At 40.4% G+C, this 144,179-nt stretch overlaps 5 protein-coding genes across 6 annotated transcripts in view; 3 read left to right on the plus strand and 2 right to left on the minus strand.

Moving 5' to 3' along the window:
• Window positions 1-5,221: 5,221 nt before the first annotated feature.
• podn (podocan) lies at window positions 5,222-23,874 on the plus strand. Of its 2 annotated transcripts, XM_061031026.1 has the most exons (12): window positions 5,222-5,382; window positions 5,529-5,607; window positions 11,522-11,803; window positions 11,939-12,032; window positions 14,119-14,183; window positions 16,161-16,270; window positions 16,359-16,515; window positions 16,626-16,741; window positions 16,993-17,206; window positions 17,348-17,791; window positions 20,828-20,976; window positions 23,301-23,874. In XM_061031026.1, the coding sequence occupies exons 1-12, from the start codon at window positions 5,315-5,317 to the stop codon at window positions 23,440-23,442; spliced, it is 1,920 nt and encodes a 639-aa protein (XP_060887009.1). In that variant the 5' UTR covers window positions 5,222-5,314; the 3' UTR covers window positions 23,443-23,874. The 2 variants fall into 2 exon arrangements, with proteins under 2 accessions (XP_060887009.1, XP_060887017.1); XM_061031034.1 differs by lacking the exon at window positions 5,529-5,607 and having other exon boundaries at window positions 5,231-5,382.
• Window positions 23,875-30,071: 6,197 nt separating this feature from the next.
• Window positions 30,072-73,037, minus strand: slc1a7b (solute carrier family 1 member 7b). The gene is made up of 11 exons (XM_061031046.1): window positions 72,704-73,037; window positions 49,871-49,950; window positions 43,627-43,842; window positions 38,716-38,758; window positions 38,377-38,608; window positions 38,154-38,253; window positions 36,976-37,209; window positions 35,338-35,532; window positions 31,597-31,731; window positions 31,401-31,500; window positions 30,072-30,976 (listed from the first exon to the last, which is right to left on the minus strand). The coding sequence occupies exons 1-11, from the start codon at window positions 72,842-72,844 to the stop codon at window positions 30,716-30,718; spliced, it is 1,737 nt and encodes a 578-aa protein (XP_060887029.1). The 5' UTR covers window positions 72,845-73,037; the 3' UTR covers window positions 30,072-30,715.
• A 2,965-nt stretch (window positions 73,038-76,002) lies between these two features.
• On the minus strand, window positions 76,003-77,811 carry LOC132971964 (putative protein CRIPAK). The gene is made up of 5 exons (XM_061034795.1): window positions 77,562-77,811; window positions 76,948-77,408; window positions 76,477-76,757; window positions 76,216-76,319; window positions 76,003-76,121 (listed from the first exon to the last, which is right to left on the minus strand). The coding sequence occupies exons 1-5, from the start codon at window positions 77,809-77,811 to the stop codon at window positions 76,003-76,005; spliced, it is 1,215 nt and encodes a 404-aa protein (XP_060890778.1).
• A 23,995-nt stretch (window positions 77,812-101,806) lies between these two features.
• Window positions 101,807-116,655, plus strand: LOC132958407 (protein shisa-like-2A). The gene is made up of 4 exons (XM_061031222.1): window positions 101,807-102,089; window positions 110,607-110,743; window positions 112,960-112,963; window positions 116,303-116,655. The coding sequence occupies exons 1-4, from the start codon at window positions 101,908-101,910 to the stop codon at window positions 116,475-116,477; spliced, it is 498 nt and encodes a 165-aa protein (XP_060887205.1). The 5' UTR covers window positions 101,807-101,907; the 3' UTR covers window positions 116,478-116,655.
• A 25,259-nt stretch (window positions 116,656-141,914) lies between these two features.
• The window catches only part of c3h19orf44 (chromosome 3 C19orf44 homolog), a 6,312-nt gene continuing 4,047 nt past the window's right edge, over window positions 141,915-144,179 (plus strand). The window contains exons 1-4 of the mRNA XM_061031110.1: window positions 141,915-142,377; window positions 142,464-142,643; window positions 143,129-143,226; window positions 143,388-143,892. Coding sequence (XP_060887093.1) covers window positions 142,270-142,377; window positions 142,464-142,643; window positions 143,129-143,226; window positions 143,388-143,892 — 891 coding nt within the window. The 5' untranslated portion in view covers window positions 141,915-142,269. The remainder of the gene's footprint in view (window positions 142,378-142,463; window positions 142,644-143,128; window positions 143,227-143,387; window positions 143,893-144,179) is intronic.

The following is a 144,179-nucleotide window of genomic DNA, read 5'->3' on the forward strand; positions in this document are numbered from 1 at the left end:
GTTCTCTGGGTCTTACTCTGCAGGCACAGTGGGGTTATTGGTCACGAATTACTGCCTTCATGTTTGTGTAAGATTTAGGTTAACTTAATATCTTATTCTGCCTCTCAATTTGGACAGAGATGCAAACACTCAAAACATGCAAGTAGAATGATTTCATAAACTCTGTAATCTCAATGAACAATGGATCCAACAAGATGGATGACAAAGATTTCATTTCTCAAAGATCATCCACTCCCTCCCTTTAAATTCTTACTTTAAGGAGGAGTCCTCCACCAATCAAAAGAACAAAAAGAACATTTCACAGGTTTTTGGGGGGGCTTTTTGTTCCTTTGTGAGACAGACAGGACAGTGGAAAGAGTCAGAAATCAGGGAGATAGAGCCACAGGTCTGATTCCAATCTGGGCCGCCCACTTGGAGGACTACGCGCAAATTGAGATCCAAATCAGTCATCTATTTTAAGTCCCTTCTTAAGACACACTTTTTCTGGCGAGCCTTTCCTGATTTTGGTTGATTTTAAATAGTTACTTGAATTTTCCTTTTTAAAATTCATTTAAAAGAATTGTATGTATTTTACAGATGGATTTTATATCTTAGAGTGATTGTTATTTCTTAATCTTGCCTTGTTTATTATTCAATGACCTGCCTGTTTTTACATTTGCTGTCCTTGTAAAACACATTGTAACTTGTTTTTGAAAAGTGCTATTTAAATAAAGATTATTATTTTTATTACAGCCTCCGTACATGGGGCGCATGCACTAACCACTAGGCCATCGGCACCCCATGAAAGGTGAAAAATGTCCATGTTTTCACAAGTTGCTTTTATGATCTCTCAGTCAACGAGTTGGGAAGTTATTCCTCCAACGTCTGTGTTTTTATGAGCTCTGAGCTGTTATGCAGAAGCAACATCAATGAATAGAAGAACATCTGCTGGTACACAGAACAAGTGAAAGTCACTGAGATGACAAAATACCATGATGCATTTTACATTTTGAACCATAATTAGTTTATTCCCTCCATACAAGTGACACAAATGATTTTTTCGCAGTCATACACTATGTTTTTTTGTGTAGACTAGGACAAACTAATTTCTGTGATTATTCTCACATCTTATCAATGCAATGTTTATTTTGTGGCTCTACAGGAGCTTTGCCAAGTCTCAGAGAACAACTCAATGATGTAACAATGATGTCATCAGAGTTAGCGTGGTTGAGGTTGGAAGATGACCATCTATTACAGAACCTGTTGAGCTGAAACTTGGATTTTTTTTTGGCATTGGTTTATGCTTTTGTTTGAGAGACAGGACAGTGGATAGAATCTGAAATCAGGGAGAGGAGCCACGGGTCAGATTTGAACCAGGGCCACCCGATGCTAGGAGGACTACAGCCTCTGAAGATGAACCCGCTTACTAAACGCTAGGGCTCTGGCGCCCTGAGACTTCAAAAGATGTAGGTCTTGGGGGGCTCTATCAAAAGATGGTATTAGATGAAGTTTGGGAAATCTTCTGTTTCTGGAGGTTAAAGCGTACAGTGGCCTAAAGATCAGATTGTAACGCGGCAGCGATAGCTTTGACCGTCCTTTCAGGAAATGATTTAAAAGAAGACGGACAGAACAAATCAGCCACATGCTCCTTTATTGAATGTACTGTGTTCACATCATCTGTTTGCTCTGTTGTCACTCTGACCTGAACACAACGTGTGTTGTTCCTCTGAGTTATGTAACAGCAGTGTTTCAGCTCGTAGGTCATCACTGACCTGCAGAAATAAATTGTATCATACAGGATGTGCTTTGATGTACGCTTCCAAAAAACCCAGAGGTTTATTTGAGAGGATGAGTTTGGGTAGCGTGGTACAGTCATACCCTTCAAAAAAAAAAAAAAATCCCTCTATTGATATGACAAAACAGAAAAGAAGGTCTCACATTCAATCTGTATGTTTGAAACAAAAGCAGAGACTGCATGCTGAGAGCAGCAGAAGACACTAGTTTGAGTTTTAGGCCTTGTTTTGTGTGGTGTGCTTTTCCATTAAACACACTTACTGCTGCTCAGTGGAAATTAAGTTTGCTGAAGAGTTACAATAAAAAGCATTAGTTTATAAAATGCAGACAGCTGTGTGCACAGACAGCTCTAATTGATAGAATGTGTAAAGTAAACATTTCCATGCTTGGGCAGTTCGACTGTGTATCCACATTTATAAACAGCAGGGGAAGCAGAACACATTTTCTCCTTGAAATTGAGTTCAGGCGTCACAAGATTCCCTTTACTTCTTCATGACAGCTAACATGCTACTCGCTGTTTCGTGCAGTGTCCTGGATAATAACGAAGCAACAACCTGTTCGACTCTCTTGTAAAAAAGGAGTTTGTTGGGAACGGTCTTTGCTTCGAGATAGCTGTCTGAACATGTTCCACTAAATCAGTGGAAACGTATTAAAAACATGCAGCCGTGTCCAGAGCTCATCTAAGGGGAAAACCGCCTGCCAAAAATATGATGAGAGCATGGATCAGCGAGTGTTTGCTCCCATTTCAAGGAGGTCTCTCTCTCTCTTTTAGCCTGAAAACAGCAGCTCAGCAGGCATGTGATTAGTAAGCGAGACTCCTAAAACCCCAACAGACTCCGAACCGCAAGTGACCCAGAATCCTCAGCTTGAGTCCAAACATCCATCACTATCTTCATTCTCGTCTGCAGTCGGTGACTTCTGTCCCAGCACAAATAGCCTCTTAAGGCCATTTCTAGAAGATTCAGTGAGATGGCGCAACACTTGATAAAAAAACATTTATGCAGATTCATCTTTAAAAGATTACAAAGTTGGGCTCGCCTATATAGGAGCGGACTAGATGCCCTTTGAACGACCTTCACTGACTTTGTATTTGTGTCTGAATGACATCAAAGGCAAGTTTCACCCCCCGATCTTTAATTTAAGGAGTGTATTTTTTATTTGGATTTTTTTTATTTTTTGTTTAAGAAGTGAAGCAAATGAACTCTTCAGTTTTTCTCTCGTTATTCAAACTAATGATGAAGTCTTGCTGGAAACATTCAGACAATCAATAAATACATACCAGTTGGTTTTTAGGAAGTTATAAAGACAGAATTATGGGAAAACGACAGCCAAATAAAAATAGTTTGGAGTCGAAGTTAGTCCTTCCTTTCACTTTTTAAAAATCATTTAATAAGAATTTATTCGCTGTTATAAAATTTGGGGTTTCAGGGTTTGTTTGGGCTGAATCCAGGACCTGCAAAGGCTGTATAGGCTTTGTTAGGATTATGATGTCTTCATTTTATTATTCTCTTACTATTCGACAAAGTTTTTGACCATAGAAACTACTTAGAGAATAGTTAAGAAAATGCAGGCTCTCACGATATCCCCCACAGAATATGGGGGGAGTTACGTTTTTGTATGTTTAGCTTGTCCATTTGAGACAGACTTCTGTCTGGGTTTAATTTTCTGATTCATTGAAATGTGTATTTTTCAAGTTGAAGTTGTAGACAGTTCAGTATCAGTAAACAGTGATCATCCCTAGGTAAGGCTAGCCATGGTTGCTCACCGATTAGCTTATACTTGATACTGTTCCTTACGCAACGTTAGCTATGTAGTTGATTGCGGGAGAGTTGAACATTATAGTCATGACTCATGAGAATGTTTTTCCTGATTTTACATGATGTTTTTCCTGACACCAAAGTTAAAATTAGTCTAAAGACAGTTGGACAAAAGCATAGGGTGACCATATTTTCAAACCTCCAAATACAAACACTTTTATTTTACCATAAGCCCACATATGTGAGCTCATGGTGGAACTGGAGGGTTAGAATTAGGTCACCTTTCAACACCTAGAAAAAGTGCTTAAATCATGTGTCCAAAAGTCATTAAAAAAGAAAAATGACATTTGAAAAATGTAATGTTGCAACCCCAATTAATGCAAAAACACAATTATTAAAGTAAAACAGAACAAAGTCATTTCTTTATTACCAGATCGATGATCACAGAAGGTGGTATGCAAAGTTGCCCTCCTGAGCAGCTCGATGGTTGTTACCACTGTTTGCATCAGGGCTCTTTCCTGGTTTTGTATGTACGCATTTCTACCATGTGCCACTGAATATGGACACTTGCAGTGTGTGCAGAACACAGCATAACATCGTCAGGTACTTTTCCAAGCAAGCTGTAACTCTACTGAAGCTCTTTCAAAATTGCTAACTACCTTTTTGGCATTTGGCTAGCATACCTGTCATTACGCGGCAGGTCCTGTTAGTTTGATAAAATAGGCTAGCTTAGCAACAGCCGCAACCCCCGAGATTAATAGACACATGCCCAGACAAATCACTATTGAACTTTGACTCATGGTGCATTTTTTTTTATGCCATTAGCCATATCGTGATGCCTTCTGCACAAAAAAAATGGACTTGCAGTTGTATAACACACCGAATGTTGACTAGTTTTAAACAGATGTAGAAGATAGAAAATGGGTTTGAAATTCGAAAAAAACAACAACACTGTTTTGTTGAAAAATATTTTGTTCTCCCACATTAACTAATCCTTCCAAAACTCATCTTCAGCATTCAAACCTGAAGTTCGGTGTGCTGTGCTAATGCATCCAAATGGCTGCAGATGTCCACACACAGTGTCTATGGGGAGATGGGCTTGTTGAAAAGGATGCCTGGTCCAAAAACACATTACATTAGATCACATCCTGTCTCCTCTTTTTTTGGCAGACTACTCTTTCACATTTGTATTTATCACTTGGATATTTTTGGACAACTCATCTCTCTCGTCCCCAAATGGAATTTATATGATAACATGTTGATGCTGTTAACAGATCGAGGCAGGTTTTTCACAGCTTGATAACATCTTATTTCAATACTCTTCTGCTCTTTTCTGTTTTAAGATCCACTTTATGTTGGATAGCAGCACTGTTTGAGCTGTCCAAGATAAATATCTGTTTGAAGTTATCAGGCTTCTTATTTCAACTCTGTGATTACATTCTTACTCAAATCAAGGTGGGATAGGGAAGTTTTTGTAAAATACAGACCTTACCAAACTTTACCACATTGAGCTATAACAACACAAACCGATGGTTTGATTTGAGGCTGAACAGACCTGCTTTGTGAAGGGAGGAAAATACATTCTTGGAATTAAAAATGAAAAAAAAAGGAAAGAATTTGTGTTTTTGGCTCCTGTTCAGGTCAAAGCTGTTTCCCTTACTCGCCTCCCTTCCTCTTCACTCTCGCCTGTTCCCCTTCCTTTCTTAACTTTCCCCTTTTTCCCACTCCCACTATCTCTCACATCTGGAGTGTAGCTGGAGTGGCTGTGTGACTCCTCGAATGCTATGGGACAGTGTGTGTTTGGACTGGACGTCAGACTTCAGCGCCTTTCAGCAAACGTCGGTCACAAGGGGTAAAGTATCAAACCAGACTGTTGCTTTAGCAGACTTTACTGCTGCGTGTTTTATGGGTGGCTGTAATGTTGCAGGGAAATATGAGTGAGTTTTTATGTGTCAGCGCATTCAACCATGCATGACAACTCTGGCATGTGCGTTTCAGACAATCCACACCACTTAACAGAGCAGTAAAGCCACTTGACCACCTCTGCTCAGCTGAGAGGGAGCGTGAATACATGATGGTAACTCTTAAAATGCTCAACATCTCTGATAATACACACCACTTCCACTTCAAACATTTAAATTGTAGCATTACATGAGAGTGCTGTTGACTTTATGAAGGCTTAAAACTCCTCTGTGACCCCTGGATTGTCTGTTTTTATCCTAGCCAGGGTCGATACAAGCTTTTATTTCTTGTTTCATGGGTGTGTGCACGCTGCTGTTTGGATTTTCTGTTGCTTGAGCTTGTGTGTGTATGTGTGTGTGTGTGTGTGTGTATGTGTGTTCACTGATGACTTTGTGTTATTTGACCACTGGGAAAAGGCTCTTTTGATAGATGGCTTTCAGTTCAGAGCCTTGAATTCTCGTTTTAATTGCGTCTTTAATCAACATATCTACAATGTAATTGGGGCTTTATAAACTTGTTTGCTGACAAAATACTCCTGCCTCCCTTTGTGCTTGTGTGAAGGCCAGATCCAGGTCTCTAATTTATAACTTAAGTTTTGCCTCTATTAGATTAATATTTGTTTTGTGAGCCCTTTAATGTGAAATGGTTTGAAAGCAAAAGAGATCAGGTTGCCAAGGATGATGCTTATGTTCTTTCATATCAGTCCTTGCAGTTAGTGAGACCTGAAGCTTCACACACAGCAGAGAGAGAGAGAGAGAGAGAGAGAGAGAGAGAGAGAGAGAGAGAGAGAGAGGAGACAGCTGTTATTTGTTGTTGTCCTGATGTGTCTTGGGGGGTATTTGGGGGCAGCAGTAGCTCAGTCTGTAGAGACTTGAGTTGAGATCCGGAGGGTCGCTGGCTCACGTCCCGGTGTGGACCAAAATGTGGAAGCTGGTCTGGTTGCTGGAGAGGTGCCCGAGTACTGCTGATGTGCCCTTGAGCAAGGCACCAAACTCCCAACAGCTCTGGCATGCTCAGTGTTTTTTAGCAGGCCGGCCCTGACATTTCTCCGTTAATGCATGTCCATCAGTCCTGTTTGTGCATGGGAGTAAAAAACGTATGTTTTAAATAGACATTTCTATCCACCCAGTAGAAAGAGCCCTGCAGGGATAGACCAGTGTTTGGTGGAAATGAAAGAAAAAAAGTTGAAGAGAAATGATGCAGTACATGACACATAAATAGCTTGAAGCAGATAAATGTTGGCTCTGCTCGCTTTAAAAAGCTGCTCAGAGTTTTTGTTAATCATAATGATGGGGCGCTTGACAGAGCTTTGTTTTTAAGTGTCAGAAAGGGGCAGAAGAGGAGAAACAATTTGAATATGGACCACTAGTAAGTGTAAAATAGGTGTCTTTATGTCCTATGTGTCTGACAAATGACACATCGTTGCAGAGACTTTCTGTAACTTTTAATGAAGTCTCACATGTAGCTGAACCCAGCTGACGATTACTCTACTGATTTAGGCCCTTTCACTCAGCTTTAGGTCTGCCAAACATTTGATGAACAAAGGTTTCTTTATGACTAATTCATAAGGAGGATGTTGTAGCTACTCCTGCAATTAGGTAATGTCCCTGAATGGGAAAATTCTTGTCAATGTGTCCAATTTTTAAACAAAAATGCAGAAAGTCATGGATTTTTGTTCATGACCTCATAAGTTGACATATTTTGGGTCAAATTGTGCTGAAGTATGGCATACAAAAGAAACTTGGTTTAAGAGTAACAAAGATTTCACAATGCAATCTTTGCAATTATATTTTTGGCTCAATGATTTGCTATTTCAAAATCAGATGTAACAGAGTCTGTTCATGGTCATGTAGAGAGATTAGAGAAAACAGGCAGGAAATTGAACCCTCTGAGAAGCCTGTGAATGCAGTTCCTTTAAGGTCACTGCTAATGTCCGCATGCAAACATGTTCAGAGTGACAGTGTGGATGTTAACGATGAGCTGATCTAATTTTAAGCATGTTTCTGTAAGTTTAGTAGATGTGTACACAGGCTTTATGTTTGTTGGTTTATATTTACTCAAAGGAAGGATATGTGTCTCTGATATCGTTCAAAATGGGTACTGTAGTCCAAAATTCAAAACACTGGAGAGAGATGTCTCCCCCTGCCCCCTCCTCCCTTGATTTGATGTGCATGCACATTGCCATGATACTGAAGCTTCAGTGTTTAGCCAGCTCTGCAGCAGTCTGTAAACCTCTCTGCGCTCTAACATCTCTGCAGAGGCGTTTTAGGTCAGGTACAATCACTTCTATCTGAACCAGTTCTCTCTCCCACTTCCATCGCTGCAACACCTGTTGGTTTGCTGTGATAACTGGTCTCATATCTGGCAAACTGAGGGGCGTCCAAAACAGCCGTGTGTGTGTGTGTGTGTGTGTGTGTGTGTGTGGGGGGGGGGGGGGGGGGGGGTGCCTTTTTTTTTATTCCAAAAAGGAATAAATTATGATTTAATTCAGTAGATATGTTACATATTGTTCCTTTAAAATCAGCCAGTTAGAGCTGCGTATTCATCACAAACTGTGAGCGTCATTCTTGATAGTTAAGTTATAATATTTTCTCGATTTTTTTCTCACCCTATATGCTCATACGACAATTAACTTTTCAATGAAATTATTCTGTAAGGATTCTTCATAACCCCCACCTTTTATTCTGAAAGTCAGACAACTATTCTTAAAAAACTTGAAATTAGAAAGTTTCAAAGTATTACACTTTACTTAAAATATTCCCTGCACTCTTAACCATGTAAAGAGATTTCCATTTGCCAATATATTTCTACCATTTCATCCTTGGTGGGCTCTGTTTCCCCCGCAGCCAAAGAACAGATTACCTCCCTGTGGCTCCCAAAATTGATTTTGACATGTTAAATCGCTGCAGTATCACTTTAAAGTAACCATAGACAGCTTTTTGCCCTGAAGCTAAAGCAGGATTGGGTTTCTCTCCATCCATGCTGGCAATTTGGAATTCTGAATTGACCTTTGATGAGTCAGCAGAGACGAGAAGGGAAACAAAAGATTTCTTCTTTTTTTGTGGGGGGGGGGGGGGGGGGGGGGGGGGTCTTAAATAACTAAATCAAAGGGTGTTATTCAGCTGTGTTTGTTGTGAAACATCAGCTACGCCATTTTAGCTGCTAAGCTGACCTAGTTTGACCCTCGATGAATGTCTTGAGCCTGAGCAGAAATAACTTCTTTAAACAGTAATGGTACCAGTCTTGACATTAAGAAAATGCACTTTAGCTTTAAGGTTTTCCACTTCAGCTGACTTCATCACTAGAAGTTACATGACCACACTTCTGATTATCACAAGTGTGTTTTGATTATTTCCATTTAAATGTCGATCCCTGCAGAGGGTTTGTTAGGACCAGTGAATAAGAACCCAGAACACAGAAACAGAGGGGTTTACTTGGAGTGGGGTTTATTGCAGACAAAGGGATATGGGTTGATGATTCTGGAGGTTTGCAGGGTGAAGGGGAAGATGGCTGACCAGATAGGGTAGGGGTGTGACCGTGGCTGATGGAGGGGCTCTAAATCCAGAGGGCAGGTTGAGGCCGATGGCTGAGCAGGAAGGTCGTCTACTACAGTAGCTGACACTCCGATCTTGTGAGTGGTTGGAGAGTTGAGGTATATATACTGCTGAGTTGATGAGTTGATGGAGAGCAGGTGGATGGAATGAACAGCCATCAGGAGGCAGCCACAGAGTGTTACTGGGAAAACCACGCCCAGTCACACTCACTCACTCACATACACACAGACAGGCTGACAAAAGAAAGCAAGGAGGAGCCTGTTGAGAAGGCCAGAGCCGTGACAGAGTTGGCCTGAAATACTTTAACAACAGTTAGTAAGACTGCAGAGAAACAGATGCTTTGACGTTCATGATTCCCAGAGGATAAGTCATTATTACTCACGACCACTCACCTCTGCGTATACCTCTGCTTTACTCCTTCAGAACTTCTGAAATTCAAAACTACATCAACTTCTCGAAGAGCTAATGTAACCATGCTAACATGCTAATCAGCATCACCATGGTAAACTGTATACCTGCTTAATATCAGCACTGCACAGAGCTGATATTAACTGAAATAACTAACAGACTCAACAGCGCTCATTAAAGCTCCTGTGATTAACCTTTGGTTTGAATTCTGGCCACTTCTGTCGTTCTTTCAAAGGAAAAAGCACATTCTGTTTTCATTAAACAGTCAGTTGTCTCATTGTGAATCATTTCTGAGAAAAATCTAAATCAACAACAGCTGTTTCAGCGGTGTGCCGCAACTCTCTTCTGACACCTACCCCGTGGCAGAGGTAACATTTATCAGAAATGACGATATGAGAATTATCCATCTTTATGCTGATGGTCTCACCTGTTTTTGGCATCTAAGCATCAATTTTAATTTCAGCATATTTCATAACCTCCTTAAAAACTCCTCACAGGAACTCGTAAGAATAAAGGGAGACGAAACCAAGCAGCAGCATGCACGAGTGCTGTTGTTGGGGAAGTGCAAAAAACTGCTCGTTCCTCTCGTGTCCACGGAAGCCCAGGAAGCCTTATTAACGCCCGTGTTAAAATGCTAACTTTAAAGCATAAACATAAACATGATTACAGCCTGGTTCAACAAACAGCTTTGATCCTAATAAATCATGTCTTTATTAGTACTCACTGTTATGATTTTTTTTATTACTCATCCATTTGATTTTATCAGGTGGGCTGGGAAGACAGTGCAGTGATTGTTTCAGCATCTTGTATTCTTGCCATGTGTCACGAGTGATTCTGGCAAGAAAACCCACCAACCGGTTTCCCTGCTCAGCAAGCACAGGGAGAAGTCATCACCAATGATTCAGGAGCTTCATCACAGTGTCCAAATATTTATTTCAGAAACTAAAAGCTGATTTTTGTTTCCTCTGGAGAGTTTCCTCTGCGCTGTCAAGGTCATACTACACGTTTTACTTCTGCGAAACAGTGCTGTGATTTATTTTCTGCTATGGCATTACTCCGTGTATGGAAACGTTTAAAATACTGAAAGCATGCATCAAGTATATTCTTATGGATCATACTGTATACGAGGGCTTCATGTGTACTGGATTCTGCCTTCCTGTTGAAGTGAAACTATTCTAAGACGCTTGTTCGTCTTTTTCTTTAGATGCCTTTAAAATGACAGAGAGAGAGAACAATAGAATTATGTTGAAGCCTGAGTTTTGATGACTTTTACATGAGCTATACTGGTATGTGGGTTAATACTCTCTGTAGAATTAATTCATATAAATGAATGAAATATTATTATAGTATGCGCTGCAAACCACAAACAGCTGTTACGCTCCGGTTAATGAATGTAAATAAACATCACTGTTTGTGATGACAGTTTTGTAGTTATGAACATAATGGAGACACGGATGATGAGGACACTGGAGACGCATATTAATACCAGGTCTAAATGTATGTGGTCAAGCGCTATAAGAATGCAATCTGATTATAGAAAATGTATTTTAATGCCAGGTTTAAAGGGGTCTACTACGTCATTCAGCTGAGACTACATGTCTGTAGTTATGTATGATGAAACATGCTACATGTAAGTATAAACCAATGAGAAATAAAAGACGAGAGCCAATGGAAACTTTCCACAAACTTCATTTTGCTATCATGAAGTGGTTATAGCCAGTATTTTTAATTGTGAGTGGATCACATGACTACTGCTGCTGGTAACAAAACCAGCGAGGTATCAACCAACCCTGCATTTGTTTTTCTTTTTTATGGAGAGTTTTAGCCTCTTTCAGCTAATCGTTTTGATTATACAGACGCCTTATTCAACAGCAAACCTTCATTAGATGCTCTAGTATGTTGCAGTATGATAGTTGCATGGACTCAATTTAGAAAATTTCAAAAACATCTAAAACTGCTTAATGTGGACAAAAAAAATGTCAGATCAAAGCTATGATAGGTTCTTCTTTCTAGGAACAAAATATTCTGTGACCTGATATGTTTAACGTTTCTGTCCTCATGCAACAGAAGAGCTCAGCAGTGGACATGGCCTTTCTCAAGCATTCCATCCTGCAGGCCCTGAGTGTGCTGCTCTTGGCCGGGGTGTTGGTGCGCTGCCAGGCCCCTTTCGAACCAGAGGAAGAGGAGGAGGATGACACCAACATCACACCGGTGGTGACGAAAGCTGAGCCGTTCGAATGTCCGGCGAAGTGCAGCTGCACGGCAGAGGGGGCAGTGGACTGCGCTGGAGTCGACCTCACAGAGTTTCCACCAGAGCTGCCTGAGGAAACCCGCCAGCTGTCTCTGCAGGTCTTCTAAACATCACACATAGTTCTGAACAATAACACAAATGTCTTGGTATTTCTGCTCAGATATGAAAAGAAGTTACAACAATACGAGTCCTTGAGTTTGTTTTAACTCTCTGTGTTTGGTCCCTGATCTCAGAACAACAAAATCGAGGAGATAACAGTGGAGCATATTTCCCATCTGCATCAGCTTGAGACGCTCAACCTTCAAAACAACTGGCTAACCACAGACGGTAAACGGAGTAAAACTATCTTAACACGAAGCAGGAAGAAGTGGTTGTGTTTAGTTGCCCTGCAGCATGTCAAAGCCTTTGAATGGCGGGTGAATTTGGAGCAATTGTTGTTGGGATAAGACGTTTTTCTGCCAGCGATGGTTTTGTAAGTGGAGCTTTTGTTTGGTTTAAGTCAACATTGATTTTTCTTCATTTTTATGTCAGCAAAATCTTTCCAAATAGATCCACCCAATGTGGTTTGTTTAGCCTACTTTTAACCATTGCCCAATTTAACGGCTCCTATTACACCAGACTCTGCTCTAAGTCGAAACTCACATCCAGGAAATGGAGGCACACTGATGAGGGGTTCGGAATCCATTTCTGAGGAAGGGAACATTTTGAAAGTGCTCTGCTGCTCGAGATCAATGTCTGTAAATGTTTTTTCTCTTGTTTGGGATCTGCCAATCGAAACATCATCTAAAAAACAATAAATAGCAAAAGAAATATTAGGACTCTTGCTAACAGCTGTTTGTAGCTGAGGCCTAAGCCTTTGTTGTTTCTACTATCTGTCTGTCTGGCTGAATGCCTCCTGGTCATTTCCATTTTCATCTGTTTAATAATGCTTTTATGACGAACAGATTGCTTTGGGGATTTTTTGCTTTCCTGGCCAGCTGTGGCCACCACCGGCTTTTTGTTTGGATGCAAACTCTCTAAAGGCAGCTTCCCAAATAATTTGGGATTACAGGCACAGTGTTGTAATAGTTTAGCTAATAGAAGAATTAAAAGCAACAATGCCTCGTTGGAAGCGATTTTGAGAGAGAGAACTCCACGTGGTTTGTTTACCTGACTTAGAGTGTAAGAAAAAAATCTTGAGATGAGTATTTTCTCTCAAGGCATCGGATCTGCTCTAAGTTAGGTGGACTAAACTTTGCAATACATGCCCTGTCATGTTGTTACCCCGACAGTGTCAATGTCCAGATCACAGTGTCTCATGGACTTGAACCAGAAGAGGTCAACTTCTTTTATCCACTGCAACCCCAGAAGGAAAATGTATTTCTAAGTTTTATTTATTTTGGCTCTTGCCTTTATTTAGACAGTGGATAGAATAGAGTATCGGGAGAGGGACATGTTGGAAAGAAGCCACAGGTCACACTTTAACCAGAGCCGCCGGCTTGGAGGAGGGGCGCGTCCTAACAACTAGACCATCCACTCCATTGGAATAGTTAAATACATAATCAAACTTTAAAATTGAGTTGTCAAACTGACCTTATTCTGCCTCTCCCTTTATCCAAATTCCAAAGCCCTGTCAGGTTGCTGTTAAATATGAGTTTGGTTAGGCTTGAGGTTTCTGCCTGTTCAAAATAAGTTTAACGCCACTGTTGCAGAGTGCCTGATCATGGTTGATTTTAGTTAGTTCTCTGTAAATGGTATTAAAAAATGTACAGTCACGACCTGCTGTGTTTGTAAAGTGAGGTTATGAATTGATGCTATGCGGATGAAAATGTATTTATTTATAGAATCTACTTGACAAAGCTGTGATATTTTCTGCATTAATGTCTGCAAACATTACAACAAAGATAGACCTTAGTGGTTGCTGTGCTATTAGCTTTTTAGTGTTTCATAGATAGAAAAAACAAACAGAATCAGCAACTTACCTCACACTGAATTGAAAACATTCAGAAGCAGTGAATTCATGTGACTCTGTTGTTATTGTTGATGTATTAGTTTACAGATGTGCATATGGATATTAAAACCATTGATAAACTTGTATTAAAAGCTTAAAAGCCACTAATTAAGTCACTGATTATAAATATTCAAGTATCGGACATGACCAGTTTGCAAAGTATGTATGATGCGGTTTTAATTGTACAGAGTCCATTAGTCTATACCAAATTGATAATATCCTCAGAGATGTATAACAGTGATGACATTCGACATCTACAGATGATTTAAAAAACTTTTACTTTCTGGTGAGCAGTCCTATAAGGACAAGGCCTTGAATCCTGCAGTAAAGCTTTAGTTCAAATATCTGTTTGATCTAAACTGTAAGAGCTAGATAGAGGTTGATATTCTTGTTTATTGACTTTTGCATGTTTCCCCTTTACAGGCATTCAAGATGAAGGTTTCGAGATGCTGGAACAGCTGGCTTACTTATATTTGGCAAACAACAAGGTGAGTCATGATCGTACTTTCAAATGTTTGTTCTCAGCGCTGATTCCAAAAACCCACTCACATGGTGGAATTGCACGGTTATCTCCTTTGTGTCTGTCTCACATATATTTTACTCTATTCCATTGTATTCTTATCCACTGACACAGTGCCAGCTGGCAGAGATGGGTGGCAGCCTCGTCTCGTACACTCTGTGTGAGCTTATGCTTGTAATCACTTCCAGTATGGCTGTGCCAGCTGGTCGGAGCTAAAATGTTACTGACCCTTTTGGACAGAGAGCGGCAGAGAGAAAAGATGGACAGATTTGTTTGTGCCTTCACAGAGATGAATAGGCAAACAGGAAGAATAGGGGATTTTTAAGTGCTCACTAAGCCTCAAAGACACCCATGCTGCTTTAATCCATAAACCATGTTATAAAGAAGAGAGCTTTAAATGAACATCTAATCTCAACAGTGCTTCCCAGATTGCTATATTCTCTGCACAATGCAGTGCTAGTAGTGGTAGCAGTGACAAAAGCGAGGGCGACCTTGCTCTGAGGTACACAGCCAGCCATTTCTGCTTTTTACCAAACTGAATAGTGCCTGCTGCTTTGGTGAGGACAGACTGGTTGAATCAAAGCAAATATTTGAAAGGTTAGGGGAAAAAACCCCAACAACTTTCCCTTTCAAAATAATCCAGATGGCTGCCATAACTTTAAGACAAGGTTTTGGTTAAATTTAGGAGAATTTTAAGTTTGTGATCAAGCATGGAAACAACCACAGCTAACCCTGCCAGCTATTGTAGGCTAAAAGGAGGCACAGTGTTGCTTTGAGATGCTAATAACATGCTAATAATATTAGTATGGCAACATGGTTATATTAACAATAATGACATGCTACTTTATATTAGGCATATTTTCCTGTTGTCACCATCTTTTCCTGTGATTAAAAGAAAAAACAATATTTCCCAACAGAAACAGCTGTTGGTGGGATTATCATTAGTTATGCAGGAAAAAGGGAGAGTATTACAAATAGGCAGCACTTTAGAGTAATGGTTAGCCGTATGGACCACAGCAGGAATGTTGGCTTTAAACCAGTCAGCATTCTGTGTGGGTTAAGCATAAAACAACGAAACATTGATCTTCCAATGGTTAATACCGTGAAACTTCAAATAAAAGCCTATCCCAAATTTAAGGCCCAGTTCCTTTTAATTGCCTGGTGTTGCCATACATTTTGACATATACAGGCAGGACCATATGCATCTTGTGTCAAGATATTTTATGGATCAAAAATAGAGAAAAAGCAGCCTGACAGAAAAACAAAGAAAAACAACAGAATCATTTTCGTATGTGATAATTAATAGCCCATCACGTATTGACGCATGTCCCCAATAAAGGCGGGGTCATTAGACTCAAGTAAAGAAAAGCTCAGGCTATGAATAGAAGTTTTATGGTATTGGACATTTTGGGAAAACTAAATAATTCGGACTGGGATTGCTCTGGGTACCCTTTATTTTTGTACCAAACATAAATCTGTAGAACAGTTAGTTCAAAAGAGAATTCCCTCAGGACTCCATCATCAAAGTCGTCTACTCTTTAAAGGTTTTAAGATAGGTAAAAGCACAAAGGAAGAGGACCAGGATGTACTTTTTTAAAGTTAAATTTAATGAACAAAAAGAGAAGAGTCAGGGAAAAATCAAAATCATAAGGAAACCACAAGGTCAAACAAAGGTGAAAACAAGTGGAAAAAAATACAGGAAGAGCAGCAAGGAATCCCAACCTCCTCCCACCAATGTTTAAGTATCAATATGATGAATTCACTCTTCCTCTTAGATTTAAAATTAACTCTTCACACCTCAACTCAAGGTTACTTTTGAATAAGAATATCTTCTTTTTGTTTTTTACTGATGATGCAAATTGAAAACTCTTAAATCCTCCCTACATTTGTACAGCAACGTTTTTTGTAACAGTGTCCTGTTGTTCTTCTTTCCCTGTTTCTGCAGCTCACGTCAGCACCCATAGCCTTACCGCCCTCTTTGGTCAGCGCTGATTTTGCTGCTAACCAGCTTACAAAGATCTTCCCATATACATTTGGTCATAAACCCAAACTAAGGTACTATGTGTGTGTTTATGTAAGTCTACATGTTGTTCATGAAGTTATGGCTTTATACACATGGTAAGGTTCCTCGATCGTGTCCCAGGTCAGTGTATCTCCATAACAACAAGCTGAGTGACGCAGGGCTTCCTGAACATATGTTCAATGCTTCTGACAATCTGGAGATCCTCACCATGTCAAGCAACTTCCTGCGGGTCGTCCCGAGGAACCTGCCCTCCTCTCTATACCGTCTTCATCTCAAGGTCTGGATGTTGTTAAGTTTGCATGTTGGTTTGATGATGTACACACTTGTCTCTTCCCATTCATGAGCATGGTAATGATGATGAAATAAGGTTTCTTCCTTCTGTTACAGAGCAACAAGCTGGAGAAAATCCCAGCGGGAGCCTTTGACAACTTGTCAAACCTCAGAGAGCTATATCTCCAGAACAACCTCCTCAGCAACGAGGGGATGGACAACGAGACTTTCAGGTGGACAAAAGCCCATAGAAATCCCCTAAGGGTTTACATGACAAGCATCTCCATGCCAATGCCAAGTGTTAAAAAAAGGGAAAGCCTTGATTATAGTAGCCAAGAAACTGTTTTCAAGTGTGTACCAACAAGGGCACCCACTCTGCAAATACCGTGACTGTGAATTCTCATGTTGCAGCATCACAGAGAATCATATACAATATAGGATGAATGAACTGAATTAATGACTTCCTCTCCCTCTCTCCTGGCAGCCAATTGAGCAGTCTGGAGTGTCTGGACTTGTCAAATAACAACCTGAGTGTCGTCCCCAAGGGTCTGCCTCGCAATCTAGTGCTGCTACACCTGGAGAAGAACTCCATCCGAAGCATCCCTGGAGATGCTCTCACTTCTGTTCGAAACCTTGAGTACCTGCTTCTCCACAATAACCAACTCCGTTCACGTTCCATCCACCACACTGCCTTCCAGGTGCATTTTTTGATTCCATTTCATATTCTATGTTGACAACAGACTGGAGGTGAAAATATGCCCAATTGCCCTGCTGACATTTGAACTTATAAAAACTGAAGATAGATAACCTTTTGACCCTTTCACTTGCATTTTCATTAGGGCTTGAAGAAGCTGCACACTCTCCACATGTACAACAACTTGCTGGAGCGCGTCCCCAGGGGCCTGCCTCGGAGGGCCAAAACCCTAATGATACTCCACAACTCCATCTCTGAAATTGGCCGCAATGACCTTGCCCTGCTGTACACCGTGACCGAGCTCAACCTCAGCTACAACAAGCTGACCAGCCCCAAGCTGCACCGGGACGCCTTCAGGAAGCTGCGCCTCCTGGAAACCCTGGATCTGTCAGGAAACAGCCTTCACTCGCTGCCTATGGGTCTTCCCCGCAGCCTGCAGGTGCTCGAAATCAAGAACAACCAGCTGAACTCCATTCCAGACGGTGCACTGACCGGCATGGAGAAACTAAATAAACTCATCCTGAGTGACAACCTGCTGAAACTGAATTCAGTGTACCAGGGAGCCTGGATGGAGCTCAGTGCGCTCAAAGTGAGTGGGCTGGTATGGGGAGAAACATGTAAATCATGTTCACTGCAGGAACTTAAGCTGTAAATTTACCATTTCAGGATTCTTGTGAGGCTATGTATACGGTTCGATTTTGCCATTTCACATTATATAAAATTAAGATGGTAAAGAGTTTGGGCTTATCATTAAAAGATAGTTCAAGGCACTTAAAGCCTTATTACATTGTGATATAATCTCTGATTAACACAATAACAAGCACAAAATAGTATAAACAATGTAATACAACCCAAAAGTATAATATCTAAATTGTAGTTTGTGTAAGCTTAGTTGATATCTAATTTGAATTGGGCATGGTAAAGTTCAGACAGTGATGCATTTAATTCCAGGAAGTAATTGAAAGAACATTTAGATGACAGCTTTTTGGCTGTTTAAACATGGCATTAGCATTGCCCGCAGGTAACTAGAATTTGCCTGGGCTGAAAATTGTGAACAGTGAAGCACTAATTCCTACATTGATCATTTGGCCTTGCATTCCTGCTTTGAGAACAAAAAGGGCTACATTAGCTAACGTTGCATGTCCATGTTAACTGCTAAATCTGATATGGAAAAGCAAAGCATCCTCCTCTGACTCACACAACTCAAATTATTGTGATTGGGCGGCAGTACCTCAATCCTGATGTGGATCATAATATGGAAGTTGGTCTGGTAGCTGGCACCGAACCCCCAACTGCTCTGCTGCGCTCCCTGCATGTGTAGCAGCTCCACTCTGACATATTTCCACTAATGCATGTCCACAGGTCCTGTTTGTGCTTGTGTGTGATTTTGCATGTCTCTCAATATCAGAGTGTAAAACCAGACTTTCCCTCAGGGATTAATAAAGTATAAAACATTCAAATTGAAAATGAGATAATATTGAGTAACATAATGAGCTGTCTTCTCATCTAGTTTTCCCTAATAGTTATGAAAGTTTCTCTGGCATTTATGTGGAGTCTAAATGAGGCGCTCATCTTTGTTCTTTGCATTTTTACACAATTTTATTCTTTTTTGCAATTTCAAGCCATATTCCCAGAGGCTTTAATCAAACAGAGGGAGCATTAGTGCTGATACTGTGAAAAATGCAATACATTTTATTCTGAGTCTACACAAACAAAGTTTACAACAAAAAACACAATACAGAAAACTCTGATTGCTGTCACATGCCCTAAAACAACTGTGAGTGTATTTGTTCCATTTTCTTTATTTGTTTGCTCGACTGCATTGGAATCTGTCATTTCTGTGTAACCCTGTGTGTTCACTCTCATTTTCCCTGCACTCTTCGGTTGTTTGTGACTCCCCATTTCTGTCAGACATCCTTGTAGTGATGCGATGTTACATCTGCTAGACCAATTATGATTGAAAGAACTCTCTGCAACCCCCTGAAACCTGGAAAGCCTATTTCAGTGAAAGCTAGTGATTCTTTGCTGCTCTATTTATGGGATTGGACCTTGGAAAATGTTCAACTTTTGAAAACAAAGAACATGAGAAAAGTATTGGTATTAAATTGGGTTAAAAAAACAATTCGTTTTTTAATTATCCTTCATAGATGATTTGTAGGCATATGGTTTATATGGTCCAAAGTTCACTGTGTATGTGCTGATCAGCAAGGGCCCATAATAATGAATTTAATCTAAAGTATAAAGCATTATTTCTAGGAACGCTTTAAACAGTGGCGTAACAAGACTGAGACAAGTAACAAAGGATGGGAGTCTGAAGGACTCATGGAGATGCAGGCTCATGACAGGTTGTAGGTTGAGGTGAACAAATGGTGTTTGAGGAGTTTTTTAAAAAATGTTTCCAAAGATGGGGCATTGTAGACATCAGAATGGAGGGTGGCCTAGAGGGTGGGGGCTGTGATGCTAAAGGCCTGATCTACAAAGGTATGGAGTCTGGTTTGGGGGATGGAAAATAGGCCAGTGTATGAGGACAGGAGGTTTCGGGATGTGGTGTTTGGTTGAAGGAGGTCAGAGAGGTACTGTGGGGTAAGGATGTGGAGGGAATTATAAGTCAGAAGGAGTCAGTGGAGGTGGATGAGGGTTAAGGTGGGTGAGGGTTGGGGTGATGTGCTGCCAGGGCTTGGTGCAGATGAGGACCCTGGCAGCAGAGTTTTGTACATACTAGAGCCTGTCCAGGCCTTTGCTGGGTACCCCAGAAGTCAAGACCGGAGGTTATAAAGGCTTGGGTCAGGGTTTCTACCACTGAACCAGAGAGTGATGGCCAGAGTTAGGAGATATTTTTTAAATGAAAGTAGGCGGATTTGATGATGGATTCGATGTGGAACTGGAATGAGAGGGTGGAGTCTAGGATAACACCCAGGTTGCAGACCTTGAAGGATGGATAGAGCACCCGTCTACATCCAGTATGCGATCTCCAACGTTTCAGTGGGGCGACAACAATAAGATCGGTTTCATGTTTGTTTAACTTAAGGAAATTGGTTGACATCCATTTGTTTATGTTGCAAAAGATCTTCACAAGCTGCCTAGTTGACTTAAAAGGTACGAGTATAGAGGGTCTCCAGTGCTTACTTAAGAAGAATAATAGCTCACTAGGGGGGACAGAACGTATCAGCAGTCATAACATCAATGTGTTGTCACGGAGAACTCAATGTAGTTTACATTATAGTTTTTGGCTGTATGCCTCTCCTTCAAAAACTTACAAATAATTTGCTCTGAAATTGAAGAAGAACAAGCTCTGACTCTGACTGAGGCTGTGGCCTCTTTCTTGTAACAGTATGGACCATCACTGACCACATTATTCTGTCTCAGAGGAAAACATTTCTTTGTCTGTTTGTTTTTGCCAAATGAAGATCCAAGAACTTTTGGCAAAAACAAATGGAGAACATTTTAAGAAGAACCTGTAACAATAAGTCAACTCTTAGGTCTTACTCGTGAGGTTTCTGCTGTGGAGAATGGATAATAGTCACACATATAAAGTGTATTTATTATTATTTGTCCCATTTTACAGTAATAGATCACATATATCAAAGAGAAGATTCATTATTCATTCTGTATCTTGTAATTGTAGACGCTGGATCTGTCTGGAAACCAGCTGACTCACATCCCCTCTGACCTGCCAGAGTCTCTTGAGTACCTTTACCTGCAGAGCAACCGAATCTCCACTGTTTCTGAGTCAGCATTCGAAGGCACACCCAACATCAAAGGCATATTCCTCCGGTAAGGGACACACTAACCCTTTCTTTTAAACCAGTCCAGATGATCGAAGTAATGCGACTCAGGCATGTAACTGATTATTGTCAGTCCTTTATTGTTCTTTATAAACACTCCTGTCATCCTTCATGAGCTTCTCAATGAACTCTTTCACCTCAAAGTAAGTTCAAAACAAATCGAGAGGAAAGGGTTCAATCTTACCTTCCTCAGGGCTTTACTGCACTCTGGTGAGTGACCCCTTACATAACTTTTTCTCTCCATTTGGATTGATCTCCATGCAGGAAATGATTATGTAACTTTGACAGAGGACTGGCTGTGAGGAAGTTATTATTTAGTTTATTCTGCTCTGAGGCTCTCCAAGGGACAGCTGCAATCAGGTGAACTTACACCATTCTTTCCACTTTTTAAGAACCTATTTTTACAACCAGCTCACGGTGAGTCTGGAGAAAATGGGAAGCTTTTGTCTCTTTTTGATTTCTTTAGAGAGTTCACCGTGCACATATATCCTGTCTCTCAGACAACTTTATTCATCTCAAAGGGAAAGTTTTGAAAGTTGTGTGTTGAATATATGAGAGAGATATTGGATTCTGACATTTAGAAACTCAACATTTAGAGGAATAGTAAGACTTCTCAGGATATGCTTATCTGTTTGTATATCCTGAATGGGGATAGTGCCACTTGTTAGCCCATAGCTAAGCACGATTAATGGAAACAGGGGTAAACTTTCCTCGCTCCATACGGGGATATTTGCTCCCAATAGCCCACCAATAATCGCTAAAGAGTTAATAATATATTTTAGGCTATGGTTACTATTTTTTCTGTATATATGTCAATCAACTAACATTGACCTGGCTAATAGTATGAATGGAGCATTTAAGGGATCACAAAATATTTAGGATTAGTATTCCAAATCTTTGTTTGCCACATTTGATTAGGTTCAGGTACCAACACTTGGTAAATGTAGCAAAAGCAATAACTTTGGCTTCTAAATGGTGCACGAACAGAGGTCTGCTGTCCTCCTGCATTAACAAAAGATTCTGAGCAAAAAGCCATGAAGGCAACGAGAAGCAGCTAATCACAAGCACTGTAGTACTGCAGCCAATCAGAGCCCAGTAAGACTGGATAAGGTGAAAACTTTCTGACAGAAAAAAGGTGTCCAATAGTTAAAAAAAAGAGGGTCAAGACTCAATTATATAAGTTACTTCACTAATTGCATACAGTAACTAAAGATAATTGAGAAAACTATATGGTTTTAAGTCTCATTCTACCTGTTTGCCAGACATTATAACTTCCAGAACCAGTCCCCCACTACTTTTAGTGGTTACTCCTTAATAATTACAGTTCACACATGAAAGTGTGACTGCTCGCTCTGGGAAGTTTCCTGACTTTACCTTCTGGGTTCTCACATCGGCTCACGCTAACGTCACATAGACATTTTTACCAGGGGGCTGACAAGAAAAATTCTTGATGTCGTCCACATATCCAGCTCACCCTGAACATTTCAGTGTAATTTTTAGGAGTTTTGTGCAGGTGTGAAAACATCATCGACATCATTTAGTGAAACACTACGATGTGTGGTATCCAATCTTCTTTGCTTACTTGTGTGCATCCAGGACTTTTCCAACTCTGGATTATCCCACATAGTGCAGGCTTATACTTAAAAAACAGAGCAGCTGTAAGCAGCTGTCAGACAGCAGAGTAAAGAGGTGTCAGACAAGCATTTTCAAGGCTTTTGTTCTGTTTCTTTTTGTGTTTGTTCTTTGTAGTCTGACATCAACCTAGCTTCTTTATGTCTGCCTTGACCCCTTCCATGCCGTTGTACATGCCTTTTTGTTCATATCAGCTGCCGCAACATTTTTTCCCTCCACCGATGGCCTGAGCAAATTTAGAGCTGCTCTGATAATAGCGGGGCAGATGTAAGGGGATTTATGTCTTTTCATTAGTAATTGCATCTTCATGGCATGTTGGTTAGTTGTTAAAATTTATTGGCAACATATGCAAGCACTTTGACGAATTAGAGTAGAATTGAGGAGTTTCAAAAGTGCTTTGTAGTAAATGAGTAAAACACGTGTGACTGTGTTTGATGGACTGAAAACATTAGAGTGGGGTGCAGTTCAGAGAGACGTAACTCACAGATCTGAGTGTGGAGAGAAGTTATCATGTCTGATGTCTGTTTCTCCTGACAAATACAATTTGTAAATGTCACCTGCTGTCTGTTAACCACCTCCTCTGTACGTTTGAATTTCTGCTTTGAAAGCTCAGTCATTTTGTTCAGCTGTCAAGCCATGACAAAAGCTCACACACCTTCTTTTCTGTGCTCTCCTTTTAAGATTTAACCGCTTGTCGGTGAACGCTGTGGACGAGAGCTCTTTCGCACACCTGTCAAGTTTACAAGTTCTGGACATCGGCACAGGAAACAGCGACCTTCCCTTTAAAAAAGACGAGATAGAGGAGGAGGAGGAGGAAACATAAGTCCTTCTCAATTAAACTGACATTGGACTGCATTGTGGCGTGGACGGGGAGGGTTTTAAAATGGGAGTGAACCTGTGATTGTCACTTCCCAGGTATGTGAATGAATTGTGCTGAGAGTTACATATTTCTGGTGCAGGATACCGGAGGAGTATTTATCATTATTTGGGCTGGTTTATGTTACATAATCTTTATATCTGTGCTAAAAAAGTATTTTTTTTGTCTAGTATGTTTTTGCGCTGTTTTGACAGAAATCAAAAAAAATTTGTTTGAAAATGTCCAAGTAAACGTTTCAGAAGCAATACCAACCAATATATGCAGAGTCAAAAATGATTGTTATTCATTCTGTGTCCTCTTTCACTGCCTCCTGTTGTATTTTTAATGGCTGCTTAATCTCTCTGTATTGAAAAAATACATTTTACAAAAAACGTTGAACATTTTGTTTTGCAAGGCTTTAGAAGCATTACTCCCACTGACACAAACAAAGTCGCAGCAAAAACTCTCAAATAGGGCTGCATTTCAGATTCCTATACATTTATCCAATGTTTGGTTTACAAGAGATCTTTTCATCTGTTCAGATGACAAAATTGAGAAAGTATATCAGAAACCAAAGGGATGTTTCAAATTGCTTATTGCTACAATATTAATGCTATTATGCTTATTTTGTCAAATCTACAATCATCATTCCAAAACGTTAAAATAATACAACAAGAAGTAAAGCCTCATATAGCCTCTTTTTTCCTGTGACAATGAGTCATTTCCAGTTGTTACTTTCTCAAGATCTCCTCATATTTATGTCATCATATAAGAAAATGCAGGTTTTCAGATGATAACAAGTTATTATTGATTTTTAAAGGTAAGGTAACATATTATCCTCCTTTTCAACAATGTTAATAAGTCTTAGAACTACCCAAAACATGTCTGTGAAGTGTCTTGTTCTAAATCCACTCTGATCCTGTATTTGATCATGACTATAAACCACTCTATTTCAGCCCTGCTCAGAACAGGCTGTTTCTGTGTCTGTAGCTTTAAATGTAAATGAGCTGTGTCTGACCACGCCCCTCTAGAAGGGCTTGGGTGTACTCGGGCTTTCTCGCTCCATGCCCTATTGTTTACGATGAGAAGGCAGACTCAGAGGGCAGAACAAACACCTAGCTGTGGGAGTGTCTACCCCATGGAGGAAGGGTAACTGCCCTTTGTGATGTCATGAAGGGAAAATCTCCAAACGGCCTGTTTCTGAAAAGTGGAGCAGGCAAAAGACGTAGAGGAGGGACTTTTCTCATAATTGGGTGGTTTGTAGACAGACTAGCGATACATATTAGTGTTAGAGAAACATGGTAAAATGCATAATATGTGACCTTTAAACAAAATGATTGACATTTCTTCATCAATGGAAAACCAGCAGTGTTGTCCCCCAGACAACAGCATACATAAGTGGAGATTTTGAGAAAACAATGTATGGATAGATATCTTCTTAGTGCTTCCTCAGTTTCACCTTCTTCTTCTAGGTATTCTTTATTACATTTTTTTCATTATTGAAAAATGTTTTAAGAATCTTAACTGAACCGGGCTGTATTCAAACGGAAAGCTTTTTTTGTGTGACCGCATGACCTTGAGGTCACACACAGTCACGAGTCGTCAGTTTTATTGTTTGCTTGTCTCACTTTAAGCCCTTTTTGCAACTGTTAGTGTCAATTGATATGCTTGACGAGTCTCTCCCACCTGGGTTCACAGAACAAAGATGGCTCTGCCTCATTGCATCAAGCACCAGTTTGAATTATTAAGTGGTAGCCATTTTCTGTTTATGTTTGAACATACAGATTGAACATTTTTAAACAGTGACTCACTTGGTAGATTCAGTCGTCTCTTTGGGGTTCAATCCCCAGCACCTGCAGCCACATGATGATCTGATGTGTCCTTGGGCAAGACACTTCACCCCAAGTTACTCCTGCTGCAGCATATGAATGTGTATGAATGTGATTAGTTACTTCTGATGGTCACTTTACATAGCAGCTTCTACCATCAGTGTGTGAATGTGTAGGTGTGACCTGCGTTGTAAAGGTGCTTTGAGTAGTCAGAAGACTAGAAAAGCACCATAAGCTCAACTCCATTTACCATTTATCCACTGAACTCAATTGGGATGCCAGTAACAGCATATTTATTGAGACTTCGTCTTACCAGGATTTCAATGAGACATGTATCAGTATAATGTCTGTGTCATTTACATTAAACCATAAAGAGGTAGAAAAGAAACCGTGAAAACACGCACCAGATGTGCTGCATGTTCAAGAACTGCTGAAAAACACATTTGATCATGAGTTCAGTATATCTAACAAATCAGCAAGGACTTCAGTCTTAAGCGCCATTGTTTGACCTGACAAATGATAATAATTACCAAAATGATCCCACATTACTTTACTTTTAGAGACTTAAGACTTAAATTGAATTGAAAGCACTGTCAGCACCAGGGGTGCCAGTAGGATTAAATGTCTTAGTACACGTAACCATTCCAGTGTGCATGTAGGGCACCTTCATCTTCTAAGTTTCCACACGCAAATACAAGATCAGATCACAGTGGCTGAGTGAGCGAGAGAACGAGAAAGCAAGTACATTAACACTACCTATGTAACACCAAAACACCACAAGTAGCCATGCAGACAAACATGAAGTGAAGTTTGTATTGAGCTTATATAGCCTACCGCAAACAGAGTCAGATACTCTTTGTAGCTTATCAGCCTTAATAAAGCTGATGTCACCTGGATAAGCTGAAGAAACACACTGAGGCCGTTTCCTATGTGTAGGGAAAATATTAGAGTTTTCTGGGCTTGGAAAACATGATGGGATGTCTGCGATCCTAGATTGCTCCCTGACTTCATCATGACTTCATCATGAACCAGCTGTTCTTCTGTCGTACCACAAATGCTAGCTGTGCTAACATTAGCAGAGTCTGTACACACACAGTCAACATTATTTATCATATTTAGTTGCAGAAACGTTTTGCTATAATAACCCTTTACTGTAAGTCATTAGTTAAATTACACCAATCATGTGTTTGCGCCATGATGTTGGTGAGTGGACGCAGCCAAAGACTCACTCATGAACAGAGAGGATAAAAGGAATAAAAAATAACTAAACAAAATAAATCTGCCATTGTCATAGTTTTGTTTTCACAGGAGAAAATTATACCGGTAAAAAATGTACGAGCATTACTGTCTGTAGCTTTAAATGCAAAAGAGCTGTGTTTGACCACGCCCCTCTCATGAAGGGCTTGGGTGCCCTTGGCTTTCTCGCACCATGCCCAATTAAAGTGTATCTTGGCAAAAGGTGGACTCAGAGGGCAGAACAAACACCTAGTTGTGGGAATGTCACCCACCTGGGGGAGGGGTTACAGCCCTTTGTGATGTCATGGAGGAAAATCTCCAAACAGTCTGTTTGAGCACACATTTTCTGAAAAGTGGAGCAGGCAAAGGCCGGAGAGGATAGGGACACATATTAGTGTTGTAAAACCATGGTCAAGTGTATTTTTGTAATATGTGACCTTTAGGGTATAACAGATACATAACCAGTGCAGTATTGGAGTAACACCAATGATTGTAGGACGCAGTAGAAATACCAATAATGTGGATATTTTTAATATAATAATCATCTTTAAGTTTTTTTGCCACACGCTTTTTTTATGTAATATTTAAAACCTTCAACAAATACCAACTTTTCTGAGGCTTCAGTCTTCTGCTGCTGCTACTTCTGTCAACTCTGTTTTTTTTCTTGTTTTTTTTTTAAAGATAGCAAATATTTTTTATATGACATTTAAATACTCATCCTGTTACAATCACAGTTATGTTGTTAATACAGTGTCACATACAGCAGTATATTATGATCACATATACAGTCATTGAACACAGCAATAAATTATTATTTAAAAAGGCTGATGAAGATTGTGCGTTTTCTCACTTTCACCAGAACATGATCTGATCAGTATTTCTGTTCACATGGGCGCCGTCACTGCTTATTTCTTCTTTGTCTCAAACACTCAGACAAAGTGCTGATAATGCTCAATATCATTATATTAGCCAGATGTTCAAATGGAAAAAAAAAACACATTTCAGAAAACCAACACTCCCGAGAGAAAGGGTTTACATCCTGTTCTACATCAGACCACAAACCGCTCTTAATGCACTGCCAAAACACAAGTAACTTTATATTTGACCAGGTTGAACCGGAGTCTTTTCATATAAAATGTCCATCAAAAGTCTGAGTATAATAGAGATATTCTGATTCGTCAGTCTTTGGACTTTGAACATTTTAAAATTCAATACATATCACGATGCAGGGCTTATGATTTAATATAAAATGATGTAAACTGATTTTGTAAGGGTCTGGATATATTGCAAGATTTTAAAAACTTTAGAAAAAAAAAACATCCTCAAATCATCACATGTGATATATTCATTGAAAAAAATTGCATTAGTTTAAAGATAATTTCTCACAAACCTAAATACATGTTTCCATGCTCATACTGAACATATGCAGTCACCGAAACTCTAAAATAGTGTTCAGACTGAAAATTGGTGATTTTAGAACAAACTGTAACAAGTAATGGAAAAGTGCTTTTTGAGGTTCAGCCAGTGCTTTTTTTTGAAGGTTGATTAATCTGACTAGACCAAATAAATGGGTATCCTCTGTGTCCACAGACAACTATTTTTAGGCCGGCAGCACCCACACCCTTCAGAGCTCTTCTCACCAGCGCTCATTGTTGCTAGGTTACAAAAGTTAACTTCTGCTTCCCTTGGTAATGTCCGTTAGGTGTGTTTTAGATAGCTCTGTGTGCTTAATATGGGCTTTAATTAAAGGAAATATCACCAAGACAACATGAAAACGATGTAAAGGAGTCGTGTCCTGGCATCAGCAGCAGCTCTACACCTTGAAATTGTGCCCTCGAAAAGGCGAGTCAGATTAGTGTCTCCTCCGACATTGTTGTTGACAAAGTGGAGTTTTAGTGCTCAGGAAGGTGAGAACTGAAAACGCTGAACTACATTGGTCTTGTATTGAAAACGATTGTGCCAGCGTAAAAAAACGCTGTTCAGGCCTTTATCGTGAAGCTCATCGAAGAACATTTGTGCTAAAATACTTAACTTTGATGTTAATTTGTGTGCTCTGCATTTAAATGTAGAATGTGTGACTTTTTGATCCAGTAGATGTCGCCCTTCAGCACCAGCATGAAACCAAAACAAACACCTACGCCATACTAAAAGCCTCTTCCCTCCTCCAGCGACACACCTCCAACCCCACTCCCCTCGCGTTTGTCCTTGATTGAATCTGCAATTGCCTTTGGCCTGCATTGTTGTGTTAACATTTACATGAGAGAAACTTCTTTTTGTTTTTTGAGCTTTAAAAAAAAAAAAGATACATCCATGACTGCAATAATGATTTTGATTCTTAAGTGTCAACAGTTATTAACTGCACACTAAACAGCAAACTATGAAGTGTCTTATCATGAGAAATCACACAATCAATCTGTGAATGAAGGAAAACAAAAGTAGATGTTGTCTCGCATGCCATAAAGTTAACTAATCATGTATTGGCAAGTATGTACAGGAGAAATTAAAACTTCCTCCAATAAGTTTTGGTCCACATACATACACATAAGTTTGACCTTTGACCTTTAAGAGAATGCTTTTGGCATTTAATGGTGCAATTTTTATCAAGAGATCCACTAAAAGCTCAACAATTAGAAGAAATACTATTCAGTAACATTTATTTTTCAGAGCAGCTCATTCTGATACCGTGCCTTCTACCTGCTGATACTGACCAATCAGTATAATTTTGAATGGCTGTAGGTCTACAGGACTGACCCTGTATGGCAACGAACACTGAAACTGAAGCCCTACACACTGTACACGTTGTTGGTATACTTCTTGGAGTTTACAGTTGGGCCTAAATTTTGCAAACCTTAACCAATGTCTGATTCTCTACTTTTACCACACTGTTGTTGTTTGCTACTACACATTCTGCACATAGTTGCTTTGCAACCATGGCAACCACTCACCGACTGAGTCAATCATGCTAAATGTGGATGTTTTTGTTATTTCTGAGGCGCCGATATCAACACTTTTCCTACTTCCACATATTCCATGAAGCTCAGAGGATGAAACAGTCCCGTATCAGTCCATTTCCTTGTTTGAGCATGTTTGAGTACACATGAATCGTGCCTGAGATCACATCTTAAAGTGGACTTGGGCACGATATACGAGCAGGGTACATTTGTGTTCACACTGACCAAATAACTCAGACTTTGGGGTCAAGTGTACGCGGATCCCGGTCCGTTTCCCTGTGAAACCACAGGGAACCATCCTAAAACAGAAGCTTTCAGGGGCAGCCATGATAAAATGAAGAAGAGGAATTGATTTGTGGTTTAAAATATCGGTTATTTTTTAAAGGCTATTATGCTATGATACTGACCCTGCATCTTAGTGGTAGTGGAAGCATTTCCCTGGCTGGTGTTGAGGCAATCTTAAAAGAAAGTTTATGTCATGAAGACTTGTGTGGATCATGTTCAGATATGTGTGAAATACTGCAAATACTGTTCTTGCAAGAAAATTTGTTTAACCTATGTTGAATGAAAGAGGACACTTGCAATCACACAAACAATCCCTATTTTTTTCCATGTGTCCGGTCTGCTTCTTCATGTTGTCCCTGTCATCACCATCAGCCTATAGCACCAGCAGCTTTGCTAAACCAGCTTTTTAAGGCAAAATTAAACATGAGGGCATTTCACTTTGCCTCCTGATCATTTAGCTCCAACCAGACCATTGCAGTCATGTCCTGTCTTGTATATGATACAAACAACTGGTTGCTTGTAGTAGTATAAAACATAATAAACACTTTAACATGTCGCACACAGAGAAAAAAGTAATAATAAATCATAGAAAATGTTAATATCAAATAGAAACCAGTTTAATAATGCAGGAACCAACACCCATATTCAGAGTCTGAATTGGAGTGCAAGCTCACGCTGCAGAGCCAAACCAAGGACGACTTTGATGGAAGATAAATCATCTTTTGTCCTTTAAGTATCCTAAATTCCATTATCAACCTGTCACTTGTCAAGTCCTTGAGTTTAAAAAGACAAAAAAAAAAAATAATCTTCCCATTTTGGAGGCTTTCCAGTCAGGTTTGAGGGCCCATCTTTGACTTTTCATACTGTAATAAGCTGACAATCAAAGATGACCATGCTGTCCTGCCAGCTTTCCAGGATCCGTTAAACTCTTGACGGGGGCTATACGTTGGTCTCAAGGCCATTCATGTCAATGGTGCATTGTTCTTTGCTCTTCTTAAGGTGCCTCGGGGGAATCGGAGGCTTCCTCCTCTCCGTCTGCGGCCGCACGCCTTCCTCCAGCTGCATCAGCCGTGCCACATCCGAGGGGATGAGGTCGTGTTTGACCCCTGAAGACGGGGGTCGGTAGTTGCCGTTGTTGTTGTGACAGTTCATCAGAGGTGGGGTGTTCATGACCGGTTTGGGCTCACAGATCAGAGGAACCTTGGGGCAAAAAGGAACACAGATAAGGAAGTAGAAAATTGAAAGCTTATAAGAACGAACTGCTTTGAAAGGAGCTGAGGCAAGACTCACTGATAGCTAGAATTTAGCATCTTATGCCCTGTTATTAAATAAACTTAACTTTCAGAGGGGACAAAAACCTCCTCCTTAAATGTCTGCTACTGTGGAGATTTTAGCAAAGCTTGGATGTTAAAAGGAACCTGACATCAAATACGTCTTTAGTTTAAGGAAGGAGTATTGACAGTGGGGGATCGACCTCTGATCGTAAGAGTTGAATCACACAGAGCTCCTTCTTCCTGTTGAAGTTCCCTTTTAATAATGTTTGTGTGCAAGTCTCATAGTTAGCTTAGTTTCTTTCTGTAGAGCTAGGAAGTCTGTCTTGCTTAAAACTGCACCAATAACTCACCCCATCTCCCTCCTTCATGAAGTCTTTCCTGCAGATGTGAGCCATGATACCTGTTGCCAAAGCATCGCCCATCACGTTCACCATGGTGCGGAACCTGTCTCTGTGGTAAAGGAAGACGTATGAGAACTTAATGATACTCATATTTCCTGTGAACAAAAAAAAAAAAAAGATGGAAATGAACACACATGCTACTTACAATGCCCAGTCTACTGCAATGATGAGAGTGATGTCATCAGTTGGCAACCCGACAGACGTTAGCACAATCACCATGGTGACCAATCCGGCCTGTGGGATGCCTGCTGCACCTATACTGGCCGCAGTGGCTGTGATACTGTGAGATAAAAAAGTAATGGTTACAAAAACAAAACTAAAGTTTATAAAAGTAAACAGTAACACTTAAAAGATAGACTCTGTAGCTGTCCAGCCTTCCCGAGGTGTCTTAGGACAAGTTGGGCGAAACACTGGTGAAGGGAAGTTCCCACTTGACAAGCCCGGTGATGTCCTGGCTCTTGCTGCCCATCAGTCTGCACACGGTTGAATTGTGGGGGCAAAGAGGGGCCATGTGGAAGGCTTATCAGTATCAGCATTGTCACTACCTGGGGCAAGTTTGTACGGCGCATGGGTCTGTTGAAGGTGGCAATGCTGTTTTGGTTGCAGTAGCAACTAATGGCCATATGGTAGGTTATGTTACTTATCAGTAGGATATAGGGGCAAGACTGAGTGTTTTCACTGAGCACTTATCCTTTCATTAGGACACAAGTATCTTGTGTTTTTTTCAGACTGTAAAACAGTAAACTGGGACAGGCAGTATGAAATGGACTTCAACCAAAGCTAACTGGACCAGACTGAATGTATGGCAAAAGAGACCAAAGCTCAGTGGTAAACCTCATAATCCTTTATATTTTCTGCAAGTTTAAATTCATGCTTAATTTTTTTTTGAGTCGACAAATGTTTCACAATTTCCCACATTATGCTTTTAATATTCTTAGGCTTTTGTTGAGACTTTTAATTGGTCTCAACCATAAGTTCAGTCAGGAAGAGGGTGCCTCACGGTCATATGGTCTTTTTTTCATTCATCGCTCTCTCGAATGCTCACTTACATTTCCACTGTCATTGTCTGGGGCTGCCATTGGGTAATCAGCTTTCACCTCATCTCATTGTTAGCCTCTCATCTTTCTGCTCCCTTTTTAAATATGATTATCTCCCTTCCTTTGGTTCCTTGAAGTGGACGTCTTGTTCACCCTTCCACCTCCCCATCACCGCCCATCTTTGCAGAGTAATCAGCCATCAATTGTTCACCCATCTGGTCATCTCAATAAATCGTCAGCTTCATCACCACCAGTACCTTCACTCCATGGTGATTCTCTTTCCACTCAGAAAAGATATTCTCCGATCACAAAAACCACCCCTTAAAGTCCTAGTGCCAAATACCTTCTGAAAAGACACATTTCCATGATATCCATTGTAATATATTTTTCTTTATTTGTTTACTTGTCTCTCCTGATTGAAATATTGTTGTCTTACAAACTCAGACACTTCTTAATTGTGCTGTCCTTGTCTTTGAGCAGGCAGCAGAAGAAAAAAACAGGAAGTCTGTAGAGAACATTTACTTTGGATTCAACTGACAAAATATCTTATTTGATCAAAAGATAGGTCCGGCCTAATGAGTCAGACTATAGTGCGACCGTCCATAAAGAGACCCTCTGACTTCATACTGATTCAAAAGTAATGTTAATGAGATGAGTGCATATGACAGCAGAGTGTGTTCTGCATGTTTGTGTATATCTGATGTCAGGTGCAGACCCAGAGGTTGAGGACTGGATGACCCCACCTCTCATCACACATCTCGTGACTTTGTGTTAAGGTGGGGGGTTGGGAAGCCGTGACTCGGATGTGGTGGTTTATCAAGGCCACATGGCGCTTTTCACAGAGATAAGCGGATATATTCAATCTACAGTGGATGTATGGAATTGTATAGATTAACACTTATGTAGTCATAATGGGTATGGTCGACCACTCCTGGTGGAAACACAAAGTGAACTATTATGCATGAGCCTTCTGAAATATAAAAGAAGCTGTGCTATCTGCATGAGGATACAATTATTGTCAATGATCCAAGTAAAGAAATCCAAATGATTTCACTGCACAGGATGGTCAACAGTGTCTGGAAATGTGCACCTTTTCAATAGCACTCGACCAGCGTCTGTACATTTTGGAAATGTCAACCAAGCAATCATGCCTATTTCACAAAGTGGCTCGATTTGCTGAGGGAAGGAAGTTATACTTATCTCTCAAGCACTCTTATTGCTCTTACTCTTGCTCCTCATGCAAAAGCTGGTGACTTTGATATGTTTGATGGGAACTTTTGACATTTACAGATAGGAAAAAAAAGCCCAACTATCGAAACAACAACAAGAACTTGTCAGCAAAAGTTGATGTATGATAACAAAGGTAAATAAAAAGAGAGTTTAAGGATAGATTTTGACATACACGACACCTGATTTATCTGGTATCTGTTACCTAGGCCTCTATTAAGATGACAAAATATAATTAATAAGTAATGGTATTAGGGATCTTTTAATCATCTTTTTCTGCACTGATTTAACAATAATTTACACCACCAGCTATTTATTTTATTGAATAGATAAATCAATACATCCCCATTTTCCATTTGTGCATTTCCTTGACGTTTTGTTGGAATTACATCCATTTCCCTCTTTGTGCCGACCTTAAACTAGTTTGATTGAAGCATTCGCCGCACTGAAGTAGGGGTCTACATAACTGCAGTAACCACCACTTTATTTCCTCTCATCTCTCCTCACATCAAAGGACTTTTCATGTCAGCAAACACATTTCAACTTTGGTTTACTGATCACTTATTGAATCCATCCTGGTACGACTCCCTCACCACCAAACACAAAACCAAACTCTCCCACACAGTTAATCAGGCAAGGGAAATAAAAGGTTCATCCCAACCTATTACCCTTTCTGAAGGAATGCCACCCCTCTCATGCTCTCCACCACTCCTTCTAGTTACTGCCATCAGGCAGACGCTACAAAGTCCTTTGGCCCGGGAAAATATCAACAAAAAAATCCTTCATTCCCTCTGCAATAACCACCCTGATAAAATTGACCATCTTTATCAGTTGTTGTTTGTAACAGTCCCCTTTTAACGACTGACCTTTCTTCAGAAGAAGAGACCCCCCTTTATTTTTTTAGCACCCCCAGCCATGATTTCCACCTGAATCAGTCTGATTGCCTATAGGCAGACATTCATCAGTAACTTTTGTTGCATTTGCTTTTGAGATGATCACCACGTTCAGCCAGCTTCTGTAGCTGCCTGTGATTGAACTTTTTCTCCTGCTGCAACCTTTGAGACGCTTTCTTCACTACGACATTCAATCAGTTCGCTTCAAAGACTCCTTTTAGAGTTTTTCCTCCAAAAATCCACGGCCCTAAAATATTTGAGGAGTGTGCTTGGCTGCTCATCAACGACCTTTGATATGTTTCCTGGGATTTCTTGGACCGCTTGATGAATGGAAAGCCACCCTCTGCACTTGATTGAATGCTGGACAAGCCCAACCTTGTTTGATTTGGTACCCTTACTCTTGATGGCAAATTGTAGAAAAGACTCAGAAATGTATGCAGTGACTCACATATAACAGATTCATCACCAATCTTTCTCACAGGGATTTTTCATCTCTTCAAACTGGCCATAGCTGAGTAAATCACAGTATACACACACAAAATGTGGGTGAATATTTGAAACCCTGCAAAGTAAAATATTTTTTTCCCTTTACTTATGATGGCATGATGTAGTTCTGTTATCAGGGAAAGGATTTATTGCCGTTGATATCACTGCTCTAAAATCCTGATGATATCTTTACCACCATAATGGGCTTAAAAGCACAGATGGCATATAGCACGATCCGCTGACCTGATGGTGATGATCTGGCCAAAGTCCAGCTCATAATTATTGACTTGGGCGATGAATATCGCTGCCACGGCCTCATAGAGAGCGGTGCCGTCCATGTTGATGGTAGCGCCCACAGGGAGCACGAAACGGATGATGCGGCGGTCAATGTGGTTGTTCTCTAGGAGGCACTTGAAGGTTATAGGCAACGTGGCGGAGCTGAGGACGACAGAAGCATACACACAGTTCAGAGGATTTGTATGTAATATAATTGTCTTTTAATTTCCCCATGGGCATGTGTGTTAGCAAAAGCTGTAGGTTTATATTTGTAAAAGAAACAGCTGGAAATCTGATGAGCTGCATGAGATCAGAGGAGGGATTATGAATACAAAACAAATAAGAGAGTTTAAAAGGTGGAAAATTCTCTGGAAACAGTATCAATCAATCAATCAATGCATTTTTATTTGTATAGCACCACATCACAACAAGTCTTATCTCAAAACATTTTACAAAAGAGCAGAAAAAAACCTTACTCTTTGTTTTATTATCTACAAAGACCCAGCGTTAAACCATCATGAGCACAAAGCAACATTTAGTAAAGTTACAGTGGCAACATAAAACGTCCTTTAAGAGGCAGAAATCTTGGGCAAATCCAGGCTCATGATGAACAGAAATCTGTCCAAACTGTGCCGGGCTTGAACAATGGGATAGAGGGAGATGGGATAAGATGCAGGAAGAAGGATATGGACAAACGGGAGGGGCAACGATCCCGAGGAACCTACAAGACATGAGAGTTCAGGAGCTCCCGGGAAAAGTACAAGCAAGCCTACGTCTTTAATGACACAGCCTGAGGGTTGTTTGTTTTTCTCTTCTTTGCTCTATAATGAGTATGTTTGCACATGTTGGTGTATGTACAAGGTTACATTTGAATATCTTTGGATAAACATGCTTTGATCAGTGACAGTAATATATATTGGCACTTTATTATTCTAGCTGCTGTGGGTTTGAAAGCGTATATGAAATAAAAATGTGGCTGTTTGATCTTTTATTCCTTTTTTGCTCATCTGAATTCAGAACACGTGTGTCTGCAGAAAATATTACTGTGGTCAGCAACAACACAAGATGAATACACAGAGCCTTCTCCAGTCGGTCAGGAAAACAGCATTTAAAAATGATTAGCATGTTTGGTGGTTTATTTGAAGCACTTTTGAAACACAATTTGAAAATGCTGAGGAGCATTTTTCCAAACAAACATTGTTGTGTTTCAGATTTTCAGTTTGTTGCTTTCCAACCTTCAGGCTGTCACTGGTTTTCAATCATTTCTGCATGGGTTCAAATTCAAGATAAATGGATTATTTCTTCTAATATGAAAGACATGCAAAACACACTGAAGATGTCATTCAAATTCATTCATCCCGAACCATCCAAAACACACAGACAGTTAATTAAATGCCCAAGACTCTCCAATATCTTCCAACACACACTAGATGTTTTCTTATCTTCTAACGTCCATTTGAGGCTTTCATGGTTATTTAAGTAGATTGGAAAATAAATCATTTGTTGTATTCAGATAAATCAAATTTACATATTGAACATTAAATTAGTCATGTCTTTTCACAAACCATCAATGTAGTTTGGTTTCTCCGCATTCATTCTCTTTACCTGGAAGAGGTTGCCAGGGCGATGAGCAGGGCTTGCAGGATTCCCCGTATGTAAACGATGGGACTCTTTTTGGTGATGAAGAAGTACATGGCTGGCAGGATGAACAAACCGTGCAAAACCAGTCCAAACACCACAGTGACCGCATAAAATCCCAGCTTTTTCCCCATGGCCGAAGGATCGCTCATCTCCAGGATCTTACCGGCAACCAGGAACACAATGCCGAAAGGAAAGTACCTGGCAGGGCGAGACGTGGCTGTGAGATCTTCGGTAAGTTATAAAACAGTTAGTCTTGTCCAATTGGCAGATTTATAAGTAACACAGAGGTGTAAATATTCTACCAAAAACTTAGAGGGATGCAATAATAGTAGTTATAGCAGTAATGAGAGGTGTGGACTTCAGTCACAGATTGCATGACTTTGGACTTGACTTGGCAATGACAGAAAGGATTTACAACTCTACTTGCACTTAAACAACAATGACCTGTGACTAAACTTGACGTAAACAAGTCCTACTTTGATATCAGTTCTTAAAGATGAAAGGTCAAGGTACATTTTCTTCAATACTAACATTAACCAATAAAGCAGTTTAATTATTTATTGTTTATATATTGATCTCAGCACATTTGACAGTTTTCCTTTACCATGCTTTTACTGATGGATCATTTCAATCTTGTTTTTACTCAGCATGTTTTTCTGATTGATGTGTAGTCTTATTTTTAATTTTGTTTTTATTTGTCTTATTCTTACTGATTGGTTTCTTTATTGAGTTTTTTTTACTGGTGAGTAAGTAGTATTAAGCACTGTTGTTACTTCATCATGTTTCGTCCTGTCGATTGTATGTGAAAGGCGGGCTGACTCCCTCACTGTATCAAATCTACAAACAGCTACAAATAAAGACAACAACAGAAAATGACAGAGTCACAGGGCTGTTAGCTGTAAAACCATTTACTATTTTTGTGCAAAACAGTCTAATAGAGAAAACGTGGTTCTACTGGTACAGCTGTTTTATTATTGCTATTGTCATCCTGACGTCCTGAATACTGAAAATGTCCCTATGTTCTCGATCATAATATCTTAATAATGATTTTTCAAACCTCCTGCTGCACGTTGTTTAGAAAAGGACAAAAAAAACATCCATAGTTTCCCAGAGTGAAATTGTGGGTTTAAAGGAAACTTTACCATATAACAATAGCAACAATCCTGAGGACAGCTTCATTAAGGCTCTGGCAGAAGTTCACCAAGGCGCTGCCGTTTGGCCCCATCCTCCCCAACATAATACCTGTCAAAACACAGAGCACAATCTTTCAAGTGATGCATGAACGCATTTTAGTTTAATGAAAGATCCTCTTCAGGACAAAAGGTACACATGAAACTTCTGAGAAGAATTACGGACGCTTTTTACCCATTGTGGCTGAAAAAATAACAATTCCAAGAACATTCATCCCATCACTCGTTCCTTCCCGAGTGCGAATGAGCACATCTGGAGGAGGGGTCAGGTCAAGGGCGAAGTTCTGGATATCAGTCCCATTATCATCCTGGATACCGTAGATGAGCGCTCGCCGTGTACTGGACTCTGATTGGGCCTGACTCAGCGTGGGCTTGGCTTTCACAATGTACTCACTGCTTGTTCGATACTGTTGTCAGGGAGTTAAAAGAGAAGCAGAAAAAAGAGCTGCACTGATGTCCTGAAACACTAATCCTTTGTTTTTGAAAGTGCTGTGTGTGACATAACAGGTCTTACCTGCTGAAACGTGGCCTGGACCAGATTCGCAGGGAACATGTTGCTGTAAGGGAAATATACAATTAGATAGGTGGTTAGCTGGTCTTCATATGAGTGTGTTGGCCATTACATTTCACTTTCTTCTGCTAATGTATAAGTATTTGAATCATTTCTGGACACAAAGCTGCAGAAAGCTCAGGTTTATTAGAGGGTTCTGCATTGTTGTCAATAAAATGGCAGTGGGTTTAAGTCAGCAGATAAACAAAAATATCATAACCCATAGTTTTGACAAGCTTTTACACTGGGTTTACTTTGTAAAGGCTTCAGGGTATTAACTCCCCTTCTTTAATATTTGAATCAACTCAGTGACATTTCCCCTCCTGTCGAAACCCACCAAATAATGCTGAAACAAACTTTACGCTTTGTGGTCTGTGTGCTGAAGTTGTGCAAAACAGAAACTTAAATTGAACACTCAGCAGGCTGGACTTCACGCCACAGTTCTACATATTTACAGATATTTTTCTTCAGCATTACACAGTCGTAGAAAAACAAACAAACAAGGTCCTGGTTTATTTGACTGAAACAAAGGTCAAAGGTTTCTGCTCCTTCTACATGGTTCATATAAAACCAAGCACGCCTTTCCATGCACTCCATCAAAAAACACTGAGCTCAAATAATAAGGGGGGGGGGGCTTAGGTCAATTGATTATCATCAGATCAGTCTAAACTGACAGTGTTAACTCTTCCCCTGTCTCTGTTGAAAGGGGACATTTTATGAAAAATCCCCGACTCACAAAATGTGAAATAAATCCATCCAGTCCTTTGTTTGTGAGACACAGATCACTTTACAGTATAGACCTAATAATATATACACTTTAGTACTGAACAGTTGTTTCCAGCTACAGCCTTACTTTGTTTAGTATGACCAGTATATAAAGTAAACTCTCCAGAAACTTTATGAGACTGACATGGCTGGTTTGGGTCCTTGACGTTGTAGATTTTTTTTAAAGCTTCTAAAGGTACTCCACAGTTTATGACAACAACGAACATCAGTCAAATGCTTTCAAACTGTTTAGTACAAATAGAAGCCAGAGTATATGTGAAATCAAAACATATACACTTTTAATTAGAACTCCCACATTAAAAAACTTTCTCTAAGTCTTGTTTATAGATGATTACACAAAAACACTTTAGTTTCAATTATTTGACAAATCTGGATAAAAGAAGACCGAAAACATCAACTATTCTCAACAAAACAGCTCCATCTCTGCTGTTATTTAATCATCTTTAAAGACCTTGAAGCAAACACTGTATTATTGTCTGATCTCACAGACCACAGAGAACTTCAAACAGCTTTGTTTTCTTTATCAACTTATTCATGATCCAGCTCATCATCAAATGGGGTGAAAAAGTATTGATTAAACAGTGATAGGCTGGAAGTTTCACAGATACCTGTGGATCTTGATGGTCATTGTCATGGCTGGGCCAGGTGTTTTTGAGGTAAACTGCCATCCTACAGATGTAGATTTATCCAGAAGCTCAAAAACCAGACCTCATTTCACTGTGCTCTGCTATCAGAGAGTCAGGAAGATCCTACACCTGCTCACATTTTCACTGAGAGTTGGTCAAATGAGGAATGAACACTATTTCAACATTTCTCATGAAAATATTACGTGAAAAATTAAAACCTTTCTTCTATTTGTTGCGTCATAATGCAAGCTTCCTCTGGAGAGGAAAATATGAAGAGCAACTGATTACGTTTCATAATCACACTCAGAACAAAGATTGTTTTCTTCAATGGTTGTGTACGGCATTCAGCCTGCCTCCACAGGTCTGTCCAGGCTGATTAACGACCTGTAGCCGGTTGCACCAGCTGTGTAAGTTCTGTCTTAAGATCTTGTGTTAAGTTAGGGCGTACCAGAAACTTACCAGAATATTGTCACATATATGACATTTTAACTTCATGTCACCAATCCGTGAAAAGCATATCTTTGATGCAGTGTTTGTTACAGTGCTGCCCCTGATGCCTAATTGTATCCTAATAAACTAACAGCTGAAAATAACTCACATGACCATCTGTTAATCAACTAATAGCTTCAAAAATGTGTGTAAACTAAAACAAAGCATTATGATTGAGTGATAAGAACAGTTACAACTACAGCTGGTGAAAAATAACAACAGTGACATCGAGTGGGGAAATCTTCAACTCAAACATAACGGAGAAGATTTGAAGATTTTTTTAGTTGGGGCTTCTGTTTACTGTCGAAGACACATTTTACTTACAGCTCGTGTGAGAAATGCAACAATAATTTATAAGTCATATTCTTGTTTTGTCTATACCGCATGGACAAGTTTTCTCATAAATAGCTAAATATAAAAAATACCCAGACTTGAAGTTTCCTTGACATTACTGTTGTGCGACGTGTTGAAATGTATGACAAAATGTATTTGATATTTCTGACTGACTATATCGACACTCCTTATATAGACATGAAGGTTTTTCTGTGAAGCATGTGTATATATAAACCCAAGCATATTGTGATTACTTCGAGCTTTCCTTCAGACTGTCTTAACACTCTGAAGCTTTGTTCCTTCTACTTGCAAGAAGAATTAAACTAAACAAAGACATTGATTGACTCATGATCCTTTCTTTTGCATTGTTAACATAAATTTCCAGCACACTTCTTGTGCCTTTATTGGAGAGACAGGACAGTGGACATAGGCATAAATCGGAGAGAGAGAGAGAGAGAGAGAGAGAGAGAGAGAGTGGGGAACAAATTGTGGGAAAGAAGCCACAGGTTGGATTTCTAACCAGGCCGCCTGGTTTAAGGCCTTCGGCCTCTGGACATGGGGCGCATGAAATAACCACTTTGCCACTGGCGCCCCACATAAAGTGATTTAACGGTACTCTGTTGTTGGACGGACAGAATTACCTCCGCTCATGGAAAAAAACAGCAGGATCAAAGATCAAAGTCATTTCTGAGGATGTAATCTATGAGATCTCATTGCTGACACCAAACAGCTGGTAAAACCTCCTCCTTATCCTCCAAGTTATCCCACCTTTCAAACGATACACAATAATAACTGTATTTTACGGAGGATTCTACACCTACTAGGAGCTGGGTGAAAGATTTGAGTTATAACTTAAGTCTATGATAGAACTATATCTCAGTAGGTGCTACGTTGACTTACAACCGGCTGGTGCAACATTGGTGGATTCCTCTATTTCAACAACAGCAGGAAAAAATGTTTGGAACAAAGAGACAACGTATGACAGTCCTAGCCCTGGTTACTGATACTGGGACTAAGAAACTAAGTTACATCCATTTAGGGAGATTGAATATCTTTTTAGTCTACAATGAAGTCATTCCAGAGAGCGGGAACTGAAAGAAGACCAACATTTTAATCCTCTCTCTGGATTTGTGGGAAATCCAAAGAAGTCTTGGAAAAAATTGTGTTAGAAATATGTTATCATTTACAAAGAATGGATTCTGTTGGGGAAATGGAGTTTCAGTTGTTGTTTGATCATCTTTGTCTGCAATAGAAACAATTAATTAACTTTGAAGGCAACGCCACTTTTTGGTCTCTTTTTGCCACTTTGGTTTAACAACATGGAACAGTTCAAAAGTAGCTCAAAGACTGAAAGTTTCTCTATCATTTTAAAGGAGCAATAAGATATGGAGTGAATTAAATGATAAAATTACTTTACTTTATCATCAGACATTAAGGAAACATGCTATGTTGAAGTGCTGGCTTCTCTGATAACAATGCAGCAGTCAGTATGGCCTCCTTTTAAGTTTAGATTCTGGTCATGAGTGGTCTGGTTTTGTTTGAAAAAAATATAAGAAAAACGCTTGGCTGAAGTGTTAGAAGGAGATAAGGTCCAGGGCTGCACATTTAGGTGTCTCAGCCAGTAATCATTTTAAGTGGTTTTGTACAATATGACGTCTTGCGGGGGAAATACCTGTAAAAAACCTGTAAAAAATTCTAAACTCTATTATATCCATCACAATTCCTGTATAAAGAATTTGCATGAATTTCCATGTACGGTAAACAAACTTCACCTGTGAATAGACATGCACTCCGAGAAAATTACTCAGATTATGTCATATCTTAAGAGACTTAAAGTCAACATGTTGTTAGCTGAAGACCTGCATTAAGAACTAGTTTTTCATTTTCGAGTTTGACAAGGACGGTTCTAGAGAAAATGTAACAAATGAGTTCCATTAGTGAAGAACATTTCACACACAGGACACACTGCTGTTACCTTTTCACTCATAAAAACAATAGATTTCAGGGTTGTTTATCATCTATTTGATTTGATCGAGTGCAGAATAAAGGTTCATTTCATATTTTAATACAGCTTTATTCTGAAGGCTGTACTTTTTGTTCTGAAAACTGCTCTCACTCTCAATAAAAGGGCTGATGCTGACTTTTATACTTTTACTGTTCTTAGTAGGTCAATCTTTTAATATCTCATCCCTTTTTTGTGGTCCTTCTCTTCAGAGTTTAGCTCCAAAATTCACCTTTAAACCCTGTCAACACAAATCTCCTTTGCAAAAAAATAATCTGCATGCAGCTTTGGGTGCCTGTAATTTCTGCAAATGTGGCTCAATGCAGCCAACAGGTTGTGTTTGTTCTCTTCTAATCACCCACTCCTCAGTGCGAACAGGTTATGAACAACATAACAATCCCATTCCTGAAGTCTCTATTTAATAAAAACACGTGGCACAGTAGAAACAATAAAGTATATATAAGTATATAGTAAAGAAAGACAAAGAATTGGACAGCACTGGGTCAACCTGTCTCCTGACTGGCTGACACTCTCCTTCCATCCATTGAGTCCTGCTCATGTAAGAGTCATGACAAACAAGCAGCTCCCTAAGCTGTGCACATGTGAAGCTCAGTGGGTGTTTACAGTATGAGGCCTTACCGGATGAGGTCGAGCAGAGCATCAGCAGAACTCATGACAGTTTTGCCGCTGTCCTCGGAGTCCTCTTTCTGGGCTGCACCTCCTGGATGGATGATGGAGACCATGATGATCCCCACGACCACGGCCACAAAGGTGGTCCACAGGTAATAAGACACCGTGATCAGACCCAGCCGACTGGAACACTTGGCATCGAGGGCCGCCAGTCCTGACATCAAACTGGAGGAGGAAAGTTAGACTCAAACTGGTGTCCAAGCTTTAGGGAAGGTAACCTTTTTCTTATACATGTTGAATCATGGAATAACATTGATCAGTCAATGCTTGAGCAGCTTGGTGAAGCCAATACATTTGGAAATAGTTTTATGAGATTCAACCTTATTCTTTACTTACACAGGAGCAGGGGTGGAGCAGCAATTTTACAAGTGCGGGTGTTCTAAGGCTAAGTACATGAGCAACCCCAACCACAGCTCAACACAAGATACCCCCAGGGGTCAAAGTCATTTCTGATCCTAAAAGGGTGTCCTCAAACCTTAAAAGTTATATTATTTGAATGCCAACCTTATTCTTATGGCTCTCCTAACACAGGACAAAACAGATCCTCATCCACTGATGGAGCTTGGCCCAACTTTTAATCCAAAATCTTGAAGACGTAAGTGTCTGCATAATAAAATTTCATATCCAAATTCATTGAAAGCTCCAGAGAAAACATGTGTATAGAGGTCGTTTCCCAACAGCTGTTTGTGAGAGGTTGATTTAAAGCTCTTGTTTCAAGCAAAGGGTAAAAACAGTCGAGCTATTTTTAAATAAAAGGCAACAAGTCCAATTTAAACCAAACATGCTGTTTCACCCTGTAGACGTCATATAAAGTCATTTTGTTATTTGATGTCCCATTTGTTTGAATGACACAGATGTATTGTGCTTTTAACATACAAGTATTGATCTGATAATGAACTGTGTTAATTTCTCTTGACCTTTGTTCCCATCATTATAATAATAGTAAAAACAGGGACATTGGACATACGATACGATACAATACAGTAAGATACGATACAATACGGAAACGATACAATACTTTACAACATGATACACAGGATACGGCAAGATTCGATACGATACGATACGATATGCTAGGCTATGCTACGCTAAACTACAATACGATATAATTTGTTAAGATACTCTTTATAGGCCTTTCGAGGAAATTTGTCTCAGACCCAAAGTTCTGCATAAAGTAGTATTATTAAATTTAAAAAAAACCAATAAAATCAATTAATATTCCACATGTAAACAAAGAAGCATATAAAACTATGATGCTAATAGACAATCCATACAGCCTCAAGAAACATTGTTTAAAATTTGGATTGTGGTGGGCTAAAACAAGTTCTTTTAAACAGTTTGGTTTTCATTGCAGGACTCTGCTGATGGTAAAAAGCTTGTGCTTATACTGGAGTATATGAGACGGGTCAGACAACATGTACAAATGTTAGTTTGGGGCATTTGAAGAAATTACTCGGGCTGATGTTCATCTTAGGTGCACGGTCCCAAAGCACCTCAGGGTTTTAACTCACTCACAAACACGTTGATTAAAGTTAAGCACAGAGACAGCTACAGTAAATAACAGCAGCAGCAGCAGCAGACCTGACTCCTTCTCAGACCTGCAAATATCCTCTTTGACACTGAGAGCTAATGCGCCTTCTGCATCGATGATAACTTTTTATTTTGCTCTATTTGTGGATTCTTTTAAGGTTGGACTATATTGACACCTGCTAGAAAAACAAGGTTGCTGTGTCCTCTGAATGTCTGGGGGAAAATACTCTGTGTGGGGGTAAAACATCACAGGGAAATTAGCCGGTGATATGACTGACAAGATGTCCATTTTTTACGGGTTATGGACATCATGCTTTGAATTCCTAATTATGCACATGTGGTTAATCTCCTGTGTTTTTCAGTAGTAGGCTTCCCCTCCCCCATGTCTGCCTCAAAGGTCACCCGTAGGAACTCTCCAGATGTTTCTTACTCTTTCTTGTGACTTGTGAAATATTGAGGTGGATTCAGCTTTCAAACAAAGGCTGACATTTCAGCCACACACAGAATGCTCCATGAGACCACCGGAGGGCTGCTCAGGGTGTCACAGATATGAGACTGAGAATAAAGTCAAACAGAGTTTCAAATGGCGAGTCCACATTGTGGTCTGGTGGATGTCACCAAACGTTCTTCAGCTAAATTAAAGTAAGACTGAAATGACCAGACAACAGATTGACATGATTAAAGATTTATCATCAGGTGTAGTGCCATCAGAAATGTAGGCGTTATATTTGACTGTGAACTGACATCAATGTGCAGATTGGGGGCGTTGTCCAAACCTTGCTTTTCAGCCCAGAAATGTTTCAAAAATACGTTTTTGTTAGGCTGAAGTAGGTAATTAAATTTTTTTTCAACTACTAAGACTTTAAACTGGCACTGAATGGAGAAAATTTGATTTTATTTGTGTTTTATTTTTGGGCTTGTATGCCTTTATTTCAGGGACAGGACAGTGGATAGAGTCATCAATTGTGGAGACAGAGAGAGTGGGGAATGACATGCATATCTCCGGTCATTGTTATTTTGCTTTATGTGATTCATGTGGTTAAAAATCATACTAAGATTTCTATGATATGCACGTTTAACACCTCTTATACTTCACTCATATCATCGTCTGTTAGTTAGCCAAGCTTACTGTAATCCGACATGTACCTGACAACATTTAGCAAAGAGATAAGATACTTATTTGTCAACAGGGGGCGCCAAAATCATCACAAACTGAGTGCTCCTCACAGGAGCTTTACGGACACCTATGTTGTGTTGTTTTTTAGTTTAAACTTCAAATCTCAATCTCATTTTTATATGCTTTGTTCGATTCATTATGGTTGTAATGTAGCTTTATGGAAAGACTTTATTTTGAAAAACAATGCTATCCAAATCATACATCAATCACCAGTCACAACTAGAAGATGAACCAGTCACCACTAACACAGCCTTTTAATCACAGTCAAGCTGGCAAAGCCGTGTTTGCAGTGTTAGCTTTGTCTTGTGAATGTACGGATCAATGCTTAATCCTCCATGGCTCTCATTCAGGACAGAATGCTCTCTCTCTCTCCCTCTCTTCTCTCTCTTTCTTTCTCCCCATCTCTTCTCTCCTTTCTCTCTCTTAGTGATGACTATAGTATCTCAAAGCAGCAGTGCTTAATGAATGAGGACACCCTCAACATTCATAGTTAAACCGTCTAAGAGAGTGTTTCACTTGGTGCTGAAACACTCTCGATACAGAGGTTTTAATATGCCCGAACTTGCTGCACCAGCTCTGTGTAAGTTCTGCTTCAAGTTGAAGGTACAATATGTAGACACTAAAATATCTAAATTAATAAGAAATGGACTAAACCTCAGTTAAAGGACATACTGTGTGTATATATATATATATTTGTTGTTGAGTACTTACATTACTTCAAATATTTTCAACAGTTATCAATGTCAGAGAAATCCTTCATTTTACAGTTGTAATGTTACGTGTTGATACATTTAGTTGTAATGTGATGTGCCGCCATGACAGACATGACATGTTTATCATTGCCGCTGCATAAGGAAGCGAGAACTGTTGCATTATGTGCTGCTGTGCTAAAAGCGTCACATAAATTATACTTGGATAAATAGTCTGTTAACATACTCCCCCTGGTGGCAGAATTTCCACACAGTCCGTTCTCAAGAGAAAATCCCCCCAGCGTCTTTTAACTAACTAATGCACACCTCACTGTGAAACTGAGTAAAATATATAAAAAAGTATCTCTGTCCACATCCTTCAGGCTACCTGCTTTGTTGTTATCCAAGCCACCTACTGGCAGGAAGTGATAGGAAGAAGAAACAACAAAGATAAAGGCCATCTCCTATACGTTTTCTCTCACTAAGTTTAAAAAAGGCAAAGTACCAAACTTAAAATGTTTAATCTAAATTAATACAAAATTGACTAAACCTATGTTATAGATTTTGTTGTTGTTGAGTACTTACATTTACTCAAATATTTCCATTTTTGTAACTGGACATGTCTCTATAGTTGCCATGGAAACACCAGATGTTGCGTCAAAGACCGCTACATACTGAAGCGTGAGCTGCTTCTGAAAGCTGCCGTACTGTTGCTGTATCTGCTGCTGTGATAAAAATGTCATGTAAATTATACTCAGGAAAACATCGTTGGTAAACATGTTGTCTTCCTCAGGTCGATTTCGCTCGTTCGTCTTGACTGCGGTCAACATGGAGTTTGTTTTCATCTGGGTGGGGGGTGGAGTAGCAGAGAGAACTCCCATGATTCCCCGCCAGCCTCAATGTCATCTTTTGTTGTTGTATTAATTGAGAGCCCCCTGGTGGCAGAATCTACATACTGTGCCTTTCAATAAAGAATTATCTGAGTATCTTTACATAAAAAAAGTAATTTTCTCTTCCTGCACTCAGGGTCGTTTACTTACTGTATTTTTCGGCCAATTAAAAAGCTATGTCGAAGCTAACGATCCAATCAAATCCATTCCGACGCCTTTTATCTTGTGATTGGTTCGATCCTGTTTGAAATACGTCTTTGGAAATAGTCACGACATGGCAGTTAGATACTCTGTTTGATGGGGACTTTAAAAAAATAAACATATTAAGGGATATATTTGTAACAAGAGGCTGACTGCTAACTTTTCCATAGGCGCCTGTCAATACTGATAAAAAATGAAAGTTCCTCCACACTCCTTCAGAACAAGCACAGAGTCCAAAATGACATCAGAAAAACATAAGCAGACCAAGATGAGCTGTTCTGAGTTCATTGAAGAAGGCGAAAGGTTTTTCATGTCATCCTAATCGTTGAAGACTCACAGGTCACCGGTCTGACTTATTTTTGGACTCGCATGAGAGACACTTTTCTCTGAGGTAACATAAAAGCACTCAGAATATCAAAACCTTCCTCACAGGATATGGAAATGAAACTTTATGGTTAAACTGTGAGTCCATTCGCACTTTATGGAATAAGCAGATAACGTGATGTCTGCGTCCCTCCTTCATTATCAGCACCATCCAATAATCAAAGAAGCACAGAGCTTCCATTTAGGTAAGAAGGTTCGACTGCTTTATTACATTAATTAAACTCAGAGGGTAACTTATAGTCACTATTCATGGAGCACTGCGTTAGTTCAGGCGGAATACAGTAGTCCTGCCCGCAAGCGGCCATCAGCTGATCCAAGTACCGCCCCAATGCCAACCAATCATTATCACACTCTGACAACAAGACGGTCTATTTAAACCATTCTGCCTCTCACTCCTCCTGCATCACATCCACTCTGCTGCTAGACACTGCTGTGAAATTCTCCCTCCACCACCCCAACCTCCACCAGCTTTCAGTCAGCACGTTTTATACTCTAGGATGAATTGTTTGTTTGTTATGTCTGCAAGTCTGCAAGTATCATTAGATTCACATTCAATGTCCCCATGGGGGGAATTAAATGTTTGCGCTCTCAGCTAAATCTGTGGCATGCTGCACTGATACTGCTGAGCGCTAAGAGCTGAACCAATACTGCCAAATACAACTGAACAAATCATAAGTGCAATAAATGGTTAAATCTATGAGGAGAGTATTCCTGACTGAAATTGAGTTCACTAAAGCGTTCATGAGTCAGCAATTCAAATGTAATGTAGCAGGGTCTGAGGGAGCAGGATGTGAAGTCTTTAATTCATGGATTTCATTCATTCACAATGATGATGTTTCATGTTATACTACAGACCAATTTGGAGTTGACCGCACAGTTGAGTCACAAAACATTGTTGTGGCAGAAAAACAGCAAAAGCTACACGGAGGAGCTGCACTTATAGAGGTTTAGAAAAGGTTATAAAGGCTCTTGTGAGGGAAGCACCATCTCATAGTGACACCCTGCAATCGAATACATGGGCGTGTTTACAGTGGAATCTACGCACACCCCACGCACCCCCTACGCACTTAGCAAGTAGTTGTGTTTGAGGACGAAGATACACATAGCCTGTTATTGTTCCTACATTATCGGGTATAGGCAGTGCTTTAGGGTCAATACTATTTTGTTCCAATTTTAAAACAGTAAACCATTTTTTAAACTTGAACAAAATAATTTCTATCTTAGAAATGGTATCCTTAAACTTGTAATAATCTTCATGAGACCATGAGGAAAATTTACCCTGCTGTTGAAGGGTAAATCCTTTTAATTAAGTGTTAGAGTACCTGGACACGACGAGCGGGAGAATCAACATCTTCAGCATCCTCATCAGCAGCTCTCCAGGAAACTGGAAGTACTTCACCTCCTGTCAGGAAGAAAAGACAAACACGATGGTCATGTAAAAAGAAGAAGATGCATGGAAGGCTGCAGGGTTGTTGAAAAATGATTGAAAACTGATGAAAGGCCCCTTTGGTGCTCTTCAGTGTGGGGATCCACCTTAAAAGCTTTTGAAGAGTTCTCAGGCACTCAGAGGGGTAGTCACTAAAAATCCTTTAATGGATAAAGACTCATAAAAAGACGATAACATGTTCAACCTCTTCAACAGCTCCTATCATGGTCAATAGAGCCCGACGATTGATCGGCCAGCCGATAATATCGGCCAACATTAGCTTATCCAGTGACTATCAGTATCGGCTAATTTTATCACAGATATGCGCCGATATTACTAGATTCATCGACCAGTCAAATAACATTTCATTTGAGTTTCATTGCATTACACTAGCAGTTCTATTTCACCAGCAGAGGGCGCGACATGGATTACAACAAGCATCATCACTCAAGCACGTACATGCGTGTTTCTTTCCAGTTGAGTGACCATCTTGTCGTCCTTTTACATAATTTCCACATTTTAGGGATCAACACAATAAATGTGTATATCTATATCTATCTATCTCTACAGATCGAACATATATCTAATAAAGATATCGGCCTACATATCAGTATCGGTATCTGCCCCAAAAACCCTAATGTCAGACGGGCCCTCGTGTATGTACTGCATTGGATGGATGTGCATAGAATTTCCCATTTTCTGCTTTTTATCGTGAATTTTTTTTTTCAAGATTTATTTTTGGGGCCTTTTTCTGTAGGGATAGGACAGTGGATACAGTTGGAAATCTGGGAGAGGAAGTGTGGGGAATGACATGTAAAGAATGATTTCAACCTGGGCTGTCCTCCTAAAGGACCTCTGTAAATAGGGTACATGCAATAAACCACTAGGCTACCGGCATGATGATTATTTTACAATATCAGGCTGGCAGCTCCTGGAGAAGTCTTCCCACAGAGCTTCTAGAAGAAAGACTTCATTCTTCTTCTACATTATAATTTGCATTTATATAGCCTTCCTAGTTAGTAGGAACACATTACAGACATTACTTCCACTCATGACATCAGTAAGAAGTCCAAAAGACAGTCAAAAAGAGGGAGATGTCAGTCTTTTTCATTAACCTCCTTAAATGAAGACAAGAATTAAGGAAGGCTGTAATTTAAAAAGTGACGAGCAGGAACAAGGCTTTGTTAGGTCGTCTGGCACGCTGCAGAAGCATTAAATAAGCGACATCACTGCACTTTCACAAAGAGGAAAAAAGAGCAAAGTTTTTACTTCTTTTACATTAGTCACTCCATGATTAAAAATGTGACATGGCTTAGTAAAAAATGACAAAGGTTGAATCATCACATGAAAAGTCTCAGTGAAAGTTAACAGTAGAGTCACTCAGTTCCAAAACGTGAACTAAAGGTAGAAACCAAATTCTTGTTTTCTCGTATCTTCTGGCTATCAAACCATGCTTTATTCAGCTGTCAGATTCGACGTGTAAATACAAGGATAAAAGGATTCCATCACTTTTGGTTTTACATACGGCTCAAGTAGGGGCGTGTCCAGGCTTTCTTGGACTTTGGTGGCCTAATTGGGGCACTGACTTGTGCAGGGGTGGCATGAAGTTTGTATGAATAAAGAGCATTTATTTACACCTTCTGTCTGCACTAACACATCAACTTGACATTTAAGCTTAAATCTTTAAGGAATAAAAAAATGTACATCCAAAGTCACAATCTAAAGTAATTAGAAAAAGTTGCACAAACATCTACACACTGGAAACTGTGAGCTGCTGGTTGCAACACTGCCCTGAATGGTGGATTTCAACATAAGTCCCACCCATGGCAAGCAAATGACCAAGCATAGTTAAGAAATTTGGGGTGGTACCTGGGGTGGCCAATAAGATTTCAAGGGGGGGGGCATGCCACCTCTCTGGATATGTCCCTAAAGATGTCGGCTAACGTTAGCTGTCCTCCGATTGCTGCTAGCTGCACGTCTCCACTGACTCACCTCTGGACTCCATCAGTGATCATTTCTGGAGCCAGGGGTCTAACATATCATCTAAATGTTGGCAACAGGGCCTTCAATACGCAGCTGAGCGTTATGTGCACAATTTCACAATCACAGTAACATCAGTTAGTGCTCAATGCTTCAGATCCAAGTGGAAAAGACAGAAGATTAATTTACTGTCCCTGGAATTGACTGCCAATGGAGCTGTCACAGGGCAGAACTGCTCATTATCATTACTACAGATTGTAGTTAGACCTACTATATTTTTTAAATATCAGTTTTAAAACCAATGAAATAAACAAACAACTTTCAATTTATGGAACAGGATGAAAAATACTTCACAAATAAGATGTGGATTTTTTGAGTCCCTCTTGCAGATATCGACACAATTTCACTGCGACGCACTGAGAGGACCAGACGAAAGTTTCTCTAACTGGAAGTAGCCCAGCAACATTTGCTTTGAGTGGGAGCTCTCCAATTGGTGGTCAGCGGACCAATCAGAGAGAGTCCACAAAGGGTTAATTCATCTGTAACTTGTTGCTGCAGGAAATCAGGGATAAACTATGGTCAGTCATGTTAAACCTCAGCTGCAAGGAAGTGTGGACAACAGAAACGTGAGGAAAAGGAGAAATCCTTCCTGAATATATGATCCCATATGCTCTTCTGCAAAGCATCTCGAGATAACACTTGTTTTGAATGGGCGATATATAAATAGTGATTGATTGATGTTGATGTTTGCTTTCAAATCACAAGGAAGGTTTGATTATTGCTTATTGAAATAAGCTTTGGCTTATTGGCTTCACCTTTCCACACTTGAGGTTGCTGCTTGATATGTACACAGGTTTGAATATGCTTTGAGTTGACATCAGTTGAGTCCTGACTTCACCATAAATTGGAAAAAGGCTCACCTGCACATCTGCAAAAGTTTACAGGAGTTTATGCTTGTGCATTTTATGAGCACAAACTCTTGTAAAGAGGCAGATCATGATGCAGTTTATGAGCATTACAGTACATTGTGCTATCAATCTATTCCTCATGCCCCACCGCTCCCTCACTTAGCACTAAAGATTGTGATTTTTATATCATAATACTAATTTTTAATGAGATTTCTTTGTTTTTTTCTGTTTAGTAAGGACACCAGGTCTTTGTTTCGTTTTATGCAGTGTGGCTTACTTTTATTTTTCCATTTATGAATTTCTGCTTGCATTTAAAGCTAACATTTCTTCTGATTATTTTGTTACAGAACTCGACTTTGCATCTGAAGTTAGACTGAAGCTGGGTTTGTGTTTGTGTGTTTAGAGATCAGCAGCTAAATAAAAAATCTTTTTTTTCAGTCCTGTGATTGAACTGCATGGTGCAGCTGGTGTTTTCTCCTCCAAGGGTAACATTCATTTGGCCACTTGGGGGGGAAATATGTGAGCAAAAAATGACTTAAAACAAAGCTTTTGCAAATAAACTTCCTTTCGAGGTAGATGTTGACACTGTGTGAAAAATACAAAGCAACATTTGCATTTATTTGAAGTAATGTCTTTGGCCATCTGATGCATGTTCACAATCCTTAGTGTTCATGGTGGATTAATGGTTGGTCTTTTACCTGCTTTTTGTTACATAAAGAGTGTCTTCAGATCACACTTGTTATGAATCGATGCTATACAAAGAAAGACTGATTAATTGATGAATAGATACTTACACCTGAAAGAAAAACATCTGGCAGTCTAAATGCCTCGAGCCACATCAAGCTTTACTCACTGACTGTCTGCTTTGTGGTGCTGGGCAGGTAGCATGCAGGAAAAATATTAGACTTTTTTTGCTTCTGCTGAAAACAGGAGCCTATTGATAAAATTTAATATTGGGGTCATAAATCCAAAACAATGTGAAAAAGATGACTTAAAAGCTATGTAGAGCTGGTGTTTACTTCAGTTTGGTGATAATTATTTGTGGTTTACAATTTTATACTCTGGATTCTGGATTAGCAGGACACTTCATGTCATTGCACTTAACTACGAAGCTAATGAATCACACGTACAAATTATACTCCAGAGACAACTAGGGAACCACTGTTGACTCTTAAGCAGAAATATAAAATCACACATGTGGTATGGAACAAAACAGTTAAATAACCGTGTCCACCAAGAGGTTTTTCAGGAAAGAAAAGCACGTCCGTCCTGTCCACAGTTTGTTGACAACGGCCGCTGTGTGACCGACACTGCTAAGTGCTACTTTTTACTGCATGTTTTATATTTGAAATCATTTTTTAACCCTGCAGACACGGCGCAAAGAGGATGTGAGTACAAGACACGATCTATAGGAGGCTTAAATACAGGGAATATCAAACATTTTGAAGTGCCTGTGAAAAAAAGCTTGGTGGACATGGGCCTTAGATTGTGCTTCATCAACCTGTGCCCATTGAAAAGTGTGAACTCAACATTGCTAGGTTACAAAAGTGAACCTCCATGAGCCAATAGTTTCTGTTTTAGATAGACCTGTGTGCTTAATATTTGCTTTCATTTAAGGATACATCCCCAAGAAAACGTGAATACAATGAAGAGAAATTGTGTCCTGGCATTAGCAGCAACTCTACACCTGGAAATTCTACCCTCGAAAAGACGAGTCAGATTAGTTTCTTCTCTGCCAATGTTGATGACAAAGCTGATATTACTGTAGAGGTCCTGTCATTTCTTACTTTTGATTGGCAGGTCAAGGAGCAGTGACAATGATGAGCGTGGAGCTTTTTCAATTGTTGAATTGTTTTCAACTGAGAGCACGGTGAGTGTCAAAAAACAGGGCGTTATTGAGCTCAGGACGCTAAGCGCATGAAAATCCTCAACATGACTGACCATGCTAGTTTATCCCTGATCGCCTGCAGCAGAGGGTTACAGAATAATTATAATAATGAATTGTTGATACATTTAAAGCTGTGTGTGAAATGAACAGTTGCAGTCTTTTTCAGACTACTGAGCTTTTGGGTATTTTAAAAAACATGACACTTTGAGTTAGCAGCTGGACTTTTTACTTCTTAGTGTATTTATTATGATGTATGCTGGCTGTATGTGTGTATGTTTTTTTTTACTGCTGACTGCAAAACAAATAGCCCTCTCACAGGGATAATAAAGACAACCTTTACCTTGAACTGCAAACCTTTATAGCAAACTCAGTGGAATAGAGGAAAATACAACACAAAACCATCTGGATAGGTATTCCAATGCCATTCAGGGTTATACACATTTGGTAGTATTATTCCACTAGATCCTTTTCTATGAACATTGACAGTCATAACAAAAGATTCCATTGCAAAGGGTGCTTCATGGAGATTGTTGTGCATATAACAAAAAAAACCCTCTAATTTTGTGGATGTTGTCATTCCATTGGATTACACATAGCATTGATATAAAGGCAAATATTCTCATTGTAGTGTCGTGTAGCAGACTTTGTTGCTACGGCCGCTACTTCCGTGTCTTACCTCGGGAAATCCCCCGCGCCCCCTCCCCTCTGACAGGGAAAGTCCCCCGCTGTGAGGAGCATATGTGAACGGCTAGTTTGGGACAATCTCCGGAGAAGTCCTCCTGTAAATATCTAGATATTATCCGGAGGGCATATGTGAAAACAGTTATAGTGTCTCGAATGACTTACTGGCCTTTAGTGTTGTACACTCAAACATCTGTATTTCATACAGTATGCTGAGTATGTCTGCAAGCTTTAATCTAAAGAATCAAACACAGAGCCCGTGCAGCTCCAAATGCAACATCTCAACAGCTTGAAATAAAACCTGGATAAAAGTGCATTTTCATGAATGAAAAAAACAATCCCCTGATATTAGTCACAGTATGACTAATGGACCATTTTACCATAAGACAAGAAATCCATAACCACAGATTTTCAGTAAGAAAGCCAGTCTCTTTCGTGAAAACAAGACAGGATGTTTGTCCCAGCCGCAGGCAAATATTACTCATTAGTCTGTGTGCTTTGCTAGAATCTTGTGTAGGGGGAATAGATTTTGTTTAGCAGGTTGTTATTTGTATAACTTCCTATGAAGGTAGTAGAGGCTTGTAGGGGAGGGTCCCACCTAACAAAGACAGGTAAATCTAAGATGAAAAGCACGGGAGAAAATCTAAACGATGTCACAGATAAAACCCCAGTGACGTGTTCGAAGGCCAGGGAGTTTTGGATGACAGTTTGGCAGAAGTCCGCAGATCTCACAGGCTTTCTGTGTGTTTGTTTCAGTGTTCACTGGGTTTAACGCTGGCATCCACTCAGAGCAACAGCGGACAGCTGTTCTCTATCGGCTGTTCTGTTTCATCCAGCCTGGCCTCATATCCCAGCTCTGTCAAAATGAACCTGGCAGTGTATCAAGAGTTTAAAAAAGCTTCTTTTCTCTCAAGTCATCTCTGGGGTCACATTGTGGTTCAGGACATCGGCCCAAGAGTCGCTGTGTTGAAAGATCCCACACCCTGAAGTGTATTAGCTGTTGACACACTTCTTGTAGAGATTGGATCTGTTGACATATTCAGTGACTGAATGTTCCACATTAAAGCTTGTTCCTGTTTACTTGTTCTGCCATGCCATAAAGAGATTAGAAATATGGTGCGTGGGCTCGTTGTTGGTTTATATTTGTTTCTTGACCTTATTTTTAGGGATTGAGATGGGATTGTTTGATTTTTATTAATATCAATTATAAATATTAGAGGTTAAAATCTTTCCTTTTCTAAATTAGATTAATGTAGATTAAACAGGTATTGTTTTTAATCATTTGTGATATAACTGGTAATTAAAATAACCAAATAGCTAGCACCCTTTAGCAGCAGATGCTATAAGTAAGTGGTTCAGGTAAACAGGGATGCCTTCAGATTTGTTTGACAGGGGTTGGCTTGAGGACGTGGCATGAAGTATGTGTGTGCAAAAAAAAAGAAATATGGCTAATCATGTGTCGGGGGTTTGGGGTAGGTGGGCCAGGCCCACCCAAAGCAATTATTTGGCGCCTGAAAGGCCAAGTGAAAGGGCCCTTCCAGATCTGATATGATTTATCAATACATGTGAGTTAGCGCTAGCATCCTGGCAGTGCCACTGCTTTTCATTCCTCCTGTCACACCCCTCCAGGTAAAACAGGTCTTGGTATGGCCATAAGCAACTGGCTCATATCTAATGTAAAATGTCTATTAGTCCTCTGAACTTTTATTTACTTCAGGCTATGAAATCACCCTGCTTCTTTTGGGACAGGAATACAAGAAAGGCCTTTAATTATTATCCAAACTAACCTGGTGTACAGCAAAGATATATGAAAGACTATAACATTTGTACTGTTAACTGTTAAATTAGCATATCCATCAATTAAATCACAAATTACTTATTTAATATTGCTATGAAAGACAGCCCAAACCTGCTGCTCACAGTATTAATGCAATCACTAATGAGTGCTGGGCTGGTCAATGGAGCTGTGCAATCATCAGAATGTAGCTAATTTAGCTATCTTTAGCTTTTCAATTTAGGTGTATGAGGGATGAAAACAAATGTTTTCCCCATAATTTGAATGTCTCTTTCCATCTAGGAAAATGTCATCTTTTTTTATGTGTCTTGCTGCTTTATATCGTTATTGATCTGCAAACTAATCAACACTAAATGCACAGGGGCCCCTAGCTGAGACCTGCCTCTATATATATCAAAACATGAAGCAACACCAGGCTATTAAAGGGACGGGGCCTTAAACTGGGATGGGCCCTTATTTAAGGTTTATGGTATGTTAGCCTTGCTACCAGCTTCATGTCTGTGTTCACATATCATTACAAAAGACTCTATAAAACATGGACGTAGATTGACATCACCTGTTGGTTACTGATGGGACTTTTGAAGCCCATTGATGGCGGTCACCATATTGGAAATCGTGTTTCAACTTTTGATCAACCAAAGAACAGGCAAAGAGTTGGAGCTGAGATAACCCTCATCATTCATAAAATCAGTACAGGTGTGTTATAACAATAAATATCACCCCATACAGTGTGTAGCAATAAATAAATTTGTTATTCAGACCCAATTCATTTTTTTAAACCATGCTGTAAATATAATTATTTCTGCTGTTGAAATGGTCATTTGAAACTGGGTCTTTTTTCCCTTGCTCCAAAAAAGGAATGAATACATAAAAGGCAAAGCAAGCCACAAAAACCAGGCCTACTGCTTCAATCATTATCAACAACAACAACAACAACAACAAAAAACATTTCCTCATAGCTGCTTTTAAGCGTTTGTGATCAATAATTTCACATTACCAATGGATCACATGACTGCGAGTAGATCGACCGTAGCAACAAACCTGCAGAAAATTGTCCCCGGACTCAACTTTTGGCTTGTTTTGGTTGTTGTTTTGACTTTACTTTTATGTTCCTTCTTATTGCTCCCATGCAAGAGACTCACACTAGTTCATATCAGTTGATCATTCAGTAAAGGGCTAAACTTTCATTTCTAAATGGTGGAGACCAAATGCTTGGCAAAAAATTAGACAAGAAAATAATTAATTCAAAGGAGTTTTATGAGACTTCTGCTGGTTGTTTGAATGTAGGCTAACAGGTTAATGGTGATACCTGAATATGTGCTTGGAACTTGTTTCTGCTGCACATCAGTGGCAAGACATTTTTATTAATTTCAGGTTTCAACTCACTGCAGAAACAGAAACACTTGTGACTGCTGTGTCTTTCTTAAACAAAGTAAGGAGCTCTTCTTGTCTTGGCTAAAGGATGGAAGAAGATTTAAGTGAAGTTGTTTTGTGTGTTTCACCTGCATCCACTTAGAGTTGTGATGTTATCGAGAACACATGCTGTATGTGCAGCCAAATGAAGGCAAAAGAGAAAAAAACGACTGCAGTGTAGATTAACAGAGACAGGTTGGGCATCTAAAAGGCAAATTATGTTCTGTGCACATCTCTCTGATCTCTGGCTTCAAAAACAGTCAGTGTAACCATGTACCTGTAAAAATCAAATTGAAAATTTTTGGGATGATAATGGAGGACAGCCAGCTGCACAGTTGCCAGGCCGTCCTTGCAAATAAGAATCTGTTCTTAATAACCTGCCTGGTTAAAGAATAGTAAAATAAAAATAAAACATTCTAGTACACATTTTATAGAATGAATACCATTTTTTAAAGAAGTCAGAAAATAAAGATTTCTTGCATTAATTGTTTGATCGTCTTTCTTTCATCGTCAGGTAGGTAAGTCCCAAGTCGGGGCTTTAAGTCTGGGCAGGTCGACTGCTAACTCCAAAATATTAAAGTGTAAAGTTCTCAAGAGTAAACAGCAGTATCTCAAAATTGGCTGATTTCTCTTTTAAGATTGGCTCTCCAGCAGGTCCATTTCACAACAGCAGCGTAACAAAGCTAAGCTTTTACTCTTTAAGTGAGTGATTTTACAGGCACAGCTTGTTAAAGATGGAGTCAGTAGCATTGTTCGTTGCAGCTTGTTAACACAACATTCAAATTGGGCCCCTTCTCTTGGGCTCATCTCAACCAGAGGCGCACTCCGACTGCACGACTTTAGCTTGTACGTTTACTGCATGTAGCTACACTGCATGCTACCTGAGAATAGGCATATTCCATTTGTTGTCATGGAAAAGCCGATAACTTAGCACACTAGCACAACCTAAGCGCCTGCCTATCTAACAGAAAGCAGGCCAGCTCCACGTCCACAGATGAAAGCCAACGTAAAGTTTACCCTCGTTTCGGAATGTGGGAGCGTTTCGCCTCACTAGGATCTTCTCTTCTTAGCCACTACGCCCACATCCCTCATGTTCACCGGTTTGAATTGCATCCAATACCTGAATTGTATCCACTCCTAAACTCACCTGCACGCTGTAATTAGCTGGGGGAAATAAACACCAGCTCCTCACCCAACCAAAAGAAAACATTGAAATCCAGGCAGATTCTCTGAAGACACAGTCGCCATCACATAAGTATGGAGGCCCAGAAGTGATGATTGAGAGGCAATGCTTTTGTATAACAAGCTGTATGAAAGAAGCTATAGTAATGATTTCGTTTGAACCCTTGGAGAAAATAAATCAGTACAAAGTTGTTCTGAGTAATCACCTTCGTCCTGTGATTACATCCGTGGGGCATGGGGGGCAATGGGGGTTACTGAACAGTGTGATGAGTACAACAATGATGGGAATCAAACCCTAAGGCCTCTCTGGACCTCTGGAAAGTTCTAGAAATGTGCTTTTCTAGTCTTCTGACAACTCAAAGCGGTTTTACACCTACCCATTCACACACTAATGGCAGGTTGCTATTTAAAGTGAACATCAGAAGTAACTAATCTATTCATACACACTCATACTCTGCCGATGAAGCAGCGGGAGCAACTTGGGGTTAGGTGTCTTGACCAAGGACACATCGGACATGTGGCTGCAGGAGCTGGAGATCGAACCCCTGACCTTCCGGTTAACGACGACTGACTCAACTATTTGATTCCCTTTGACGAGACATGATGTAAAAAAACGACATTGGAAATAGCGGATGGAGCAACTGATTTCAACATTTTTGCCTTTATATCAAGGCTACATGTAGTCTGACTTGGCTGTTGTGTGTACGTGACTCTCCGGGCTCTTGGAGCCAGCCTCAAGTGGACACTCGACAAACTGCAGGATTTTGCACACCCGCATTGGCTTCAATTTTTAACAACCAAGGTTGCCGCTTAGTCTTACACCACCAATGGTTTGGGAACCCCCAAAGAGATCACAATTTTGATCTTCAGTATTTTTGATATTCTTTTTACCTGTCTTTTTGTGTTTGAAAAGTGCTTTATAAGCCAACCTTTCTTATCTTTACACCTCTGACTGATAATCAACTGTCACAGCAAACAGGCTGCAACACGCTACCAAAACTGTAAACATATCATATTATCATATTAGGACTTTCATTCAATCAGTAGTACCTGGCAGTTTTAACCTCTAGGTGGAAATCTAACTCCTGACGTGGTAAAAGTTTAAGATCGTCATCTCTGACAAACTCTGAACAAACTATATTAATAATATAAAGATGTTTGAAACAAACAGGCTCCCAGAGACTAAAGTTACACAGCTGCAGGAACAGATGCAGGAAGGACAACTGGCAGATAAAAGAAAGATTGGCGAGTATTAATGTGCAAACTTTTTATATTTTTTCCCGTCGTTAGTTCACCTTAGAACCGACGATAATAACTCCTGCTTTTTCTCTTCACTGGATGTGTGTCTCTGACTCTTTCATGTGACGTGTATCACAGTTTGAGAAGTTATATTTCAGCTGCAGCTCTGACGATAACAACCAGAGCCGCATGAGGACACTTAACATTCATATGAAAATATAATTCAAAGCCAGGAGAAGGTATTCATAATTTAACATCTTAAAAACACAACTAAAATGCTCCGGTGCTTTTTTAGTCTCTGTTGAAGGATGAATGATGATATCAGTAACAAATAATCATTCACTTTACGGACTATAATGTTATTATACAGGACACATGAAGTGTCACTCCCCCATCTCGATCAGCTCTGGGAGCTCCACGATCAAAAGATCTGATTGGTCAGTGTGCGGAGATTTTCACAGGTTGATCTCTTATCTCCAACATAACCTTCTCCGGAGCAGGTTAGGTGTGAGGCATACGTTACCGTGGCAATATACCCAGGTAAGAAGTGAACCGCCTTCGTAGGATTGAAAACCCAGGGTTACCCCTAAAGTTACCCCGCTAATCACCCCACGTCCTGCTTGGTAGTACAGGCCACAGTTCAGCGTCTATCCGCTGACAAGCAAACATAAACAAGTCGTGTATTGTATTGATGGGAGTGAGTGAGAGGTTGTGGAGATCAGCAGAGATGGGAGGACGGTGGATTGAGGCGGGAGCGTAATGACAGCTAAAGAGCTTTTCTGCCTGGCATTAAGCAGAGAGAGCTTAGTTTGCTGTATAAGAGCAGGATCAGCACTCAAACAGCCAGCAGAGGAGGTTTGTCTCTGCTCGGCTCATCTTGCACCCATGGATATGGTTCAACGTATTTTCTATGCTTACTCGTTCTCTCCTGTGTACTTCTGTTCTAAACCGTGTTTTACTATCGTCACTACACCATGTTATAGTCACAGTGGACACACACAACACCTGTATCACATGTGTATATGTTCATATATGGGTTTTTTAGTAGGCCTACATATGTTAGTTTTGATTTAATTTTTCCTATTTCCCTGCTCTCCAGAATTTTGTTGAGCAGTATTTGTAAGATAAGACAACTGAGATTTGGAATGCGTCCGAATTGTCATTTTTGCTTATGAAGGTTCCTAACTGAGTGAAATGACCCGGGAGCATTTAAGTGGCGGCCATGATAAGAGCTGTACAAATTCTATAAAAGTTAAGGACAGGTGGGTCAGTGCTTCCTTTATAACATCCTTTAGCATAGGATACACTGGACCATCCTTTAAGAAAGGAGATGAGATATGCCGTCCCACAATTCTTTGCGGCCGCAACATTAAAGCATCCGAGCGTACACAAAAATGAATGATGACCGTAAAGGAGCTCAGATCATGTGAGGGAAATTTTTAACCAGATGATGTTTTATTCAACGTATTTCATTCACTGAAGAATGCTTTGTGCAGTTGTACATTTGTATGCTTAAAACATTGTGTATATCTTACATAAATATAACAATTAATTTCATACAATAATACTTATTTTGGATGAATGTTGATTTCTGAGTGGACAGGAAGCTGATGGTTTCACTTTAGTTATCCGTAGCCTGGTAGCCTATATTCCTTTCATTTCAATTCCATTCCTTGTGGTAATTAGGAGTATTTCACCGGTAAGAAGGCACAGGGGACAGACGTCTTCAACATGGAAGACGGTCCATTCAAATGTGAGTTCCTCTTATTTACCAGCTCGCACATAAACTGCTTTAACTAAGAAATAAATTAAAACAATTTCATGTTTTGAATTTTCACATTGAAATGCATCTAATATTTCCTTTCCCAGTGTATAAAACAGTAGAGCAGTTAATTTGATTATACTGTTTTATTTATTTTCAGGGAGGCCTTGATAACTGTACGAGTTTCAAACAAGATGTTCACTGAAAAACAAAATGCCACTAAAGAAGCTTTGGAGTATGTTTATTTAACCACTCAGTGTCAGGCCTACTTTGAAGTAACTTATGAGTCCTGCACCTACCCCTTAACTGCTGTGGCCCTTTATTTGTGCCGTGCATAATAAATGTATCCAATAAGTAATGATCCTCTCTCTGACATGAGTTTCAGCTTCATCATCAAAGAATTTAAACTTGAGGGCATCGTTACCCTAAAGCAGGCATTAAACTGTTTGTTATAGGAACTGAGAACCCCCACTGGGACTGGCCGGGGTGAGGACACCCCTGCAATGTGGGTGTTTTATCTGGACATGCATGAGGCAATGGGGTCAAGACCACCATGAGCCCTCCTTTTCCTCATTGACCTCTGATAACCTGGTAACCAGCACAACCAACCCTGAAACCACTACAACATCAGATACAACTGCACTGCCCGGCACATCCACGTCTTCCCCTGAACCCCCTCAGCCCCCACCTACCAAGAGAAAACACACTCAAGACCTGATGGAGTTCTTGGAGAGGGAGGCTGAAAAAGAAGAGAGACACCAACAATTCTCTCGGCAAACTGACAAGTGGATAAAATGTGACCCATTTCTGTTTAAATGTACATTTTTATTATTTTATTTACATCTTGTTATTTATTTCGTTTAGGTCTATTTAATATGAATTCCATTGAGGTTGAAAATATACTTCTGGACTTGCTTTTCATTTATTTTCAATTTGAAAATGTTCAAAAAATTAAAAAGAAGTGATTGCCCGTCTTTCAGTGATTCTGTCAAACATTTAATTTATTCTTTATTTTACCAGGGAGAACCCACTGAGACCGATGTCTCTTTTCCAGGGGTGCCCTGCAGCAATACAATCAAAGACAGAAGAAACACATAACACAGAGTTCAATTAATTATTAAACCTTCTGTACATTTGTAAACACACACAGATTCTTGCTAACCCATGCCTTTTTTTAAAGTGACATTTTAAAACAGTTTAAATTACTTTCCTTTAGTGGTTAAGACACTAGCTCTTTAAAAATGCCGTATGATAGAGAAGGCAGCTTAGCTGTCATATGAGAATGACGGGTACAGCAACACTAAAAAGTGACCTTTTTCCATTCAGTCCAAACACTTGGTATTTTTAAAGTGACTCAGCTTGAGAGCTGGTTGTATGGATAGAGATGTTTGTAGACAGAAGAGAAGGGGGATATTACCAATGAGTGCCCTGTAACTATACAGAATAAAGTGCTGCTTTCTGACCCAACGAGGGCCAGCCTGCAGAGTAATACACTTCACAATGGGGAACGGTTTTCTAAACAGCAGGGAGGGCGCTGAAACTGCCGTGGCTCCTGACAGATGGTGATCTGAAACCATGGTGATACTATTCTGCGTCGCTTTCTGTTTCCGCTGGAGTGAGGGGAGTTCATCTCAAAGCTTGCTGATGTATATGTACGCTCCTGTAATAAACACCGGTAATACAAACCTGAAAACCTGACACTGACACAATTGTGCTTTAGTCTTCTCTGAACATCAGATGCTGTGACAAGATACTGCTGAATCTTTACACAGAAACAGAAAGTAGTAAAGAAACAGTGTAACAGAGAAAACGGTACACTGTATTATTTCAAGCTGATTCAGACCCCATTTTTGGGTCCTACAACTTATTTTTAGGTCGAATTTCAGCCATCGCCAGTCGTGCATTGAACACTGAGGCACGACGTACGATCACGGCCCGATCAGTTGATTTTCGGAGAGCTCTCAGGTCGTGTGTCCGACAATCGGGTTGCACAGTGTGAGCACATAAATCCTGAGCTGTGGTTGTGCGTCCTGGACAATTCAGTCGTACAGTGTACGCTGGGCCCAGCGATTCTAGAGTTTGGTGAGGTCCTGGGCAAAAACTAATTTGGGGGCCCTCCAACCAGCGTTCATCACCATTATGTCTGCCAGTGTCCCAACGCTTACTCCTCTTCCTCTTTTTATTCCTAAGTCTCTTTTCTCTCATTCCTCTACAAGATGTCTACTTGTGCATACGGGAGGTTTGCTACCATCATTGCAAAATATGCACATTTGGGGCCACTGCTTTGGTTTAAGTGTGTGAGCCCTCACCGGTTGCCTGCCATGCCTGTTGACAAGCATGCACCTCTAGCCGGGCTTTAGCTATCACTATCTAGGGTTTGCTAATTTCATCCAGCATGTATTACCTGTAGCAGCAAAACTCTAGAGTCTATTGAATTAAGCATTGATATATTTAAATGCATCATTATTTTTTTAATAGTAAGAAGAAGAGTTTCTTGTTTCTCCTTTAAAAACTTAGTTTGCTGTTTGCTATGAAACAGGGGTTTACTAGCTCAGCTCAGGATACTAACAGTGATGCTGCTGCTGCTGCTGCTTATGTAATCCATGCTTTAAATCTCTGACAGACGGCGTTCTTCCCATGAAGCAGCACAATGATCGCAGCATTGTGTTTCAGCTGGAGGCTACAGAACAAACACACAGCTTTTAATACAAAAGTTTCTTTTGCATTTTAAAGCTTTCTGTCAACAAGAAACAACTATTGCAGCTACCAGCAATAACACTGTGCTCTACTATACAGTATGCATTTCAACAAAAGCTCATGACTTATTTGTGATGTTTGGGTGATGGAATATCTTGTCAATAGTTGTGTCACTATGTGTCATAGTTGTAATCAGAGGTATCATCCTTTGAAGGACCCAGCTTTTGTAGCCTGTGTAGACAGCTCAGGCTGAACTGACAGTCTGGTCTACAGAGGATTGCCTTTGTGTCAGGGGAAGGTTTGTGCTTAATGCCTTTGTAGTATAAAGCAAGTTCTGCTCTTGTGGATGGCTATGAGTGACTAGCAGTTGTTATAAACGCAACCTCTCAAATTACCAATCCAACCAATCCAAAAAAACAAAACAGGATGGTAACAGACAAAAAGCCAAATTAATGCTTCTAAATAATTGTCCTCTAATGAACCAGCTGTTGATGTCACAGTACTGTAGCTGTGTTTCCTCCTTACAGTACACTGCAGCATGTAGTCTGTTAAAGTTTGTCTCTATGATGCTCTGGATACCTGCGTTTACTCTCAGTTTTAAGAAGTTGTTTCCTCTTCTTTTCAGGCTGATCAATTAAGATAATATTTTGTTTTTCTTTATCATGCCGCATGCACATTATACAGCAGAGAGCAGGAGAGTTTATTTCAATAAATGTATCTCACTGCGAGTAAACAGATCGAACCAACAAGGTAAGTAACCGGTGCTATTGATATAGATATATAGATATACAGCAGCCAAATAGGAGACTGGACTGTATAATGCATGCTAAACACAATGTTGTTTCTCGGTGGAGCACAGTGGGGATGTTGTTTGTCAGCTCTGCTTTATTTCTGCCTCATTGCTTCCACTGATGGAAACTGTGAGATGTGGATACGAGCTCAGAAAAAAAGAGCTTGATGGCTCTTGAGTCACTATTATTTTTTTGAACTGCTGACACTTTAAAGACCTGAAAGCTGCAGAGAGAAGTCAGAGGGGAACAAGAGTCAAATACTGAAACCTATAAGACAATTAGTTTGTGTTACAGCAAAACTGTCCATAATAGGTTGTATTGCATAACTGTCAATCTAGAGAGGGGGCGGGCCATCCCGGTCTAACGGCCAAAAGATAAGGAGCCGCCATCTTGATTAGCTGAGGCGGGCAGGTGTGCAAGAAGACACAATGTTTGGGACTGTGAGCTACTTGGAGGGAGCTTCGACCAGAGACTGTTTATTGCTTCCCCGTTTGTCTTTGTATCAACAGTGCTACGAAAAGGATCGTATGTTTATCTTTCTGGTAGATCATGGGTGCCTAGCACACTTTGATTGCTGAATTCTAATGTCTTTAGCTTCAGTAATAAAAAGTAATGAAGTTAATATATTCACTTATGTTCCTGAGCAGGACCCCGCCTAGACCGCACCTTCAATCACCTGACAAGCCTTATACTGAGCCATCCCACTCCACCCTGTTTGATTCAGTTATTCGACCCACCCTCCTTCCCTTCCTCTCCTCCATTCACCCTCCTTCCTCATCCCTTCATCTTGTTCGTCTAATTCTAGGCGCACAGTCTGGGCCGTGATCAGCTCGAGATCAGCTTGAGACTGAACCCCCATCCTGAGTCTCCCTCTACCCTGCTGTCAGTTCAGACCGGCTGACTGACAACATCCTCTTCCATTATATTCATCTGTCTCATCAGTCATATGATCTATAATTATAAACACATATGGTTGTGGGGTGGTCCTTGATAGTGAATTAGTTCAAGTTTAAGTTCTTGGTTCATGTTGTTGGACACATTTTTACCCCTCTGGTGAGCGTTGTTTATGGAGTATGACACGTTGCCCTCTGCCTGTATCTCCTCTGTCAGCTCTTGACCCTGAATGTCAGAGGGATGTGTGCCTCTATAAATCATGTAAAAACATAAAGGTCCGTACCTCCTGTGCCCCTCTTCGGGCAGCACGCTGACAGGCACTCTCATTTGATGCACAATGAGAAAAAGCATTTTGTTTGATTGGATTGTAATCCCCTATTGCGAGAGTAGAGGCGTCACGGCTATATTTAGGCCTATTTGAGAATGGGACAGAGCTTTGGACAGGTGGCTGATGGGAAAGAAAATAATGCGTTTTGTTTATGGAGGTGCTTATGGAGTAATTTTACTGAAGCTATGACTTTAATTTACTTTGAGCTTGGGGGTTTGTTTTAGCTTGACTGTATAGACACACTGATTATTACGATGCCTTCAACCTTTAGTTGCTCAAAATCATGCATGGCCCCCCCACACACACACACACACACACACACACACACAGAGACACACACACACACACACACACACACACACACACACACACACAGACACACACACACACACACACACACACACACACACACACACACACACACACACACACACACACACACACTCATTGCATGGAACTCCAATTAGCACCACTTTCAGCTTCTGTCGGGCTAATTCAAAGGTCAAAGGGAAGTTATACGGTTCAGCAATCGTAACAACCTGAAACAGTTTCTTTTGTATGTCAGAGTTGTACCTGCTGAATGCAGCCAATAGGAGCAGATATTTTACCTCTTGCAGCTTTAATCTAATAACTTTCCAAAAATGTCAGACCATTTGAAAACATAGAGGACTGACAGTTTGAAACATAAAGTTAATTTGGCATAAACACTTTTTTCCCCCTCAGACTCCAAGGCAGTTTTGTATGTGCATGGTAAAGAGCTTTAAGCCCTCCATGAGGAATATTTTAACTTGTTATGAAACTGACTCACTTTAATATTGATGCCTCTTTAGGACCTACTAAAGCAAACCAGACCACTACCAAGAACACTGACCATGTCTATATGGATAGTCTTTATGTCTGTCACAGTTTTCATCAGCTCCGTTCCCCATGAAGGAATTTATGTCACCCAGACTACAAGAGCCTTTGATTTCTTTTTCTCCAGATATAGCTTCACAGTGAGTTATACATTAACCAGTCGAAGAAAAATAAAGGACAGAAATGAAGCTGATATAGAGAGGAGAATTGGCTGGGTGAATGCCTGAGTCAATCTTGGTCAGATACTGAACATGAATTGTCCTCTTCCTTCTGGACTTAAGTCATATGTTGATTTAGCTGGAATCGATCCAGAACTCAGCTGCCAGGCATCTAACCAGAACCAGAAAGTACGACCACATCACTCCTGTTTTAGCATCTTTACGCTGGCTCCCTGTATGCTTTACAATTGGTTTTAAGTTTTTACTGATGACTTTTAAAGCTCTCCATGGCTTTTCTTCCAGCTACCTATCAGACCTTTTAGTACGAGAGCCGACACGTGCATTGAGATCCTTGGGCTCAGGTCTTCAGATCATTCCAAATTCCAGACTAAAAACTAAAGAGGACAGAGCGTTTACTGTGAGGGCTCCAAAACTGTCAGACGATCTGCCGGAGGAGATCAGGTCAGCTGACTCAGGAATTTCTTTTTAGTCCCTTTTTAAGACACTTGTAATGGCAAGCCTTTCCTGATTTTAGTTTTAAGTCCAATCTGAAGCCGCCACCTAAGGGATATAGTTTCTTTCCATACATGGGAGGAATTTAACCTCTAAACTGGTGTTCTGTTGAATAGTGCCACCCACCAACAAGTGCTACTGTCCAGTACAGGGAGCCATTTTTGATGGGGGCTACTCGTCCTTCAAGATATGCTTCTTCAAAAATCTCAAGTATTCAAGAGAGCTTCTTAAAAAAAAGAGACGAGAACGGTCATGTAGTTGTTAGTGTTTCACCTGCCACACTAGCATGCTGAAAAGTCATAGTAGAAGTAGTGTAAAAAATATTCTAGATTGTAGTTTCTTCACAAAAAGTTTCCAATGGCAATCTGATCCAGATGTTTAGGACACCAGGCCTACCTCTTTCATGGACCCTTTCATGTAAAGGGTCCGACAAAATTAACAAGATCAACTTTAACTCATTTTTTTGTACCAGTTGTCCTGCTATATTTTTGCCTTCACAGCTTTAAGGGAAAGGTTGTGATTTCTATTATCTGGGCTATCTTTCTATCTATCTATACTGACAGGCTCTTCTCAGGGGGGGTGTCCAGAGGGGTGGCAAGGGGCACCCTTAATATCTGATTGGTCACCCCAGGTGCCATCCCAAGATCCCAAACTATGATTGGATTTTTACTGTATCAGAGGCGGGACTTATGTTTAAATTCTGGCTGTGTTGCGACAGGCTGCATAGTTCTCTAAGTTGTAAATAAATTACCGTCTACATATTTCATGAAACAGGTTTTTAGGAAAGGAATGACTCATAAAGATTTGAAAGCAAACTCTTGCATGAAGTTTTCTACATACTTGAAATTGTTTGTTTGTACTTTTTCTTTTCAAATCCACGCTCTTTCTCACATGCAAATATGAGTAATTATGAGGCTACAGCGGAGTGTCAGTCAAAAGTACAAGATGCTCTTTTATTGATTCCACTGACTGAGTTTCCCTGTTGAGCTGCAACACGGAGATGGTAACACTGCTGAGAGGATTATTCTTATTTTAAGAGACTGAACTTTGGAAAGATAGTTGATAAATCTCCAACTGATTTAGAGTCACATTAACAGATACATTTTGGAATACATTTTTGGGAAGAACATAGACAGTTCTTGTCCATCATACTACTACAAAGTTTTTTGTTTTTGTTGTTGCATATCAGATTAGTGAACTCTGGGCTTTACTCTGCTCTTCTGGGTATTGATTGTTTTAAAAATGACTCTTGGGCTGCAAAGCATTAGTTTGTGATGGCTGGCCTTCCACTAAACAAACTGTGTCACTGAGGAAAAGTCAACCGGCAGAGATTTAAAGCTTTTCTTTGTTTTGAAAATAAAAGCTTCTTACAGTAAAAGATTGCAATCTAATGAAATGCGCCAATGACACAGGGGTATCAGATAGATGTCCTTCACACATAGTCATTTTACTTTTTCTTTAGGTTAGACATTTTGCTAAATTCTTAATTTTCCCAATGTACTGACTAATTAAAACCTCAATTTAATGTTCTCTTTCAAAGTTGAATTAATTACCTTTAAAGGCACAGTATGTAGATTCTCAATCAATACATGACATTAAGGCTGGCGGGAAATCATGGGAGTTCTCTCTGCCTCTCTGCCAATGTCCCTTGATATCAAGGCATTGGAAGAAATGTTTCTATGGAGAATGGCTACGTAGAAGTCACTGGCAATTATTGGAATTACTCAATATCCACAGATGGACCAGGATGTACATCTTAGTTTGTTAGCTTGATGCTAACACGTAATGGATATCAACCAAGCAGTTACCCCTGATGTTGAAAAATGAAGCCAATGAGGAAGTGCAAGATCCTGCAGTTCCTCGAGGGTCTGCTTGAGGCTGGCTCCAGGAACCCCGGAAGTCACATACACACCACATTAAATAAAGCCTGTTGTTTACAGTAAAAATAAACACGTTTAAAGCCTAGAACAATATATAACAATATTGATCTGATTAGTTATTGTCATCATGGACACACACTGTACCGGGGATGACTTTTTACATAATGCATCCATTTTGATTTTAAGAACAATAAGAGGTATTTACAATAAGACACGTAGCTGACCTGACTGACATGTGGGCGTGGTTTAACTGTTCGTCAGGAGCAGAGGCGCTGATTGTCATCAGGCAAGACAAGCAACTGCTTGGGGTCCATGGCCACTTCGGGGCCCAGAGGGCTGACAAACTTAAAACCACAGCAGTAGGTCAAAATGTGCAAATTATGCAGTGACAGTAGGAAACCTCCCTAATGGGGCCCCATCTGACAGCACTCACTCTCATTGCCCTGCTGAGCATCTCATTTATTTCACCTGTGAAAACCAAAGTTTGTCAATGAAAATCACTGAAGGAAGATGAAGAGGGATTATCCGTCTGGGAGTGAAAAAAGAAAGAGGAAGAGCATTGGGTAGATATAATAGTGGTTGGAGGGGCCCCTAATACATTTTTGCCTAGGGCCCCAACAGAGTCTGGAATCGCCTCTGGTCAGGGGGCTTAAAACCCGCCTCAGCTCCAGCTCTCAGCCTGTCATTAGGTTGTCTAAAAGTTAGGCTGAGGCTGGATCTCCAGCATGGCGGCTGCCCGAGCCCCCTGCAGTAACAGATGGGTGACGTCACTCAGGCTTCGTCCATTAATATGTACAGTCTATGATATCAACATTAACGAGCTTAGAGATTAAGCTCTGCCTATTTTACTGACAAATTTTCAGTATAAAATATTGTTCCTTAAATAAAGAGATTCTATGTTATTAAGCAGCTCTACAGTCTGAAACACCTTATTTCTTCAACCTGACACTAGAGCTTTTTTATCCTTTTGTTATTTAATGGCGCTCAGCAAAAAGTTCTAAGAAGCACAATGGACACTCTCTGATGGTAATACTGCCTCACACCCAGGTGCCATTAAAAATAATGAAATAATGCAGAATGTATTTTTTTAAGATGATGATAAAAGTGCTTAAATTTCCTTAAAAAAAGGCCATAAAAAAATTAGCATTTCCTGCATTTTTCTGTTGCATTTGTTTTCTGGGTTTGTGTGGTTTTATGACTCTACAATGCTGTGTGTTATCAGCTTATTTGTTGAGATTTGTCTACTGGTTGTTTTTTTCATTTGCAACAGGTTTCTTTTTGTTGTGTTATTCAGGTCTTTTGTAAGCATTTTGGAATTGAAACCTAAATTAAATTTGAAACCTGTTTCTCTGAATTAATTATCTGCGGGTCGTGACAGCATGTCTGCTCTTATTGGCCACTGTCTGTAGAGGGTTAAGAAGTTGTTATGCAACATATTTTACATGAGACTAAGCATGTGGCAGATTGGTAGTATTGAGTATTGAGAAGTACCTCAAAATTGTTTTTACATTCAGTATTTATATGATTATCAAATGTTACAAAATGAAAAGTAGCCATGACTACTCAGGGCTTAAAATGCAATTAAAGACAGAAAGAGACGGAGGGAACATCAATATGTAGTTTGGTATCAGTTTGAAATTGTAGTAGTCTGAATGTATTAAGCTGGGGAATAAATAAGATGAATCACTTAGAGTGATGCTCCAGGGCTGTTTTGACAATCTCCATCTTGTGTCTACATGACGTCACAGGGAGGAGACTGACTGACCTGCTCTGAGAGACGCCGTGTCCTCAGGAAGAATCCCAAAAGACAGCCAATGACCACGGCCAGCACCGACATGATGAGGAGCCCATTCTGTTTGCAGACGTTCTTCACCCTCACCCACACTGCGTCCAAAGCCACGGCCATCTTGAGTCACCTGTCCTTCGTCCTACCAGCAACCCATAAATGAACCCGACAAAAAGCCTAAAATCCAGGTGAGAGGACAAAAACCAAAGCCAAAAACATTGGTTAAAGGAAAAATCCAGGGCTGGATGGGATGCTGTGTTAAATATCAGATCCACGGCAATGTTTTAAAGCTCCCTCAGGCTCAGCATCCCCCTAGTCCTCTCGCTGCGGCAATCTGCACTAAGCTAAGAAGATCCGCTCACTTTCCAGGCATCCCCTCCCATCCTGCTCCACCCATCAGGGTGTGTGCTGACCCATCGCCAGGGGGGTGGAACAGCTGGCAGCCGCGTGCCCGGGGGTTAAACTTCATCAATCCAGTTAGTGCACTACAGTATTAACCCGTATGTCGTCTCTGTAGTTTGCATACTCCCCTCGTCCTACAGATCACAAACGGCCTTCACCCACCCCCTAAAATAAAGCAGCTTATTTTAATTTTTAAAACCCAAATCTTTTTTGCGGGAAGAAACAATCCGTCATTCATCACAAACTTTAATCTGGGTTGTCTGTGCAGAAAGGCTGTATCAGATCAGCGGATACCAACCAATTCTACTCCAACATGTGACACAATTTTGTGTGTCTATGTCAGTGTGTGTGATTTTTGTGACGTGCAAATAATATTATGACTGTAACAACCTGTAGGAAACATAGCAGATAAATTGACCGGTTAGATTTTGGGCAGGCCTGTTACAGTTATTTTCTGTAGCCTCTTAGTTAAAGGCTGGGTTGGTAATTTGTCCAGCATACACTATTTATTATATCGATAAAACTTTATACCCTGAAGGCAACTGATAAATCATGTGCTCTGAAAAAGAGGCGTCAACTCTAGCTGCTGTAATCCTGTAAAAACTCCAACCTATCATTGCTGTGAGTTCCAGATGAAAGGACCAATCAAATGTCTCCATGGATCCCTGCGTATTTTACCCTTGCCTTGCCACAGCATCAAACTCAGTGTCGGCCTCGGAGATATTCCCCTTTACAAGAGGAAGGCAGAGAAGGCTCAGCTCAAATGTTAGCCCTGCTTAACAGGACAGCAAAAGAAAGACAGAAGAAGAGAGGGATGTGCTGAGAAACAATTTAAATAAAGCAAGAGGACAAACCAGAGTAAATGTTCAAAATCCTAGTTTCTTTCCGGGAATGAAGGAACTACGAATCCCACAATCCATTGCAATGTCAAGACCCATCAAACGATAGTTTAGTACGCTTCTTTCTGAACGTACGAAGACTTTCGCTCTGTATTTTTCTGTTTTCTAGTATTCATGTTGTTAATAAAACATTGTAATATAATGTATTTTGCATACAAACTTGTGACTTCTACAGGAGGGTATGGTTTCCCACTCAGGAAGCTCGTGGTAAGTTTACTTTAGATGGGTATGACATTATGGCTAATGATCAAATCTGCTATGGATGAAATGAATGGGATTCAGACTTTTGGAAACACACTGCTGAGCCCTATCAGTATTACCAACCACTGACTTCCTGTCTCACTGACTGTGCTGAGAAAATTCCGGCCAAACACTGAGACAGAAACAGCTGTGATTCAGCATTACGCAATAAATAAATAGATAAATGTTTCTCTCTTCATTTGGACTCAACATTCAATCCCCCTTTCTCTGCAGTGATAGAAAAGTCCAATAAGTACACTCAGACAACTTGACCTCAGTCCAAAACTTACATTTATTTTGTGCAATTTTATGATTCAATACAACCCTCCCTGGATATGTAACCTCCAAGAAGATTTTAGATGAAATATAAATGTGTGTAGTCAACGTGAATGCACTAACCTTGCATTGGCCTCATCTGCTTTCCTTGGAGGTGTGTAAAACTCTATGGAGAAAAAGGAAACACTCCTTTTCTCATTTAAAATCCAAACAGCACATCAGAATCAGAGACCATGATGAATATGAAAGTAGAGGAGATGTCTGTCGGAGACGGGGAGGAAGGACAAATCATACCAAGTGATATCTGATGCAGATTTTCTTGATCGTGTCTGAAAATGTCGGATCAAAATTATGAATAATAAAAAAGTTCCAGACGTGTTTAACCTGACTTTCACTAAGCCTGTCGTCTTCTTCTTCTGCTGCTCTTTTGTCTTAAAAGTTCCCCTAAACTTTAAAATTATGCTTTTCATAATAAACTTTGATATTAAAAACAAAGCCTATCTCTGAGGCTGTTTTCTTATTTAAATTATATATTATATGTTGTAATTGCTTCCATAGTCAGGTGTCACTGTCAGGTGATTGTTGAGAATGAGGCATGTCAAGTGTGAAATCAGTTCAGCTCGAGTTGACTGCATGAATTAGCTCACGTCCCCTTGTTTATGTAATGAATCTTGATTCACTGTAAATCTCAAATTTAGACCAATAAGAACAAAATTTAACTGTATAGCTATCTGTCAATTAATATGCGTGCATCTTCCTCTCTCTCTCTGTCTATCTTTCTCCCTCTCTCTCTCTTTGTCTTAAGACAAAACTGACATGTGCTGGCAAACACGATCACAAACAGCACGGGAAGATATTAAAATGTTATCATGAAGCGAGAGAAACCAAAGGGACTACAACTTCAGAGGCATAGTATGGAGAGGGTTGGCAAGAGAGGGATGCATATTTTTTTTAATCATTAATCAGAATCACGTTATGTGTGTCAATTTAGCAATTGTTTTGTTAAAGATCATCAGTATGTTTTCTTGACAGATTATCTCTGTGTTTGGAGAGAGCAGGTTAGAAGGGAAAATCAGCACTACCTTTATGACGACAACTGCATGCTGAAAAAATACACAGTTAAAAGCCCAGTTATCATGCCACATATTCAGAGAAATATACATTTTCAATCCATTTTCCCTGCAGGGTATCAATCATAATCTTTCTTTGTATAGAGCCAATTCATAACAAATTGTAGCTGAAGACACTTCCCAAAAGAGAAGGTACAGGATCATCAAATATAACCATGCCAAACCACATCAAGAGTGAACACTGAGAAACTGAGGAGACACCATGGGACACTGAGGGGACACTGAGACACCAGGGGACACTGAGGGGACACTGAGACACCAGGGGACACTGAGACACTGAGGGGACGCTGAGACACCATGGGTCACTGAGGGGACACTGAGACACCATGGGTCACTGAGGGGACACTGAGAAACCAGGGGACACTGAGAAACCATGGGACGCTGAGGGGACACTGAGAAACCAGGGGACGCTGAGGGGACACTGAGAAACCAGGGGACACTGAGGGGACACTGAGACACCATGGGACACCAGGGGACACTGAGACACCAGGGGACGCTGAGACACCATGGGTCACTGAGGGGACACTGAGACACCATGGGTCACTGAGGGGACACTGAGAAACCAGGGGACACTGAGAAACCATGGGACGCTGAGGGGACACTGAGAAACCAGGGGACGCTGAGGGGACACTGAGAAACCAGGGGACACTGAGACACCAGGGGACACTGAGACACCATGGGACACTGAGACACCATGGGACACTGAGAAACCAGGGGACACTGAGACACCATGGGACACTGAGGGGACACTGAGACACCATGGGACACTGAGGGGACACTGAGAAACCAGGGGACACTGAAACACCATGGGACACTGAGGGGACACTGAGACACCATGGGACACTGAGACACCATGGGACACTGAGACAACATGGGACACTGAGAAACCAGGGGATGCTGAGGGGACACTGAGAAACCAGGGGACACTGAGACACTATGGGACACTGAGACACCAGGGGACACTGAGAAACCAGGGGACGCTGAGGGGACACTGAGACACCAGGGGACGCTGAGGGGACACTGAGAAACCAGGGGACACTGAGACACTATGGGACACTGAGACACCAGGGGACACTGAGGGGGACACTGAGGGGACACTGAGGGGACACTGAGAAACCAGGGGACACTGAGACACCATGGGACACTGAGAAACCAGGGGACACTGAGACACCATGGGACACTGAGGGGACACTGAGACACCATGGGACACTGAGGGGACACTGAGAAACCAGGGGACACTGAGACACCATGGGACACTGAGGGGACACTGAGACACCATGGGACACTGAGACACCATGGGACACTGAGACAACATGGGACACTGAGAAACCAGGGGATGCTGAGGGGACACTGAGAAACCAGGGGACACTGAGACACTATGGGACACTGAGACACCAGGGGACACTGAGAAACCAGGGGACGCTGAGGGGACACTGAGACACCAGGGGACGCTGAGGGGACACTGAGAAACCAGGGGACACTGAGACACTATGGGACACTGAGACACAGGGGACACTGAGGGGGACACTGAGGGGACACTGAGGGGACACTGAGAAACCAGGGGACACTGAGACACCATGGGACACTGAGACACCAGGGGACGCTGAGGGGACGCTGAGACACCAGGGGACGCTGAGGGGATGCTGAGAAACCAGGGGACACTGAGACACCATGGGACACTGAGGGGACACTGAGACACCAGGGGACGCTGAGGGGACGCTGAGACACCAGGGGACGCTGAGGGGACACTGAGACACCAGGGGACACTGAGACACCATGGGACACTGAGGGGACACTGAGACACCAGGGGACGCTGAGGGGACACTGAGACACCAGGGGACACTGAGACACCATGGGTCACTGAGGGGACACTGAGACACCATGGGTCACTGAGGGGACACTGAGAAACCATGGGATGCTGAGGGGACACTGAGAAACCAGGGGACGCTGAGGGGACACTGAGACACCATGGGTCACTGAGGGGACACTGAGAAACCAGGGGACACTGAGAAACCATGGGATGCTGAGGGGACACTGAGAAACCAGGGGACGCTGAGGGGACACTGAGAAACCAGGGGACACTGAGGGGACACTGAGACACCATGGGACACTGAGACACCAGGGGACGCTGAGACACCATGGGTCACTGAGGGGACACTGAGACACCATGGGTCACTGAGGGGACACTGAGAAACCAGGGGACGCTGAGGGGACACTGAGAAACCAGGGGACGCTGAGGGGACACCGAGAAACCAGGGGACACTGAGACACCAGGGGACACTGAGACACCAGGGGACACTGAGACACCATGGGACACTGAGGGGACACTGAGAAACCAGGGGACACTGAGACACCATGGGACACTGAGGGGACACTGAGAAACCAGGGGACACTGAGACACCATGGGACACTGAGGGGACACTGAGAAACCAGGGGACACTGAGACACCATGGGACACTGAGGGGACACTGAGACACCATGGGACACTGAGACAACATGGGACACTGAGAAACCAGGGGATGCTGAGGGGACACTGAGAAACCAGGGGACACTGAAACACTATGGGACACTGAGACACCAGGGGACACTGAGAAACCAGGGGACACTGAGACACCAGGGGACGCTGAGGGGACACTGAGAAACCAGGGGACACTGAGACACTATGGGACACTGAGACACCAGGGGACACTGAGAAACCAGGGGACACTGAGACACTATGGGACACTGAGACACCAGGGGACACTGAGGGGACACTGAGGGGACACTGAGAAACCAGGGGACACTGAGACACCATGGGACACTGAGACACCATGGGACACTGAGACACCAGGGGACGCTGAGGGGACGCTGAGACACCAGGGGACGCTGAGGGGATGCTGAGAAACCAGGGGACACTGAGACACCATGGGACACTGAGACACCAGGGGATGCTGAGGGGACGCTGAGACACCAGGGGACACTGAGACACCAGGGGACGCTGAGGGGACACTGAGACACCAGGGGACATTGAGAAACCCGGGGACATCGATATTCAAACATGTCTATGCAGTTCTCACAATGTGAAGGGATGAAGTGTTGAGCTATAGATTGGGTAATTATTGTCCCACATGGAGGGAAATTGGCAACAGCTAATCTGTGCTGTTGTCTATTGTCCTGAAGTGAATGCATTTAATTCAGTCGATCTTGCTCCCTGTTTCTTTTAGAAAAGCTTTATCTTAGAGAGAACAGGGTGCCCGCTATTAAAACTGAGTGACTGTTTATCTGAAAAGGACTGCAGCAGTGTGCAGAGAGGAAGTCTGACTGAGTCCAATGACAATCGGTATATAAAGGATCACGTACCTCTCCTGCGTGGCAGGGAAGGGCGTGCATGAAGGCTTTACAGTTCAGATAGATTTCATTCAGTAATGTATGTATAAATGCATTTTGAATAGCCAGGGGGGATTAGCACAAATGCATTTGACTTGACTTTCACATAGATGTACAGTAGCGGTCAGACCTGACATGTAACATAAGATCTATGACAATTTCTCTCATTTGTTGACAAAGCTGTCATCCACTTTTGATAACTGTGGCAGGATGTAGGGTTGTTCAAGTTCGATTAGATTCAATTCTCATTTATTTTAGAGAACAGGGGAAATAAGTAGATTTAGCATAAAGATTGTATGCTAGCAGCTCTTTTATATAGCATACATTTGTAATGCTACTTGAGTTGTTTCAGAGATAGCCTTTTGTGAATATTGCAAATAAATTAAAATATAAATTACATATAAAACAACTTTTCTAGCAGGTTTTAGTGAAAACAGCTGCATGATGATAGCTGCCAGCATTAAATCCTCTTGAAGGTCAGAGGGCCCGACAAAGAGTTATTGGGTTAATCTGCTGCCAGACAAGAGCCAGATTTATTAAGCAAATGCTAGCTATGACAACAAACGTGTTTTCTTAATGAATATACAGTTCAGGGTAATGACAGCTGACACTAAAGACTGTATACAAAGTAAATGGTTAATGGAATTGAGCTTGTATGGCGCTCTTCTAGTCTTCTGACTGCTCAAAGCTCTTTTACACCGAAAGTCACACCAACACATTCACACCCATTGTGACAAAGTGGGTGAGACGCTCTTCTCTTCTAAAGGGGGCATCTGTGGCTCAGTTGGTAGAGTAGGTTGTCTCTCAACCGGAAGGTTCGATCCCCAGCTCCTGCATCAACATGTCCAGTGTGTCCTTTTTTCCTGTACGTCGACATACACAAATGTGTAGGTGTGATCTGCAGTGTATGAGGGCTTTGAGTAGTTAGAAGACTAGAAAAGTGTTATACAAGCTCAAGTCCATTTACCATTACTTCACCTAAATCTTAATATCAAATGACATTATTCTTTACAGTTGTGTATCTTGCTCTAATTGATTTATGCTTATGTAACATTGCAGCACTTACCATCCCGGGTAAGCAAACACACAGTCTTGATTTAGTTCAGTCATTTTTATTTAATTGTTGAATTTGCCAAATATAATAGTTTGTCTCTTATCCATACTTACATACCTCTATTTGTTCTTTTGTTCAGTTCCCCATGTGGTCCAAATGCAGCTAAAAGGGGCTGGCCATGCACTTCCTGGGTATTTATCACATTGATGATGTCATCGCTGACGTCACTGGGGCAGACCAACTGAAGGGGTTTTATTTCTGAGAAATGTTTTCTTTCTAATCATTTCTTTCATGTTTATGTTACTGATAGAATATAATTCAATTATTTAAAGTTCATTTAGTTGAGTGAATGATCTGAGGTTAATTTAAAGGTTTATTTTGATTTTTTTTTGCTCTAAGAGAGAGGTGAGGACGTGTTGCCTTAGTTTGATTTGATTATTAATTAATTTGCCTTACTTCCATTGAAGTTTCATTGTTTTGTTAAGCTAACATGTGTGGCTTAATCACTGTAATAAATACTCACCTCTTGGGGAAAATGTCATCTGCTGAGTTGCCTTCCTAGACCCATTCACACACTGATGGTAGAGGTTGCTGTGTAAAGTGACCATCAGAAGTAACTAATCCCGTTCATATGCAACTGACAAACTACCCCTGTGAAGGGCACTGACATGTTGTTCATTTGAGTCTCTCTCAGTATGTCTCAGCTGGAAGAGCTGCTGTATTGACGTCACGCTGCATCCGTGAAAACGAAAACAGACATTTAACTTTACGATAAAATAGCAAAGGTCCCTCAGGTCAGTACAGTCCACAGCAGAACAGACTCCTGTGTCGCTTTGAAACAGACATTCAGGAATATGGAAAGTTCAGGGATTCTGGTGTTCGAGTCCGTTGCATTTCCTCTCACTGTTCCTCCTATAGTCATGACATTTTATACCTTTTTATAGCATCAAATTACGTACCCAGAAACCTATCAGGAATAGATAATTTGAACACAAATAAGCGTGATTACTATCGTCTGGCTTAATGCGTTAAGAGATCAATGCATTAATCATTTTTAATTGCATTAATCGGCTTCTTTATCTCTCTCAGGGCAACATCATTAATCCACTGTAGCGTCCTCCTGCAGCCAGAGGGATGGAAATACAACACCACCTTGAATGGTTCATTTCACTTTAAAACACTCCCAGGCAGCTCAGTTGATGAAAATAAATAAAGTAATATCCTCCTTGGGACATCAAACCTTTCACTTTTATACATTCCCCGTTAAGATGTGTTTATTAGGCTACTTTTGATTGGTAGCGACTTTCTTTTTCTGTGGTTAAGGTAATGTCTTAACTTTCAATCTATTAGAAGTTCCTTATTTTATTTAAAAATAAAGCAATTTAAAAATAAATCTAAACAACAAGTGCAGCAATTTAGTTTAGGACAGTTTAAAATACAAAATAAAAGAATAACAAACTGTTCTTTAATTAAATTAATTACATTAAATATTGAAATTCAGTGAAAAATTGCATTTAAAATGTTTTTGAACATATTTGGGCAACCTGAGTCTACTGACCCACAAAATGTGAAATAAATCCATCCAGTCCTTTTTTTGTGGTCTGCATAAGTCTTACAACACAGAGAAAAATGCTCCATTTCGAATTTGCTCAACTTGTGATGTCACAGTGGGATTCTGGTAAAAAAACAAAACCCTCCCCTCCCCTGGTATCTCCACCCATGGTCTCCACCCAGAGCCTAGAACAAAACTTTTGCGCAGGTCTGCCATTTTTATTCTCGCTAGTGAAGGAGTGATGAGGGTGGCTTGTCCTTTTGGAGGGTGGCCACAGGGGGGACCAAGCTCAGTGTTACAGGGGCACTGGCCCCTGTTGGCCCCTGTCTAGAACCGCCCATGCACAGGGGACTGTTTGAAAATGTAGAAAAGAGGTATAAAATGTCCTCTTTAATTGAGGCAAGGTGTTGGGCTGTCAGTTCTTGCAGTCTATCGATAAGACTGACAAGTTAAACTCGTTTGCAATATGCAAAGGAAGTCAGGATTACATACGACTTCCTGCATTGATGACATTTTTCCTCTTAATTTCCATTTTCGATCACACATCTCAATGTAAAAGTTGTAGAAAATGTTTCATTCAGCTGTTCAATTAGTTGCCTTAAGGCCTTGCTTTTCACAAACATCTGACTTTATTTATGACAATGCTAGCTTGAGTTGTTTACTTATTAGACTGAAGAAGCTAAGAGAGATTGGGAAACATCAAAGGCTCTGCTCAGTCCCATAGATAATAAGCAGAAGAACCATACAAACTGGATTCTCATCAATATGCCTAACATTTTCTCTGCAGCCAACAACAAGCCTGACTGCCATGCTAACCACAAATAAATCCATGCATTAGTAACACTGACCGATCTTACAAGCAGGATACTCCAAGTAGAGACGCTGTTGATTGCTTATCAGGGCCAACCAACACACTCAGATTTCAATCTGAGTGAGTTGACTTAAAATTAGCTAAACTGTCCCTTGGCAGAAACTTAGCAGCAACCACCTTGATATGCTTTAAATAGCTCAATTTTATAAAAGTTCACCCAATGCAAAGAATGAATGGAGAAAGTATCTATAGTTTCTGTATGAATACGTACCTGTACATTCCTGTACATTTCTGCTGTGATGTTGGGGCATAGTTCTATGGCTGCCTATGTGGTCTACCTGCTTTTGCCCTGGAGATTGCTGCTTGTCCCTGACCAGTTGCCAAGCATGATACCATATGGCATGATACTCAAGCGGACACAGTGTGCCTTCAACCCTCACTTAAGAGAATACCAAAATAGCTTCAGAGAAGGGAGAGGCAATGTAACCAAGATCCTGGCCCCTATGGAGAATCATCGAGGAAGTCAAAGAGCAAATTGGTTGCAGTCCTGTGTTATAGATTTCAAAAAGCCAGTTGACTCCACACATATGGGTGTAATGATGTTCGCCCAACTAGTTTCAGGTAGAACTATGTATATGGGCACAAGAGCTAGGGTTTTGTCCTCAGGTGGCATCAGCAAGGAGTTTGGCATCCAGCAGGGTGTTGCAAGGGGTCACCCTCGCCCCCTTCCTGTTAAATATAGTCCTGGACTGAGCCCTAAGGCAGGCCATTAGTGTACGCGAGCAGGAGCTCTGCCAAGGAGGTGATGCGTCCATATGTAGTCCTAGACGACACCAGCCCACTATGTCACCGGGTGTAGCAAGCACAGGAACTTCTGTCCAGAGTGGAGATAAGAGTGCAAAGGTTGAGCTAAATGCCCAGGAAAAAAAGGTCATCCCTTATGCCATCCGTCAATGCCATCTGGGCCTGATTGATTATGGCTGTCAATGCTAGACCCTAGGTTGACTAGGTTGAAGTTGAGGCTGGCGATCATTGCAAAAGGCACAGGGAGCTCCCAGTTAACTGCACTGAAAGCCAACACACAGGTTATTTCTTTAAAATAAGTGGAGTTTCTGAAGGGAGAGCTAAGGTAAGCAAGCCAGGTATGTGGAGGGTATAGATGACTGAAGACTTTGCTGGACTCCCATCTGAGGACGACCAAATGAAAAAAATTATGATTCAGCAAATAGTTTGATCATCCTGGGTCTTGGAAGCATTTTGCAGTCTTACAATCCCTGACTTTGAACTAGTTAGTGCAGTTTGTTTTTTGTTGTTTGTCTGAAAGGTTGAATCCATGAGATATTTTTGAAGACAAATTCCCAATGTATATTTGCAAAAGTGCGGCAATGAGCAGTGACGTCTGATGCACAGATTATTTAGTTTATGTATTCAAGCCAGAGAGGAATTTTAATCTTACGTTTGGCCAAAGCTCCGATGATTGAGGTCGCTTCGTCCTTCACAGTGTGTCCTCAGGGTGAGAACGTGTGCAGCAGCCAGGTCAAACAGATTCAGTTTGTCAACATGATTCACCCACCCATCTTTTTTCAGATGTGCATTTCTCCCATAGGGCTTGGGTTGTAGTTGGAATCATGGTTTTTTGTATAGCGGAAAACACATCCCTCTTACAACACACAATTACACACACCCTGCTTGCATTTGCTCACGTAACATACGTAAGAATCATGAATGGAAGCCTGTGCGTTGCCGTGTTGTCTGTGTGTGCCAGCCGAGAGCTGCGTATGTGTGAGTAAAGTGTGTGCTCGTGCTGCGATCACATGTTTTGCCAGACTCCATGGTCACTAATCTCTCTCTTTTGCCAATATTCCCACTCTATCTGGTTTCATCAGGCAGGGATTACACAGGATTAGACAACCTCCCAGAAGCTGACATGCATTCATTCATTCATTCATTAAAAACAAAACCCAAATGCAGTTGCTCACACGCCCTCGATTCAGACAAATTGCACTCATTATCCCTGAAGCAAAAACATGGCTTTACATGTTAAAATGCCTTTGATATATGTATGTGCAGTTATTACAGTGAGACATGCATGTTCAGTCTGGATTGTTGTCCTGTGTGCTCTGTGATTACGTAAGATCGTGGTCATATAGAGCCCGGATGTCATCAGGGTGGGTATTAGTAGTGGTATTGTTGTAGTTTAACAACCTTATTCTGCCCTTTACCTCAGAGCAGCATGCGGGCAATCAGTCTGCAGAGAATGATCAAGCTGCAAAGCTTTTAAATGAAGATTACAGCTCTAGAGCACTTTGTTCACAATACACATACTGTACGTACTCCACAATGTGGCTGTATTAAATAAACTCTGTAATGTTTTGATTAACCATACTGACAACTGAATTAAATAATAGAAACACATTAGAGTGAAAGTTGCATATTGATGTCAATGGAAATTCTTAAAATAATACAAATAAATAGTTTGATGACCTTTCTGAAACATATGGCTTTTTCATGAGTAGGATGAACTAGTTTGGGTGCAAACAAGACTGAACTAGATTGTTTTCTGTTTTTTTTATTTACAAAGCCACACTCTCATTGTGCTCTGCTAATGCTCATTAAACATCTGTTTTGGACAGATGTCATTTCAAGTAAGCTGCACACCAGATGATTGACATGCCTCTCCTTCAATCAGGCGACAGAACAAAACTACTGACAGCTGATGGGATAAAGACACCACTACATGCTGAGACTGGCCTTTGCTTTCCAGATTTTCAGACTGCAATCAACATGGAAGTGCATGGCAAATTTGTCATTCAAATATTTTTGGCAGTGCTTACAAAAGTTTGGCCCCCTAGTGGGCCTTGATGGTATTGCAGGCGGGGTACAGGAGGGCGTTTGCAATAATAAAAGGTTTATATTTTTTATGTTTTGTTGCTTAACAGATTGTAATGTGAATGTGGATGTTTCTTTACATTGCTTTGACCTTCTTTCACATGGAATATCTTATTAATAAATTCTAATTGTTAAAAGTGTGATTAAAGGTTGGGTCCCAGCGTACTTTTAGGTTTTAAATAAGGTCTGTGGTATTCTCAAGTTTGGGAATGTCTTATCTACCAGAATCCGACCATGCAGCTGCAGAAACCTTTTTTTCTTTAATATAGGCCTATATATATGTATATTGTATTTCCTAATCTTAAATCCAATTGACAATAAAATCTGTCCTGCTCAAGCTCTGCCATTCACCATATGCTGTTTTTAGTGAAACAAGATTAAGAATTTGCAGCCATCCAGCAGCTCTCTGCCTGTCCTCACTACTTAAGCTAAAAGCCGAATACACAGAACAACAGAGAATGATAATAATGCTTTTCTTTTTGGAAAGTATTCAAACACAAATTTGACAACAAGACGTGAAGAGGATGCTGTGCGTCCTCCCTGAAGTAGACATGAACGTTTGTCTCAAATTCCATGGTATGGCTTGTTACGGGTTTCCTGCAAAACCACAAATGCTTCTCACAAGAAGAATATACAGCTGATGAGCAAAGTTAGCCACACAGCCAGTTCACTCCATCAGAACTTGCAACATGATCAAAAAGCTTCAGAAACCATGGTTAGATGTGTCTGATCAATATTGTAACTTGAGCAAAGAGCTCACCTTTCAGCACGATAAACCAGCATTCTGACTTTAGAAAGGACTCTGGGTTTAAAGTTTTTTTTTCTCTCTCTCTCTCTCTCTCTCTCTCTCTCTCTCTCTCTCAATTCAATTCAATTCAAATGAGCTTTATTGGCATGACAGAGCAACAATCCATGTTGCCAAAGCAGTACAAATTTAGATCAACAAATTATTACAATATATACAGTATACAAATATAACAAATATGAATAAAAGACATTAACAATAACATGAATCATTTTTACAGTGTATTTCTAAGAAATATTCAGTGTATTCTTTCTTAGTATGTGACAATCATAAACATATTTAGCAGCTGGTACTGCACACAGACTTTTCTCTCCACATAGATAGAGCAGCTTCTGAGGATCAGGGAGATGGATAAAGTCAGGATATTTATTATCAATGTCATTAAAGAGAGCCTCTCTTAAATCTTTATATATGTCACAGTGTAGGAGGAAGTGAGATTCTGTCTCCACTTGTCTTTGATGACAGAGTGAACACAGCCTGGCCTCTCTGGGTAACCAGTTCTGTCTGTGACGGCCTGTTTCTATGGCCAGACTGTGTCCACTCAGTCTCTCTCTCTCTCTCTCTCTCTCGTATTCATTTTCTCACTGACACACTTTTCTTTTCCTGTGAGCAACAGAGTGCAACACTATTGATGCTCTCCAGGAGAGTCCGTCTGAAAATAAGCCCTGATCCCTGTAGTAAATAATATTAGGCTACATGAAGGCCATTTTTTTACTCTGCCTTTGAGTTTCTGACGTTGACAAGCATAATCCGGCTTTTATTCTCTGAGGAACATGGCTGCCTGCATTCAATTTCATAGTATTTTTTAATAATATGGGCTGAGATATTTCAGTCTACACTACAGTGATGGATAGATCGACATCAAGTGATTGACCTGGCCATCAAATTTATATTAAACAAAGATAAATATGTATTTTAGACTTCTTGATTCCATGACCATTCTCTGTGCATTGACCGACAGGAATGCCAATTTTTCTCTGTCAATGGCTCATGCCAAAACTCACAGCCCAAACTAACCCCTGTGGGCCTGGTTCACAAAAGGATTGTGCAGCTTTTGCAACGGCTTAACCTGAGCAAATTAGACGTCAAATTCACAAGGCACAAAGGGTGAAAAGCATCACATTGGCACACACAAACTTTTCAGAGATAAAGATAACAATTCAGCCTCTGTATGACTCAAAAATAAACAATACATATTACTTTGAGATTACTGTTATTATTTGAATCAGGGGTGAAAAGAGTGGGGCTGGCAGTCAGGGTTGCTAGGCATGATGGGTATGGGAGAGCTCTTTTTTAAAATTATCTTAACAAGCTGCTCTCTCTGGCTCCTTTGTTGTGAATGTGGAAACTTGATTCACATCTGTATAGACTCGACTGGACAGTAAAAACGGAAAAAAGCCTCCCCTCCCTCTCCAGCTCATCATCTTCATGTGGACTGATCATCTGTCAGGATGTCAGGATGTCAGGATGTCAGCGCATAGTGTACTGATGACTCCGCTCTGACCTCACAGAGAAGAACAAGACATGGGTGTGTTTGTGCTTGTACATCATTAGCACAAAATGTTTTCCTTTTTTTGGGTTTACCAGTGCTGACAAAATGCTAGCTTGTACTTTATTTATCTTTCCTTAATCTAAACTCAAAGTCCTTAAGGTTTAAATCTCTTTTTCCAGCGAGACCTGACTTAGAAAGCACAGCAGGCACAGGAGACTACATGATCTGATTGAAGTTTCGCTTTTTCTTAAAGCCGCAAAGGGAAAGATCAAGTTTGATAGTTCGTTCCACCACCAGGAGGCGATAGAGGAGAAGAGTCTAGAGGCCCTGTTGTGAAGGTTGGATCAGACGCCTTTCACTGACAGAGCATCGTGGGCAGGAGAGAGTGAAGACCTGGATGAGAGAGCTTAAGTGAGGAGGAGCTGTTTTTGTCGCTGTTTTGTAAGCGAGCAGCAGCTGTTCATAAAGTTTACAATAAGAAGTGCAGGAATCTGTCAGTGTATTGTGGTACACATAATCTAAAAAGTGGTATAGTGAAGACAATATTAAAGTACGATTAATATGGAAAGAGCCTACACAAGTATTTCCCTGGCAACCATATTTAAATCAACTTTATTTTGAAAATAAGATTGCATACTTAATCTTTGTTTCTTCAAATGATTTGGAAAAGTTATCTGAAAGAAAGCTTGCCATCTATAAGTGGGTCGTCTCTCAACCAGAAGGTCAGGGTTTGATCCCAAGCTCCTGCGGCCAATGTGTCCTTAGGCAAGGCACTTGACTCAAGCTGCTCCTGCTGCTTCGTCAGCAGTGTATGAATATGTATGAATGGGATTAGATAATACTGATGGACACTTTACATAGCAGCCTCTGCCATCAGTGAGTGAATCTGGTGTGACTGTGTAGATATGGCCCCCCAGTGTAAAAGCACTTTGAGTATTCAGAAGCCTAGAAAAGCTCAATATAAGCTCAAGTCTATTTACCTTTTACCATCTTTTTCAGATAAACTGTACACTTCAGTCATCAGTTTGTTCAGATTGAGCCTTTCCATGTCCCAGTTAGCTTTCTGATCCATGACAACACTTTGTGTTGACAGAAGGAAGTCCTGGTGTCTGAGCAGGATAAGAGAACGTTGTTGAACACTTTCAGTCAACCATTTGTCTCAGCAAAGAAAAGAATGCCAAGTGATGAGAAGGACTTGAAATCATTGAAGTATCTCATCATTAAAGTCCTCCATACAGGCCAAAGATATGATGGAAAGATGTTTTTCTTTCATGTCTTCAGGCTTCAGTATGAATAGTATGAATAGACATACCTCATTTGGTACCATTCTTAGATCCTGAGATCTCATCGAAGCCTGGAGGGAATATCTTTAATTTAGTCTCTTAGGTTGAAGGATGAACTCATTAGATTTTAGTGGTGAAAGAGCAGAGCTTTACTTCAGCTAATGAAAAGAAAATGTTGCTGTAAGTCCAGAGATAACATACTAATTATTGAGCAATTTTGAATGTCCAACACATTAAATGGACAAAGATGACAAAGGTCAACTACACTGAGATATCAATTTATCCAAATTAAACACTTTTCTGGTCATTATTCTCATCCTTTTTGCCATTCTTTTATATCTCATGAGCCCTTGGAAGAAATCTAATTCTAAATGTTGCCATTATTATGCTTAATTAAATAGCAAAGACCCCTTATAGAGGTTTTATGTCAAGTATTCTACTTCAAAATTTGAGCCTTGAATTGTTAACTCTCTGTTTCATTCACCCATGGAGCTATAAATATTCATTAATTTCAGGAAGCTGCTTTCATGTATTGGAACAAGTGTTACATAAAGGATAATAAGGCTATTCATGCTGTCATTGATGTTCTACGCTAACAGCGGATGAACTCTTTGTTCACTTTTTCTAAGGTGAACGCAGTATTACCTTTTAATGAGGGTCAAAACTCCAGAAACATTAGTGGTATGAAAAAGCAGTACGGCCAGAATCATTTACAGTTTTTTGCCAGTAGAAAATGAAGAAACATTTTTTTCCCCTTGAACCACCACACTGCAAGACATCAACACTGAGCTCCATAAACCGTCCGTGTTGAATTCAATGTATTATATGATACGGTGACAACAACAGGAAGGACAATGTGTCCACTGTCAGAGCCAGCTAATGATCTCAGTGGAATTCAGTAGACAGGTAAAGTAAAAATTTTTTTTAAAAAAGAACAGTGTTATCTTCAGTGAATGATGAAGAAGAAATAACAATGCTGCCTCTGAGCCAACATGTTGTAAGAGGTTTCATTTCAAATTTCAGCAGGTGATGAAGTTATACCTGAAAGGAATGTTGTCTTAACAGGAATATACGAAAACACAACATCAAACACCATCATTTCTCAATCATTTATTATGTTGTAAAGTGGTGTAGAAGTGTTTTCCATTCATATACTGTATGTTGCAGAGCCTTCGATGGCATGAATGCTTGGGGGAGGACCTCAGTTTTCCAGATGGCCAATGATGCATTCTATTTACCTCGTATCTCGGAGACGGGAATGAAGTCACACCCAAGTTGATCGTTATCCAGTCGTGAGAAGGCAACAGGTCGCACAAGCAACATGAACGCCTCAGGAGTACCTTTGTTTTGTTCGCTTATACGAGGTGATAACAACACACTACGTGATGGTTTGTGCGTGAAAATAACATGACAACATGTTCACAGATAGAACTTGCAAAATACTTTTGGTGTGATTGATTTAATTACGCAATAAAGAGTTGCTAATAAAAACAATAGTGACAGCTTAAAGGTTACTGTTGATGCACGTAGCAGCCATTTTGGATTTTAACTAAGGTTACTGAAGGTTCTCTGAGTTTTCAAGTCGGAATCTGACTTTAGGGAGGCGCTCCTCATCACGGATCAGACCTGAAACTCAGAATTTCCGACGTTCCAAGATCAAATTAAATGCACCACAAATGCTATATAAAAATCTTCTGCAGATATACTAAAATGAAATCTTTAGCTTTAGTAGTGTGTGTCAGGGATGTCTGTCTCCGGCTTGTAGGCATTCATTCAGTAAGAGCCTGCACAAACTCAAAAAAACACAGTGGTAAGCTCTTGACTCTTCACAAAAGTTGACTTCAGATCTTTGGATTTTGTTTTGCCATTTACAAAATGTATTGTTATAATGAAAAAAAAAAAAGACAGACAAATGAAAAAAAAAGTCAAATGGAGCGCCCTGTGCATTCAGTGCTGAAATTGTTTCCAGATCAAAAATCTGCAAGACACAAAAAAAGGTTACACTTCAACACCTGTCCAAGAAAGAGAGTAATGCTTGTATGCGTACCAGGGGAGACGGGTATGGCCCTGGTGCTCTCTCGTCTCGTGCCCCGCTCCTCCAGAAGTTTACAAGGGCTGGGTCGCTGGGCGTTTTAGTGAAACAACAAGCTCACAGTCACCTCATTACGATGTTACTGCAGAGTAGTAAAGGGCCTCACCATGCCTTGATTTAAAAGCTCGGTTTCCCTGAAAGGGGGGATTGTTTATCTGTATGGGACTTATCGGTTTCCACAAAAAAAAGCAAAAATGAGGATCATCCTGTCTTCCCTCTGTCTCCTTAGTCTTGTCAGAATATAGTGAATGAGGTTGTGTGGAGCCAGAGCAGAAGACTTTTGAGGTTTGGAGAGCCCTATCTATCATATATCAAGTCAAGCTTCAACGACACTGTCATATTTGGCCGCTACCCCTGCTCGTTTCCTTGTTTGATTGTTTTTTTTACTTATCCCATCCAAGGATTCTCTTGTCAGGCTGTGACAGAGGAGGAGTGAGAGTGTGTGACAGAGAGCTAGGGAGCATTGGAGAGGAAGAAAGCAAGTGGAAGAGAGCAAGAAGAAGGGAACAGGGGGGATACGGTCCCTGGTACCATAATATGAAATCAAAGTTTGAGTTAACCCCTTGTGTAAATAAGCCAGTGGGGGAGTGTTTATTTTCTCCCTTGCAGCAGCGAAAGGCTGGCTCCGCTGGGACTCCAGGTCCCTGTCTCCCATCCATATAATGCAACACTGCTGCCCTCATGTTCTCAGCCCTTCTCCTCCAACACCCCCCTCTAATAAATCAGATAAAATAAAGTCTCGTGCCCCGCTCCTCCAGAAGTTTACAAGGGCAAGTGCGCTGGGTCAAGAAGCAGTTTCCGGACTCGCGCACTGATTCAAACATTACCACCGCGCCAAAAGAAGACAAGGGCATGTGTGAGTGCATATACAGCACACAAGAATGGCGATACTGCTTAATTTTTATTTAGTCTTGAATGTATATGCATAAGCACCAAGTATGTTTGTAATATATCACATGGGACAATTCAATTACATGATTTCTGGAGCTTTATTTTGAAAATTAAGTAAAAGTTACACGTTATTGCTTTAAGTTGTGAAATAAGCTTTAGCTAAAATTGCTATACAAAATTCTTACCTTTAGAGTTTCTATTTTCTCTAAAGTCACATGCACAGAATTGTTTTTCAAGTGTTTGAATATTATAAGTTGTTGTTGGATTAGTGAAATCATGATTTGATATCTTGTGAGAGCTTCTAAATCAGAAAGTGTGCTATATCTTTCTTTCCAAGTTATCTAGGTTTTTAATCACAGTTTTCCCCCTGAGATAAGGGTTGTTAATGATCATTGATCTTTACTAGGAGAGCTTCTGTCTAGTTCTGAAGACACACTCAGTAAAATCATTATGTAAAGCTGTCCTCCTTTGCTTTTTGCATAGCATGACCTTTCTCAGAGCCAACACATCCCCTCTGAGGACGCTGCTATCGTAAACAGCTGAGTCATATGGTATTTGATGTGGATCACAACCACTACATTACTTTGTGGTTAGAAATTCTGACCTTTAAAATTAGCTCCCTTTTGATGGAGTCTTATTGTTGAAGGCTATTCTGTTGTTTTTGATGATCCCTTATATGGCCACAGAGCCTTTTTTTTTTTTTTTTTTTTAAAGATTTATTTTTGGGCTGTTAATGGAGAGATAGGGCAGTGGATGGAGTCGGAGGCCAGGGGGAGGGGGTGGGGAGTGGCATGCGGGAGGGGGGCCACAGGTGGGATGCGAACCTGGGCTGCCCGCTTGAGACGACAGCCTCAATACATGGGGTGCGCGCCTTAACCATTGCGCCACCAGCGCGCCCCCACCGAGCTTTTTTCACTTCCACAATGTACCAGAACACAGGGGGGGTTCAGGTTGTTTTTTTGCGCTGAGAATGAAAAAGTAGTGAGGTTTTTTTTTTTTTTTAATCTTTTTTTTTTCTTTTTATTAGATCGGACATCTGAAGAGAGACAGGAAATGTTGGGAGGAGAGAGTGGGGGATGACATGCAGCAATGGGCAGAGGTCAGATTCAAACCCACAGTCACTGCGACAAGGGCCTCTGCACATGGGGCGCACAACAAAACCACTAGGCTATCAGAGCTCCCCCAAAACAAGCAGTGAGTTTTGATGTGGAAAAGTTCCGGTGCACAACACTGATGAATGATGGCCAGGCGGCTTAACACAAAACTCACTATCCAGAGAAGGAAATCACAGCAGCGTGACCAAAATGTTTGAGGGGTGGCACAAGGTTTGTGTATCTACAAGCATGCCAACTATCTTTGAAGTTCACTATGTTTTCTAACACCTGATCCAGAGCACACCTAGAAGTTCTGCCAGAGAGCAAAGATGTTGGATAAATAATTCAATTCCCTCCAGAGGCGTAGAGCACATTTTTTCAACTCTTCTTCTGGATTGTAAGCTATTGAAGTCTTGTCAGGTTGCCTGTCAGGCTGATCTATCCGTGCTACAGTTCAAGAGGAACTTGGATTATGTTGTAGCCGGGAGCATGACCATACATTGTTGACTGGAGTTGCATGACAGGAGTACACAGACACCCACACACACGTTTAAATGATAGCAGCTATTCACCATTTGTTTCCACAAATCGTATAAGTCTAACAGTAAGACACCATCATTATAATATATAATCATTCATAGCTTACAGGTGATGTCACACACTTATGGAACTGCCCACCTGGCGTGTAAGAAAGGTTTTCCTTCTGCGTACGCTACACAGCAAATATCAGTCTCAGATTCCACCTACATGTTTTAACCAGTTTTGTGTTTCATTTTTAAAATCAGAAACAGTTGTTGTTCAATATGATGCACTAACCGACGAGGCGACATGCCTGGTGTATTCATCTCCAGAATTTAATCTGACACCGTGTCCTAACTGCACGCCAGTGTTATATGTTGCGTTCTGTCGCGCAGCAACGGACGCTCGCTGTCCACACTGCATGCCTTAAATAGCCTATTGAATTCTATGCTCTGTAAATTTCAGTATCCCCCTTGCAAAGAGAATAACATCTAGTGCTTTTGTACTGAAGCTGGACAAACGGATGTGTGGTACTTTGTTTTAACGAGCAGCTGACTCAAAAATCAACTCAGAGGCTTGTCGGTAAACGGCTCACTGTGAGCTGAAAAAAAAGTAAATTTTCCTGCTCAACATTTAAAGGGGTCATATTATGCTTTTTCTGGTTTTATATGCTCTTTAGTGTGTTTTCCAAGTGTCCTGTGCATGTTTAGGCACATCTATTTGCAAAAATTCAAAGTCCGCGGAAACGCGGCTTCTCCTACGTCCTCCTGTTAGCTGCAGCATTAGCCGCATGTAACGCTCGGTTCTAGCCCCCCTCGAAAAAAAATTGCCAGTGTGACATCTTGTCAGTGTGAGATCACTGATCTAAGCCCATTGGCTCGTTGTGGCAAGCCCAGCAGCTCATGTTGCACGCCCATTAACTTCTGTAGCACGCCCACGATATGCCGTAGCCTGCGGTAACACAGTAGTGCTAAGGTGCTAAACAGACACTTTTTTCAAACTTTAGCTATTGTGAACATACTTTAGTAGGTACATAGATTAAATATATGAACCCCAAAAAGGGCATAATATGACCTCTTTAAATCACGGATGTGGATATTATCAATACATCGTTATCTCCCCTTTGTAAGATGAGCTATCATGCTCTGTAGAGTGAGAAAAGCACGTCAGTGCCTTGTAGAACCCCCTTTCTTCTTCGTTACCTGTCCGTTGACATGAGTGACAAAGAGGAAACCCCCCCAAACATTGAAAGTGACAGCTGACACTGATCCTGATACTCTCATTAGCTAAGGTTAACTAGCTAATGTTAGCTAAAGCACCGAGTTAATTGTCTTAGCTCTGGATGGGGCTGTGGCTCAGTTGGTAGAGTCGGTCGTGTCTTAACCTGAATGCCGATGGTTCGATCTCCAGCTCCTGCAGCAATATGTTCAATGTGTCCTTGGGCAAGACACTTCACCTCAAGTTGCTCACACTGCTTCAGTGGCGGCGTATGAATGGGATTACTTCTGATGGTCACTTTACATAGCAACCTCCACCGTCAGTGTGTGAATGTGTAGGTGTGACCTGCGGAGTAAATTCACTTTGAGTAGTCAGAAGATGAGAAATGTCAATACAAGCTAAAGTCCATCTTTATCATAAAGACTATAATCATAAAATCATATATCATATCATAAAACTATAATCATAATTTCCTTCGTGTTTCTTGTTTTCTATTTGTCTCTGGTATTCCTTGCAGCTTTACCTCACTGCAATCCACGGCCCCTAATGGTCAATTATGAATCACTGCTTCCACACATCAAGATGAATAAGTACTGTTTTGTGCAGATAGCCTCGACATCTCATGTCACTGAATGAAATATGAACATGTTGTGCCTGAAAGGAGCTGTGCAGTGCGTAATAATAATACCTGTCAAGTATTCAGTTAATTAAAGTAACATTATGTCTTGGAAAGCTCATACCAGAATATTGAACATGGATACGAATAATTACCATTCAACCTGACATGTGGGGTCCCACGTTTCAATAACATCACACTGAAGCACTCTTTGGAAAGTAAATGGACTTGATAGCGCTTTTCTAGACCTTTAACTACTCAAAGTGTTTTTACGCCGCAGGTCACACCTACATATTCACACACTGATGGCAGAGGCTGCGATGTAAAGTGACCATCAACCCATTCATACAGCACTGACAAAGCACCGGCAGCAACTTGGCATTAAGAGTCCTGCCCAAGGACACATCGACAGTGTGCTGCAGGAGCTGGGGATTGAACCCCTGACCTTCCGTTTGAGAGCTGACAAACTCTACCAACCGAGCCACAGCCACTCTCTTTAGTACACCTGTGAATCCTAAAATTTAATATGGAAATTAATCCTATAGATCAAAAGAACGCTGACGCTGTCTCTGAGTCTTTGTTTGGTGTCAAATTAATGTATCGTTGTATCGGGTCTTTACATTTTATGTTGTAAAATAATCTGCCGTAATGTAAGGCAAATTTCAGACTCTGTCTTTGAACAATGTTCTATCAATCAATAAATCAACATATGGTCCCATGTGTTGGATGTCTTTCAGCAATAGAGATAATAGATTTACGTATAGCTACATATCATCACAATCCAGTCTCTACGTTATCCTTTCTGTCACGGATCGAGAAAACCAAGAGGAGGACCCAGATGCAGAATCAACAAAAACTATTTATTCTTCAAACAAAACTTACGAACAAAATCCAACAGGCGAAAACAAGGAGCCGCAAGGAAGCACAAGAAAACTGACAACTAACATCTGCCATAACAACATACAACAACATACAATGAACTGACCCAGAAGGGGAGAAACACTGAGACTAAATAGACAAGGGGTAATCAGACACAGGTGAGACTAACGACACAGACAATGAGGGAAACACTGGAGGGAAACACACAGAGGCAGGACAAGAAACACTGAGGACAACTATGACAAATACATGAAACACTGAAGACACTGTTAAACATCAAGACACACTAGAACCGAGAGGGACACAAGGATTTGAAATTACAAAATAACACAGGAAACACTGAAGACTAAACTAGGAAACACACAAGTGAAAAACCAGCAACACTAGGGAAGAACAGGAGAAAGCAAACATGGAAACCTAAATACTGAAATACAAAACTAAATAAGACCAAATCATGACACTTTCACTCTACACTTTGCTGTTGGTACTGCTTGTACAGATGGAAATATGGCTAATGAGTGTTCTCTTTGTGATTTGAGGATCCTTTTTTTCTCACTGTCCATATACCATCAAGCTCATTAGGATGGATTGGCCGTTGAGGACCATTAAATGTCCTTGTGACCATTATTACCAGAAAAAAAAAGTTTGCAGGTTATGCAGGTTATGATTGTACCTGCAGGGTTGTGGATTTCGTAACAAATGCTAAATGAGACCAGATGTTGTGGGATGTTGTTTTTTTTCAAACTTAATTGGCATACATGTATTTAAATACAAATCATTCTGGCGTAATGAATAGTATGGGTTATGAAACATAGTCACAGGACTCTGCTTTTTTTAAAAACATATTCTCTCTCATTCAGTTTTTGATTGTTTGCACCAAATAGAGTTGCACTCTTAATGTCTTTGTACGCTGAGCTTACATGACACTAAAGGCTTTCTGATTCTGATGATCAATTAATCAATTAATCACTCTTCACAACAAAAGTTATATCATGACACTTGACAAAAGCAGGTTTATAGCCTACTCCAGTGGTTCTTAAACTATGGTGGTACGTGGTCTCCCTGTGGTGGTACGCAAAGGAATCTCCACAATATAAAAAAAATAAAATGTTCAGCATAAACCTTTTTTCTCTTATCTTAGCTGGCTTGTATCTATTGGGTTGTATTTATAGCAAATGTGTTTTTCTCTCTAAATTAATCTAGTTTTTGCAACAAACAACTTTAATCTGCTCAATTTATGCTCACACACGCACAGACATAAACACCAGGAGTACGCCTCGTGTTTTGAAAAGTTCCACTCGATATTCCGTTATTTATAGGAGTTCAGTACTGAATCAACAGAAAGCAGCTGTAGGCCTACATTAACAGATATTCTGTTATTTATTGGAGTTCAGAACAGAATCGGTGTCAAGCAGCTGTACATTAACATTTTTAAAACGGAGCCAGGAGATGCTTCTGTTGTGATGCATTTACAAGAGTGTAAGGACAGTCGCTCACCCTCTCTCTGTCTCTCTCTTGCTCTGAAGCTGATGTGATTCTGCTCTATTTTGCTGTGTCTTAACTATGCGCAGGAGTCGAGAAGGATTTTTTGCTATGTTGAACGGGGGTCAGCCCTATGTTCCCACAGCCCAATGGTCCCAGAGTTCTAAGAATTTTCTCAAAATTATGTTCCCACAGGGTAGGGTTAGGGTTAGGGTAAGTTACCCTAACATAGGGAACATAGGGCACGGAGCCTGCACTCTCTCGCACGCCTACACTCTCTCACACTCTCATGCGCTCTCTCTCTCCCCCGCTCTCTCTTTCTCTCTCTCACTCTCTCGCAGCAATTTTATGAATAAATGAAAAATTAAATAAGGACAGGCCGGAAATATACTTGGGCCCAGGTAAACACTGGAGACTAAATATTCTCAAACAGGTTGTTGGCATAAAGTTGTCATTTTTATTGTGCTGCACTTTTTTTGATTTGGGTAAATGTCAGTGTTGTGTGGCCAGTTCTAGTGCTAGCCCTTAGTAGTCCTATAGTGTGGCTGCCAACAGTCAATAATAAATAATATTCTTTTTATTTGCCTCCTGCGTAAAATGTGTGTTGAAATAGGCCTACAGTGTATTTTAACATCTACCATAATGGTGGAGGTGGTACGCAGTCTAAAAATGTTGAGAACCACTGGCCTACTCCAATTTGTTATAATATAATGGGGGCCTGACATAAATCCATCATGAACAAGCACTTGGCCACAGTGACAAGGAAAACTGTCTTTTAACAGGCGGAAACCTCAGGGGACTTTAAACTCCTCTATTTCAGCCCGGCTCAGAACAGGCTGTTTCTGTGCCCCTTGGTTTTGACAGGCAGACGGGTGGTTCAGATATAACTGATTCTACCCAACCTCTGTGTCTTTCTAAAAAGCTCAAGAAGCAGAATCGTGGTGAAAAAAATTGGATCAATATTGGAGAAGCTTTTGAAAATTGGTATCGGGTTGGAGCTCAGAAAGGTTTCAAGACTGATGCAGAGCTGGCTAAACACTGAAGCTTCCATGCCCGCGACATGGCAACCCTATTGGGCTTTGACTCTAGTGAGTAGGGGGCGGGGGAGACAGCTCTCTCTAATATTTTAAATTTATACTGCAGAACCATTTTTTAATGCTACAAGTCAGAGTTACATATTGCTTTTGTGGGCGGCAGTAGCTCAGTCTGTAGGGACTTGGGTTGGGAATCGGAGGGTCGCCGGTTCAAGTCCCGGCACGGACCAAGTCCGGAAATTGGTCTGGTAGCTGGAGAGGTGCCAGGCCACTTCCTGAGCACTGCCGAGGTGCCCTTGAGCAAGGCACCCAACCCCCCCCCCCCCCCCCCCCACAAGCTCAGGAGCGCCCGCTGAGCCCCTCACCCTGAGACCTCTCCATCAGTGCATGTCCATAGGATCCTGTTTGTGCATGTGTGTGTATTTCAGCCTATGTTTGTGTAGCATGTTTACTAGACAGAGTGTAAAAACAAATTTCCCCTCGTGGGATCAATAAAGTATAAATTCTTCTTCTTCTTTTATATATTATATATTTACAGGTATGATTTTTTCATAACTAGGTAATTTCTTGAGATAACAAAAACAACTTGTATTAACTCGTTCTCACAGGAAAACCAGCGTTGTTATCCATATTACCGAGATAATTTAGTTGAGAACACGAGAATACATTTTTAGCGTTATAACGGGAAAACTTATTAAACTAGAATTGGCAATTCCTGGAGAAATTGCAGTGTGAGATCTGGCATAGCTGTGAGTGGAAGCAACTATACGATCACAGCCATGGCCTTTGCAGCCATCGCTACCACAGTCTCTTTTGCAGCTTTTTCCACCTCCAAGCAGCAGCTAACATTTTTGAAGTCCTTGAGCACCACCTGTAGGTCACCTGTTGGTGACTGTTGACACCATCATAAATGAGACAGCCTGCTACGCTCGGGAATCGGAACCACATCCATCAGATTACCTGAATAGAGGTTTTACCCACTGGGCTGCATAGAAGTCACAACACTAGTCAACAATGTCACACTATGAGGCAATGACAAATCACTGGAAGAACTTTTGTTTTTAGACCTTAAAAATTAAACACTTTTATTTTCAAAATGTTGAACAGAAATGTAAAAAATATAAAGAAGTGAACTTCCAAATTGAATACAGCTTGCAGCACAGCAAACGATCAGTATAATCCAAGGACACGCTGTGCAAATATTACTTTCTTAAGGCTAATGGTAAACGAACACAAAACTCTTGATGACTGACCAGATGGTGGTGCTAAAGGATCATTTATGAGTATGTTGAGCATTGTATTATAAGTAGCCATATGGCCAAGTCTGAATACTATAGCACGTTTTTGAGATATCAGCTTTCAAGACCTGCTCCAATTGATATTTAATATTTGAAAAAAATAATTTAAAATCAGTCAAACATTTGGGTGTCGAGAAAAGCAAAAGCCCTCACAACACACATGAACTGGAGTCTGCATGCTAGTGAGTAGCTTATGTAGTTTGTTGGGAATTGAACCCAGTATCTTCCAGTGTAGTTGTCAGCAGCACTAACACCCAACTTCCACCAGATACGTGTGCATTGCGTGTCCGCTCCGGTCCGTTTCAGCTCCATGCACCCTCGTCACAGAGAGCACAGATGTCAGCTGGAGTGCCGAGACAAAGGAATTCCTGCGACAGTATGAGATAATACGATGTTTGTGGTATAAAACTCTATATAAACCTTATAAACACATAAACAAACACACAAATGGTCTTTCTGAACCATTAAAACAGAGTGTTTTATTTTGAAAATTAACCGGACGTTTTAATGTTGTTTCGGTGTCTGACTTCCCGTCCCGCTTGTTCTTTTCTGTGCCAAATTGATGCGTTGGGCTCCAGCATCCGGCAAAAATAGAAGCCCTGCGTATCTGCTGTGGAGGGCTCCGGACTGCCCGAGCTGAGACGCAGCGCAGCGAACCCAGTGGAAGCACACACATTGAATAAAGTAAAAACCTATCGCCGCCGCTGCCGGAACGGAGCGGAGACAGACCGAACACGCATTTGGTGGAAGTTGGCCGTAAGCCACTGCGCCACAGTAAAGACAAGGATTCAGCAGCACTTTGACTATATGAGGCAATGACATTACATGGAGAAAACTCATTTAAACTTTAAATGTATCAAATTATCAAAATTTTATCATAAAATTAAAAAAATCATACAATATCCTGATGATTTCCTGAGGGCTGTTGACAAATTCTGTGAAGTTTGATCAAACATTTCGCGAAATAGAAAATGTTTTGCCTACAGTACTGATTACAGTAAAACATTTACTGTCTTTACAGGCACATTGTTTAACTGATCTATACAAAATTGGATATGTGGGATGTGGAGTATCAGACCAATTTTGGTATGATTTGGGTAAAGGCTTGATGAATTACAGTAGTTAATTGATTATGCATATTTTGAAAACTATAGTGTGACGAATCTGTGAATTGACCACAGGTTGCAGCACGGGAAACGATCAGTACCATCCAAGGAACGTGCTGTGCGAATATTACTTTCGTACAGCTAACTGTTAGCAACTTATTAGCATTTAAAGCAAAACGCTTAATATTTCACCACATGGTGGCGCTATGAGTATCATCTTTTAGTATGTTGAGCATGTTACCATTAGGAACCATATTCTGAAGTTTTAATACTTCAGTAGTTTTTGAGTTATGATCTTTCAAAAATGTGTCCCATAGGGTTCCATTCATTTTTTTTATAATATTCATATTAAATCACTGTAACATTTTAGCATCAATACAAGTAATAGTGCACTTCTCCTCACCAAGCTTTACCATTTCCATTAGTGTGAGAGCTGCCAGCTGTAACACTAAAGAGTGAAGATATCTATAACTAGCTCTCACACTAATTAAAATGTAATAATGCATGTGCTCTTAGGGCTTCCATATAATGTATGTTCTTTATTTAGATACGTTTCTCGTGGATAGGGTGGGTGGGGGAGTGAGTGAGTGAGAATAAGGGTGGGGGTGGGGGGGGGGATCCGGAGAGGCACGGTAGTCTGGTCCGGGAGTGCAGTGAGTCTGTGAGTCCTGGAGAGTCACACACACTGACGGAGATGAGAAGAAGCAGCATCGCCAGGAAGATTTAGTGCGAGAGTCCCCTGCTCCGTGTTTGATATGAGCTCGAGCTGCGAAAGTTACTACAGCAAAGAAAATGTGCTCGTGGGGGGCTTCACGTGCCCGAAAGCGGACAGTGACAGCACGGCACTTTTCTGCTGCGGTTTCAGTGACTTGAAGTACTGTTGTGATGACCCCAACAGCTTTTTTCCCTACGAATATGGATACATGTGGTGGTTAAGGTAAGATAAGAAAACCGCAGACAAATAAGTATGGTGCATGGATTTCGTTTTACAGCGGGACACAATGTATGGGGAGGTAGATGCACCTGTGCAGTGTCATTATGCAGCATGAGCGTGGCGCACCTCGTCTCTTCATGCTTTCTTCTGCATCATCTATCAGTCTGCTCAGACTGGACATGTATCATATTCAAGACATTTTAACCATTGAAGATTTTTAGTTTGCTTAAAGAACATAGGCTACATGTTCGGGTTACAAAAACAATAGTGCTCGCAGGAGTTTCTCATTAGAAACCAACCTGTTGACATTTAGATGTCGTTTAGCTCTTATTGGTCCAATTTCAAACAAAATCATAATAATATTAGTAATTAATGTTTAATTTTGTCATGTTGGAGTTCAGTGCCATGTAAAAAAAAAAAAAATCCATGCAGGACTCACATATAGCTCATGTTAAAACAAAGGTGTCCAAGAATATCTTTGTTTTAAACAAAGTAAAGTTTCTGTTGGAATATAAGGTACTGAGGATTTTGTATTCCTCACTTATTTTGCCTTCTCTTATTTTATATCTTATTGTTGAAGTGTGGGGTAACACTTAAGTTACAAACATGAAACCGTTATTTATCTAACAGAAAAGAGCGGTAAGAATCATTCACTAAGTGGACTATAGCGAGCACACCAACAGGCTGTTTTTAAGGTCAGGTTTATTGAAACTGAAGGATTTAGTTGAAGACACTAGTAGTAATGTTAAGAGTGAACAGCAGAGCATTACCAAAAACTCTCCAAGAGATGTTTGTTTTTAGTTCAGAAGATGAAGCACATAGGAGAAGATTTCATTTTAAGCATCAGTTTGCGCGGACAAAGATGTGGATTTTAGTTGTTGGCATAAAATTGTGGAATCCTTTAAACAATGACTTGAAGAGCAGTATGAATATATTTCATTTTAAGAAAACGTACAAGGAGAAAGTTATTAGACTGTCAGAAATTGGCAGTTACTGTGTTTTTGTGTGTTTTTTCCTCTTTATTGACGTGAAGTCTAAGACTGAACAGACCATCGAGATATTTGTTTTATGCTTATATTTATTTATTCTCTTTGAGTGATGGGCGAGCAAAATCCTCCCCCTGCTCCTTTCCCAGCATCGACTGGGATAAATAATTGTGAATCGTTTTCTGTGAACGTTGTGTGTTTTAACATGTGTGGAACAAATAAGAAAATGAGAGTAAATGAAATGTTTCTTAATGAAAGTCATTGGCCCATTTCATATAGGGCAATATGACATCAGGGATTTCAACAGGGTCCTCACATAGCTAAACATGAATGTCTTATGTCTAAAAGAGCAAAATCAGAGGAATGCAAGAATCTCTTTTTAGTCTTTATTGTATCTTTTTTTAATCAGATGAAAATGAGACAAGACATTCACAAGACAATGAGAAAGAATTGAGACAATCATCAAAGCAATAATTGAGAGGGTTCGTCTTTTTCTCATTTCTGTCTCAAGTGAATTTCTGCGACCAACATAACAAATCTTTGATCATTATTGTGGATCTCGTCTGTTCAGTGTCTTGTTTTTATCTTAGTTATTGCTCTCACTCGTGCTGCTGCAGGTGCTCTTTGTTTTAAACCTGAAATCTTCAGATTGTGAGGCAGCATTGTTAACGACTAATGCTACAAGCTCCAGATCAGATTCAGTGTTAGAAGGTTTTTCTACAAGCAGAGGCAACAAAGTCAAATGATTTTGTGATCGACTGTCCAAAAATGAAAGATTCTTAATTAAAGGTGCACTATGGAGTTTTGGTAGAGGAATGTGAAAGTTGGAGAAATGTACAGATTCTGTGATTTATGTTCATAACGCTATACACACACTGACCTCAGGGGAACATTTGGTCCCTGTAACACTGTTTGAAGATACAATTCTACACAAGAAGTTATGGTGGGGGGCCTGCAACAGTGAAACAATGACTCTCCTTTTTTTTCTTTGAATAAAGTTTATGTATTCAGACCAAATCCAGATATTTGTCCATTGTCTCATTTGTGTCAGAAACATTTCTGAGACATAAAAACTGTTTGTCTCACAGCGAACCCTGATTGAGGATTGATTTATGGGATGTTTGTTTTTCTTGACAGATACTGTAGGGACCTGACTTTAAAATATGCGCGCACATAGACCTGACAGCTGTAAAGCCCGATGTGAAGAGGTTGGTGTCAGATGGGAAATGTAATTTCTCCTATTAACCTAATGCGAGTATTTCAGCCTTGTGATTATTTTTTATGTTAAAATGTTTTAATGTTAATTGTTTAATCACCAGAGGTGATTTATATTCTGGGGGCAAAGTTGATGTATTCAGTTCAGAAAATATAGCATGGAATTGTCTCTTTTCTCAACATTTAAATTTCACTACCAAAGCTCCATAGTGCACCTTTAAATAATATATATATAAAACAGAAAAAAAGCAAATTCTCTACACTGATAGGGAGCTGGAAGCTGAAAAACTATAATTAAAACATTTCAAACAACCATTAGCCTTTTTGTTTCAGTTGTCTAATTCAGTGGTTCTCAACTGGTGGGTCAGGACCCAAAAGTGGGACGCATAGCTGTTTTCAATGGGTCCCTGGTGTCAAACACTTCGGCAAGCGCTTTTGTACACGTGTTTTGTCAGATGTTTTGCACCGACTGAGGTACAAAACATTTGATGGAAGCTGCAAACTGCACCATTTGTAATTCAATTAAACTGATTGGTTGAAAAGTATTAGAAATTTGGGTAACGGTTTCTCAGGGAGGAGTTGGTGGTGGGTTCTGAAGCTAGACGAGTTGAGAACCACTTTTCTCATTGACAAGAAGTTTGGAGGTTTTTTTTTAGTTTAATTTCTGTGAGTTGCACAGACTTCATGTAAGATTTATCTCATACATCGGTGATCATCAACTGGCAGCCCGCAGGTCACATCCAGCCCCCCAAAGCTTCCCATCCGGCCCCCAGAATATAAATCATCTCTGGTGATTAAACAACATAACATAACATTTTAAAAAAATCACAAGGCTGAAATACTCGCATTAGGTTAATAGGAGAAATTACATTTCACATCTGACACCAACCTCTTCACACCGGGCTTTACAGCTGTCAGGTCTATGTGCAAACATCCCATAAATCAATCCTCAACCAGGGCTCGCTGTGAGACAAACAGTCTTTATGTCTCAGAAATGTTTCTGACACAATGGACAAATATTTGGATTTGGTCTTAGATACAAGCTCAGTGTTCAAGGAGACTAAAAAGAAGACATCAGAAAGATCTTATCCTAAACTTGACTGTGCTACGAAATGTCATGACAAAGACGTAAACTGTACCAGCACTTTTCCAATCAGTGCATCCCGATGAGAACTATTTCTGCTAGTCTACGTGTGTAAAGATAGTTTTATGACACAAGACTTTATTGTGAAAATATATTTGTTTGTAGAAAATCCTTGACTTGATGAGTTTAAAGTTCAAGACAAAATGGAGAATGTAATCTATTTTTTCATCATGTACTGGTAGATCTGGCAGAAAGTTAATAAAGAAAATAATTCAGTTCAGTTTAACTCACGGTAAATAATGGGTTGTTTGCCCATGTTATGAAATCTGTGTCTCCAAGTATTTGTTCTGCAATTTTCATTCAACTGAGGAGAGAGGGAAATAATAAGTGGTGCTCACAAAATTTCAAAGTGGAATTAAGTTGTAAACTTCAACCTCTTTTCTCAGAAATCCTGTTCTGTTAATCGATATGAAGCAAACCAAAACAACTTGCGGTGCATTGTGGGTTAGCATGCTAATGCTAGCGATCTTTATTATGCTCGTATCTTCACACTGCATGTAAATTTACCCGAAATGAGCGTGATCTAGAAACGCAGTTAAGCAGTGAGTACAGTATGTTATTCTTCTTTTCTCTAGTCACTCAATTAAACAACTTTTATACGTGAGGGGAGGAGTCATCCGTCGGCCCGGCTATGTCAACATACAGAAAAAAAACTCTGAAAGCATCACAGACAGTGGGACTCAGGTGTTACACCCATTGTAGACAGTCATTACTCACAGAGTTATTTTCAGAGGATATACTTTATTATATTTAAGTGTGAAAAAGCCTTTAAGGACAGTTTCAACTGATTTTTAAATATCACAATGCTCCGATAGGACATGCTAGACAACTCGGCCAAACAGGGAGAGACCACACACCTGCAGCTTGTTGTAAGATTTCACAGACACGAGATCTCACAGAAACTTGTGCGATCCAACGTGACTTCAGAAGAAAAAAAATAATAAGGATGATTGACATCGTCAGCTGGCTGTCCTTCTGTGTGTGTTTTGTTTTGAAACCTAAAATGAGAAAATACAGATGAAATCCTTGCTGAGAAGATGGATTATGTGCAGCTTTATAAAATGTGTGGCACAAGCTGAGGGTGAGTTGTCAAAGTACGCAAAATCCGGTTGGTGACGCTTCCAAGTCTGCTTGGTCTCATTGGCTGCTGCAGGTATTCCGTTGGAGGCAGTCCGACCAGTAAATATCATATTTATGGGCAAAAAATAGGATACGGCAAGCCTTGAATCGGGCCACACCGCCCCTATCATTCTGGGGCAAAAATCTAGTATGTGGCAATCAAATATCATTCACATTCATAAACAAGATGTTACATGAAGAAAAACTGATTTATATTTAATAACTGCGCTCCTTGATGTCTTTTTTAAAACTCATCTTATTAGGGAGCTGTGTTAAGTGAAGCGACAATGTGTATGAAAGCTGGGAGTAAGTACGCAGGTTTTCTAGAGATATAAATGTTTTTTTTAAACTGGACCAGGCTACATGTAAGTCTCTTCCACCCTGATCCATGCTGCCGTGCATGCATCCCTTCCACACTGTCCCACATCGAGCAGTGCAGAACCAGACGGGCAGCTCTGTTCTGAGTGAGCTGGATCCTATTCAGCTCTTGTTTCCAAGCAATGGTCCAAACTGTTGCACTGTTGCACAGTAATTGAGGTGAGACTAAAGCATAGACTAAATATTGTAATACTTGTTTTATCATGTCTCCTCTCAGAAAATAGTCGTTCTTTCTGATATTGGAAATGCCTTTTTTTGCCTTTTTTGCAACTTTATTCTTAATGTAAGTTGTCCATGAAAGTTTTTCATCCATTGTCACATCTAACAGTGTGGCCTCTTTAGCCTGCTCAATGGGTTCCCAATGTTCAAAGATGCACGGCTACTAATCTGTCCTCAAACCATGTCAGGAAACATGCGTCACACGCTTTGTTTTTGAGATGTTTAACTAATGCCTGTTCTCCTAAACCCGTTCAGAAACCAGCATCAGTTCTTCCTGAAGAATTTTGTTTAGATCCTAGTACTTTTCTGCAGATACATAAAGTGTAGAATCATCGGAATACATAGCAAATTTCCCTTTTTAAGTATACATATGAAAGATCATGTGTAAATATGAGATAGGTCCCAGAACGCTGCCCTGGGGAATTCCACATTGCAGACAAGCTTCCATTAAACGTTACACATTGGTGTCTGTTGAATAAGTAACTTTTTATCCCATTAACAGCTGAAGGTCTCACTTATCCAGAGTTAGCAGAGAGCGCTCCCATGATTCCCTTCCAGCCTCGATGTCATCTTTTTTTATTGTTTTGATTGAGAGCTCTCTGGCGTTAGAATTTATAATGTGCCTTTACAAGACAATATGACATTAAAATACAAAATCTTTAAATAACCTTATATTTGGAATACAGTGATGTTATCTGCTCTGCCTTTCAATGTTAAATTGCTTTGAAGTCCCTGACTACAGAGTCGTATCTTAACGACAGACAAGGAGTCACAGAGTCACAACTACATTTAGGTCTCGCCTGAATGAAATTGATTTAGGCTCACAGTTTGCTTCGTCTGTGTTCTGGCACAGCCCTAATGTGCCATGGAACCCAACCAAACAATGATGAGAAAAGTCCATCCTCTCCATCTTTTGTCCGCTCCACTTTTCAGAAAATGTGTGCTCAAACAGGCCGTTTAGAGATTTTCCCTTCATGACATCACAAAGGGCAGTAACCCCTCCCCCAGGTGGGTGACACTCCCACAGCTATGTGTATGTCATGCCCTCTGAGTCTGCCTTTCCACTGTATACAATTGGTGCAAGAAAGCCAGAGCCACACAGGCCCCAGTGATGATAGCCTATTTCTATTTTTATGCTGATAATCATTTGTAATCCAAATTGCAGAGTAGTTGTTTTATTGCATCTGTTAGTATGCGACCACCTCTTCTAGGCGTTCTCCGCTCATTTGATTTGTCCCGCATCAGAGTGCAATTGCCATGTTCACAGATGTCCAAACGACCCCGATTAATGCCCCCTGTTTTGGAACAACTTCTCCAAATGACCCTGGTGACCTTTGTTCATAGTAAGCTGTTCATCTGTTTGTACTGTATCAAAATGCAGCCCAGTCAACTCTCACCAACCATCTCTGTAGGTCTGTTTCTGATCCAGTCAAATTAGCCAGCTCTGGCCATTGTGAATCATTAAATGTCATTCTCTATAATAAGACACTGAATCACTGCAGTGCTTTTACTGGAGGGCTTCACTTCTCTCCAGGTACAGAGTAGGTGTGCATATGATAATGATAAAGCATGAACACAGAACACATCTTGAAGCACACAAGAAAACGTAGTGGGGTAGTGACAACAGTACGTGTTTTAAACATTTTGCATATCTTCCAGCATAATTTTCCTTTTTGTTTCAGCTGGTTGAAAACAACAATCTTCCATTCTGTGGTTTTGCTGAAATTACATTCCAATTTTCTACATTGTTTTCCCGCTAATGAGAAACAAAAATGATCCGTCATCACCAATATGCATGGGACAATAAGCATGAACAGATTTAATTCAGCAGGATGTTGTTTTTCTTTCATTTGGCTTCTAAAGAGTACAGCAGGTGCTGTTTGTGCAGATGATTCTCAAGTCACCATGACATGTTCCTGTAAAAGAGATCTACATTCTGTAATTTCTCAAGTGCACCTTACCATGGAGGGAAATATCATATTATTTTCCACTGCAGCAGAGCGTAGACAAGCAGATGATGCCTGCATCACAAATTCAATTCTGCAAGACTAAACTGAACTAGGTCTTATTTTTACCAATAGTGTGACATGACAAGTAGAATCAATGCAATGTAAATGTGATAACTGTAATAGGCCTATAAATACAAGAGCCCGACCGATTAATCGTCCAGCCAATAATATCGGACGATATAAGCTTACTATCATATCGGCTAATTTTATCACAGATATGTACTGATATTACTAGATTTACTCACCAGTCAAATAGCATTTCATTTGAGTGTTTTATTGCATTATACTAGCAGTTCTCTTTCACCAGCAGAGGGCGCTATATGGATTACAACAAGCATCATCACTCTCTAGAGTGTAAGGCGGTGATGCACGTACATGTGCAGTTACTTTCCAGTTTAGTGACCATCTTTTGTTAGTTATAAATCTTTTCCACAAATGTTTGATAACTGCACTAAAAGGATCAACCCAATAAATGTGTAAATCTATCTCTATGGATAGAATAAAGATATTGGACGATACATCGGTCGGGTGCTAATCCTAAATCCTAAAATTTAAAAAAGTTATAGTTATCCATCCAGTAGTAGTTCAGGTGATTGGGTCTCAGCATTACCAAATATGCATGGGTTAATAAGCATGCAAAAGTTCAATCAGCAGCCTTGTTGTTTTGCTTTGATTCTGTACAGAAGGATTGACCAGTTTAAGTCCTTCCAAAGACTTGATGAATGAGGAAGCCAACTATTTTCTGTACACGCGTTTCTAGATTTTCAGCATGAGAAGCCTTCTGGTTTTCGTATGTAGTACATTTGTAGTCCGAGCTGTATTGAACAATTACGTTTCTACGCTTTGGTGTCCATGTGTTACTGCCATGCTTCTTATCTTGTAAATATTTAAAATCTTTGTTTTTTTAATTGTTTTGCTTCGTCGGTGGCCAAAGAAAAGTGTATACATGTATTGTAGATATTTATGAAACTGATGCAGTGTGACACATGTTGATGGTGTGTTTGATCAAAAGTGAAGTCCCTGGCTTTGGGAAACTTTTGCAAGTTTGACCACACGTGTATTAATTTGCATTAGTAAAACACCCTGTAAATAACTGCCCATTCATACATTTAAACCACACACTTCCATATATGGTTTCATACCCTCCTAGGAAGTGCACACAGCTCAATTATAATCTTTTGCAGGAACTGTGTTTCTATTAACTTTTCTGCCCCTTTTAAAATACCTATTTGTCATAGCAATTGCAAATGAATCAAAATTGTGCATGAGGGTCAATTCATGTCGCCCAGCTCAGTTCTGCATCTTTTCATATACTTTGTATGCAAACTGAGCTGGAACATGTTGCCTTGAGTATGGTCTGATCTTACTTTATGCCTCTACTTCTATCTCTCTGATGTTGTGGCGATCAAATGATACTTCTGCTGTGTCTTTGTTCTCCGTTTTTTTCTAGTCTTGGAGCTCTTGTGGGTCTCTCTGTAGCAGCTTTGGTTCTTCTGGCCTTCATCATCACTCTCTGCGTCCTCTGCTATCTGTTCATCACCACTAAACCCAGAGGCCTGGACAACGGGCTGCCGCTCCGAGCACCAGGTACCAACAGGGGTGGTGGGGGATACTTTTAATACATCACTGAAATGGACTAAATTATTTAAAAGCAACCACATGGCACTCATTGATGGTTGACCAAAAGGTTTGAATTAAAGAAACTACCTGTATCTACTAAACCTTTTTTTTTTTTTTTTTTGCCAAAAACGTAGTGCTAATGCATTCAATGCTCTTTAGTGCAATCAAACAGCTTTGTTAAATATTTTACTTTGTACATCTAAAATGTGTTTTCACATTTATTGTCCAACTCCAAAGATTAGGGCAAGTTTACCAAAAAAAGCCATTTTCATTTACTTTTTTGAGGTTTATTTTTGGGCTTTTTATGCCTTTTCTTTAGAGACAGGACAGTGAATAGAGAGAGATATCGAGGAGAGAGAGAGTGGGGAATGACATGCGGGAGAGGAACCACAGGTCGGCTTTGAACCCAGCCCTCCTTATTGGAGGACTATAGCCTAAGTTCATGAGGTGCGTGCATTAACCGCTAGGCTACCGGCAACCCAAGCCATGTTCATTTCTGTCTATCTTTTATCAAAGTAACATCAGTATAGAATGGACCGAGTTAATGAACCACTCTTAAAAGTAGCCTGCTGTTGCTAAGTATAGGGAGAGTCAAACAGTATATTTAACCAGCAGGTATAAGTGAATGGAAGTCGCACTGCTCTCGGGGGCGCTGGTAACATAGTGATTAGTGCGTGAGCGCCCCATATACGGAGGCTGTGGTCCTCCAGGCGGCCAGCCCAGGTTCAAGTCTGACCAGTGGCTCCTTTCCTGCATGTCATTCCCCACTGTCTCTCTCTCTCTCTCTCTCGCTCCCTGATTTCTGACTCAATCCACTGTCCTTTCTCTACAATAAAGGCCCAAAAAGTCCTCAAAATTTACTTACAAAATATTAATGTAGAAAACCTGATTCTCACTTGAAACAAGAACAAAAATATTTTTCTGATGTCTTTTTTAAGAGACTTATCACAATATATGTGGGCTTATTGTCAGCAACTAAATACAATAAAAAATGTCTGCTTCTACAATTAAAAAAAACTAAACACCAGTCTGAAGACAGAAACAGATACAGTGTCTTGGTATCTTGACTCTGTGGTAGTGGAACAGTAGGAGTAGTGGTAAAATGATTTATCCACCTGTCCAGTCAAACCTGCCTTCACATGTAACAGTGTCATCACAGGTCAAATCCGATCTGCTTGTTTACATGACCCACAGCTGCAAAGCTGACTGCAAATAAAGAAGTTCTTAATGCTTTGAAACCGCCTTCTTGCTTTCACACTATAATTGTTATTTCATCTATTCATTGCAATACTCAGTATTTTTACAAGGACAGTTAAATTAGGCCATGAACTAGATTACCTTCCATGTATCTGTATGGAGAAACAATTTATTAGCAGAAGTATGCCTGACCGTCAGCTACCGATGTGTCATACCAAAATATAATTATGGACAACTTTATAGCTCTATTCATGTTTTTATGTCGTCGTATGCTCCCATACAGTTATGCTGTTCGACTTCAGGATCAAAGCCCGGCACAGGAGCTTTGGAGTTTGTAGAAAACACCAAGGCCAGATTAGGGCTGATTGAGGCACATATACGCACAAGAGTAAATCCACTCCCTACTCCGTTATTTAGGTGTGTTAGTCTCACTAGATATTCAAATTTTACACAGACGTGGATGGCCTGTGCACAGCACTGTCAGTCCTTATGTCATGGTGCAGGTGATGACAGGAAACATCATCTGGACAGCAAAGGAGAAGATTAACTGCACAGCAGAGGACTGAATTTCTTCTTATTTTATTTAATTGCATACATACAAACAACACATTTCACCGGCATGGCTTCATGCAACCTGATCAAACCTGATGGTTTGTTCAAGTATGTAATTAAAACAAAAGAAGAAGTAATCCAGCCTTCCTGTGTGCAGTGAATCTTCTCATTAGTACATTTTCAGCGTGTGTACATGTACAGTATTTCAGAAGTCCAGATTTAGTCTGAATCATACAATAAATGAACTGTCGCAATGTTGCAAGATTGGTGAAATACAGGAGATGTAGACAGGTGTGATGGATGTCAGATGTATTAAAAGAGGGTAGTTGGGTGTATTGGAGCTGTTGTTGAATGGCATGGCATGCTGAAGCTGCACGTTGTGTGCAAGCAGGTTAGAAAGCACACACGCACATAAGCAGGTAGGCGGGCAGAAGAAATGTGATCCTGAGCACGACGGTAGGACATTGAGTACAATCTAGGAGTAATTATCGATCACTATACACACTGGATGACTGACACATGTCTCCTTGCTGTGGCTGAGACAACAGTCTAGCACCGTGTGAGTAAAAATAAAAATACTGCAGGGTTGATGAGTAGCTGAACCGCAGGAAGACATGTTTGGCAGGTGTGCATAATCAGCAGGGATAGAGGAGCGAAGAGAGTCTGGATGGTATTCAACTCCAACACTACAGAAATACTGATACAGTGAGATAGATAGATGGGGGACAGGGAGAAACATGAACTGCAGAGGGGATAAGGTCCACCAAAACATAACCCTATTCCAGTGGTTTGTTGAATACAATTTTGAAGCATCAATTTTGGCATTATGGCCTTTTTCTTTTTTTTTGTTGGAGCCAGCAGTGACGTATTTGGATAAGAGGTTGAAGCTGAAGAGGAGCAAGGTGATTACAAATGTTATGTTATTGAAGCTGTACAGTCTTTGACCAAGGAGGTTCATTACCTGGCTCATTAGTTGACCTCAGTGTTTACCACAGGATGAGATTTTGTTTGTGATGGTCATTCATTTACTAAACTATAAAAGCACTTTTTAGAGTGTGGTGTTGTATGACACAAACAATGTCACTTCAAAAGGACTTTTCATCACAGGGCCTGTGGGGAACAACAAACAACATTTCCTCGCGCCAGCGCGCTGTCTCAAATAAATCTACATGAGTAACTCAAAGAGGGCTAACAAGCCAGATTCTGCAAGCACAGACGAGACACCTTCCTAGTTAGTGCTTACATAAAACAAGAGAAGGCACTAAAGTGTTTGGTGGCTTTATTAGCTTGGGTGACACCTTGCAGAGACTGTCAGTTAAAAGAGTTCCTAATATGCACAACTGTGAGCCTTGATGTATTTCAAGATACATTTTATTTGTCCCAAAGAGAGAGAAATTTGTCTTGGGCTCTTCACCCATGCTGCAGCCATAAAAAGACAGCAATCAACATCATTCACATTAAAGATAAACTTTGAATATTATTAATTAAATGTCCAGAAACATTCTAAAGGGAGAATGTGAGACTTTTTGATCCAGTAGATGTCGCCCCTGGGCACCAGCACTAAACCAAAGCAGACTCCTGTTTGGCGACACTTCCGCTCTCCTCCAGAAGCACACCTCCAACCCCCCTACACTCACAATCGCACAAAGGAGTTCTCATTTAAAACGCACCATTAATCGCAAGCGGCTGACAAAATTGTCCTTTGCTCGAGCTGCAATTGCTGTGACCTTCATTGTTGTGTTAGCAGGCTAATGTTAGCACACTTTGGTTAACTCATAGCTTCACATTGCACATAAATAGACATGATATGACCAAGATCTAAACACTTAATTGACATCCAAATAAGCAGTGAGTATGTTATTCTTCTTTTCTCTAGTCCTTGACTAAAACAGCTTTATAAGCGAAAGCCTTCATGTCCATGTAAACATGAAGTAAACACAGCTCTCACAACAACACAGCTGGCGGGACTCGAGCTTCTCACTCATTGTAGACGGCATGACTCAGAGAGACATTTACAGGATATACTTGATTTCTGCTGTATTTATGGGTAAAATGTTGCACACCAACTCTCTCTCTCTGCCTGTCTCTCGCCCCTCTTGCTCTCTCTTTCAGGTATTTATTGTGTTTTTGGTGTTGAATTGTATACTTTTCCTTTGTATCAGAATGACAGCTATAGGACATGTTTTCTTGAAATGTGTCAGAATAATGCCATAAGGGATGGGTAATATGAGGCCAGAAACGAAAATAAAGATTCTTTCATTCATTCATGAGGAGACCTGTTTAATAGTTTGATGGTGGCCTGTGGTCATCGACTCATTTACTTGCTTGTGTACACAACTGAGTAATTCAAACAACATCCCTGTTACACTGGGGCACCAAAATCAAGATAAAAGAAAGTTCCACACAGCTGATGTGAATGATTCATTTTATGTTTGATTTTTGTTTCTATAGTGAAATATGATGTCTTATATTACCTCCATCCTTGCAGCAATTTAACTGTTGAATTGTTTGACCAACTCCACATCGTTCACGTTTTGTTCCTGTTACGCCGTCTGACTCCGGCCCTCAGTCCGGATCAGTCCAGAGTCCGGATCAGGATAATCCTCATGTTTGGATCAAAGTCATCCCAATTCTGGTCAGAAGCTTTGAACAACACAAACTGCACGTCTAATCAAGTTCAACCAAGATTCCCTAAACTTATCTGCTTTCAGAGTCCTTTTTGTATTCTTATAAACAACCTGATATCAAGATGTGTTCCTCTCTTATCATTTTAACCACATCAGATTATTCTTCCACAACTGGGCCTAGGCTTTAAAAAGGTTCATTAGTGCCTCCTAAGGTGACTGCAGGAATTGCAGTTTTTGTCACTTCCTTGACGGCTTCTTTTTCACTGGCCCATCATCATATATCGTGTCTTTCAATGTCAGGTTGTAAAAAGGCAAAGAAGAGGACCTAAGTGCAGATAACTAAAACTAAAAGATGTATTGAAACAATAGGCAAACAAAGAGTACTTGTTTGAAAAGTCCAAAAAGAGAAACAAAAAGAGCCACGAATAAACACTGGGAGGTCAGAGTCGTATCACAGGAGCAGTGCTTCTTCTGCTCTGATATGTTAACAACAGTCCAGTCAAAGTTAAATATTTAACTATTCCTTTCCTCCCTTGTGCATTCTCCGCACTCCAAAACACTTCACATTGGCTTCCACTCGTCCTATTTTCTAGAAACATGACATCATAACTTTCCTCTCCTGTATGAATTTCCTGTATGATATGAGACTTTGCACTAGCCTTTCTGTCTGACTACAATTATCACACGATCCGGTCGGATGTTTTTCCATTAAGTGGAGGATGCTGTTCAAGTTATGTTGTCCGATTCTCAGCGGGCTTACTATTACTTAACAGGAGCAATAGTTGAAATTAAGAGACAACAAGAGGGAATGAACGCTACTAAATAGAGACCGAGGTAATCAGACACAGGTGAGACTAACAACACAGGTGAAGACAATCAGGGCAATCAAAGCTGGAGGGAAACTTGACAAAGCAGGAAACACAAGGATAAGAAATGACAAAATAAAACAGGAAACACTAAAGACTAAACTTGGAAATAAAGCAAAACAAAATACACACAAGGGAAACAAAAAACACCAAGGAAGACAGAGGCCAAATTAAACAGGAAATCAAATCTAAAAACTGAAATAAACTGCTATAGGACAGGCACTCACGCTCTCTACATACCAGGCACTTACGTGAATTTTCTCTTTTCCAGGCTCGACTCCGAGTCCACATTCACCGGGGCCGAGTCATATCAGCGCCCCTGCTGAACCTCAACGTCCCAGGAAATACTTTTTCAGGACAAAGCTGGACTGTGACAACCAGCCCCCGGACCCTGACCGCCTTTTCCAGCGTTGTTTCATGGCTACTGTGACGTCTATCAACGTTGAGGGTCCTGCATAGACCGGTGAAATACACATGACTTCTTGAGCAGCTAATTGAACATTGATAAAAAACCATTTGGTGACAGCCTCCTTGCTGCTACTGTGCAGTATTGTTTCTCAAGATGCACACTTTTGAATTAAAAAAGTGAATTGGGAATGAAAATGTGTTCACTGTGTCTTGGTGAAACAGAACAGTATTCAAGCAGTATTCATATTATTATAGTGGTTAAAAAAAGCAGGTCTTTACATAATGATGTTTTCTAACTGTAAAGTACAGAATACACATCATTTGTTTGTTAGCACATGGCGCTCATGCATGTAAATGTGTCCCCGTTGACATCACAGACTCTGAAATGTGTCTGTCGAACCTGAGAGGCAGCGCTGTGACGAGTCAATGTCTGGCTGTGGTTAAACCTTGGGGAGGGCGACAAGTTCACTCACATGCTGTTTATTTGATTCATTTGTTGCTGTTCCTTTTTTCGCCTAGCGCAAACCCCTGAGTCCAAGTCTCTGCTTTTTCAGACCGATGGGGAGCAGTGGTTAATGACAGAGGTTGGAAAATTTATAGTTTGTCTTTAGAATAAATTAAGAGACAATAAGTGGGAGTTTGTTCATGCATAAAAGACAAAGAGAGCAACAAAGACTAATGCAAGGCAAGTTTATTTACTAAGCACATTCCAGTAAGGGCTGCAGGGTCATACAGTGGTTAGCGCTGTTGCCTCAAAGCGAGGAGGTTCCTGGTTTGAATCCCCGTCAGACAGGAGCCTCTCAGTGTGTGCATATGTGGCTTCCTCCAACAGTCCAAAGACATGCTTTTAAGGCTAAGTGGTGACTCTAAAATTGCAAAAATCCCACAGGCAGTTCTCGTTAGACCCCATGGCGATTCTACTTCCTGGTTGGCCTACAAAAACCCCAAATCCGTCATATGGTTTGTTCTCTATTAGTGCCCCAAACTGCTAACTAGTAAATGTCTGACATACTAGCATGCTGACCACAAAAATAAAAAATGTCTCAACTGTCAACAAAAACCTGTAGGGGTTTACCCCCTCCACCATTCCCCCTCTGGCCTTCACTCACACTGCTCCAGGACTGACCGGGCCTGAGCACGGTAACATCTAGTACATAAGGTCGTAATACAACACATACATGGCTTTACGTAATTATGAAGCGTGCTTAGTCTACAAGCCAGGCGGACTCGAGAAAAGAAAGAGAGACGCACTATCAGATCTGCGTCGGCACATTGGAGAACAACACGGAGAACAAGACAGCTACTTCACTGACTTTGTTTTATTTTGAGTCACTGTAGTCAGATACAGCCATAATACTGTGGATTTCTTGATAATAGAAGGCTGTCCACGTTGTGTGCTTGTGCTCGTAAGTGATGTGTCGTTCGTGAACGATTCGTTCAAAAAGACAGAATCATCTGGGTGAACGAACTGAACTGAATCACTTACTGAAAAGAGCCGTTCATTTCTCAAATCCAGTTGAGCTCTCCTCTCTCCCGTCTCTTGTCTCTCTCTCTAAGGCATTGGTCAGTCAGTGATTCGATTCGTGTACTGAACACGCTGACTACGTACTGCTGCACAGAACAGGATGGAGTCGGTCGGGAGCCCGCCCTTCCATCTCCCTCTCATGTCTCGAAAATTGAGGAAGTAGCAAATATTTTATTTAACATTTAGGTGTCGCAAAAATGTATGTGCTTTTTATAGCTGCTGTCGGTTTGCAAACGGCTTATTTATCCAACTTCATTTCACTCAGCTGACTGTTTTAACATCCACTAACGACGGTCTCAATTTGATCGTGTTTCAGTCAGTACAGTGTGTGTGTGGGACTGGGGTTGGTGACTCGCAGTCTCGCATGTTCACTGAACTGTAGTACTGCAGGAGCCCTGATTCTCTCTCTCCCGCGGCACCAGTCAGTCATTGGCTTATTATTCACCACCGGCCATTCTCAGTACGATCGCGAGCAGAACTAAACGTTCAGCCGTGTTTCAGTTTATTAAGTTCTGATTCGCAGGCAGAGCTGGGTGGAGCTTTAAACGATTCGGTGAACGAATCTTTTGAACGAATAATTTTACTGAACTGATTCTACTGATTCAGTACACTGAAAAGAACTGCTTTTCATATCACTTGTGCTCGTGTATGAACTGTACCATGCAAAAGCACACCTCTCTGAAGCGTGCCAGGGCCAAGGAAGTGTAGCGAGCTTGAGCACAGATCGTAGCACTCACACTAGTCGAACGAACTGGACTTTAGGATTGAAGCGTACTTGGGCACAGAACGGATTGCCTGTGAGTGCGCCCTAAGTAGACAAATAACATTTATCTTAAAACATCACTGTGCCTTAACACAGTTTCATAGGGGTTAGCATGATGGCTGTATATTTTTCTTTTAATCACACACTTCTGTATCGTCCACTTTGTAGTGAGTTCCCGTGTTTGTTGTGCTACACTGAAGACTACATAGGCTACTTTGTTGTGGACGCAAATCATCGAGTAATGTAATATGAAACGTTGTGTAAAACCAAGCTAACCGTTAACCGCTAACCAAGCATTAGGTTTCTTACCATCTTGTATTGCACTGAAAGAAAACAAAGTGGCGACATAATAAATAGTGCTTTCAAAATGACTAGAGGAGTGTTGTATTTTCATATAAAGATCTGTTGCTTGGTGGTAGAGTCAACCAGATCATCAGGGATTTGATCCCCGGTTCTTGCAGTCGATCACTTGACAAAATGTCCTTGGGCGAGATTCTGACCCCCAAATAGCTCCTGCAGCTTCATCAGGGATATGTGAATATGTATGACTGGGATTTTTAATGATGACAATTTACAAAGCAGCCTCTGCCATCGGGCGGTGCGTTAACATGGACTTGAGTATCCTGATTTTTCATCCTGTTTTTGTGTTCGTGTAAGTAAATAACATATCCCGATATCAGAAACTAAGATCAGCTCTCATCTTAAATTTGAAAAACCTGATTTTGCTACCTGGGGAACTCTAAAATACAGCCGAACACAGTGGAATTTATACGCCACCGTCGCTTCCCGTCCGCACCAGTCAGCCTTTTTTTAAGCAAGAGCCACAAAACAATGGGACTCATGTCAGAGACTGCACAAGCTTTAGTGTTTTTTTAAAACTAAACTTAAATGATAGATTATATCATGTGATCATGTGTTTAATCTTTTGAAAAAAATTCAGATAGGATGCTGAAGAGGAGGAGACGTGCAGCACAGAAGGAGAGGCTGTCTGTTCATTCAAACCTCAGGGTACGACAGGATTTGGGAGAGTTGAGGCTCGTCCAGGAGCTGCTTGTGAAGCGGTATAACGACTGCTTCACGACCCACATTTCTGCAGCTGTTTCAAACACACCTGGTACGTCCAAAACTGTTTCAGACTAGATATTTCTCTCCGATGTGCCAGTAGCGATTCACCCAAGTTAAAAATGTTTTAACTTTCTCGAAGTTTGCAAGAACAGCAACGATCCTGCACTGGGCTCAACTCGGTGGCGCGCAGATATGCTCTTGCGCGGAGCAACACAATAGACAATGAACTGGCCTGACAGCGGCATGCAGCACCCACTGCGTCCTTTCTGAAAGGTCCTCAACAGAGCGCAGTAGAAAAGAAGGTTCGGGTTGCTTGGAGTTGTAGTAGTTTCAGTAAAATTGTGGAACTAGTTGAGTTGGTGGAGTTACAATAATCTGTTGTTGATTTATACTTTGTGTATTGCTGATATTCAGTTCAACATCACTCCCTCTTGTGTGATATTGCTTCAATAATTGTATTTTTCTTTATTGTTGGATTTTAATTTTTTGTATTGCAATTTTTTTTTCAGATCTTCCTTGGGCCTGACAGATGTGAAATAGCTTTATAGCTAACTCTGGCCAAAAGTTTGTGTTGTGCATGTCCAATGTCAAAAAAACACAATAAACTTAAGTCATTTGAAAAGCAGCTTAAGCCTGGCTCAGACTGTAGGATAATCGGGTAGAGGTCCAATTCCTCCGTCACGACACTCGCAGGGTCGTCCCAGAGTCAAGGCTGCTCGGAACTGATTATCTTGTAGTGTGAGTCGTATAAACATCCAATTTTAGCATCCCCATTTATTTCAAACATGTTTAATATTAAGTATTTAGGGTGTTGACATGAAAGGGATTGACGGATGTCGTGTGTGACTACAATCACAGAGAGAGACGAGGGAGGACAGTAACAAGTTTACATTTACAATCTTACCCCCAGCTCTCACTAAAGAATATACAACTCATGTTACGCGTCTCCCCAGACACTTCATCACCCAAAACTTGCTGGCTCCATTGTTTGGGTGAGGTCGCGTGAGGTGGTGCTTTCCTCCTCTGATCAGGATAATCTTAATAAAGTACTGTGATGTGTCATGGTTTTCATATCTTGTCGTGTGAGCGTGCTTGAGATTATGGAGAAGAAAATCTGTTCAGATTCCTTTTTATGTGCGTGATGCTACCTGAATTCAAAATCAGGAAGGATTTTTAAAACTCCTGTAGTGTGAGCCAGGATTAAAGGCTTACAAAACTGCAGGTCCTGGTGTTATGATCGGTTGCAAAGAAAGAATAAAGAATAAATGTATCCTCAGATTGCATATGTAGATTAGTGTGAACAATGGCTAAAGTCCCCACAAAGAAGAGAGAAAAAAAGAGAGCTCTTTTTGGGGGAAATTAAATGAATTCATTCAAATGAGTTTCTTTTATATTTCTTTTGAGCAAGTTTTTGTTTTTTGGGGTTATAATCTGAATGTACTCATTTTTAAATATGTGTTTTCTTTTGATGGTATTGTAGATGACACCATTGTTTCATGTTGAAGCGGTAAAATCTCATGTTGTCGAATCACTGCTCAGTATGAAGACAACATATTTGCAGGATATCTATTTGACTGAACTCACATGATAATGATTGACCTGATTTGTCAGAGCTAGTTATGGCATTGTACTTCAAAAATACATTTTCAAGTGCCTCTTACTGATGAGTGTATTTTTCAAAGTTATTAAAGTGATGATCTACACATGCTTTCAAGCTGTCTTTTGTTTTAAACTTGCTGTTCTAGAAGCAATTTCAGAATTTTAGTCAGAAGTCAAAAATGCATGTTTTTTGTCCAAGCCATAAAACCTGCTGTTAGAGCTGCACATATATTTACATTTATGATCCCATCTGCACATCCAACAAGTCAACATATCTCTACACAACATTTCACTGACTTCTTATCACTTATTTCTGATTTTTTTTATATCCCAGATGAAAATCACACACACGCGATGCTCAGTTACATTGTCAAATCTTCCATGTTTGAATTTCAAGATAGAAGATTCACTGAAGTTGAAAACAACTCTTTTTTAAGCAGTAGCTGGGTACATCTGTGTACTTCAGTCTTCAGAGACTCAATGTTCAAGATTGAAAACACCCTGCTTGACATTCCAGTGTAGTTCTTGGAACATATGAATCAATTTTCTGAAGTAAGAAAAAGGAAAAAAGGAGATGGAGGCTGGAAGATATTTTTAAGACCACCAAAGAATCCTGAAATCAATCCAACACAAGAACTCACTTGGAGGACTTCAGAACTGATGCGCTGGGGATAATGAATCAAGCAGAAGTCTTTTCATCTTGTTGCGATCAGTGTCCCATGGTTAATGGTAAATAGTCTTCTGACTACTCTAAGCACTTTTTACACCGACCCATTCACATACTGATGGCAGAGGCTAAGTGAGCCAGCAGGCCTTGTCCTGGCAGCAGAGGCCGAGCTATCGAGTAGACGGAGGTCCCCCAACCTTCAGCGAGGTGATCTGGCACTACTACCACCCGGCGTCCCTGACCCTCAGCCACCACCATCGGACCACCGCCGTCCTCAATAATGCACAGCCTGCTCCAACCTCCACCTCAACTGCAAAGGAAGTGTGGACATTAGATCGGGAGGAATACAAAGGTTGAAATCCTTCCTGTATCTTGTCCCATCTGGTAAAACAATTTAATATTATGACCATATCTGTAGAATAAATGGACGCTGTATAAAATAAAAAGGTTCAAGTCGTTTAATGAGCAAAAGAATGGATAATATTCAGCTGAATGTAATATCTCACATTTGCTCAACTAAAACAACTAACCAAAATCAGGTCATTTCTTTGCCCTTGTGACTCAGAAAAAGTCAACCATGCATTAATGTCTTCCAGACTCAACTCTTGTAATTACCTTTATTAGCGAGTGTAATGTCCAAAGACTGCATTTAATTCAAAATGCTGCTGCCACACTGTAAAACATCACAGCCCAATTTAGTTCTCTCCACTAACTTATTTTCTTTAACTCAAATAACCGACTCAAGTTTTAGATTTTTAACTTACATTTATGAGTTTTCAAAAGTGAAACTTGCAGAAATTAATTGTGTTGACTATTTCACACTTTTGTGAGATTTGAACATGTTCATTGAACTTGATTTTGTAAGTCATAAAAATAAAAAAATAAAAAAGTCATGCGCAGGCAGGGTTCTAACTCCTCAGACCATTATTGTTGCCAGGACTTTGAATTTGACAGAATCACTGTTCTTTAAACCATGGTAAGAAATGTACACATTATATGGTTTATATCTGCTCTTCATTCGAATTTCAACCTAAATTTGGACAACAATAGAGGACTATTTTTCGGCAGCGGAGGAAGTCCGTGCGCCTGATAACATGAGGTTGAGCTTGAACGGAGGCGGAGTAATTCAACGGTCCTGTGAAGCAGCCGCGAAGAGAGTGGAACGTCTTCGGTCTTCTGCAGTCGGACTTGGACGTAAGTTTAATATATTATCATTGTTAATAAGTCATTTTCTCAGCACTTTGTTCGTTTTTATTTTTGTTATCAGTTGTAGGATCAATTAATTTGTTGTAGGTAGTTAATGTCCAGAAAGGCAAAATGCAACGTCGTGTCATTAGCTAATGCTACTTCCTTCATGGCCGAGTGCTAGCTTATATGAACGGGGAATCATATTGAACTTCATACTTTTTATTGACCAGTGAGTAAAAAATAATGTATTTTAATTTTTAATAATTACTTGAAAGTCGTGACCGTACTCAAACGGTTTATGGTTTAAACGGACAGTTTGAATTTTCCCCTTTCTCCTGCGCGCGCATGAGTGGTAAACGGTTACTTCAGACAGCCGATGTTTGGGCCACTGTGTCTGATTTTGGTATTATTTTGTCCGGTAAAAATGAATTATCTAGTCTAAGGACGGAATTGGGAACATGAGAGGGATTTAACGGAGGGATTTAACGAACGGATATTTTACCATCTGCGGCCGCTTTTGAACGGACATTTGCACTTTTCTCCTCTCCTGCGCGCGCGAGTGGTAAACGGTTACTTGAGAGAGCTGAGCAACACACTTTAGACATGATGCTTTGGCCACTTTGATAGAAACTGGCTTTTGTATTATTTTTTTCCGATAAAAATTAATTATTAAGGGTAAAGGCTGAATTGGAAACATGCGAGGGATTTATCGAATCTGTCTCTCTTCTCTTCGCTGCGCACGCACACACAGTTAACCTCTCTCTAACCTGCAGCTAGTCTAGAAAGACACAGATGCATGTTGAATACACTAAAAACGATTTTAATGGGCAGTAAACATTAAAATCATATCAGCTGCTGTGCGGAGAAAGTAATGTTGTTTTATTTTGGGGCTGGAAACCATAGACTGTAAAAATAATGGACGGGACAAGGTCCCCGGTCTAGTGAAGCTTTTATTTTTAGAGCTCCCCCTGCTGACTGGCTGCAGTATAGGTCATAAACCCCGCCTCCTCAATGATAACAGACGGGATGTGGGTCAAACTGTAAAGCTAAAATACATAAAAAATTTTGCAAACCTAAACTCTGCTGTGATCATTAGTTATTATCACCCTACATTGTGTTCAAGTGCTTATTTTTCTGTGAAGTTTGTTTTAAATAAGTTATTTGAGGTTGAAAAACGGGATTTTATGTCATATTTGACGATGATTGACAGCCGCCGATCTTGCGTAGCTCTGTTTGTGAATAGTAAAAGTTACGTAGTGAAGGAAAGCCGAGACGCCATTGAATTTTTCCGTTCAGTTTTTTCGTCTTTTTTTCATCTTTCATTTGGCAAAATGAGTTGTTCTGCAGTAAACTGTTCTAACCGACCTGTTGGATCTAAGGGATCTTTGCAGTTTTTTAGGTAAGTAAAAAAGTGTGATTTATGTGTCATTGGTTAAAGTCGTTATCTAGCTAGCTAACACATAAGCAGTCTAAGGTTAGAAATGTTGTAAAGCTAGGTTACTTATCCGGCATGATTTATCTTTTTATTTTATTTTTTAAAATGAGCAAACCTAATAACTGACATGCTATGTTTCTTGATATTGTTATATCGTTGTTGTGATTTAAATTGTATTTAAAACCAAGAATCGTTCATAGAAAATCCGCTCATAGATGAGGTTCATTGACTGTACAGTTATTTTACAGCAAAAATAAATACGTCTGGTAAAGTCTCAAAAAGTATCTAGGGCAAAAACAAAGCCAAATAATTGTAATCTGGCCTGCATCATTACTAATGTCTACATTTTTACAGTCCGAGTGATAAGTGGGCTATGCCGAGAGTAACAGGTTTTACTTTCACCGTGCAGACTGAAATTCATAGTACTATATACGAGGGTAGAATATTTCTCTATGTATCCAGATAAAACTAAAGGTAAGATCTGATTTAATATAATTGTTACTGATTCAAGAGACTAACTGAAACGTGAACGCAAACATCAACAACCTGCGGTGGTGTAATGTAATATTAACTGAGCATCATGCTGCTTAAACGTGATAAATATTCTGCATTGTCTTCCACACACACCGTCAACAGTCACAAGTTGATCATATTGTAAATTTAATGACGCTCATTGAGAATTTGTACTAAAAATTGACTAAACCTGACAAAAATTGCGGTGATTGTGACTGTGTCTGTATTTAACACCATTGAAAGGAAGGTGTTAATGCAGGAGATCAGTGTTATTGTTATTTTAGTTAGGAGACATAGGTATAAAGATCGCGTTTTTCCCCACACATGTTAATATGTTTTAAACGTCATGCATTTATTTTTTATTTCGCTTCAATAATCGTTAACGAAGATTTGTTGTCTTTTTATAGCCAAACAAAACGGAACATCCACAGCCTCTGCATTCAAAATAATTTCAACATTGACATTTATGTCTTCCCATTTCCCTCTTTTCACCAACACTATATTTTAAACTGGGATTTCCTTTTTCTCGGGTCACGCATCTCTCCCCCAGCTCGCCCCCTCCGGTGCACTCCTCTCCATAATGCGCTCGTCACCTCCCTCTAAAGCCCGCTGCTGCTACTCTGTAGGACGCTTTGATTGGGGGACCTCACCACTGCTTCGATACCTCTTGCCAGGGTGTTTGGTTTATGTCTGATCAGACACAGCGCTGGCCAGCTGTCTGGTGCTCAACAATGTGCCGAGTGTCGCGCCTGATCGCCCGTGCCACAGAGGACACAGCTCACACCTCCTGCACAATGTATGACAATTCATTCAAAAGACGGAGGCCCTGTTTAATGCCGAGGTTTTTTTATAAGCCAAATTTATTTTTGTTATGTTCAGATTTATCTGCTATAACTCAAAAATACTGTACGTTTATTTACCTCTTTCAATACATATTTTGCGCTTGCAGTCATCCTGCTTTCTTTCTCCATGACTTAAACCTGTATAAGCCGCAAAAGCCTAACTTAAATACCTGGTAAATTCCCATTGCATACTTTCTTATCACAGGTATGGATGGATCAGAGAAGGCAAACATTGTAAGGGAGAGCCTAAGCAGGCTTCATGAGGTTGGTATTCAAGTTGTTTCACTCACGTGTGATGCCCCATCAAGCAACTTGGCCATGATAAGGGAACTTGGAGCTGACCTAAATATCAACAACATGAAGCCCTACTTTTTTCATCCAGAGAATCCCACACAAAAAGTATGTACTCCTGGATGCATGCCACATGCTGAAGCTTCTTCGTAATGCTTTTGCGTCTTCACTGGAATTTGAGAGTGAAGACGGAAGAAAGCTAAAGTGGAAATATTTTGAAGCTCTAAACCAATCATTCCCAAAGTCTGGGTCCCGACCCACGGGTGGGTCGCCAGAGATTTTTTATGGGTCGCCAAATTATTTTTCAGAATGTTTACACTACAGTATTTAATGTGACATTTCTGCCTGCAATACACATTTAAGCCACATGGGGGAGCTCCGCTATGTCACACTTTCCCTCTCCACCATATTAAAGCAAAAAATAAGGCTCTTCCACCAGCCACTGGATGGCGGGAGAGATAAAGTCACCGTCATGGATGCTTGGCTAATAAAAAAGAAATGCGATGTTCCAGACCAGACAGCTACCGAAGGCCCACAGGGGCAAGCATGTGGTGAAAACCTGTGTAGGGGAGGTGAAGTGACCCCTTCACGGCTCGTAAACCAGACGGAAGACCAGTGTGAGTCCAGCATTAACGCTAGCCACGCTAGCATTAGCAATCGACTCAACCAACCGGCAGAGGACCGTACAAAGGGTAGGCGGCTTGAGAAATCAAATGAAGAGCCTCACGCCAAGAAGAAAAAAACAGCTTCAAGGCCATACAAAGACTACTTTGAATTATGGTTTTGTGAATTGTTCGAATCATAACCAGGAGGCACGGCCGATGTGTGTTATATGTAGCGAAACACTAGCAAATGAAAGTTTAAAGCCAACCAAACTTAAAAGACATTTGGAAACACTTCACCATGATCTTGTAAACAAACCCCTGGATTTTTTTCAAAGGAAGGCACAGGAAATTAAAGCATCAGCTGATGTTCTGCGAAAAAATGTGACATTAAATGACAAAGCCCAGCTTGCTTCGTACATGGTTTCTTATCGTGTAGCCACAGAGAGGCAAAAAAAATTAATCCTTCCTGCTGCAATAGACATGGTAACCACAGTGATGGACGCGAAGTCGGCGGAAAAAATCAAATGTATCCCCCTCAGTAATAACACAGTGTCACGCAGGATTCATGATATCTCAAACAACTTGGAGGAACAGCTTATTTCGAGATTAAAGGCAGCGGCTGATTTCTCCATCCAGCTTGATGAGAGCACGGATGTTTCCGATTGCGCAACTTTGTTGGTTTATGTACGATATGTGTGGGGAAATGAATTTCTGGAGGACTTGTTATGTTGCCTGAATATCCCCACCGGTACGACAGGTGAACAAATATTTGATGTGCTGAATGACTATGTGGTTACAAAGTGCTCACTGGACTGGGCCAATTGTAAAGGAATAACGAGTGATGGGGCAGCAAACATGACGGGAAGAAACAGCGGTGTTGTGAAGAGAATTAAGGAGGCAGCTGGAAACGACATTGTCTGGAACCATTGTTTCATTCACAGACATGCACTGGCATGCAAAGGAATGCCTGCAGGTCTCGAAAAGGTATTGAAAGAAGTTGTTCGCGTTGTGAACTTTATTAAAGGCAGCGCGCTCAACAACCGGCTTTTTGACCAGATGTGCGTTGACATGGGAGCGGAACACACGCACTTACTGTATCACACAGAAGTGCGCTGGCTGTCCAAAGGAAGAGTTCTTACAAGAGTGTATGAACTAAGAAACGAAATTCATGCTTTCCTCAACCAGAAGAAGTCCCCCCTCGCCGATTTGTTCACTGATGATTGGCTTCTCACATTGTCATATCTGGCGGACATATTTTCATCTCTCAACGAGCTGAATCTGAAGCTGCAGGGACACCACGACGATGTTTTCCGTAACTGGAAACATGTAATTGATTTTCAAAAGTCACTGAAGCTGTGGCTTGCGCGATTCAAACAACCAAAGCCAAGCTACTATATGTTTCCTACTGTTTTACAGCACTCAGAGGAAAACGATGTCACTGTCGCACAAATGAAACAGCTGACCGGACTAATTCAGACACACCTGGGTGCATTCATTGATAACTTTGATCGCTATTTTCCAAAAGAAAGATTTGAAAAGTTGAGTGATAAAAGGTGGATTCAAAACCCCTTTGAGTTCGAAAATCCGGAGTCACTGCTGGATCTTGACCTGTCACCAGCTGCAGAAACGGAGCTGATACAGCTGTGCAGTGACGTCACGCTGAAAAAGCGACATGAACGCATGCCGTTATCTTCATTCTGGATAAGCATCGCATCTGAATATCCTGTCCTGAGTAAGTCTGGTATTTTGCTTCTCATCCCTTTCACAACCACATACAAATGCGAAGTGGGATTCTCTGTGTACACAAAAATGAAGACAAAATACAGAAACAGACTGGACGCTGCGCCCGATATGCGCGTTGCTCTCTCATCTTGTACACCGGACTGGGATACAATTCTGAAAAGCAAGCAGGCTCACCTGTCACACTAAAAATGTAACTAAAACTAAGAAGAAAAACACGTGCACAACTGCACAATAATATATTTGGAGTAGGCCTAAAAAGATAGGTATATTTGGTATAAATATAATCCAAAATGGGCTAATTTGATGTGGAATAGACCTGATGTTGAATTGATTGTTTGTTATTTATTGTTTGATGTTTTGCTGAATGACCTGAATTTATTCACAAGCTAGTAAATAGTTATGAATTTGACAAAAAATTGTGTTTTTCATATTATTGAATGTTTGTATTTGTTAAATCCCCTGTGTATAGGCACTTTGTTTTGTGATTGTTGAGTTGTAAAGTAGGCTACACTTAAAAATGTGTTCATTATTTTGGTGAAGGTATGAAATCAAATCAGGTGACCTGTTAAATGCATTTATTCCATCCTTTAAAAGTATTTTCAAATTGTAAGACTAACAAAAACGTGTGCAAAGTTGTACAAAAGATGTAAGATGATGCAGAAACATGATTAAAGAACCTTTTTTTGCACAGTTACCCTGTCAAATTATATATAGATTAGACATATTTTGGATTGGGTCGCCATGGCTTGTATCTCTGAAAAGGTGGGTCACCAGAAAAAAAGTTTGGGAAACACTGCTCTAAACAATCTCCAAGAGAAAGAAGGTCTTCGACTTGGCAACAAGCTAAGGATGGCTCACATACAGTGGAGAAAACAAAAAATGAAAGTCCATCTGGCAGCACAGCTCTTTAGCAGCAGTGTGGCAGATGCTATGGAGTTCTGTGAGCAAGGGTTGAAGTTGGAGGAGTTCAAGGGTTGCGCTGCTAACGCACACTTTGTGCGCACTGTAGATGCAGCTTTTGATGTGCTCAATAGCTGAAATCCCCTTGGAAAAGGTTTCAAAGCGCCGATGAAGCCATCAACCAAAGATCGGGCTGAGAACATCTTGAAGCAGGCAGAAACTTTGCTCCGGGGGTTGAAGGTCCAGCAGTCCGACAAGATGGTGCCTCTTCACACAACAAAAAAGAAGACTTCTATATATGGCTTCATTGCTAATGGCAGAAGTGCACTCAACATCTACCATGACCTTGTTGAGAGAGCTGAAGCTCCATGCAGGTATCTTATGACCTACAAACTCAGTCAGGACCACTTGGAGCTCTTATTTTCTGCTGTAAGAGCTAGGGGTGGCCACAATAACAACCCCAATGCCAGGCAGTTCAGGGGGGCCTACAAACGTCTACTTGTGAGGCACCAAGTGAAAACAGGCACAGGCAACTGTTTACTTCGAGACAACACCCACATTCTCGACTCAACACCTGCAGCTGGAAATGTTGCACGAAGAATGGAAGTGCAGTTGGTTGAGGTGGAAGTCCCAGAAGATGATACCATCCCTGACCTCCCAGATGTACCCTGCCTGTCTGAATACAAAGAGGCAGTAATCAACTACATCACAGGATTTGTAGTAAAGAAGATGAAAGAGAAGATCACCTGCTTACCTTGCTCACAGACTTTAACAACTGATGGCGCTGTACACAGTTTTATTCGTCAGAAGGATAGAGGCGGTCTCAAGAAACCATCACCAGGCATGGTGTCTGTGTGTTTGATGACCGAGAAATGCATTCAGAGGAGGATCAAAATGAATGGAGGTCAGCTTCCCTGTGGACGTGGAATTACATCGACCATTGTTACTCAAGTTCTTGCAGAATGTGGTGTGAAAGATCTTTTCCCACATCTGCACGGCCATATGTTTGACACGTGTTGAAGTAAATCATATTCATGTATTGGTGAAAATGGCCTCCTCCTGGTATTGCAAAGTTAGATTCAGTCACTTTGCAAGAAGAGAAACTGAAGTGGCAAGATGGTTCGCAGAAAACTGACCAAATTGATCCACTTTTATGGCGAATAATAAGAGGATATGTCGCTTTAAACAATAACAACTGATCATTATGATTTACAGTCGCATGAACAGGACTGAATCATAGAGAAGAAGCCTCTCCCTAGTGATCCTCTTGAATTCTGATGTTGCTGGTTATGATTTACAGTCCGCATAAACAGGACTGAATCATAGAGAAGAAGCCTCTCCCCACTGATCCTCTTAAATATAAATGTAAATGAACTTTTTACTGCGGTTCTATGTAAATAAGTTAACAAGTTGTTCTCAGCACAGTCTGTTGGCATGTTTGCATTTTAGAGTTCATCTAAGTTTAAAAAAAAAAAATAAACACTCCCCTTTGTTCTAAACAGAAAAATAGGTTTTGTAGATTTGCACTTTACAGTTTAGAGTTTGTGGTAAGTATTTGAATCCAATACATGTAAAACAAAAAAAAATTCAAAAATATTCCATAAGTTTATGAATAAAAATGTAAATTCTTCTGCCCATCAATGTAAATATTGTACATTTATAGTTCTATTCAGGACAAAGTTCTGCATTTGTTGTGTCCACATATGTTTTTCATTGTATTTGCATGTGTCCTGTCTGAGTTTGTTTTGTTTGCCAAGTATGTCTTGTCCTGTGTCCCCACTCATGGCCTGCACCTTGTCGTGGTGAGTGGGCTCTAAACTAAGAGGGGCTGCTTGTGTGTCAATGCTTGTTACATGTTGTGTTGTGAAGGAAAGCACACACATTATTTACTTCAATTTATGATTTTTAATATTTATTTGTTAAACATTTATTTTTGTGCCGTTTTTATGCCTTCATTAGAGAGACAGGGCCGTGGACAGAGTGGGGAACAACACACAGGAACCACATGTCATATTGCAACCCAGGCCGCCTTTCCTGAGTTACCACGGCCTCTGCACAGACTTGTTATTTCTACTCTGAAAAAGCCTATTTTGAACGTGGTGTGTATCTGACTTCCTGTGTTCCTGGAGCCAGCCTCAGGCGGACACTCGACAAACTGCAGGATTGTGCACTTCCACATTGGCTTCGTTCATTGCCACTTGTCCGTAATACTACAAATAAGGGTCTTCAGATATTACTTTTATTTTTAATATAAAGGAAAGGAAAGTTCAGAATCTGAGGCGGTTTGTTCAAAGTAACCCAAACAAATTAAACCGTGAAATATAGATATATGTACCTGCTTTGCAGGTTATTGATTACCTGACGCCCCCTACTGGTTTTATAGTGCAACTTGCCAATTAAGTACTGAATCAGGATCAGCCTTACCTGGAGTAATACTGGTAATACAACCAGAACCCCTTGAGCTGCATGATAGAACTAGAATAGGTTTGAGGTATAAGTATAGCAGTAAGTATAATAATAAACTAAGTAATAACTTATTTACTCATATTTGTCTTTCTCATTACAGGTGCTGCCATAAGATTCAGACCTTATAACAAACCACAACATGGAGGACTCATCCCTTTTGTATTTCCTGTTCACTCTAAATAGTTTTTTGGATATCTCTTAATTAATTAGTAAGTAACTGAACAACCAAGTGAAAGAAAGTAGCTTAAAATGCCACACTATGTTTTTAAGCAAAATCTGTATTTTTTAAAGTAAGTTACAAGACTAGTATGACATTTCGTATGTGATTGAATAAAATTTAAATGTAATTGCCCTCTCATTTGTGTCTGGATCATGCCACTCTACTCGCATTATTTGCATGCTGTCTTTAATACTAATTGGCATTAAACGTTAAACACTCAAGTGTTGAAGTACTTAGCTATTTGTTGCCCAGCTGTGACTTCTGTCAATTGCCCTAGAAGAACATGAGAAATGATATTTTTTTACAGCTTAAAACAGGAGAGAAAAGGTTCAAATCAATGAGTACTTTATTTGATAACACATTGGCTACGGTGCAGTAGTAACAGCGAGGAGGTTCCTGGTTTGAATCCCCGTCTGACAGGAGTCTCTGTGAGGAGTTTGCATGTTCTCTCTGGCTTCCTTCCACAGTCCAAAGGTGTTCGCCATGGGGAGAAAAAAGTAAGGGAGACCATCAGGTGGAATGGCTGGGTTACAGCAGAGTTTGGGGGGGTTAAAAGAGAAGAGGAGAGAAAAGAGAGTGGGAGGAAGAGCTGTGACAGACCTGAACAGTGTGATGACTACCATTGTTTGCTAAAAAGAACACAAACTTGCATCGATAAATATTTAAACAATAGAATGATTGAACATCAAACTCTTTTAAAGTAAAGGTAAATCTTGGCTTTTTTTTGGAAAACCACATCCAGCACCATCCTACTGGATTTGGTCTTTCAAACAAAGGGTGATATTATTTAAAAATATATCATTTCCCAAAGTGGTGAAATGAACTCCATCTCTCAAAAAAAGGCCAAGATCCCTAAACTTTATCTGAGGATGATGCACAATGCATCCACCAACAGAGGGAAGCCATCACACTGTTCACAAAGAGACAGGCTTTGTTAATTTTCTTTGGGCTGCAAGATCGCCACCGGCTCCTCTGGGTGATGGCCGAGAAGATGATCCTCATCTGGGGGAACTGCCGATGGAGATCTTGCAGGTCCTGCTTCATCCCTGCGACGAGCATGATACCTTTCACTCGGCCAAGGTCATTCTCGCCACAGTGAATGAGCAGGACATCTGGAACAGCTCTTCCTTGAAGACACTGGTGAAAGAAGGGGAGAAAGTTCCTCCAGACCATGCCACCCCAGCCAAACCACTGGACCTGGGCATCCAGACCAAGGTTGGTCCCGATGGTCTCCCTTGCCCTCTTAAAGGGCTGAAACGCGCTGCAAATAGGCAAAACAGCTGCATAAGCATTAAACACGCTGCAAGTACAGAAACGACACTTAAGTCAAAACACACACAACCAGAAAACAACTGCAAACACAGAAACGCTGCAAGTTAATCCTTAAATGGAAGTGCTCCAGGCCTGTAGGGGCGCTGTGGAACTCCCTTTGCATTTGTTGTTGTAGTTTGCATTTGCTTTTGAATGTGCAGCGTTTCTATATATGCTGCGCGTTTTTCTAAATGTATGTCATTTCATCAGTTGCTGACCGTTTGACCCCTACCGGCCACCGTAGTTTCTTGCTTGTTGAGTCGGCTTTTGATGTCATTGCCTATTCCTCCATCATATCTACCAGTGCTTCCTAGATATGAAAACTCTTCTATTGTGGGTATATTTACTCTATTTATTTGTATAGTTGGGGGATTTTGTGTGTTTAAGGTCATCACCTCTGTTTTCTGCAGGCTTATGTTCAGTCCCATTTGTTGTGCAAATCTGTTGACATAGGATGTTTTTTCTTGCATATGTTGGTGGGTATGGGAAACCAGTGCCAAGTCGTCTGCAAAGTCTAGGTCTTCAAGTGTTTTAAATAGTGTCCATCTGATGCCTCTAGGTTGATCTTCGGTTGTTCTTCACATCACCCAGTCTATGACGGTATTGAAGAGTAATGCTGACATCACGCATCCTTGCCTCACTCCAGTCTTGACTTCAAAAGTGTGATTGCTGTTTCTTACTTGGCATCTGAAGTTGGTGTATGATGAGGATGATTCCTTGTGGAATCCCATACAAATGTAGAATGCGTCAAATGCTTTCTGGAAGTCTACAAAGTTGATATATAGCTGTCTTTGCCATTCTGTGCACTGCTCTATGATGTTGCGTAGAGTGAAAATCTGGTCGGCACACCCTCTTCCTTTCCGAAATCCTGCTTGCGCTCTTCTGAGCTGCTTGTCTATTGCATCTGAAATTCTTTGTATGATGACTTTCGCTAGTATTTTGCTTGGAATTGACAAAGTAAAGTGAGTAAATGTATGAAATGTTTTAAATAAATGTCATTTTGAAAAGATGTGGAAGAATTCAATGTGATTTTTTTTAAAAGCATACTTGAAATGATCAGTTAAAATAACTTTTAAACCTAAGTTGAAGCACATTTGAAATTGAATTTCTCCAGGCTTACAATGGCAAGTTATATAAACATAGATTTATTATTTTAACTCGAACAAAACCTGAAATTGTTAATCAAAACAATACAGAATTGTGTTTTGTTGACTAGGTCAGAAACATTATTTTTTAAATAAATGTTGCATAACTCATTGTTTTAATTTGCGATATTAAGTTGAAACAACAAGGTATCAAAAGCCAAAAATAATTCAGAACTTCAACAACATAGTTGAGATAACTACAAGATTGTAGTTATCTCAACTTCTTTAACTTGAATTTCAGAGTTGAAACAAAGTGTGTCTTTAAGTTGACTTGACTTACACTTTCAAGGCAGCAAATGAACTTGCATTTTTAAGTTTAACCAGCTTGAAATGTTTAACAGTGCAGGCTTTTAATCCTTACCAAGAGACATGACCACATTACATCCATGCTTGCCTCCCTTCACTTGCTACCTGAGAAATTAAGAATTGATTCTATTTTTGTATTGCTTGTTTTTAAAGCTTTAAATGGCCAGGCCCCACTTAATATCTGTGACCTCCCAACTCTTCCTGAGATCCTCCTGCATGGCCCTATTAGCAGTTCTTAAGACTCGACTGGTCACCGCATGACCATGTCTTTGAAATTCAGTTCTGTGCTGTGGACGGAGGACGCAGCCGGTGCGTTGACAGACGAGGGTGCACAGAGCTGAAATGGACCAGAGCGGACATGCAATGCACACGTATCTGGTGGAAGTTCGGTGTAACCCGCCGTGGGTGAGCTTGAGCATAAACTGACTTCTCGTTCTATCTTGGCTGCATTTTTCAAGACCAGAGGTCGCCATTTGGCTCAAACAGGCCGTTTGGAGATTTTTTCCTCATGACATTACAAAGGGCAGAAACCCCTCCCCCAGCTAGGTGTTCTGCTCTCTGAGTCTGCCTTGTCACCTTTAACAATCGGGCATTGTGCAAGAAAGCCCGAGCTCCCCAAACCCTTCCAGAGAGGGGGCGTGGTCAGACACAGCTCATTTACATTTAAAGCTATAGACATAGAAACAGCCTGTTCTGAGCAGGGCTGAAATAGAGTGGTTTATGTGCATGATCAAATACAGGATCAGAGTGGATTTAGAACAAGACACTTCACAAACATGTTTTTGGGGAGCTCTGAGACTTATTTACACTTGTTGAAAAAGGAGGAGAATATGTGACCTTTAAGTTAGGAAATGCAATGAAGTCAGCCGGAAACAAGAAGCATTCAAAACAACAATTATGACCTCAAAAATCATGTTAATTGTTGGGAACTGTGCATCAGACAGGAAAGATTATGATGTCTTATTTATAATAAACTAATTAATCTTGTTTTTGAGATGCTGTGAACCAATTAGTCTTTCCAGGGAACAAGGAGAGAGTGTGTCTCCTACTTGAGTTTGGTTTTGATTTTAAAATTACAGCCACTAGATAAGGAAATCCTCAGAGGAAATGAAGACAACCTATTTATTGCATTGAATTCAAAATCCTTTTTTTCTCATGGAACTATGTGGCCATTAAAGTCATGCGAGAATACTTAAAGTCCCCTAGTCTGCAATGGATGTTTAAACCCAGCAGCTTTGCAGGTTATATTTGAAGGAAAGGTTAAATTCAAGTTGTGTCTCTTGAAGAAATCTTTCATCACCTTCATCTTGGAAGATAACACATAACACACAGAGAAAAAACAAGCTGCTTGTTGTGATTGTTTGAAGCAGCAGAATGTAACTAGAATTAATTATTCATGAAAGCCTCAAGGTGAAGGTGTGAAGAGGACTAATTGCTGAGAGTCTTCACGCTTGTCAACTTCTCAAAACTGTTTTGCTGCAGCGGTGGTTCCACTGCAGACGTGTGATAAAAGGAACATAGAGCTTGCAGTATGATCACTTCTGCTGCTTCTATATTTCAAAAATGTACAGGAAAAGATTATGAAGATGCTTCGATTTAAGTGACCTCATAGACATGAATCAGTGACTACTATTAGAAACCAAGGAACGAAAAAACTCATGTTGGCCACAGTGAAAGAAACATTTATGACTCCTACATTCTAACATCACAGGTCAAAAAGGAAGTGAAGTGCATATGCCAAATAGTAATGTTGTAGTCAAGATCCACAATGCTCACACAGATCCACAAATGCATGCACAGATCTGCAAATATGTACATCAATTTTGAAATGTTTACTAGAAAGTTATGAACACAGTAACCTGCTGTTGTTCCTTTATCACGTATTTGTGGATCTTTTTTCACATTTGTGGCTCTGTGTACGTATTTTCAAATAGTTTTGCCACATTAATACCTCCTTACCATACATGGGCGGCTCAGTTGGTTGAGTCGTTGTTTCTCGACTGGAAAAACAAGGCTTTGATCCCCAGCTCCTGCAGCAACATGTCCGATGTGTCCTTGGGAAAGACACTTGAAACCCTTTAAATGGTGCAGGTGTGTCACTATGAGGTGATGCATCAGGAAGGGATACAGGTTTTTACCAGGTGAATGAGATGCAGTATGAAATGTTTGTTTGTTTGCATTATCATGAATTAAAATTGCACCTGCTGCTTTGTCAGCAGTGTATGAATGGGATTAGTTACTTCTGATAGTCTCACTAAATAGCAACCTCTACCATCAGGGTGTGAATGGGTAGGTGTGAATGGGTAGGTGTGAATCTGCGGTGTAAAAGTGCTTTGAGTTGTCAGAAGACTAGAAAAGCACCATATAAGCTTGAGTCCGTTTACCATTTAGCATAGGCTACTGGCCACATGTTTCAATAATAGTGGGTGAAATTAGTGCATAATTTGGCTTTTTCATATTAACAATCCATTTGTTTGATTTCATAAATAATATGACTTGATTGAGGTCTGACTGACATTTTAATTAATTGCCTGTTTTACTCCAAACTGAACCGTTTTCATCAAGCTGTGAAGAAGACATGTTTAATGAGGCAATCATTGAATTTCCTGAAGTAATAAACCACCTTTTCAAAGACTTTTATTAATCAGAGGTTTGGCACCAGTAGACTCGCGTTGTGCTGATCATTAGAAAGAAAGGCTGATTAAGATACTTCAGACACTTTGGTTAGGCCTTTAAATATTTTTAAATCATTCTTTTAAAAAATGGACGAGGTGCTGGTGGCCTATAGTGCTTAGCTCAATGTATAGGGACTATTGTCCTTGAAGCGGGCAGCCCTTGTTTGAATCGGACTCTCTGATTGTGACTCTTGCATGTTATTCCCTGATTTCTGACTCTATCCGCTGTCCTGTCTCTCTACAGCTGTTTTCACACATGCACTGCTTAAAAAAATATAGAAAATTTGCTCTGGAAATTCTCCTGGTGCCCAAGTGAAAATGTGGCTGTTTTTGTTTATAATTAGAGCTCCTCCTGCAAATATAAATAAAAATGAGGTTTTTTTAGGAGTTATCTGCAAGTGTGAAAGTCCGTCACAACAATTACTCAATAAAATGTGGTTGAGAAATGTATGAGCATCCCAGAGGATGATTTTTCCTGATTGTATTACTTTGTTATTTTAAGGAACCCTTGACTTTACCTCAGGAGGATTTGTGTCAATGTGTCAACAATAGCCCTCATGTTTGGTTTTATTTAGAATGAATAGTGATCCCTTTGCAGGTTGCGTTAGAGAGCTGCCAGCCCTGTAGGTGGTTCACTCAAACTCGTGCTGTACATGGTTTGTAAGCTTTGCTCATGGTGAATACGGCCTCCCCATCTGAAGTTTCTGTACTTTTTTAGGTGAGGGGTTGCATAATACTCCAACAAAAACGATACCTGCTTCATCGGAAACAGTCTCCACAATCCAAATTCAGAGAAAAATTTAATCCAAAACACATTATACCAATACAGGTCCTAAGATTGCTTCAAATGTACTACCTCTATCCCGATATTTTAGTGTATTTCGGTAATATTTCATTTTTAAAAAGACTTATTTCGCAGCTTCTGACACATGGCGACTGCACCTCATTTGGCTAATTACAAACTTCCATTTGCTTTTCCTAGCTTATAGAAGCCAATGAGAGGCTGAGTTGAAAGGAGGTGTCTGAACCTATTCTGACGTCTGTACACCAAGACAATTGCTCATGAATGTGCTGACGACTGATGTTTCTTGTAGTCAATGAGATCCTGGACACGTGAATATGCTGCTTTAATCAATACCTCACATCCTGAAAGAAGGAAGACGTTTTTTAAAGGCAAACAGACGACCGTCTGTGACAAAGCCCCGTATTATATCAACTACAGTTTACACATTTAAAGGATTTTTGGAAGAATTTCAACACATTCTGAAACAACAAGATTATTTGCTTTAAAGAAAAACGTATTTGTGCTTGTAGTCCGCCCGGTTCAAGAACAGCAGGAACTTCTGTAACCATATTGTATGTCTGGGTATAGTAGGTCAGAATGATAAATTGTTTAGTTCTTTAGAACATGCAGGCATACATTTTCATTGTCAGTATATCATTGTGAGCATGTTTGTAACCTTGATGCACTTGTACACACATGCCTGAACACAATCTAACACAGCTACCACAAAGAAATGTTCAACACTCTCAAGGCTAAATCTCCCAGAAAATAAATCTTGCTGACCTTGCTGACAACACAGTGTATTTTCTTTTTGACAGTGTATTGGTCAGGTGCGAGGACAGGTGCAGGGGGCGGTTTAGCAGGCTGGTACAGAGTAATGTGAAGGTGGTGATAGGAACAGGCAATAACAACACATGTTGAATAATTTAGGAAATGAAGTGGGGATGATAAAACCCTGTGGAGGGAATTGCCTGATGCCTTAAGCCCTGAGCGAGAACGCAAGCAGCAGGGACATTGATGGCATTGACGTGATTGTTGATGGCTAAGTAGAGCTCAAACAAGGTCATTGATTTTACACAGAGGAGCAGACTCGGAGCACTCAGACCAAAGTTCTATATGAAGAAATTCAAACGATAAACTAATATAATAATATACGACAAAAGAATGCTTAGTTGTTGCTAATGCTAAGGTACATGCTAATGCTAAACATAGTAAACTCAGTACATACTGATACTTAAATACATACTGCAACTACACGCTAATGAGATACAATGTGACTCTAAAGTTACACAGATTGCATGATTTCTACAATGAGTGAGGACTGTGGGGTCTTTATAATGTCTGCGCTCAGGAACCAATTAAGTCCTCATGTGCCCCTGAAGCTGGTGGGTTGATTCTGCCAGTTCTGTTGAAGGAAGACAATAAGCTGATGATGACTGACTGATCTTTTGAGTAGTAAGCATCCAGTTTCCTGCACACATTTGTTTCCCACATCAATAAAGTGTACCTTATACTGTACTGTACATTTGACATTGTCTTCAAACAGTAGTCTGACATTCCTCTGGTGCCACCTTCAGGAAGAACTTTGCTCTTTTTTTGGATGGATTCTTATTCACTTTTTATTCTTAAAATGTTTTCACAACATAAGCATCATTTATGTCTGACTAGAAAACACTAGTTTTTTTATACAAAACTGTAACTGCAAAATAAAATAAATATTGTGTAAATGAAATGTATCAGAATGAGACTTCAAAATGTTTTTTTATTTTTTTATGAGGTGATGCAATAACATGATAAGGAGTGACAAAGAAAAAACAGGAGTAAGAATATGAAGACAGAAACAACAACATTGAAGGCCAGCTGCACTTGATGGAGTTAAAGCAATACGGTTCACACTCATCACTTTGTGTGTGAAAGGAGATCCTTACAGGTGTGTTGTGAATACTGGTTCTACATGTGTCAGAGAGCGTTAGAGGAGATAAATAGATAAGTGAACAGCTAAAGAGAGTTATTGAATGATCACATCATAATAACAACAAAAAATGACTATGACACAATTATCAGAACGAGAAACAATAAAAAAAACCCTCATACACAAACTCACAAACACACACACATACACATACAATGAAATCTCATGTTTTACATTATGTTTGTATTTAAAGTCTATATTTGATGTCAAGATGCAATAGTTTTGAGCAAAGATTCAATATATTAAGATGAGGTTTTATATATATATATATATGACAACATAGTTATGAGGTAATGATATAATCGTATGGCATTAGCACTCATACTGTGTTAAAGTACAAAGAACAGAAAATAATAATAAGAGGGTAATAAAGTAATTATATGGTAATGGTGTAATGATGGTGATTACAACATAATAATATAGACCACAATAATGACCCCCATGATGCTTCAGAAATTATGATTGAAGGTGCCCGACCGGGCCTTATAATACATAAATCTTCAGATCTTTATCAAAATTTATTTTTCAAATTTTTTTTATTTATATTTGATCTTTAATTTCATGTTACACTGTATTCGTGCCTTTTCTACCTTAAGCAATCATTGTCTCTCTTTGCTGGTCTTTGAGTGTTTGTCGTTGGTCTACTGTTGGATATGTTAGAGAGCTTCAACATGTTCAACCTTCAATCAATTCCTTAGGCTATTTAAAAAAAACTCAAGAAAAGAACATTTTACACTCCCCTAAGATGTCTTGGTGATTCGTTGATAGCAGCAACAAATAGCCTAATCAGTGTGGTGCAGGGTATATGCAGGTATACGGAGTATACCCACTTCTAAATCTCTTCTGATTCCCACCATTTATTGATTGAAAATATTTAGTAGTTTGCTGCAATTATTTTCCTAGAATTGTGAAGGGATGACCTTCTTACTCTTTCTCTAATTGACTAGTACATACGAAGATGGACAAGATAAGATGATTTTATTCATTGTATTATTATTATTAGACTATTGAAGGCTAATTGGGTCTGAATTGTGGCCCACACTCATAGTAGGGAGCAGTAATGCAGAAGTAGCCTACGGAACAAAGCCAAACTGTTTTTTAGAAAAAAAGAAAAAGAAAACATTAGCCTATAATAATTGTTTTACCTATTTATTTACTTTTTCCTTGTACAAAGGGCAGGTTTATACGTGTATCTTCTTCCTGCACCTTTTCATTCTTTGTAAAGGCAAAAAATGAAGCAGGCCTTTTTTTGAACAGCTTAAAAGGAATGAAATAAAACAAATTAAATGAAATGAAAATGGCAATGAGGGGAGAAGGTGTATTATTTACAGTCTTGTATTATCACTTTCCTGATGGCGATTTTGCTCGACACAAAATTAAATACTATACTAAATATAAAATGAAAAGGAAATGAGGGAGAATTCAAAACCGCGAGGTGGCAGCAAATGCAACCAAATGGATGCCGACCGCCAACATTTTAGCGACGAAGAAGAAGTGGAGGGAAACGCTTCCATGGAGACGAGAGACGCCCGAGTGGTTGTTATGATAAAGTATTCAACATCATGAGCGGGTTTTTAGTTTCCTAATTGATGTGAAACTGAAGATCTCCGTGAGCAGCCTCAAAGTGGACTCATGATGTGTGTTTTTCCAGTGTACAAACTTCAGTAAGCTGGTTTTGTTATTGGTGTTTAGCCTATAGCTAGCTAACAATACTGTCCCCGACGCATGTTGTAAACTGGTCTGTACTTGTTAAATTAGCGTTTTAATAACGTTCAAACATGAAGGCTTACATTTAAAGTGTAAACTGGGAAGAGTGGTCAGGTTAAAGATGTGGAAACGAGGCGGCCGAAGCTGTGCTCTGGACCGAGCTCAGGCTCTTCTGTCCGCCAGGAGAGAGTCTGTGCAGGAGCCTGCAGCAAAAACACGGACTCATACGGTGAGTTTTAAGATGTACACATGTCGCAGTGTTCATTTTGGAGCTGTATTAACATCAGTCTGTGTATCTCCTCTTCTGCTCTTAAGGATAATATGGGTGGGTCTGTGATAATAACCAGAACTGCGCCCCCAAACACTCAAACTATGCTCTCAGATCTGAGTGACCTGTCCTCGGTCAGCTTAGCCCCTGAGGATGAAGCTGCCACTGTGGGCTCTGCTGCTGCTGCTGCTGGAGGGACCCAGGGAAGAGAGGGGGACTTTACCAGGGTAAAACAACGTGAGATTATAATGAAGTATATTACATTAGGGCAGGGGTCTCCAACCTTTTTTCATCTGAGAGCTACTTTCAAAAATGAAAGTGGCCAAGGGCTACTTCCATCAAATCGCTCGCATTTATTTACATAGCTCAGCTGAATGAATCTACTGTTTGTACATGTGTGAAAGCCAATGCTTATCAATAATCTTAAATTCACATCAATGTCCAAGAAAACATTAGTACTTCATACTTGTTTTTATGGGCCAAATATATGAATAGTGGGAAGAGGTGCATTCACCGTCGTCAGGTTTTAAAAAAAAAAAATTTTAAACAGTCGGTCAACCTATAGGCGAGCTACTGAAAACCTGCCCGCGAGCTACCAGTAGCTCCCGAGCTACCTGTTGGAGACCCCTGCATTAGGGTATGTAGCCTGGAACAAATTACACTTAGATGTCTGAGAGCTTTTTCTGAGATGCTCTTCTTTTTCTTCTGACAGAATCTCCGACCTCAGAGCTCTCTGGGTGGAGGAGGGAGCAGGTTCTTGAAGAAGGCAACGCAACCTGCAACAAACAGCAGCTATGATCCTGATCCCAGGTAAGGTTCTCTAATGTGAGAGAGACAATTTAAAATTTAACACCAGTTTTTTTTTTTTGCATGTATCTGCATCTACTAAATATTTCCAGCTTCTAAAACTCACCTCTGCTGCTTAAATCCATTCTTGTGTTTTCCTCCTCTCCTCTTTTGACTCTGGTCAGATATGTGTCATCTTCACAGCGAGGCTCCCAGAATGCTGCTTTGAGTAGGCTTGCTCAGATTGAGAGTCGTATCCGTAGCCGTAAGCAGGCTCAAGAGCAGGCCGGACAGGGGTCAAAGAAATTTGAAGAGGAACTAACCTCAGACCTGGGAGACCTATCACCACCACCACCAGCGGCCCCATCCTTGGATACCGCTGAACATATCTCAGCACAGTCCAGCCTGGGAGGGAAATGTTTCCTGAAGAACAGCACAGCAGCTGCTGTTAGCAGTCGTGATGTTAGGTCTCTAAACGGCCCAGATCCTGGTGTCAGGTCCAGGTCCAGAGCTGCCGCTGAAGTTTTCCCTTCAGCGAGTTTGAAAACAAAGTCATTGGGAGTAGTGAGTGGTGTGAGCCTGGAAAGTGATGAAGAGGACATGAAGAAACTGCTCGGAGACTCGCTGGGTTCAATGGAAAACAGTTTCTTAATACCAGAGAGAGCCTCTTTCAAAAGGACAGCGGACAAGGTACATGTAAGCTTATTTTAATATTCTTAGTGTCTCTAAAAGTTTACTCTATTATTATTTAAATACTAACTGTATGAACACTATTTTCAAAGATCTCTTTTAAATAAGGGAAACAGCAAGTTGGTTAGTTTGGGTTACATCCGGCCTCTGTGTCTTAATTGTAGAAATCAATATAATAAAAAACAAGTCTAGCTTATAGTCCAGTTGTTTTTTATTTATACTTTTAAACTTAGGCCACACCTAAAATAGAATTTCAAAAGTTCTAATAAGAGTCTACATTGTGAACT

This window comes from Labrus mixtus, chromosome 3, assembly GCF_963584025.1.
Source record: "Labrus mixtus chromosome 3, fLabMix1.1, whole genome shotgun sequence".
Lineage (NCBI taxonomy): Eukaryota > Metazoa > Chordata > Actinopteri > Labriformes > Labridae > Labrus > Labrus mixtus.

Bases quoted from the DNA above. Each gene is read 5' to 3' on its own strand.
- podn (XM_061031026.1), top strand. From the start codon at position 5,315: ATGGGACAGTGTGTGTTTGGACTGGACGTCAGACTTCAGCGCCTTTCA. The intron at 12,033-14,118 runs GTAAACGGAGTA...TCCCCTTTACAG, and splicing joins CAACTGGCTAACCACAGACG to GCATTCAAGATGAAGGTTTC. The intron at 16,271-16,358 runs GTACTATGTGTG...ATCGTGTCCCAG, and splicing joins GGTCATAAACCCAAACTAAG to GTCAGTGTATCTCCATAACA.
- slc1a7b (XM_061031046.1), bottom strand. From the start codon at position 72,844: ATGGCCGTGGCTTTGGACGCAGTGTGGGTGAGGGTGAAGAACGTCTGC. The intron at 35,533-36,975 runs GTAAAGAGAATG...TGTCGTCCTCAG, and splicing joins GCCCTGGCAACCTCTTCCAG to CTCCGCCACGTTGCCTATAA. The intron at 31,732-35,337 runs GTCAGCGGATCG...TTTATCTCACAG, and splicing joins GGCCAGATCATCACCATCAG to TATCACAGCCACTGCGGCCA.
- LOC132958407 (XM_061031222.1), top strand. From the start codon at position 101,908: ATGAGCTCGAGCTGCGAAAGTTACTACAGCAAAGAAAATGTGCTCGTG. The intron at 102,090-110,606 runs GTAAGATAAGAA...GTTTTTTTCTAG, and splicing joins GGATACATGTGGTGGTTAAG to TCTTGGAGCTCTTGTGGGTC.
- LOC132971964 (XM_061034795.1), bottom strand. From the start codon at position 77,811: ATGGTGTCTCAGCGTCCCCTGGTGTCTCAGTGTCCCATGGTGTCTCAG. The intron at 77,409-77,561 runs GTGACCCATGGT...GTGTCCCCTCAG, and splicing joins GGTTTCTCAGTGTCCCCTCA to CGTCCCCTGGTGTCTCAGCG. The intron at 76,758-76,947 runs GTGTCTCAGTGT...GTGTCCCCTCAG, and splicing joins TGGTGTCTCAGTGTCCCATG to TGTCCCCCTCAGTGTCCCCT.